The 144,179-nt window shown below is 46.3% G+C and overlaps 3 protein-coding genes across 3 annotated transcripts; 1 reads left to right on the top strand and 2 right to left on the bottom strand.

Annotated features, from left to right (window-relative positions):
- Positions 1-7,057: 7,057 nt before the first annotated feature.
- LOC133352323 (cytochrome b5 reductase 4) lies at positions 7,058-54,762 on the bottom strand. The gene is given in 19 exon segments (XM_061567917.1): positions 7,058-8,181; positions 8,332-8,427; positions 10,698-10,874; positions 12,104-12,190; positions 17,736-17,883; positions 20,560-20,709; positions 27,362-27,502; positions 28,564-28,689; positions 35,788-35,820; positions 37,742-37,835; positions 39,571-39,628; positions 42,110-42,185; positions 43,259-43,306; positions 45,322-45,403; positions 46,857-46,957; positions 51,105-51,126; positions 51,128-51,259; positions 52,958-53,167; positions 54,685-54,762. Coding segments are annotated over 17 exon segments (1,698 nt in total). The 5' UTR covers positions 53,126-53,167; positions 54,685-54,762; the 3' UTR covers positions 7,058-8,181; positions 8,332-8,372.
- A 7,593-nt stretch (positions 54,763-62,355) lies between these two features.
- On the bottom strand, positions 62,356-125,803 carry LOC133352274 (protein eva-1 homolog C-like). The gene is made up of 8 exons (XM_061567855.1): positions 125,101-125,803; positions 79,043-79,260; positions 75,270-75,414; positions 74,353-74,505; positions 74,040-74,183; positions 70,406-70,597; positions 68,444-68,596; positions 62,356-67,529 (listed from the first exon to the last, which is right to left on the bottom strand). The coding sequence occupies exons 1-8, from the start codon at positions 125,171-125,173 to the stop codon at positions 67,120-67,122; spliced, it is 1,488 nt and encodes a 495-aa protein (XP_061423839.1). The 5' UTR covers positions 125,174-125,803; the 3' UTR covers positions 62,356-67,119.
- Positions 94,578-105,066, top strand: LOC133353078 (small ribosomal subunit protein uS14-like). Its single transcript, XM_061569193.1, has 2 exons — positions 94,578-94,703; positions 104,780-105,066. Exons 1-2 carry the CDS (start codon positions 94,578-94,580, stop codon positions 104,972-104,974), a joined length of 321 nt encoding a protein of 106 aa, XP_061425177.1. The 3' UTR covers positions 104,975-105,066.
- Positions 125,804-144,179: the final 18,376 nt, after the last annotated feature.

The raw sequence follows: 144,179 nt of genomic DNA, 5'->3' as shown, positions 1-144,179 counted from the left end.
GGGGGTGGGTGGCCAGCACCACGCCCGACCGCCTTTGTCTCCCTAGTGGTGATGTTTACACACCGCACCAGGTACTCATTTGAGGCTGAGTCGACCTAGGGGAGGCCAGGAACCGGTTCAGATAATCGTCACTGGTGTTGGCCGTGAACGGGAATCGAACTCGGGTGGCCGGGTTCATAGCGCAGCGCGCTAACCGCTACATTACCGCTCCCCACAATACAACACACACACACAGAGTTTAATCTCAACTTGGCTGTTAACATTCGTTTTTTTCTCTCGCGATATTCAAAAGCCCAGGGATGTTTCGGCAGAACGATGGATGCAGTTTATGACCAGCGTCTGTGTACAAAATGTGCCTCCGGCTACATTTGCACTGCTGCCAGATTTTACTTAAAATATTCATATTTGTGTTCTGACCATGCAGCTCTCGTCCACGATATGCTATTGTCATGGTTTTCATAACAGGCATACTGGCTTCACCGAAAAAAGGTGCATCACGTCCGATAGGATTAGCGAGCTACAGATAAAGACTTCACAGATATGCTGCAGGACTGCTAAAGCCACATTACACAGGGAAATTGGAAACGAAATGAGATATTCTACAAAGGGTAATGCCCTCCTACTTTTCTCAATAACTTTGCTTGCTTATAAATTGGTCCCCACATTTGAGATGCTGAATGATGTACGTATGTATGTTGAACTTCTTTCGCACCGTACGTAGCCAACCATGCTAATCGGAGATGCGGGATTTTAATTGTTGAAAGTTTGTATTTGACGAATGGGTTCAAATGTTTCGAAGGTCGGCCTTCCAACACAATACCAGACTCGCACACGCTCACGGGCCTGACCATCAGAGGCCATACCACAATTTGGGTGGATTATGCCTACCCCATCCATCGTACAGCCGAGATCGAGTACCCTCACATGTTCATCTGTTCACCCTTTAAATGTGATGACCTACATTGACAACATAAAAACTGCTCACAAATGGTCACGTGAGGCCAATGAGAATTGTGTTTTATATATTCCAAATGTTCGCCCTGGATCCATGCTGGTTTAAGTACGTAAATAAGGATGGAGAATGTAAAAAATGCATGGAAAGAGATGGCAAATTTCCTTTCGGTCATCCAACAAAAACATACATCGGTAATGCGCCCATAACGTGACACGTCTCAAAGCGCAGATACAGTACAGCTCGCGAGTGGGAGCAGAAGTCAGTGAAATCTCGGCATCTAGGCCTTACCACCGACATAGACATTGTAAACGTCAACCGTTACACTACACATATAGGTTATTGTTAACTCGACACATTCAACAACAACACTGCCTTATAAGGACATTGGACAGAGGCCATTTTCTTGTGAGGCAGCGTTATTGGCGAATCTGAGTTATATTGTGTGCTTTTGCACCACTGCCATATCCCCAAATAGTTTGATATAGCTTCATATTCCAGAGCATTCACATTTTATTTACATAGACGTAAAATAAAACTTCTACCCTGTTAAAACTCCACATTAAGCCGGCGTGGAAAAGTTCTACGGAAAGGTTGATTTGGAGACAAAGAGAAGATGAAACGGCAAGTGACTGTTAATCAAGGATCGCGTAATTAAACTCACTGAAATTCGTTATGTTAAACGTTTATCCGATCAAAACAACTCGCTGCTAGTGTCTCTTCTGTGGACTGTTCAGCTCACAGAACTAAACTATTACAGTAGACTCGATTATATCCGCGTGCAGTTTATCCGATTTGCGTATTAACCACACACCTGAGATTTTGACATACATTAATAACTCGTGGATTTTCCCTGAACCCCAAATGAATTCTGAATTTTCCCTGAAGCCCAAATGAAGTCTCTAAAAACATATATACATTGTTATTACATTGTTATTCTTGGAAATGTTTACTGCAAGTCAGAGGCGTAGCTAGGATATTTTGCGCCCGGGGACAAACTATAAAATTGGCGCCCCCCCCCCCCCCCCCCCCGTTTAATCACATTTTCCTATTACATCGAATAAGGAATAACAATTTAAATTTTTATGAAACATTGTATTTAAAGAAGCAAATTTATAGAAATTATATTACATGGCTCACACAGTCACTGTCGTAGACTGGGTTGACATAGTCTACAAAAGATACATTTTTCTTGATTTCACTGTCGCAAACTGGTCAATCACGTAATCAAAATCTGTTTTTTCCATGTTTCTCTTTCAACGCTAAGAAGAGCAAGATCGCTGAGACGATCTTGTCCCATTGAAGTTTTAGGTTGAGGTGTAGATTTGTGCAGTAGTTTCAGGCTGCCGCGCCCGCCACAATAAGTTATAATGTCACGTTGTAAGCCTCATTTTGGCGCCCCTTTTCCTTGGCGCCCGGGGACATATGTACCCCCCTGCCCCCCCCCCCCCCCTAGCTACGCCTCTGTTGCAAGTCACGTGCTTAAACCGAAAAATGTGCTCCGGCTAATCCCAAATACACGTGATTGCCTCTACAGTACAGTAGTTGCATATCCTTACAACAGTGGGCGGAGTTTGATTGGTTTTGATTGGCGTGGCTCTATCCAGTTCGTAGCGAAGTCTTCTGCATGGGAGCAGGAAAGTGTTATCACTGAGCACGCGCATCGATGGGTCAATCGTTAGTATTTGTTCTAAATAGAAAGTGTTAATTTACCAAAATGCGACTTAAACAATTTATACCTATATTAGTGTTTTTTTTAGCAGAGAGATCTGCGGAAATTATCCGCGGCCGTCCTCCTCGTCATTCGCGTGGATAATTGAGAGTCTACTGTATTTATTTTTTATTTTTACCAGGTAAGGCCTACTGGGCTATATAGCGTTTTTGAAGCGACCTGGCCACAAATGATCGCTCAACGAAGTGGCTTTTCACGTGGAACGTTATAGCAGCCAAATACTCTAAACGCATATTTCTAAATGTGGAGGGGAAAACCGGAGGACCCAGAGAAAAATCCACATGACCACGGGGAGAGAGACACGCAAACTCCAAATATACAGCAGGCGTCAGGGTGGGAATCCGACCCACGACCTCCTTCATACCAGGCGAGGGAGTTAACATCTCGCCACCGCGGCAACCCAGAGTTAACATCTCGCCAAAGGGGACAAGGGGACATAAAAAAAACCCCACCAACACACCACCTCCATGGAAACACTGCGCTCTAATGACGATCTCTCGCGGCCACAACTGGGCCATTGTAAAGTGTCCGGGTGAAGCTTCACACAATCAGCTAATTTAGACGTGACTGTCCAATGCGAGGAAACTACCCACGACCACGGCGCAGAAAGAAATGTTACGCGTGTCCTCGCGCACGACAAAACAATTACCGTGAGTGTGAAAGCGTGCCCCAGATGGCGGTCTCGGGAACATGTTCTCAGCAGATAACAACGAAGAGTCAAAGGATAAATGGCACCATATACCCACGCAGAAACTCGTATGCCCAGCCATGCACACTGGTGCTGCCGAGATGATATTTATCAAAACTGATACAATCTTTGTGTCTGTGTCTGGACAAATGTCCTTGCACGTTTCCTGCCAACCACTTCAACCTGTAAAAAGTAATTCTAGATTGGAAGCTTTCGTGACTGCAATGATTCAAACTGTTAGTTTTTTCGGTAAAGTCAAGTAGGTAAAAAATGAAATGAAAATCAATAAAAGTAATAATAGAAATGAAATAATAAAAATCACGACGTTTCGGAGGCAACACAAGTCTCCGTCATCAGACGGTCCCACCTGATGACGGAGACTTGTGTTGCCTCCAAAACGTCGTGATTTTTATTATTTTCTTTCTATTATTACTTTTATACATTTTTATTTCATTTTTTACCTACGTGACTTTACTGTAAAAAGTAACCAGCGTCACATTTTATTGATCTGAACAGAATCAGAATCTTTATTTAGCCTGGAGGAATCCGATGAGATAGGAAGCTCTTATTTTACAGGTGTCCAGTAGGGACGGGTCAGCGTTGGCGTTACGGCCATTGCAATTGTGAAAATACAATAAGACCGTTTTTGGCAATGATTTGAAATCTATATCAGAATAGCGGTCGCTTTAATAGGGCGTCTTGGAAAAGAATGCAGATCGTTAGGGTGCCACAAATTTAGCAATTCTTGCAAAAAAATCCCACCCCCCACAGAACTTCCCTTAACAGGCTGTTTGTATTATTTCGCTTAGGGATGACTGAAAAGGCTTCGGCAAATGAAAGTGGTCGCGCATTTCCAGTTTCATTTCTTGCAGAACCATTTAGATAATTATTAGAAGGATGAAAGAGACTGGATTTAACATTTGAAGGCTATACGGTGCTACCCTCTGGCCGCTTTGGGTGGGTTGTTCTTCCTGTAACAGTGGCAGGCTATACACACAGCAGTTTCACGGTGTGCGGCTCTGTATCCTCCATCTTCCTGCCGATATTAGGAAGTCACTGCAGCAATGCACTTTTAAATCTCGACTGAAAGCTCATTTCTTGAGAACTGCTTTTTTGTGTTTAGTTTGTCCTTCCTCCACACCTCCGATGAGCACGGTTGGCTACGTACGGTGCAAAAGAACTGGCTCGGTAGTTCAGTGGGCTTATAACAGCTTAAATATACGCTCCAAGCTTGGTGGCGTTTCATTCTTCACCTGAGGACGGCTGCTTGCGTTGTGGCCGAAACGTCGTTAGAATTATTTTATTATGTTTTTTTTATTATTTCACTTCTACATGACTTTACCGAAAGAACCAAGAAGATGAATCGCTGCAATCACGAAAACTTTAAATCGAAATTTAACTTCAACATACGTTACAACACTACTGCATACGTTTTCACGGTTGTGCTGTGTGGCCCTTGCGTGTGTTCTCAGGTTCAACGGCTTGCTGCTCGCCACAATGTCCGACGTTTTAGCTTCGGTTCCTAAAGATCTCAGCACATGGAGTGAAATGTCAGACATCGTGCCTGACACAAACGCTGTACTGTACAATCCCAAAAACACATCCGACAGCGATGTTCGCTGTAATCCCAATTGGCTCTCATTTCGATCAAGCACGTGATCCCAGTCGATCAAAGCCAATCAATCAACAGCTAAATGCTCGAGTTAATGGAATGAGGTTCTCTCCACTATTGCCCAAAAGCAGTTATTTTGTTGATTGTGTTTGCGCAGTGAACTTTCCTTCCTAATTAATGGGCTTTCCACTGCTATGCACCTTTACATCTAGATTGAAAACTCATTTATTTAGAACTGCTTTTTGTGTTTAGTTTGTGGTCCTTCGTCCGCACCTCCAATTAGCACGGTTGACTACGTACGTTCAACATACACCACACACACAATGGATGCCAGCAAAGGGAGGGAACATGCCCATGAAGATGTCCACTGTGGAGACGGAGCAATGAAATCAGTTCGCAAGAAATGGAAACGGCTCGGGATGTCCTTCATACAGCCATGAATAAATCAGGACTGAGGATAATGATGATGGATTTTGGCACTACAGACCCTTGCTATTTGTTCAGGCTCAAGACCTTCTGCTCTATCTACGATTTGTTAAATTTTAAAAATTACATGTATTTGGCTTGACATGTCATACATTCATCTGCCGTCTTTCAGCCCCTCTCTACCACTTGAGAATATTTTACAAAAAAAAAGAGACATTCTGGGCTCCCTTGATGTGCACATCTATGCTACGCACGTGGCATCTTGAGAAAGTTGCATTCAAATGCCGAGTACATACCAATTACACCACGTCGTTACATCAAATCAATGATAATAGGAGTATCGCGACCTCACGAGCTAAATTGGCCATGTCACGAGGCTGTTTTATGGTCGTATTGACCGTACGCAAACATTTACAGCACAAGACGCTCAAACTCCACTGAGGAATCTCTCAGGACGCTCTACACAACACGTTGGACGAGCATGGTCCTGTTGTAGTGAGATTTACAGTTTCCTAGCAGTGGCTCGGTAGTTCAGTGGGCTTATAATGGCGACGCCACAGACCCCGGTCGATTTGCATCAGGATGCAATCCCAACTGCGATGAAAGCAGGTTATTCTCAAGTGTAACAAGTCCGATTATTTTAGGCCATTCGTCAATACATTAAGAACCTAATTGTGACACCGAGTTAATCAGCTTAATTGGAAAACTCTGCTTCAACAACTTAAATGTACAAAGTAGAACAAAATAGGTATGTTGGGTGTTGTTGGCATATTGGAATTACACAAATAAAATAACTCATTATGTTATCATAGACTAAACACTCGGGGTGATACATTTAGACACACAAAATATTTCGAATGACCCCTTTACTCAAAAAGTGATTTAACAATTGTGAAAACCATGGCTGCATATGTTACCAAGGAGGCTGTTAATTTTTTTAAAAAGTGCTTTGGAATTGGTGGGTGACAATGCAGAGCTTTTGAAGTAAAATGTTGTTTTGTCTAGAATTTCTACCAACTAATTTAGTGCGGTAACTATACACGAATGGCCCGAAATAGTCGTCTGTTTCCAAGTGTTCCTATTCCAGTCACTGCAAGAAAAAAACACCCAAAATGTTGAACTTCTGTACATTTTTACTCCTGCAAGGTAGTGTTCATGTTTGCACGTGGCAATTTTCTGTCATGTTTTTTTTGATACCACTGCAATTTACGTTCCATGATTGCTTCAATCACCCAAGTAATTCTGTGGTCTTATCTTTGAGGGTTGTTCCCTCATCTGATGTTGTTTTATGCTCTGCCATACAGCTCAACAAAGGTAAAAAAAACATTGTGATCTACCCCTCTCGCCTAGCTATTGGGGTTACTTTAGATGTGCTACCATGCCCTGGTTTGCTGCAACTGCGGCTACGAATACCAAACCATGGACCACGTAACTTCACACTGCCCCATATGGTGCGTGGGTGAGTAGGTGATGAAGTGGGTGGCTGAGTGGGTGGGTGGTTGTATCTGCATTTCATCAACTGAAGGACAAAGCAATTGAATGGCTAAATTCTTTAAAACTGAATCTACAGTTTATTTTCATTGGCCACACGAAATCATGATTTTGCCGTTTCCTCACAAAAAAATAGGTCAGCCGTTGCTAAGAAGAAATCGTTCAACGTTTTTATTTTCGCACTCACATTTTTTCAAAACTACTCTCAAGGAAAACAATAATTTAGGGCCGCGCGGAACAACATTTTCAAGCAAGATAAGGCACTCGTTTTAGCAGCGATGTTAGCAAACACTGTCGTGATGCGGGGGTGGGCACGCAGGCATTGATTACGACGCCGAGCGCGCGGTGGATTTTGGACGTCGCCGATGGCCACGCGCGACGTTGCTGTGGGTTCGAGATAGACGTGTCCATCAAGTCGTCAAAACTAAATCTCACGCTCACGATACGTGCATCGAATTGCGTGTCTAGGAAAATGGCTCTTTCACGGAAAATGCAAATTGTATGAAATTCATATGGTAATGTATTCGAGGCTAGCAGAACGAAGATTGCAGAGCAAACACAACGCTCTGCTGCCTGAAGGTGTTGCTGGAATTACATTACTGTTCTTTGAGCCGTGACTCCTTCAACAGGAAGAATAAATAAAAGGTATAGGTGTGGATCTGACCATGCTTGCACACTTGCAGGTAGAAGGGCCTCTACTAGACGCTATTTTGTCCTAATCGAGTCTTTCTAGACATCTAGGAAGAGGTGGGAACACCCCACACATTACACCACACAAATAATCATACAATACAAATGAGACGGTAAAAGTGACATACATTTCTTCTTGAGTTCAACTGTTACCCCCCAAATCAAGACAATTTATCAAATCACTGGTAGGGAGAGAGGGGGGTGGCACGGCTGAAAGGTTACATGCCATATTTGCCAAGACTTAAATAGTGAGAAAGGCTCGGTGCACGAACCCATCGAGAATAATGTCCAATGTTTTCAAATGTCTCCTGTGGAGAAGACTTATTTGGTGTAAACGCAGGGAGCGCAGAACGATGGACAGCAAAAAAAAGCTTCGGGAAAGGCTGAGCTGGATACAGCTGTGTTTTAAAATCCCGGGAGTCGAGATATGGAAGGCAGTAGATATGAAAGATTTCAGTCGTTTGTGCTGTTATGGCTCAGAGCTAAAGGGCACGGGTAGAACGATTGGTCCATCATGCTGCTGTGATGCCACGATAGTTGCACTGATGTCCCGAGGTGGGCAAGGACACGTTCACCGTCACGCACCAGACCTGCTCGCCTCGAAAAATTATTCCAAGTGAGACACGAGTTGTGAAATAGCACAATAGAGGAACATGTTCAATTAAAGACTTATACATTATAATAATATTAATATTAATGAAGGTAGAAGTAAAGGTTTAAGTAGGGATTTATTGTAATACCTGAATGAATGTCTGCGGGAATTCCAGACCAGATGCATCTCTCATTCTGTAAATGTGTGAATTTCCTGATCCTCAAATCCAAGCTCATCGAGAATGCTGCGGAAGAAACACATACAAGCATACACACGCAAACACACAGACCTCACATTAAACTCAGGATTGACAGTAAAATACAGACATCCAGAATACAAAGTTAAAGGTGCTATCTGAAATCACTTAGCTATGCCACGCCTTGCAGGAGGACATCCTCTTGAGGGTATTTTGGTCTACTCTTCCACACTGGTCAGATGTCCTGAAAGAGGTGGGAATACCCACACTCTACCCCACCACATGTAACCTGTTGATCCAACTGGTGAACTCACGACGTTTCGGGCGCAACACAAGCGTCCGATATCAGGTGGGAAAGCAAGGCCTGCTACTGAGGCAGACTGTTTTACAAGGTTTGAAATGGGTGTAGCCCAAGGGTCATAAAGAAGTGGCCGGGGCTAGTGATGTTAACGTGAGAAATTAGCATGTAACTGTAAGATAGGAAAGCGGCCTCCTCGACCATTTCAAACCTTTTAAAACAGTCTGCCTCAGCAGCAGACCATGCTTTCACACCTGATGACGGACGCTTGTGTTGTGATTTATTTTCTTTATTTCTACCTACGTGACTTTACCGAAAGAACCAAAGAGTATGGATTCCTGCAGTCACGAAAGCTTCAAATCAAGATTGGTGCACTCATTTATACCGCTTTATACGTATAATACATAATTAAGCATTGCATTAAAGCTGAAAGTGTAGACCGAATTTAGATTTCTACAAAACTTTTTTTTATTCACTCCTCTTTGATTTCAGTACTGTCACAAGCAATGAAAACAATAAAATCGACATCTCCTTTGAAGCCGACTTTCAATTCCCTTTCATGACAGAACAAAAGTGTTCCTGAAAGTGTGAAGCTGTTATCCCTTCAAGGGATTCTCACTGTCACAATGCGGCCACAGTGAGAGATGCCTGTGTGAGTGGGTAGGCAGCAGAGGAAATTGCAACTCTCCACAGTGCAGGCTCAGCACCGCAAGCCAGCAGCCCACTCCCTGAGCCGCTCACTTCTGGCTGTGTGAAGATGAGGTGTGAGTGCACTTGATATACACGGACACATTATTAAAAGAGACGTGTCGATGTTGCTTCTGGAGATAGGTCAGCTCACGTCCGCATTATATTATTCAACTCATTAAAATAGTTTGGTTCGTGAATGAAAGCCGTGTGACAAGATGACACAGCGCGTTAAGCGACACATCAAACCATTCCGTAAAAGCGCCCATTTAACGAGCAATAATAGAAAGAAATATACACACACAAAACAAATAATAATGATTCAGCGGCTCATTCTAAGCAAATTCTCTTGCTCCAGCCGTGGCTGTCAATATCGCCGGAAGACCCAGCGCCAATCCTGACTGCGGAAAGTAAAGATTCCCTGTATAGCCTTAAACAGACTGTGGACAAGTGCTGTTAGCCAGCACCTACGAAAGCCGGCAGGGCACACGAGGGGGTGGATGGCCAAAACCACGCTTGGCGACCTTTGCCTCCCCAGTAATGATGTTACACACCGCGCCAGATATTAATTTATGGCTGCATCGACCTAGGGGAGGCTCAGGACCAGTTAAAGTATTCGCTACTAAGTAGGAATCGAACTTGGGTCATCGGGTTCATAGCGCAGTATGGTAATGACTACTCCATCGCAGGCACAAAGACCCCCCTGTATAGCCTTAGCAGACTGTTGGGGCAAGTGCTATTTGCGAACACGTATAAAGGCCGGAACGGTAAACAACAGGGTGGATGGCCAGCACCACGCCTGGCCGCCTTTATCTCCCTAGTGCTACACATGGGACCAGGTACTCATTTGAGGCTGAGTCTACCTACGGGAGACCTAGGACCGATTCAGAATATTGTCACTGGTGTTGGCCGTGAGTGGGAATTGAACTCGGGTCACCGGGTTCGTAGTACAATGCGTTAACCTTCTTGGTTCTTTCGGTAAAGTCACGTAGAAGGGAAGTAATAAAAGAATAAAAATAAAACATAATAAAATAATTCTCACGACGTTTCGGCCACAAAGCAAGCAGCCGTCCTCAGGTGAAGAACAGGTCTGTCGGGGAGACAGCCTGAGGACAGCTGCTTGCGTTGTGGCCGAAACGTCGTGAGAATTATTTAATTATTTATTATTTTTATTATTTTATTACTTCCCTTCTACGTGACTTTACCGAAAGAACCAAGAAGATGAATCCCTGCAGTCACGAAAGCTTTAAATCGAAATTTAATGCGTTAACCGTTGCACTACCGCCGCCCACGCACACACACACAATCTGTGCGACGCCGCCTGCTCAGTCACCTGACGGCCAGCTCGGTGAAGGGGGCCGGCCCGCACACGCACGCTAGCCGCCTCTTCCGCTCGCCAACGCCACTCGCCACCGGTGAGAGCAGCTCTGACAGCAGCGTTCTGCTGATCCTGCCAATGCGGCCGTGCCATCCGTCGCTCGCCTCCGAGAGCACGTAGTGCACTTCGAACCTGGGAGGGGAGGCAGTGCAAGGGATTAGTTGGTGGTGGCTGGAAATCAAAAATGGTGGCTGTGGCTGGGTGGATGCTGCTGCAGCGGGCTCAGCCGTAAATCAGTAGCCCCGATATTAAAAAGAAATACAATGTAAATAAATGAACAGCTATTTGGTTAATTGGCGCATCATTCAATTGTCTTACAGGTCAGACAAATGTCAAGGTATTTTGTTGTTTCTAATTGAGCTTAAGTGGTTTATATGTTCATTTAACCATGACCTTAATTAAATTACAATTGCGGTCCGCTCTCTGGCTCTGAGTGGCAAAACAAGCCAAGACGTGAATTGTAAATTCGTCAAAGTAAAGTACCATGAAACCATCAAGGCAGTGAACCTGTTTTAAGTGGAATGTATCATCCGTGACTGCACAAAACACTACTAAATATAAATGTTCATCTGTCGAATCACCTGGCCTCGCCTAGGTCTGACTGAACCCCTTTGCAACATGCTAAACATGTGTAACGACTCCAGGAGACACTGCTCTTTTGACGATTCTTTTATTGAAGACACGTTCACTTAACAGGTGAAGACCCTGACTTACACAGCAGCCCCGAGCCTCTCCTCTCGACCCCTTTAATCTCCAGCGTGGCCATGCCCCATACTCTCAAACCCTCTCGATGGCTCCTTGATCTGCATCTGTCCCCTTCCATCACTTGGCAACAGCCCCCATTCTCGATACTTCTCGTAGACCCCCAGATCATTACCCTGTCTGTCCCTTAACCTGTCATTACCCCCTATGGCCCCCACAGTCTCTTCCCATGCTAATTCCCCTGTCATTACCCCCTGTGGACTGCCAGTCCCCTGTACTGTCTTTACACACGTAAATCACACGAGAGGCAAGCGGCAATCCCCAAAGTTGCAGAAATCTAGCATCGCTCAGTTGTTCACTTCACGCATTGAATCACCGCATTTGCACCCTCGAAAACATTATCGTCACACGCAGCAAGCATACTGTCAGAACAACAGCACGGCTTGTTAAATCGTCAGCGTTACGGGCGGTTGCCGTCACGCGAGGTGCAAGACAAGCATCCGCTCGTTGCACGGGGAGGGGAGGAGGGCGAATGAGGACTACCAACCCCTCTCCATCCATCACCTGGTCAAGAACAGCAGGTGTTCGTTATTCAATCAAGGGGACGACGGAGATAGGAGGCGGGTTGCTTAAGCGGGCAGGGGGGGCGGGGGCAGCACCTGGAGTCTCGGTGGCACAGCTCATCAATCTGCTGCTTCCACAGGATGTCCTCCGGTGACTTGTTAAAAAACACCAGCTCGATTTTCCTGCAATGAAGTGAATTCATCAAGCAAACAAATAGATGTATATATGCATACAACACAATACGCAGATGCACGCGAAAAAATCCCTCGCAAAATTGCAGCCATGGACATTGACGCAATCAGCTTCCTGTAAGTCGAGAAATGCAAAACCCAAATGTCAGCACAGTGAGCGTGACATGTCGTGCTATACACGGGTTGAATCCGTTTGAACCAACGCCACATAATAAGTGAACTTTATTCTCTTTTAATTAAAAAATATGCAGGTTTTTTTCAACTTTCGCCAATACTCTATGGGCACCGACTGAATACTGATTCGCCCTTCCTTCATCAAGCTGCATCATGTTTGTCTGCCTGCCTTCACCGACCGGTGCAACACAAGTGGAATTGTTTACTCGGTCCCCAGACAGGGGTCGCTGTCAATTGAGTCACAGCCCAGAGATTGCGGCCAAATATATCAGAAAGAATGCATCGGTACCGTTAGCCCAGTGCATTTGCTCCAAAGCCATCTGGCCCAGGCACATTACCTATCATATTGAGACAATGCCTCTTGTTGTATTATCCACTTCATTCCCACATAAGTGACGTGGCTCTAGTCCCTCACCTTTTACAGACAATGCTTCTGCACAATTTACCCTTTGCATTGGTACCTAAGATACCCATGTAAGAGGACCCGATACCCAGGAAAACAATGTCTCCGGTAATATCATCACGCATTAGCGTATTAACCCTTGAACTGCTATGAAAGCTCTCGGAGGCAATGCCCCAAGACTGTGTTTCGGTGCATTAAGCCTCAGGCCACCTGTGGACAGGCAGAGTCAATATATCCAATAGCTCTTGGTTGGCTTGATGCACTCTGTTCCCAAATTCGCATCTCTGTAATGACCCATTTAAAGAGAGAAGAAAACTCCAAGCGAGAAAAGACTATATCGAGCAAAATAATACTTTGCAATTTACTTCCCCTCTTTGCTATAAGTGCGCCCAACAATTTTCTGAAGTAGAACCATTTATATGGAGCATACAATTGAATAAAGGAGTGCTCTCTGTACAAAACAGTACTGATATACATGAATGTGCGGTGATGCAAAGGGTAAAATCTAGGTCGATGATTATCGCCCCTCCAGCAGCAGGATGGACAGGACATTCTTTTTTTTTTTAAACTGCACAGCTGCGTTTAATAACGGCCTCTAATGCATCCCTTTGGCGGCGTTGAACAAGCAGATGCAGTGGTAGCTTGGCGTTGAAGCTGAGTGGTAATTGAGAGCCTGTGACGCCCGATTAAGTGTTCATTTTTCTTGTCGCTGATGTGATTTTTAGTGCTAATTTTCCACTGTGTAGCAGCAACAGTCACTTCCTGTTAGGGATATAGAATAAAATAAATACATTCACAGCCCTTCGACAATGAAGGCCTCGCCACACCATGTCGGTCGTGGGTGTTGTTTGACCATACTTCACCATGCTGGTCAGTTGGTGAAGCAGGGAGCCAGGACTGTGGCATGGAATTAAACTCGGGATGCCCGGGTCCATCATACATTGCAATGACCAATGCCATATGTCCCGTCAACACACATCCTGACTCATGAAGTCAGGAAACCCCCTACAAGCCACACTCGGTTGATGATGCTGATTACATTACCAAGTCCCATTCATCACCTCCTGTCCATTGGCACACGTGTGGGAACAGAGGTTAGACATTTTCCCCCCCAACTTCATGAATCTAAATTTTAATTGGGAGAGTAATCAATGAGTTGGATAGTTTCCCAGTTCCAGACTTAATATTTATGCATTCCCAGCACACAAACAAGATAAGGGACCTTACTCTGAGGCTTAGATAACATCACAATGTAAATATTACCAGAACATGTATTACCACTGAGGCTTTTTTGTGCCATGGGCACTCACCCGGGCACTTGTACGTACATGGTAATCATCTACCTTGTACATATAGCATGTGGTGGAAGGAGTTGTGTTCATTTAAGCAATAGTCCACATTTCGGATAACTCAATAAAACAATCGAAGGTGGTGAGATATTTAAACATCTCTCAGCTCGAAGCAGCCGGATAACTCGGTGGTCAGAGCGCGTGGCAGGCACCACTAAGATTCTGGGTTCGTATCAAGGCAGTCACCTACGATTAAACTGGGTTCTCAGGTGCAGTACATTGATAGTCCCAGCTCAATAATTGTCAGTGATTGCACACAAAAAATACAACAATATTTAATTTATTTTGGCACTTAATTTCTCCAAAGTTTAGTCCGTGAATGAAACATATCGATTTGACTGTCATACAACGTACATTTCTTTGTCGCAGTGTGCATAGGAAAATTGTGCTTAGGAAAGTGTATTGGAGGTCATCTATGAACATATATCATCAGTAATTCTGCGATATCTGCTTCCACGGACCATTTTACCACGTGGAATATTGCACACCCTTGCGAAAGTTCCAAATGGATTCTTCGTGTGAGCCCATTCGGGAACATTTCTGATAAAAGTGTTAGGGGAAAAAAGCTATTTTTTAAAAAAACTTCACTTTTTGCCATTCGTGCTTTGAATCACAAGATGCTCACAAGGGCACCATTGCCAAAACTTGCAATGGACATGTCAGTGGGCCCCAGGCAGTCAATTTTGAATGTGGTCAAATGCTTCAATTTGATAACAAATAGGCAATCCTTTAAGTCCCTGGAAAGCACCCGACTCACAATAAAGCCGGCCAAGATTGATTTCCAAATGGAAATGCTGAAGAGGGTTATTTAAACACGATGAGGCACAGCAGGGCTTGCCCTTGACCACTGTGCCGGCCATGCTAAGCATCCCAGATTTTAAATAAAATTTGCATAATTGTAAGATTCTAAGGCACCAAAACGCTCGTGAACGAATCTTGTGTCACGTTGCATTTTTAGGCAGCTTGCCAAAATTACACCTCTTTATAACGTGCACATATATATGTTTTATATATAATGTTCACAAATGTGATTCATTGTCAGCTTACATGTCAGTCCTAAAATATTTCCAAAAGCATCATCAGTTGTCCGGCTACTCCACGCTTAAAATAACCTTTCCAATTTGTAGATACCACGTTTACATTTAGTTTTTACTCTTAACGATGTGTGGCTGATTTGGCAATAGCCAAAAACGAACACTCATTTCCCCCACAATACAGAACACAATTGCATAACCAAAAATAAAATACAATTGTATTTGCGGCCGATAACAATCCACTTACTACATTTTCAGAGCTGGCTCTTTAGTAATTCCTGATTTCAATACTGATTTTCTTGGGCATAAAGCGATGTGGTCGAGAAGGCTTCACACTGACTCCTCATACATGCGAATACGGCAAATCCGTGGCTCACACCATGAAAGCTCAGGAATAAACCTGCAGATTAAGGGTATCATTCCCATCTTGACGGTTGCTCGGTTTTATTGGAATCTTCGTAAAAATGAGGCGGTAGCTCCCTTGGTGGCAGTGGGGACACTGTCGCATGTTTACGAAAAAAATCTGATGGGAATGATCATTCGTCAGCATGGAAATGATACCTTAGCCTGGCAGTGCCGAATAAATCCAGTTTGCAGGCACGGATGTGCTTCCTGCTTATTGACCAAACTATAATTTCCATCCGTCTTGAGTGTTAAAACCTCAAGTATATCGGTGCTTTACACCAATACTGGATTTACGGTTGTATTATGCTCTCTGGAGGTTTTGGTCACCAATGCCTACAAACAAATGTAGCTTTTCTTTTCCTGCCAGAAACTAAATTTAGTCTGGAACAGCTCAGAGGGCTGTAAAGAAATCAAACAGGTGACATATATGCAGGCATAGCATGGCATAGTGGTGTCCAGTTTTGTGTGAAAGACCTTACCGAAGTGACCGCGAATACACCTGTCGTATATTATCTGTAAGGGCCCGCGCTTCTTAAAATAACACGAGGGCTGCTCATCATGTCACACTGCTCCTAAGAGCCATTTGACTGCGACAACATAAATTATTTTTTATTTAAAGCTTTCGTGACTGCAGGGATGCATATTCTTGGTTCTTTCGGTAAAGTCACGTAGAAGGGAAATAATAAAATAACAAAAATAAAAAATTCTCACGTTTCGACTGCAATACAAGCAATCATCATTTGGTGTGAAATCCACAGCAAGAAAATTTGAAAAAAGTGACTTTCCGACCGCATTCCATTCTTTTCTTCTCCCCCCTCCTCTTTTCCGAACATAGATGGACTCGTCCATCTGACCAACTGCCAAATCGCTGTCCGTGGTGCTGACGTTAAGAAAAAAACGCCACTTTTTTCAAAATTTCTTGCTGTGGATTTCACACCTGATGACGATTGCTTGTGTTGCAGTCGAAATATTTTTATGTCTGTCTTATCGTCTGTCTTATCGACAGACCTGTTCTTCACCTGAGGACGGCTGCCTGCGTTGTGGCCGAAACGTCGTGAGAATAATTTTATTATGTTTTATTTTTATTATTTTATTATTCCATTCTACGTGACTTTACCGAAAGAACCAAGAAAATGCTTTAGATGTAAAATAGTGACATCTCTGACACTCTAAGACACTAATAAGACACTTTAGAGTATTTCTTTTTATCCTGATAAAACTACAGACTTGTGTTTGTATTGCATGTCAATAATGATATCACCATTCTTGCCCATGATTCAGCATGGGGCAGCTCAAAAGAGCTGAGATTGAGGATTGTTTTTAAAGGCAGATAGCAGAAGGACAACAATGATGTTGTACACCGGACTCGTCGTTGTTTGAACTCATCAGTACAGTGTAGCCGTTATTGTCCACCATATGTGCTTGAAATTGTAACACGTCAGTAAAATTACATGCAATATGCTTTCCAACTTGAGTTGGTTCTTAGATGTAATTAGCAGTTATGGAGCCGATAGGTAGCTGTGAGGGCAACACAGGTTTGTACATTTGCAAGTACAGTACTCCTTTCTTGCTCCGATTTGTTTCCAAGGTTTACAAAGTTCATTGATCAAAGTGACCGGTTTTCAATAGGGCAAGTCCCCAACAGTAACACAACTCTACACTAAAGTTTGGTTCATATTGGATTATAATTTCCAGAGTTATCGTCGCCACCCCCCCCCCCCCCCACCCAATTTCTCAAGGGAAAATGGACAGAACTGATGTACAAACGCTTTCAACATTAGTCTCAACTCTCGATTTAAAGCTTTCGTGACTGCAGGGATTCATCTTCTTGGTTCTTTCGGTAAAGTCACGTAGAATGGAAATAATAAAATAATAAAATTTTATTTCGGTAAAGTCATGTAGAATGGAAATAATAAAATAACAAAAAGTTACATTTTTGTTATTTTATTACTTCCATTCTACGTGACTTTACGAAAGAACGGTAAAGTCACGTAGAATGGAAATAATAAAAGAAAAAAAGATTTTTTTATTTTATTTTATTATTTCCATTCTACGTGACTTTACCGAAAGAACCAAGAAGATAGTCTCAACTCATTAAATATATTTACATAAATGACAATATCCACATCATTAATTAAGCGAGCGAGTGAAGGGGGGGGGGGGAGTCCCACCGGATGTGGTCGCTGACGATGGCGTAAGCGAGAAGTCGCACCATGGGTGTCAGCCCCGTGCCGGCCGCGACGAGGCTGAGCTGCGACACGCCAGCCACTTGCTCTCGCCGGAAGGTGCCAGCACCGTCGCACACCAGCACCGCGTCCCCTGTGTGCCGTGACACCACGCGCCACCCAGAGCACCGACAGCGCCAAGTTTTACCGGAGACTCCTCCATGGTCTTGGGTGTTCGGGAATGAATACTTCCCATGGTATTCGTTTGAACGCTAAACTTACTGTAAGAGGTAGAAAAAGTTAAATTTCGATGTAAAGCTTTCGTGACTGCAGGGATTCATCTTCTTGGTTCTTTCGGTAAAGTCACGTAGGAGGGAAATAATAAAAGAAAAATATTATATTAGTGTATTATTATGGTTAATCTTATTATTTTATTATTTCCCTTCTACGTGACTTTACCGAAAGAACCAAGAAGAGGTAGAAAAAGGTTAAGGTGCAGCCCCGCAATTACTTGCACACACCACTGCTGCCAGGAGGGCCCTTCACTGAAGAAAGCTCTAGAGAACTCGTCTACGGGGTATTTTGGCCTACGCTTGGAAGGTGGGCGTACCCACACTTTACCCCGCCACACGCGATCTTCCGGTCAACTAATTGTGGTGTACCCAATTTCAAGAAGCTTGCACCATTGTTTCAACTGGCACGATCGGGAGAAAGAACCGATACGTTGAACTCTGGATTGAACTTATTGTTTCCAGGGATAAATCCAGCCAACGTGCACTGTGGGTAAGAACTCTTGACAAACAATTGGAAAGTTAAAATTTCAGATCCAGGGCACAGATTTGACACCACTCATGATTTGTTTTCGGTCTGTAAAATTAGTAGTATTTTGTGGTCAGTTCACCGCGGTTACTCTACGGAGATATTGGCACGTGCTATGGGAATGTGTAATTTGACCACTGGCTTGGGGTTATCAATAGGGTGCTCATTTTATCAGGAGTGCACTTTGACTACAGCCTATTCAAGCACAGCCGTTGTTATTCCTAAAAAGGTCCGAGCCACTTTTTATCCCATCCTGGCCCTGTCTACTTTAGGCTTAGGTTTAAACGACTGAAATGGAATAGATTTAAAAAAATGAAAATTCGTTTAAATCATTGTGGGTTCATAATATGTTCTTGTGAAATAAGTTTAAAATTGATTTTACTTGACACAACATTTTTAAGTGGCTTATATACATATATATTTAAATGTGATAAATGTGTTGATTTGGTGAACTTATTCCATGAATAACAGTTGATTTGAAATCAAATAAGACCTAGGGAGCGAAAGATATTGTTGGTTTTGTTGACTGGGCTTTGTCAATAAATGTATTTTCTGTAAAACACTGAGTCTCAGCAAATCGATTGCTGAACAAAGCCGGTTGGCCAAAATGTCGAGACGTTTCTTTACTCTCAGTACTGGTGAGAAAAACATTACCCAGGTGTAAGTATTTTAGTTGACCTGTTACACACGTATACACACACAGGTTACATGATATATGAGCCTTCTACTGGAAAACCAGACTGTTAAGTGAGCCTCAATTTTGTTAGAGAATTCGACGAGGTAAAGAAATGCGCACAGCTAAACAAAAGCACATGCAAGCGGATGCTCTAACACCCCCCTTGTTCGTGTACTAATGCTCATGCAACAATCCTGCTGCTATGCAAAATAACGTAGATTTTTCAGAAAAAAAATAATATATGTTTAAGAATAAATATTTTATTGTCAATCATATTTGAAAAAAAGAGACTCGTATGGGTTATACGGATGGTTCTATTCAGCCAGTTGCCCGGCTATTTTATAAGGGAGATCCGTGGTAGATAAGCACAAGGCATTGCAATAATTATCTCATTATCCATGTGACTAAAAAATACTTTCTTTAAAAGTCTAGTCGCCAATTGAATAATACGTTTCCATAAGCTTATTCCGGTAGATTTAGAACATCAGTTAATTTGTTTTAGCTGACCAACCAGATTGTGCTAAGACAGGTAATCAGGAACTTTTTTTCTACATAAAGGATAAAAATTAATTCCAAACAGTGGGCCACGCATCGACACACACCTATGGCATTATCGATGTAATTACGCGAAACAAAAACTTGCCCATCGAATGCATATAAATGAGCCCTTGCAGTGACAGCAGTAACTGTGCACACTACAAATAATAAAACAGAGTTGCTCCGAGGTCGAAAATATATTTCCCTCTAAAATAGCGTGAAACTGGCTAAACGGGATCATCTGTGTAACAAATCAAGTAAACTCAAAGATACTCGTAGTGATTAATAAACATCCATAATACAGGTTTTTTTTTTTGGTTAGATCGAGTAAGGATATAAATGTGTCGCTAAACCCGCCACGGCCAATTAGTAAGGTTTGTCACGTAAACAGAACATGCCAATTCGTTACGAGTACAGCACCCCGGTGTGTTGGAGAGCAAAGCCACAACATTCACAATCTGAGTAAGACATTTCGCCAGTAATTACAAATAGCTTCATCAGGCGACAGCCAGATTTGTGGAGAAATCCTCCTGTTACGTTCCTTATAATTTACACGATCTAACCCAAAAAAAACCTGAATTATGGACGACATTGGTCGCGAAAGCCTACGTGTTAAATTGATAAACATCGTTTGCGGATCGTTTCCAAGCAGATCGGATCAGATTAAGTCGTGGGTCATAGCTTCCCCATCCTTGCCATAAGCTCCTTCCCAAGGCCACGGCCACCTGCCACCCCCAGGCCCTATCGGCCGTTGCTTCTTGGGGTCAAATGTGAGAGGTTGGGGGTGGGGGGGGTTACCTGGGCCAAGGCAGCCGAGCACTGGCGTCAGGGTGCCGTTGGGGTAAACCTTGATCATGAAGTGCAAGACAGCGGAGAGACGCGGCACCACCTCCCAGGGCGCTGTCAGCGAGGGCAGCACGGGAGTGTAAGCACGCGTTATATCGACTCCTGTGAACACGCACACATGCAGGAAACGGACACATTTTCACCAATAAGCCTCAAAGCCTGTTGGTGCAAGTGCTGTTAGCAAGCATCTGCGAAGTTCAGAATGGTACGTGAGAGGATGGTGTAGCTGGCACCATGCCTGGCTACTTCTGTCTCTCCCCAGTACTGAATATATTTACATACTTCAGTAAGTACTTTTTTTAAGCCCAAGGAGACCCCAAGAGAGGTCCAGTAACCACTTGCTACTAGTGTTATCCACGCTTGCGCAATGAACCCGCGTTGCATCAGTTGCTCCACAGGCACACATGCACAACACTAGCTCGTAAATCTCAGAACATCAGGGTGTCAGCTGTTCAGAATTGTGGCTTGCAGAAAGTTTTCTATGCTGCATGCATGGTATCAAGTTCGAGTTTATTTTGTTTAACCAGGTGAGAATTTTGGAGACCTGCATCTCTTCATTTACAAGCGTGATTTGAGGCATTAGCCTTCCCGGAGAGAACGATAATTTCATTGTATAATCCCAATTGAGTAATTTGCCGTGTAATTTTGAATTTGTCAAATTTGGACCACAATGCCGGCACACAATGGCCTACTCGTGACATCAGGGGATGTTTGTTAAAGACCCAACGCAGAAAACCTCTGGGTTTGATCTTCCGCAAAGCTCACGGTCCACCCTAATCCGCATCCACCGCACAAACCATGGCAGATGCGCAATGGAAAAAAAAAAACTCTCTATTGTGCGACTGTGGTCATGCAGAACAGACCGTACAACTTATAATGACGCAATGCCCCGATCCACAAATACGAAGGAGACATCACAGTGATTACACTCCGCTGCTCCTGATGTGGTTATCTGGCTTGACCACTGAATGTTAAAATTGTAGTTGTTGGTTTGCATCAACATCAGCCATACGACAAGAAGGGGATCATTAACGTCCACTGTGAAGTACACGGCGTGCAATATCATTTCGTTTTTTTTAAACAAGCAGTAATAATGAATTGCGGTCGCAATGGATGTAGCAAACAACAGGTTTACAATGCAAACTACACTGTGGAACACATGCCAAAGTGTTTTTTTTGCAATAAAATATAACACAAAATACTGCTGCATTTTCATTCACTATTGCATACTTTACATTGTTTATATTTCAAAACATGAATATATAAATGTTTAAAGGATCTCCGTGATTCTTTGCGTGTCATGAATCTTACATCGAAAAACTTTTCAATCGAAATAATTTGCATTGTTTGCACAGATTTTCTTTGGCCCAAATGTATTCCCTGTCCTGTTGTGCCTGCGCTTTCCCGCATATTTGTTCTGCAACTGCTCAATGTTACAACTGCATAAGTTTTCACGGTTGTGCTGTGTGGCTCTCCCGTGTGTTCTCAGGTCGAACGGCGTGCTGGTCGCCACAATGTCCGACGTTTTGCTTCAGTTCCTGAAGCTCTCGGCATATGGAGCGAAATGTCAGAAATCGTGCCTGACAAAAATGCCGTACTGTACAATCTCAAAACACAGCAATGCTCGATGTCAGCCCAAATGGCTCTCACTTTGATCAAACACCGTGATCCCAGTCAATCAACGCCAATCAATCAACAGCTAAATGCTTGAGTTACCGTGATGAGATTATCTCCACTATTGACCAAACCCAGTTATATTTCGATTTAAAGCTTTCGTGACTGCAGGGATTTATCTTATTGGTTCTTTCGGTAAAGAAAGACCTGTTCTTCACCTGAGGACGGCTGCTTGCGTTGTGGCCGAAACGTCGTGAGAATTATTTAATGTTTTATTTTTATTATTTTATTATTTCCCTTCTACGTGACTTTACCGAAAGAACCAAGAAGATGAAACCCAGTTATGTTGATGATTGTGTTTGCGCAGCGAACTTTCCCTGTTAATTAACAAGCTTTCCCCTGCTTTGCTGACAGCCCACTGCTTGAGTCTGTATGTGCCACACACCACAGGTCTTTCTTTGTTCCTCATCATGACATTTGCAAGTCTGGCCCTGAGCCCACAGGCTCATAGTCAGTGTCTCTATAACCCTGATTGCAGCGGCACATCTAAGCAACAGCAGTGCAGGGCCCTAACGATACGGGTGTTTTTTTTCCCCACTAGATATTTCCTGAGTCGAGCCAGAACGAAATCATGAAACCCTGGCCTCACGAGACATTTTAACCTATTCAGATCCATCCCGAGCGAGTCGACTCATTTTCTGCATGCGATGTGCACAGCATGGCTCGAATTCCTCAGTGGGGGAAAAAAAGCCCAACAACATTGCCGCTGCCTGACCTGTGTCCGGGTGACTCGGTGTGGCTCGGTTGTGCAGTCGAAAAGAGGCGTATGAGGCCCTAAAAAGGCTGGGAGGCCCAGCAACAACAGTCGAAGGCCCCTGAATGCCCCCCGTGGGTTGAGCAGGTCATGCCAGGACACGGCAGGCACTGTCAATGGTGCACGGGTAAGGGGGCCAGTGATTGATTAACTGCTTGCAGATGTCGTTAATGGAAAGGCGGTCCATGTATGAGTGGTGTTCCATGGAACAAGGCGTCCACTGTTTCCAGTGAAAATAGGAGCCCATTAAAAATAAAGTGACGTAATTATGACCCTCAATGGAGCTGGAGACTTGTAAAAATAGTTTTTTTTACTTATGTTTTTCTGCTATCAAATCAAGTCAGAAATATTGCACTGAGATGGTCCTAGAAGACGCTGTTATAGAAATATTTCTCAAGCTGCATCTATAACAAACCTCACAGCACATTTTTATAGGCCCTGAAAATAACGTTTGTCATATGGCAGTAAAACTGCCATGTCCTCAGAGCCTGAATATATTGCACTGCGAAAATAAAAACATGCATCATGACCATCATCAGCCAAAATCAATCCACTGCTGGATGGAGATCCTTCCAAAAGCCCAAACCATCTCTGTATGTGCGTACGTTGAACCTCTTTTGCACCGTACGTAGCCAAACGTGCTCATCAGCGCCGCTAACCCGGAGACGATTACACTGGTCAACAAAAAAAAAAAAAATTTCTGGCCTGGACTTTTGCAGCTGTTTTAGACTAATTTCAGGGTGCCGATTCCAAATCTGATCTCAGATATGCTCTATCACATCTCATTTTATGCTATCGGCATACCCCATTTTCATTGATTTTACCCGAAATTAACTCTGTCACTTATGATTGCAAGTTGTTGCGAGTCAGTGACTGCTTTAGTGTTAACATATGGCGCTGTATATTTAGGATAGTGTGTTTATAATATCATTTTATGTAGATATCCACATGTATTTAATATCTTTCTTCTGCAGTTTTTATTGAAAATGCAATATTTGATATCTCAAAAACCTGATGTGATAGACAAAAACTGATGCCAGATTTGGAATCCGCACCCCAAAATTACCTTAGAAACCGTTGGAATACCTTATGCCAGAAAAAGTGTGTTGACCTAGTGTAAGACGTTGCTGCCTGCTTAGACTCCATTTGGAGGCAAGGACAATTGCACGCCGCTTTGTTTGAATTAACGTGTTGCGGGAACAGCCCTTACGATTTCGATTTCAAGCTTTCGTGACTGCAGGGATTCATATTATTGGTTCTTTCGGTAAAGTCACGTAGAAGGGAAATAATACACTTTTTATTGTTTTATATATTTTTTATTTTATTATTTCCCTTCTACGTGACTTTACCAAAAGAACCAAGAATACGAAGCCCTTACGATGTACCGCACCGTGAACAAACTACGGGAGAGGAATGTCATCCTTAAAAAAAAAAATGTCCCCCTTCGTGTTAGAGCATGGCTCACAGAAGTGAATATCGGAGGTGTTGCTGCGATTAAACAATCCATCTATAGCACTTGCACACGAGCTGATTTCATTGCTCCACCCCTGCCGTGGGCGTTCTCTCGGGTGCGTTACCACCTTTGGCTGCCACTCCATCATTAGTCTCAGCCACTGGCCATCATCCCGTCCAACAACGAGTCCTGCTTAAGTCGCTTACTTGTTTTTGCAGCCCAACGTGATTTCTCTTAACCGAGTGTGTTAGGAGGCTTTATTTTTTTTCTTGGCAAACGGTGACAAGACTGAGACCATCAACTTACTTAAGACTCGGGAATCCAGTTAAATCACCGAGGCTTACGTGGAGTGAAACCCAGGATATCACAGTGGAAGTGATTTGGTGCTTGGGCAGTTTTGGTCCACTCAGCCGCACGGCCACGTCCAATATCCAGATAATAATAATAATTTCTGCGCGATAAAAGATTCATTCGGTGCAAAATTGTGTTTCACACAGAATGTTAAAATACAATCCACAAAAACGCAATCGCTCACGTGAACGTAGGACGGCTGTCAAAGCTGACATGTTGAGAGTGGTAGAAAAAAAAATGTGGAAATTTCCACACGGCATCGCAGCTTAAAGAATAAAACTGTCAGTACCATACACGCCGCTCAATAAAACGCAGCCGAACAACGTGCAGCACCGCATCCTGCTTGGGAGATAAACGTGTCAGTCACGTACGTTTGAGACATGCTAATCAGCGTGCAAGACGATGTGCTTCTCTCACGCAATCGCTCCTACGCGGCGAAACCGTTCAAGAAATATTTCACTGACACTTAAGGTGGGAGAGAGGAGGTGGTCCCTCGGGTCTCAACCAAACACAAGTAATTTGAAATATATTACCACCGAGGAGGCAAACTGAAGCTCAACAAAACAGTCGAAGCAAACCTTCATAAGGAGTAACAGCATCAAGCTGACAAAATATAACAACTCACATGTATTTTTCGATTTAAAGCTTTCGTGACTGCAGGGATTCATCTTCTTGGTTCTTTCGGTAAAGTCACGTAAAAGGGAAGTAATAAAATAATAAAAATAAAACATAATAAAATAAAATAATTTATTATGTAAAGTCACGTAGAAGGGAAGTAATAAAATAATAAAAATAAAACATAATAAAATAAAATAATTTATTATGTTTTATTTTTATTATTTTATTACTTCCCTTCTACGTGACTTTACCGAAAGAACCAAGAAGATAAACTCACATGTAATATAATACAAATAATATTTTTTTTAGCCTATTATCAATTGACTGCTAGATGAAGGCTTTCCCCCAGGGACGTATTGGTCCTTGAGGTTGTTTGACCATACTTCACCACGCTGGTCAGTGGGGAACTAGTGAATGCAGGGCCCAGGATTGGTTTAGACATCACTTGCCATTGATGTTAGCGATGGCTGGCAATCAAACCCAGGTCACTGGGTTCATAGTGCCGCTCACTAACCATTGCTCCAACTCATTAACTTATAACTATGGTGATGACAGCAATTGCCAATCCAGGAAAGCCTCACTGAGTGCCATCTTATAAGCACCTCACAGCCCCGCAGGTTTAATTAATGAGATCACACGGAAATCTCCATGTGGTCCACCAACCCTGGTTCCACAGTGCCGAATCATAGCTACTGTGTCCTGCAATCCCCTTTGTTCAGAGCAGGAAAATAGGGCCCTGTAAGCTTTTAAACAGTGGTTTACTTAAAACAATGACATTTAACAAACATGCAACAGTTGGTTCAACACAGTCTGAGAATAAATTGCACAACAAGTCATCATCATACGAACAGCAAAAGATTTAACACGCAAATTAATTACAAAAAACCTGCAAGTGTTCCAAATGACTGCCCAAACTGTCTGAAGATAACACAAATACACGAAGACCTTTAAATGTCTTTGCGAATTAACGTGAGCTCAAGCGCGGCCGCACCTTGACACCAAGACACGACCGTTATACACCGTACACGCACGGGGGGCTTAATCCCAGCCGATGTGCCAGTCCACATCAGTGACCAGGAAAGCCTCTCGCCAGTTGACCTTTCCGCACCGTGTCTACCATCCATTCCAACCCACCAGCAACACATTCGGTGAGCAATTGAGTCCCGTGCAATGGCAGCGGGTGCAGCAAATATATATTGGTGGGGCACAAAAGCACAGGAGAGGGGGGATGAGGAGGGGAGGGGGGAGGTGTATGCAGTGCTTTATAATACTGAGCAGGTCATTTTCACTGCTCTATCCGAGCTATGAGTGCTTTGATATTTTGCATTGTCTTTGCGCTCGATGCTTTTTGGCGTTCTTTGGTCTCACACTGGTGAGCCAAGTCCATAAATTAAGCTTTGTCTCTGGTGTAGGCCAATCAGTTTCATGGACAATGAATGCATTATCAAAGCTTCTATGTGTGGATGTTTTACCGCAATCGTGTGTGGTCAATGCAGGCTTGATGCCTTGCGATAGATGTCTATTTGGTGTTTGAACATCTTTACACCTCCTGAATCATTTCGATTTAACGCTTTCGTGACTGCCGGGATTCATCTTCTTGGTTCTTTCGGTAAAGTCGGCTGCTTGCGTTGTGGCCGAAACGTCGTGATAATTATTTTACAATGTTTTATTTTTATTATTTTATTATTTCCCTTCTACGTGACTTTACCGAAAGAACCAAGAAGACCTCCTGAATCATTTCCTGAAAAGGGGTAAAGCCCATTTATTTTTCTATCGAGCAGGCAATTATTAAGCATTTCTCCCCCCCCCCCCACCCTTTTTAATTTTTTCCAAAGCGGGACGCCCGGCCCCACCGGGCCTTGAACGATGAGGGTAGAAATGTAGGCGAGTGGCGGTGGACACACCTTGCACGGGTGCTTGCAGGTACACGTGATGGCCGAGCGCGAGGCCCATGTGCGTCCCGGGCGGTAGGCGCACGCACAGCAGGACCGTGTCGTGGGTGACCGGCGAGCGGGCGGTCACAATGCCGCGCCGGAAGAGCAGCTCTGCAGACATCCCCCGTCGCAAAGGGAATGGTAGAAAATATCACGCGTACGTCGCAGATTGCTTTGTTCCGTCATCTTCTTGGTTCTTTCGGTAAAGTCACGTAGAATGGAAATAATAAAAATAAAACATAATAAAATAATTCTCACGACGTTTCGGCGACAACGCAAACAGCCGTCCTCAGGTGAAGACCAGGTCTGTCGGGGAGACAAGCATGGTGCTGTTTCATTCAGATGCTGTCTCCCCGACAGACCTGTTCTTCACCTGAGGACGGCTGCTTGCGTTGTGGCCGAAACGTCGTGAGAATTATTTTATTATGTTTTATTTTAATTATTTTATTATTTCCATTCTACGTGACTTTACCAAAAGAACCAAGAAGATGAATCCCTGCAGTCACGAAAGCTTTAAATCGAAATTGTTCCGTCACGTTCGCATTGGTATTCTCGTTCTGTTCTGTGCAATCTCGTTTTGCTCCGTGAGCCTAAACAGTAACATTTGCATACTCAAAATGTCACTTATTGTAAGGGTGAATGAATAACTAATTCGAAACATTTCATGAGTAACTTAATAGACGTTGCCGTCACTTGTCGATCCAGGTTACACTTGCAAAAGAGGCTTGTTGGCCCAATGAGTTTTCATAATTAGTAAATAGGCTAACAGCGAATCACCCGGAATGTGCCCAATCGCTTCAGTTGAGTCTGGATACTGCTCGATGGGTGACCACCATGCACAAAACAGGTGTTATAGGCTTGCTGCGGGGCTACTTTGTCAGCTGGTGGCAGGGCAGCAAATATCCATACTCCACTGTCGATGCTTCCCGCCTTCGCCGACCTGCAATGGACAGCGTGGAAAATCATGGGCAAATACCTCCCAGATCGCACACGGCATGGGGAGCGGATTCATCCAGCGGTGGATTAACAAAACGGGCGGCACACGTTCAAATCGTACGTCGTAATTTCTTACAATTTTCCGCACTCAACTGCACGCACAGCGATCACGTGCGATGATCGCGGAGTCGTCGCTGCGCCTACTCTTGACCGTCGCTGGTGGGGTGCCGACTCACCACGCGAGCTCGTCTTGTCGAGCAGCCCGGATCCCCCAAGGTGTTGGCCAAGACTCTTCCACGGCATTCTGGGCTGCGCCTTCTTCAGGCAGACCTCTACCTTGCCCGGAGGGGACGTCACCTGCACTACAAATGCACAACCGCACAACCCATAGAGTGGCGCGATCCACGATCGCGCACAGCCCACAAAGACGCACAACCCACGGACAGCCACAACCTACTGATGTGCACAGCCCATGAACATGCACAACCCACGAACAGGCACAACCACACACAGGCATAACCTACGAATGGGCACAAGCCACAAACACGCACAACCCATAAACAAGCACAACCTGTCAATGCCCACAACCCACTAACACACACAACCAATCCAAAGCAACACAACCCACAAACATGGACAAGTGCAAACAGGCATAACCTACAAACGGGTACAACCCACGAACAATAAACTACAGTGATGTCATATAATTACCGTTATGCCAATTACTCCGGGATACATTTGACAAAACATCAATTCACTCGATAACAGCTTTTCATTTAGAACTGTAATATTACCGAGTCTGATGGTTCATAAACATTTTGTCAGGAAGTAAATATGTCCAAAAAGTTAAATGAGCAACGATAATCAAATCGTCTTGGGTCTTTCGGTAAAGTTACGTAGATAGGTTCAAAGAAAATAATCAAAAAAATCACATCATGACGATATTTAGCAAAATGGACGATACGATTATCCTATATCGTACCATACGTTGGTATATCACAACGAGCATAGGACCCGCATCGCAACACGGACACACACAACTCGCATAACCAAGACACAGACCGAAGCCATCACACACAGCCAATACATTAGCACGCCGGTCCGGCAAACAACCCCACGCCATCACATGACAAAGAAGTAATAGCATTCAAGTGCTGTTCCAGGTATTCCCATTGCTCCCTTCTTAAGTAGTCTTGCTGCCACAGCTCCTGCTGCGTATATGCAACGGCACCGCAGGAGCGTGCGCTCGTCGTGTGCTGCACATGCGCGTGCTCATTACGATTCGCCTCATACAAGACACGAACAGTGATTGATACAATCAAACGTCTGAACGACCCATCGTAAATGGGAAATAGTGCGAGCTGCGAAAACCATACGTTTCAAACAAGACCCACAAAGATGTGTCAAAAGCACACAGCATCTTGTGCGTATGCAAAAAAAAAAACATGAGCATTTCCTGAAGTGTATCTGTGGTCTTCTTGTCTTAGCTCATCATTAAAAGAAATGCGAGTCAAAAATGTGTCCAACTGACAGCAGCAAAGATGTAGCACTAGTGGGCAACAATGCACTCTTCAGGCAATGCTGATTATGTTTATCTTTGCATGCGCACAATGGCCGTGTTATTTTTACGCATTATTGTGTATTGCTTGAAACGTGTGATTTTCCAGCCTGCACCGACTTTTCTGTTATGGAGGAATTTTCTCGCCAATTACAGATCCAACAGTACGAATGAGTCACTGTTAATGGTTTGCAATTTCTAACTCCGGCCAAATGCCTTAAAGACAGTGTGTGATTTTTACATCGTTATCATCATTATTATTTATGCTATACTGTCTCATTAAAGCAGAGTTCGGCTAGTCACCATAGCTACAGGTTGGAGGAGGCCACTCTGCTGTGGGCGAGAGTAGCTTCAAATTCACTTACACTGTTATTCCCCTCCTGAATCTAAATATATCGGAACTCACCTCTCCATTAACCAAACAACGGAACTATGAAACCTGGTTTTAACCTTCACGTTTCTGTGTCTTAATGATGACTATAATGATGCACATTCTTTGTCATCTACATTTGTATTAAGCTGGAAGAACCCAATTAACCTACAAGGTTCTTTACACGCGGGTGTCCATTCCAAGCTGGTCGGTAATGGTGAACAATAATATCAAGAGGAAGTTACTGTCTTCTTGGTTCTTTCGGCAAAGTCACGTAGAAGGGAAATAATAAAATAATAAAAATAAACATAATAAAATAATTCTCACGACGTTTCGGCCACAACGCAAGCAGCCGTCCTCAGGTGAAGAACAGGTCTGTCGGAAAGACGGCGTCTGAATGAACACCACCAAGCTTGGCAGCGTATATTTAAGCTGGGTTGGAGGGGGAAGGGCGCCTTGACAAAGCAATTTGCATATCAAGAGGAATTTTGCATATTTATGAAAAATGCAGATATGGGATTAGTCACTACTTGTGGAATGCGTAGGAGGTGGGCGGGGGGTTTGAAAGTCATATTATGCCCGTGCATTATGCAGGATTAGCAGCATCAAAGGGAGGGAGTAGGGTCAGCATTAATAAAGGGAAGGAATTTTAATAGTATGGAGCTGCGGCAACTAAACCACCACGTAAATAAACTAAAATATAAACTACATCAGGAATTCATCTTCTTGGTTCTTTCGGTAAAGTCACGTAGAAGGGAAGAAATAAAATAATAAAAATAAAACATAATAAAATAATTCTCACGTTTCGGCCACAACGCAAGCAGCCGTCCTCAGGTGAAAACCAGGTCTGTCGGGGAGACAGCGTCTGAATGAAACAGCACACGAGCTTGGAGCATATATATAAGCTGGGTTGGAAGGGGGGGAAAGGGCGCTTCGACAAAATAATTTGCATATCAAGAGGAATTTAGCATATTTATGGGAAATGCAGGAATGTGATTAGTACTACATATGCCCGTGCATTACGCATCAGGAAGTTACTGGTTTATCAACCCACTGGAAGATACGAGGCTTCACACCATGCCGTGTCAGTCACGGGGCTTGCTTCATCTGACTGTCACCACACTGGTAAGTGTAGGCTGGCGAGGGGAGAGGAGGGTTCCGGATAAGTTGAGATATCGTTCGCCACTGACGTTAGAGCCACGGCCTGGAATCGAACTCGGGGTCACTGCATTGAAAAATTATAATACTCTGATTGATGCTCCTGCTGTTGTGGAGTGACTCATGCAGCCAGCTATGGCTGCAGGGATTTTGTAGTACATGTTGTTTATGCCATTTATTGTGAAAATTCCGTCAGTTCCTATGATAACTGTTTCATTGCTTTCATGGCTTTATTTTGGTGATTTCGAAAAGTGTATTGGTTTAGCCATGTTTGTTTGTTGTAGTACAGAGTTAGACTGATGGCCTTAATATAAGTTGTCTTGTGGTTGTTGTTGGTTGTTTGACTTGCATCCCACTGGGATTTTTGCACACAGCGTTGGTGTATGGTGATTTTTTTCTGCAATATTTTGCTGTCTTTCCTTGGATTTTCTGTTTGCACTTAGTCACATATTCACTTTAAGATGTTTTTTGTTCATGTTTTTGTTTTTTGTTTGTTGCGGTTGCACCCGATTCAAGAGCCGAATGGCTCACAGGGCTATAGCAAATAAATGAACTTGAATCGCTTCACGCCACAAGGCAGGGAAGCACGAATCGGAAAACTTCCAACAGCCTGCGATGCAAAGGGTGGCACTACTTCATGCTCTAAAATGAACGCTCATCTCAAGTTAAAGTCACGTAGAAGGGAAATAATACAATAATACAAATAAAACATAATAAAATAAAATTATCACGACGTTTCGGCCACAACGCAAGGACGGCTGCTTGCGTTGTGGCCGAAACGTCAGTGAGAATTTTATTTTATTATGTTTTATTGTTTTATTTTATTATTTCCCTTCTACGTGACTTTACCGAAAGAACCAAGAAGATGAATCCCTGCAGTCACGAAAGCTTTAAATCGAAATGTCATCTCAAGTTGATAATTAAATAGCTTCGAGAATTTGTTTGCCAGAGCAGTATTACTGTATACAGAATTAGGTGAGAACTCTAACTCAAAATAACGGCTTGTTTTTTTTCTAAGTGCCTTCATTGGTAACTTGGCTGAGATTGTCAATGCCCAGATTAAAACTCAGGAGCTCAAAAGTGCCAGCCTAAGTGCCCAAACGTGGACTTCTGGTCACCTCTTTTTCCACCGACAAACTCGAGCCACAACAGCGCGGGTTTCTCATGGCACCGGTGGATTTCCACTGGCTCTTTGCCAAGCTGAGCCAGCACCAAACTGTGAAACTCTGGCCTCGCCAAGAATCCCAAGAGTGCACGTGCCATCGCTGGACGCAAGACGCATACCCGTGATGTAGCAGATGCAATTTTGCTATCCTGTAATGTCGCGACATTTCAGCAGTGATCATCAGGTAGGATGCGGCAAATGTTCTTTTATGGCCAGGTGCACGAGCCTTTATTGCAGAACACTTCATTCGTCATTTGATTTGCTTCTCTAAAAGGCAGGAAACATGCTGCAACAATCAGTTTGAAATCACACAAAGGAGCTCTTTAAATCTCACTGGCTCCAATTTCGTGCAAAAAACAGATTATATATTGCATGGAAATGAATGTTAAGGCCACCACTAGGTTGCATTAGTTTGCAATTGACTGTTGATTGGACAGGGACGATAGAGCACAGACAGCCGCTGGAGTGGAAATGTGCTGTGTGGGGTTACAAACAGTTCTGAGGATGACATGAAAGTGTTTTGTTGTTAAGGGAAACCATAATGGGGCAAATAAACAGCGGTATGTTGGTGCTGTTTTAAATTCTAGCTGTCCAACTTTGTTTTTCGCGACGCAGTCCTGGCATTAGCGAGAATGTGTACTTGGATCATACACGTCCTAAGAAATGTGCACGTGTGGGAAAAAAATGCATGGTTGTGTGAACAGGACTCAATTGTAACAAAGTCTGATTATATTTTTACAGATTAATTAAAGATGACAACTTTTTTTTTAATCACGTGATTTCATATTTTGTGAAAACGATCGTAACAGATAATAAACCAAGTACATTTTACATGTACCCGATAGCTCTCCCTAAAGGCTGCAGATTACAGAAAGGACAATGTATCCACAACAAACCTTGGGTTATTAGTAATAAATCGAGTATGGAAACGTTGGGTAACTCATTACCAACAGTGATGGGAGCCAGAATTTTCAGGTAGGGGGGGGGGGCAACCCCTCCAGCAATGAAAAATGATAGGAGTTGTTAGTAAGGAAGGACTTGTCCCTTGCTTTTTATTCGACGCGTGTGCGGCGATGGCGCAGCCATCGATCGAGGGTCGAATTCGAACAGCGTTGTGTGATCGGCATCGCGCTCGCTGAAGGTGTTGATGCCTTCAGGGAAGTCGTGTCCTGTATACGCAACTGCGCACAGTTCTGTGAGTCACTTATAACTGCTCAGACTATTGTCCTATCATCTCATAACATGCTACATAGTGGCAGTGGGGGTCGCAAAATGCCGATTTATTACTAATAAACCCCAATGATCCGATCGAAATTCGGGATTTCGATCGGATCATTGGGGGAGGCACGTGCCACCCCCCCCCCCCCACTGGCTCCGCCAGTGATTACCAACAAAAGATTGAACATTCATGCCTCTATAAAAAGTCGTGCGTGCAACTGGAACATATTTTTAATAAATAAAATAGTAATGTAAACAAGTCCTCGTAGCTGCAGGTGCACGTGGTGGTTTGCATAATTCACAAAAACCATATCGTTTACACCTCCCTACTCCAGCCCCCCCTCCTCGCCACACAAAATCATTGCGCACAACAGGGAAGACTGCACCTTTGACAGGCAAGTTCACCGACACAGATCCGCAGGAGCGCTCGCGTGCGTGCGTGGGGCATCACTCAGCCTGCCGCGCGCAATTACGTTCCAAAAGCCATCCGACGGGGAGAAACAGCTGGATTTATGGCAAGCTTCCTCGGCAAAAATCCTGCGTGAATCGTATTCAAATTCTCACGCTGATTTTTTCCACTGTACGTACGAGCTGCGTCGGGGCTATGCCGAGCTAGCCTGGCGCGCCTCGTGAAGTGTGCGGTTGCTTTTCCATCACCGTAGAACGCCAGCCAAGTTGCTGACGTCACACGCAACGTCATTCGTGCAGGTGTACCCTTTCACTTGCTTTGCCCTGAGCCACATTCATATGTTTTGTGAGGCCAGAGCTTTCTCAGCTTGGTTCTGGCTACCACGATTCCAGGCGAGTCGCCCCGGCTTGCTTAAAATGACACCCTCTTCGTGTTTTCTAAATTATACGATTTCCAAATTTCTTTGAATTCACATCTATCCTTTTGTCTATTTGGATGCAGCAACCGCGTTTCTGACCTCCCACTGCAAGACAGATGGGAAACACTGAAACAAGCAGACTATGCAGACTCTCCACTCGTGCACCACAATGAATTTTTCGCAAAATGAAGGTAGGCTCGCTAAAAAAATATGTAGAAAATGTTAAACATAAAAACCACACAGCAACCATGCAGTACGCTTGATGTGCTACCATTTTTTTTGGTAGCAGCACTGACAACCGGGGAATGAGGTGTGAAAGGATAGCGACTGATGGAGAGAACATCCACATTAAGTGTGGACCCTTAACCCTCTCCCGTTCCGAAATATCTGCAAGTTGCAGGCTGAGTCACCATTCACGTCTGAACCTCGGAATGCACAAGTGGCTCAGTGAACCGGTAATTGTATTTAGAGAGGCATATCAGCCATTGTACTCACCGCAGAGAACTGTAGTGACACAACCGCACTCTATGATAGCTGGCGTCAAAACAGTGGCCTTGTGGGAGCCTCGTTACCGATAGAGTTATTCTAGTTTTTCTTCCAGTTTCGTTTTAATTACGTACACATACACGTACGTCATCAGAACGGCATCATGCTGCTTTTTCCGTACGTCGTCAGAACGGAATCGTAAGAAAAACTTATGACGCACACGTACGTACACGTACTTCATCGGAACGGGAACCGGTTAACACCAACGCAGCTCCGCTCATCAACGGAAATGACGGCAACTCGGCGGCCACACTGTACAGCCTCCCACCGCCAAAGCGTTAATTTCACTTGCATAACGTTTTGTCGTGAAGCCCTGTCTGAAATATATTCTTCGAAATGATCGTCGCGAATCCACGATGCATGCAAGTGCCTTCAGGGGCGTTTAACGCCCATCTATTGCTGCAAATGTGTTTTGCCACACCGGGTGGGTGGGGTGATTGGTTCCACCAAATGTCGCGAGAACTGGGAATCAAGAGAGCTTCCAGTGCCCCCAATGGCTCTGAAAGACCTCTGCCAGGATAATTTGTGATAATCGTATTTTATCATTCTAGTCCTTGACCCCATCCGACAGACATGACTAAACTGCAGCGCGCACTTTACATCGGGCCACTTCCTTACCTGTGTATTCTTCCAGAACCTTGTCTTCCAGCTCTGCGTAAAGAAAACAAAAATATCACCGACTTGCAATTAGTACGAGTGACTGCAATTTCTCGCAACCACTCGGCACGAACCAAGCACAATAAATTCTGCAGCGAGTCAGCGGTAATCAACAATGTTATAAACATGTATGAATATGAAATGCTCTCTAACATTCAACAGAATACCACAATTTCTTGAGGGGAAATGACAGGGTCGGGTACACATCAACCGTTAGCATTTGCACAGGGCAGAAAGCACGTCAGAAATTCAGAGCCAAATTTGGAACACCGTCTTGCAGACACGCAAAATAAAATTTTCCAAGACCATCTACACTGACCTAGACTTCTCCCCCGCCTACATCATTACAGAAACAATTTGCCATCATTAAATTAGTGGTGAGCGCACACTTCCTCGCAATTACATTCAGCTTAACCAGCAAAAATTTATATGCAGAGCTCTTCTGCAATACGGAGAGCCGGTTCAGACGCAAACATCTGTGGCGAATTTTGCACTTATCCTTGAGCGGGGCCTGTCGAAAATAAAAATTACAAATGAAGAGAAATTGTAAATGCAGTTGGATTGCTCTGGCAATGCGTAATTCGTGTGAATAAGCTTAAGAAACGTTCTGAGCAGCCAGCCTTATAAGTAGAAGGCGTTAGAGTGGAGGCAGAGCAGACAGAGTGATTCACACCATTAAACGATGGCAGGATTTATCACTTGTTCGGAAGTGTGGATGAAAGAGCTGATGCAGGCAGAAAGATTAATTGGGTGTCCAAAGAATATGCACTTATGTCTAGAAAGGGCTTACATGAGCCAGGAAGGGTTGTGCAGAATTGTAGGGCTCATAAAGTAATGTATGCAGCAAGATGATCTGCTTCTGTTTTAGTTACATTTATGCAATCGATAGTTTATGAAGTAAAATAAATGTGATTGGAATATAGAGTAATTTTATACGCACACTTCATCACCCTTATTATCATTCCAATTAGTTTATTTTGGGTTAGCTCATATAGATTTAACACATATTTGTAAGTATAACCCCACGATGAGGCATTTGTGGTAGATCGTGTTAATACTCATAATACTAATTAGCTAATCCTATTTATACGCACACTTCATCACCCTTATTATCATTCCAATTAGTTTATTTTGGGTTAGCTCATATAGATTTAACACATATTTGTAAGTATAACCCCACGATGAGGCATTTGTGGTAGATCGTGTTAATACTCATAATACTAATTAGCTAATCCTATTAACCATTTAACACTTATCGAGAATCACAATTCCATTAACAGGCAGCTTCAATAGAATGCATTACACCTTAATATGATGGAGGATAACCTATTTTTACCAACGCTAAATAGATTCACCTTATTACACTAATCTGGCTTGCCAATCACCACCAATCATTGGCCAATAAACGTAATGATTAAACTGGATCACATGCATGACTGTGCTGATAATATGGCGTTTATTTAAAGACTCAGATCAGGAAGGTTTTCCAAGCAGAGCTGAGCTTTTGTTAACACGCGATGATGCTGGATGTATCATCACAAATTCTGATTCCTTTAAAAAATTCCGGTTATGTTGATAAACTAAATGTATGTATGGTGAACTTATTGTGCACCGTACGTAGCCAACCGTGCTTTTTGGAGGTGCGGGGGAAGGAATAACAAACTATACACAAAAATCACTTCTAAAGAAATTCGTTTTCAATCTTAGATTAAAAAGTGCACAGCTCGGAAAGCCGTATCTATTGGAGGACCACATCTCTCAGCGAGCCACTTAAAGAGCCATTGCATTCGACTCCATTTGAAAAGCCCTGCCATGTAAGAATCGTTTACCCGACCAACCACCTCGCATAATTTACACTGAGCCAACTACGCAGACGTGGGGGCGAGGCAGATTTATCTCACGAAGCAACTCTCACCAAGGTGAAGTAAGTAGGACTGCTCCCCCAGTGCCACAGACACCCTCAGCTCACGGTCGCTAACGTCCACAACCACGCACTCAGGTTCCAGGTCCTGCAGACAATGAATGTTTGACATCATCATCATACTGGAATGAACCTCCTGGTTACACCAGCCCACAGGGGATTATTGTGTCCGTCCGTCGTGCAGGGAGGGGCTGGGTGGGGAGGGGAGGGTGGGGAGGGGCTGGGTGGGGAGGGTGGGGAGGGGCTGGGTGGGGAGGGGCTGGGTGGTGAGGGGCTGGGTGGGGAGGGTGGGAAGGGGCTGGGTGGGGGGTGGGAAGGGTGGGGCTGGGTGGGGAGTGGCTGGTCACCCCGTGGTGCCCTTATAAAACTCAACGTTTAACCTACTCACGCCGGCTTGTGCCCGCCCTCACAGTCGGGCATATTTGCGGAATACACCACGCCGCCGTTGACCCTGACCATTGACCGAGCAACCCAACGTTCCTACCAGCTCCCTCCGCAGGATGAACGTGTTTATTACTAAGTCACTGACCACGATCAAGCTAATGCTGGATGAAGCCCTCCCCAAGTGACCACTCTCCCTCACGGTCGTGGGATGCAACGATCAACACGAGCACGTGCGCACAAACATATTTCATTACTCCACGTCTACGGTTAAATATATTCAAATAACTCGCGTAACCAACACGGAATGGAAAGGCCCTCGCCCTGTTAAGGGCTGTATGCTTGAGTCTGTTTTAAACCTATCAGGCACAAAGAAATGCATTTATTAAAAGTCTCTAATGGTTATGACATCTGAACCATATCATGCGTGTTACAATTGCTTATTTATGATGCCAGCAAATTGTATGCGAACCACAGGCAAATGTTACATGTCGATTAATGGAATAAGTACATAAATAATTAACTAGTCACGTCGTGGGAGACAAAACAGGACAAACAAGACCAAAAATAACCAGTTGTTTTTAATTAAATGGTGACTGATTTGTAGCTCTCATCCTGTGGTGTCAAGGGCCCAGTATATGCCTTGAGAAGCAACTGTTGCTGCATATTCTTTGGCTCTTTCGGTAAAGTCACGTAGATAGGTTCAAAGAAAATAACAAAAAACTAAGACATTTCGATCGCAACACGAGCGATCGTCATCATCCTCTTCCTGATGACGATCGTTTGTGTTGCGATCGAAACGTCGTAGTTTTTTGTTATTTTTCTTTGAACCGATCTACGTGACTTTACCGAAAGACCCAAAGAATATGAATTACTGCAGTCACGAAAGCCTTAAGTGAAGATTTAACTGTTGCTGCCTTTCCAGAGTGGTGCTTAGAGTGGTTACGAATGACCAAGTTTAACAAATCTCTCAATCCACTGCTGGATGAAGGCCTCCCTATGCTGTGTTATAGTAGTCATTTGGCCATACTTCACTACTGTGGTCGGTGCGGGTTGGTAAAAGGGAGTGTGCCCAGGACCGGTACGGATACCACTCGCCAATGATCTTAGCCGTGGCTGACAATCATTCTGACGTCATCGGGTTCATACCGCAGTGCGATACCCACTGGTGCCAATGCTCCACCGAAATGAAAATATACGGTGGAAAATGGACAGCAGACCAGGATATGAATTTCATGCAATTGTGAGTTTGAGTGTTCTTTGCCAAAGAATAACTTGGTCGGACAAAAACAGAACGTATAACGGGAAAGAGAGAAAAATTGGAGAAAAAACAGGAAACACTGAAGACTTCACGTAACAAATCAGCGCAGGGCGATGTGGAAGCACGTAGAGCGGGGGGCGGCAAGCGCCCCCCCCCCACCCCCTGCTGTGGGACGTGATACCTTGTGTTTGGAGTAGACAACCAGGGAGACGCTGCACTCAGTCTGGAACCAATCGAACCTGAAGACAGGCAGAGCATCGGGCAGAGTTAAGCACCGTTCCGCCAGAGGTCGCAAACGGGTTTTGATTTCTTACCCGTACCCGGCCTCACCAGGGTCGCAAACGGGTACCCGTACCCCTACCCGGCTGTACCCGTACCCTACCCGTACCCGGCTGGGTACGGGTAGGGTACGGGTATCGGGTACCTGATTGCGACCTCTGGGATGAAGCCATGTTGCAGGCGCGGGTGGGTTGATTCTAGGAACTTGAATTGTGAGAAGAGAGACCCGTACCCGGCCGCACCAGGGTCGCAAACGGGTACCCGTACCCGGCCGGGTACGGGCCGGGTACGGGTAGCCGAGTACGGGTAGCCGGGTATCGGGTAGGGTACGGGTATCGGGTACCCGGTTGCGACCTCTGCGTTCCGCTACCCACGATTCCGCCGCACTGGTTCACGCAAACGCGAGGGGTGGGCTCACGCTGAGCGCACGAGCCAGAGTGACACGGGCAGGTCGCTACCCCCCGCGTCCGTCTCGAAAAACACCAGCCTCAACTCTCCGATGCGTTTTTGGGTTGAACGACGTCCGATGTTTCACTTCCAAGTGCCGGGTTTTTAGATTTTACAAACTGAATATTTCGGAGTAAACGAAGACGAAGAAGCTCCCAGGACGTGGGGGCGTGACGTCGGATGTCTTGCCAAACAACACGCGGCACAGCCCACAAAACACATCGGAGAACCGCACAGCGCAACCACGAATATATTTTCAGGAGTAACGCTGGGCATTATTTTAATATAAACATGAGAAAATTAAGTGTTCAAAGTTCACGCTTTTTAAAGTGTTAAGCTGCTGAATCAAAGACACGTGTCGGCTGCGGGAGATGTGAAAACTTGCCGACAGCTCCCGTCGAAGGAATGAAAGCGGTTATGTGTATGAAAGAGCTCGTTAAGAAAATATACATTTTGAGGTCAATTGCAGGAGGTAAATCACAAGATGCATTTTACTCGAGGCTATGGAAAGGACATTTTGAATTACCACAAGCTGCAATTTAATTTGTTCAAATTATTTTTTTAACTTTTGTATAAAGACGAAGCAATTAAAATGTGCCTGTGCACAGATGACCAATGACTCCACACCTCAGCGGAGTTGTGTGGAGTCCTTGTAATAACTGCAAGCAAAATGTAACATTTTAAATCCAGATTCAAAACTCATTTATTCAGAACAGTTGTTTGTTTTTAGTAAATTGTCCTTTCTCCGCACCTCCGATTAGCACGGTTGGCTACGTGCGGCACGTGAGAAGTTCAACACACATACATACTGTCATTACCGCTGTGTTGAAAGATCACTGCCAACACAGTCTCTTAAGCGTCAGTTACATTATTCTGTGTTGCACTGATGGTACGTCCTCACTTGTACAGAGATACAAACAAACATTGCTCATGGCTGACTGAGCACACGGAGGCTGTGGGGGCACTTGCCTTGTGTGAATGTTGAAGAGTGACACGAAGGCCACTAGGCCTGTAACAATTCACCAATTATAAAATACGTGTAAATGCACATGGCGCATGCATACATTCAGGCACGAGATAAAAGCCTATTGAAAATTGTCGTGTGAAAAGTTAAGATTCATGCTCATTAATCCTAAAGTATACAAAAGAGACAGTAAAAATAAGACGAACATTTTTTTTCAAGTTTTTCTCGAATTTTATGCTGATTGTATTATTGGCATCATGTACTAAGGTGAAGTATCAATTTGGATCTCTTGTACAGCAGTGCAACCCTTCATGTTTGAGAACAGCCCATGGAAGTGGAAATCACAGAGCTACGTCTAAGATACTGTCAAGTGACCCCTGTTCTACAGTTGTGTGCAGCAAAACATTAGCATGAAGCACTCTGTCACTACTCTCTGGTTCTTTCGTAGATAGAAAAAATGATAAAATAAAATACGACGTTTTCAGTCGCAACACAAGCGTCCGTCTTCAGAAAAACTTCTCTCACCTGAAAACGGACGCTTGTGTTGCGACCAAAAACGTCGTGTTTTCTTTTCTCTTATTATTTTTTCTAACTACGTGACTTTACCGAAAGAACCAGACAGTATGGATTCCTGCAGTCACGAAAGCTTCAAATCAACACTCTGTCACTGCTCATCGCATGACGTTCAAATCCATATTTTAAATCTGATATTTAGCCAAATGAAGTCCAGAAGCAAATTTAATGTAATTTGGTTTTTTTTTGTGCATTCAATGGTGAGCAAATGGAGTACCATCAACTTACTGCACTTGATGACCAAGTTTCATTACACGAGCTTTCTGGATTCCAATACGGAATCTCAGACGTGGCCAGGACAGCTCTCTGACCTCGAAGCCACTTGGCCACGGCAAGAATCGATTGCTAAATCAAACTGCAACCCCGGATCATGTCAATTCGTCACAGGCGGCCAAGTGTAAAATCATGACATGTCCCGTAGGTCGTCCCGAAAATATGGTGAGTGTTGAACACTCACCTCGGTGTGGGTGTCTGTGGGACCGCAAGGATGAGCGGGGTTAAGGCGTCACTCCCCAGTGCCTCCACGTTGTTGTCTGTGCACAAAGCAAATGGGTGGTAAACCAGAAACCGCGGCGTTTAAACCGCCGCCACCGTGACTCCTACATCACCAATTCTCGTCGTATTAACTTGTGGGTGAATGTGACGGAAGCTTGTGTTGCCTCCGAAACGTCGTGATTTTTATTTTATTTTACTTTTATTAATTTAATTTTTTACCTACGTGACTTTACCGAAAAAACCTAAGAATAAGGTGAATGTGACCTCAGTTGATTGCGTGCTTTTATTGCAATAAGTTATTACAGTTATTACATTGCCCGATTGGCAAAAGCAAAACAAATCAAATAGGTTTGGAAGTGTCACAATCACTTGCATTTGTTGGTGCATCAGTTAGTCGGGTAACTAAGGGATTTACTCAATTAGTGGATATTGTCTGCGATAATTTCATTACCATTTTAATAACATGTATACTCACAGGACCGAATGTCATAAATTGATCCACAGTTCAGGACATTGGCTTGGACCTTGATGCAATCTGCTAGTCCTTCGAGACGCGTTTTAACATTTGTGAAGCATGCTGCAATATGAGCAATAAATCGTCATGATGATAACGATGCATTGTCATTTTCCAAGTAGTTTTTTTTAACTTAATTTCTTTTTTAGATATGGAAATGATCGCAAAAGATCCTGCCCCAAAGGTTGTCTTGCGCAAATGTAATTTTCTGTCACCGCCAGACAAAGGCATATTTCTGCGTGCACCCTTAGAGGAGTGATTGATTTAACCCCGTGTTCCACGGAATGTGCGGGTAAGGAATGTAAATAACTACTCAAAATCAAACAATAACTGCAGGTTAAGTATATAAAAATTGAGCGATGATACCGCTATAAGGTAGCGCATTTGGCTCGCGCAAGCCACGCAAACGTTTCGTAAACGGAATTATAACTCAACCACCGCTGGGTTGCCATCGTTAAATATTCACGATGTCTCTTGGAGCAAGAGATATTGGCGAAGTGTTTAATTCGGTACGTCACATAAATGTCCACACTCACGATTAAAGAGACGTTTCATGTGCAGTACATTTTAATTATAGTGGAAACATAATTGGCTTACCTCCTTTCACAATGTCGCACACAATGTGATCTTTTTGCTTCTTGACATCTACGTAACGACACATAAGGCAACTTAAAATATTTTGTATCAAAATGTCCATCAGTCAGTAGAGTCGTTCATGAATGTCAAAATGTATTTTCGTACACAATGCCCTTCCCATGCACACATAAAATGACATCTATAGGACAATTTCTGCATTGCTTTCTTTACTGGTCAGAATGTCTTCTTGGTTCTTTCGGTAAAGTCACGTAGAAGGGAAATAATAAAATAATAAAAATAAAACAATAAAATATAAAACATAATAAAATACAATAAAATTTGTATTATGTTTTATTTTTATTATTTTATTATTTCCCTTCTACGTGACTTTACCGAAAGATCCAAGAAGATGAATGCCTGCAGTCACGAAAGCTTTAAATCGAAATGTAATGGTCAGAATGTATTTTCTGTTTTCCTATAATTATTGATATCCAGGTCACCCTTAAAATATGAACTAAACTGTCAAATACCTCTCAATAATGAAGATCTTATACATCACACTCTCAATCCACTGCCTCCTCAATGTTTCAGTCATGCGGATTGTTTGATTACTTCACCATCCCAGTCAGTGCAGGTTGGTGAAGCCCAGAATCAGTTCAGATCTCATTAACCGCTGATATTATCCATGATCTGGAATCAAACGAAGGCTGCCGAGTTTATAGCGCAGTTTGCTTACCACTGCGCCAACTATTCCCACAATACATTCTCATTTGATCATGAAGGTTATCATTTATATTGTGTACAACATTTCCTGTACATTATATAAAATTAACATGATAAACTGCGGTTCATTCAAAGTGCATTTAGACTGTATAAAAAAAATCTCAAGTATTTTATTTAACAAGACGATTCAGGTACACACAGAGAGTATGAAAGGACGTTGACACCGGCACAAACACATTACGGATTAAAGTGCCTGTCTAAACCGCATGTCAACCCTGGTGTTTTCCTCGACTACATTAACATTCAATTTCAGTAAGAATTAAATTAAAAGTGTTTTAAATTGGACACTTGTACATTTTCTGATGAACCAAAAACTGTGCTTGGCTCTAGCCCCCGCCACAGTGGTACCGGCACGATGTTAAGCTTGACCTTTTTTATATTCTTAGGTTTTTTCGGTAAAGTCACGTAGGTAAAAATTAAAATTAATAAAAGTAAAATAAAAATAAAATAAAAATCACGACGTTTCGGAGGCAACACAAGCCTCCGTCTTCAGGTGGAACCGTCACAGCACGATAGCTGTATCAAGCTATCAAGCTATCGTGTCGTCTTCAGGTGGAACCGTCACAGCATGACTGCTGTATCAAGCTATTGTGTTGCCTCCGAAACGTCGTGATTTTTATTTTATTTTTATTTTACGTTTATTAATTTTAATTTTAATTTTTTACCTACGTGACTTTACCGAAAAAACCTAAGAATATGAATGCTTGCAGTCACGAAAGCTTCAAATCTAGAACTTGACCTTTTTGTTCGCATATGACAAAATCACCCAGAATGCACCTGGTCTCATCAGATCTCCGAAGTCAAGCAGGTACGAATGGAGCCTGCATAGAGCTCGGATGGCTGATTACCATGCACCATGCATAACGGGTTGCTATAGAGCAATGTCATCTATGCTCCACACGTTCAGCAGCCCACACTGACTAGCACGGTGAAGTATCATCAATGGTCTCCCACGATCTGCACAGCATTGGGAGACGTCTCCTCCAGCAGTAGATTGTCAAAAGGGCTGCACATGTAAAAGTTACGTTTGGGTCACACGTGCATTGAGTATTAACATAGGTGTGCATGTGTTTGGTGAAACTGTATTGCAGAGAACAGCAAGAGAAGGCAGGCCATGAAAACCGAGAACACAATCGGAACCTTAACTAAGGAGAGCAAAAGCAAAAAACTAAACATTTCAGTGTCTCGAGTTACCCTGGGCTTTGTCTTTTGCCTAAAACCAAAGCGGCCAGTGTCGTGCGTTTGCAAACTCGTGGCTTTGTGGCGGAGCAGCGCTGCGTGTGGCCCATGTGTCGCATTACCCTTTGGGATTGGCACGGAGACAGCCATTCGCCCGACGAGACACTCCTTGAGCATTGACTCAAAATTCACCCAGCGATGAACCTAAGAGAGCCAAGTCGCGTGAAGACAAAAACAAGAAGGCCCCACCATGCAGCAACACAACAAAGACCCACCCGCCAAACCCCCTCCACCCCCCCGAGTAGCCTTTAACAGACTTGTTGGGGCAAGTGCGGTGAGTGAGCACAGAATAAGACTGACACGGTACACAAGGGGGTGGGTGGCCAGCACCATGCCCGGCTGACGTTTACATATCGCACAATGTATTCATTTCAGGCTGAGTTGACCAAGGGAAGGCTCAGAACCAGTTCAGATATTCGTTACAGATGTTCGACGTGAGTGTGAATTGAACTGGGGTCTCCGGATTTGCAGCGTACTGCACTAAACACTATACTATCACACATCACGTACACCTACACTCACACATGAACATGCCACGATCAATTATAATCCCGCGACCACTGCTGCCACAAATTACTGCTCACAGAATCATTAACTGCAAACTTCAATATTGCTTAAAATACCAGAGTTATTAAATAGCACTTTACTATCAATTGCAGTCTCAGGAATTATTAATAAGACGTCAGAGTCACTTACTGTCTTTAGAATTATTACGTGAAATGCCACAACTTTAATAGATAACATCACCAACTATTATAAAACCAAATCGCTTACAATTATGTTGTTGGGTGTTACTGGACACTGCTTTTACCATTGATAATATTTCGCATTGAAATGTCAACGTAAAATTTGACAAGAATAGATCTTACAAAAAAAACCGGGTAAAACTTACAAACTGTGAACATTGGATTGTTGGCGTGTGCCGTACACAACAGTCCAGCCTGAAATGCACGCTGAAATGTTCCGTTTCGCAAAATAAAAAACAAGAACGTCTCTCTTCACAGCTTTAAAAGGCACAGGATGTCCATGATATTCATAGATTTTTATGAACTCCATTATGCTGCCCACCACTTAGTCGCACAGCAGCATGTAACAACATGCCTTGCGTGGCAATCGCCCATCCACGCACTCTCTAGGCTCAGCTCTTCTTAGCTTCCAACATCTAATGAGATCGCACCACAATTGCATGTGATTTGGGTCATTGCAGTGTATCGGTAAGTATATGAAGTGCCATTGTGTCGCCCATAGCAATGGGCACGTGTGTACAGTCTTCCCTTGTTAGTCGCGTGGGATACATTCCATAGATGCCCGTGAATATCAAATCTTTAGAATGAATTACCTAAAATAAATACACAAGCCATTAAATACATGAAAATTATGATATTTCTCATCACTTTATGTCATCACTTTCTCGCATCACATTCTCTCTCATCACTTTATCTCTCGTCACTTTATTTCATCACTTTCGCTCTCTCTCTCTCTCTCGATGCAGTCATCTAGAGTCCCAGATGCGATTCGCGCATAGCCAAAATCGCGGACAGCAAGTTCGTGAATAACGAGGGAAAAGTGTAAATGAAGATTGTGGAGCAAGCGGCACCTGTTCAAAAAGTTCCGTGCCATCCACGCCGGCCGCCTTCATGAGCTCTTCCTCCCCTCCGGGGTGGTACTCCATGTATGCCGTCACATTGTACACCAGCCCTACAAGCAGCAGCAACAGCAGGAACGGCACGTGCTCTTTGTTATTATTATATTCATCAGCCACCATCAATGCCCTCCTGGGGCATGGCCGAGCAGTCATGTGTTTGCCGCTTGTTGCAGAGGATCCCGGTTCAAGGCTGGCGGCCGCCCTGGTTAATGCTGCAGGTGTATTCACCAAAACTACACATCGTCTGCCTCAGATTGATCAATAAAAAATAATGTCACGTGATAAAAAAAATAGTTGGCCACGTGTGCTGCCATCACGGTCTAGATTTTGCCAAATTTCAAGGTTGCTCGCAAATTACCTAATTTGGTAAAACTACGTGGCAACATCGTGGCCTACTGTGAAACCACTGAAGAATGTTTTCGTCTGCAAAACATACTGTCTTCTTGATAGTATTGCGTGATAAGAATAGCACAATTGCAATGGTACTTATGATTTGATTTCATGATACAGAAGGCCTTCCAAACCATCACCATCCATCAAACCCCTGCGGTGCAACAGTCCAATTAAAACCTGCGCACCACCATCTGATTTCATCGCACAATCTCTGCAATAGACATCTTTGACACGTTACTTCTGTTGTTATCTTCATTCCACATAGCAACGTGTCCTGCCCAAGCCCACGTACCTTTCCCAACAATCAATATGACGTCTCTAGCCTGCATACATTCTCCAATCCTGCCAAAACTCTTCAATTTAAACAGAGGTATGTGGAATAATTTTAATGCCTTTAAAATGACAAGTTACACGGAGCAGTCCCGTCACTGGCCATGAAGAAATCTCAGGCCTGGAGCACTAAAGTTCACCTGCCCGATTTCATTAGCACACTATGCTGGTGATGTGATATGATTTTGTCAGCAACACGGATGTCAAGCACGACAGTACGGGGCTTGAAGACACTGAAGCGTGGCTCAGACATCGACGGCTCACACTCGCCGGGCATGTCGTACAGCAGCGACAAATCCATCCCCTTCCCGTGAATCCCTAAAGCTTGCCATTGACACCGTGGGCAACGTCGGATTAGGCAGGAGGCCCTTCAGCAATCCGGTGAAGACCTCGCGGTCAACTTCACCTATGCCATGAGACCTCCTTTACCAGTTGCTAAATATAGTAATAGGTTTTTACCCTTTCAACTGGTACAAAAACTGACACCTTTATACAAGGCATCATGTTTGCAATAACCACAACACAAGCAGTCAAAATGCAAACAAAAAGAAACAACTCTGATGATGATAATAATATGCACTGTCCTTGAAGATTATTGGTCCACACCCGAGACAGCTTTTCTTAGAGCCTAGTCTCCATTGGTGTTGGACCAGATGACGCCAAAAGGCGTGTGGACCAATCAACTTCAAGGACAGTGCATATCATTATCATCATCAGAGTTGTTTCTTTTTGTTTGCATTTTGACTGCTTGTGTTGTGGTTATTGCAAACATGATGCCTTGTATAAAGGTGTCAGTTTTTGTCCCAGTAGAAAGGGTAAAAACCTATTACTATATTTCACCTATGCCGTCCGCAGTCTGCTGCCGTCACCGAGACTCCAGATGAGGCTATACGCAGAGGTCATCGCGGAAGAACGCAACACACCCCAGGCTGCTCCAAGAGAACGGTCTGGTAGAGGGCATAACGGGTCCATGGGACGAACATTGGTACGCACTCCTTAATGCACACTTGCAGCCACGGACTCATGTGCTCCTCTTGCTTGACACACATTTAGCAAATATTAGCCAAGGCTATGTATAAATGAGCTGTATAACACTTTCCTAATTACAATTAGGATGCCCGCGTTACAATGCAAAGTGCAGTAGCGGCACACATCTTTTATCGACTGTTTTGGAAACCAAGGTTTGGTGGACCACACAGATGTTTTTACACACCCAACCTGCTCGACTGCGAAGTGGCCAGGAGATGGCAGTACGTGAAGTGGATTCGTGAACCTGTCCATGCGGACACATGCACTTTATGCACACACAAAACACATATGTCAAATAAGGACTTGACCAAACATCTCAGTGCATGAAGGACCCTCCTGAAAACGAGTTACCGTGATGTCCCTTGGATGTCAAACAGATGCGGGCAAATACATGAAATTACATAATTCATTCATACAAATTACCATACATACACTCTAGGTGCAAAACAACCCAAACAAAAATTACACTCAATGTAAACATGCATCAATGCTTGGTGATTTGGACCATGGATGGGAGGTACAATGGCAAGGGGGCAGGTGAGGCGAATGCATGGGCATGGTTGTGGGAATGGGTTTCAGGAGCATTAGGCACCATCGTCACGGCTCAGCCTAATCCGCATGATGCGGACAAGAGATCATGCAGTCCAGATTTCCCATAGCGTCCTCATCAGGCGTGACCAATACGAGTAATCCGCATAACGTGGAACACCATGAATCGCAGATGTGGACATTGCCAGAGAGAAGCAGAAAGCCTGTACGAACAAAGGTGAATCACGTATTACCATTTCATAGTCCATGGACACTGCCGATCAGGTAGATAAAGGTGAAATCCTGAAATTGTTTGGCTCATGCAACTTCTGGCAGAAGGGCCTCCACAGAAAGAGTTCTAGAAAAACCCTATAGAGGGTGCTTTGGCCTCCTTCTGCACGATGGTCAGACATCTTTGACGAGGTGAGAGAACCCACACTCTTCTCCACCGCACGTGACCTGACGATGGGACTGTGGTCCCCTCGTTTACACTGCTGGGTGAGCAGAGGAAGAGGGATTTAACATTTTCCTCTTGTTTCAACTGCGTGGCAGAATGTCAAACCGGTGGCCTCTGGGCCATATAGTCTGGTGTGCTAACCATTCCACCATGGCAGCATAACAATATAAACATATATAAACATATTATCTTTGAGTAAACTAACAACAAGCCAGAGTCATCCACTTGCATTGCTAATTATTGCAGAAAATCAACAAACTAGGATTATGCTAATACGGTTTTCCACTTTATGGCAATAAAACAGGTGTTACAATGTTAAAACACCAAACTGAAACCTTTGCAAGGAATCATGTCTGCATTAACCACGTATATTTGTGGTGAACATGCAAACAAAAAGACATGCTCTGACAGTATGTGCATTGTCTTTGAAACTGATTGGTCCACACCAGAGACATCTTTCTTTAGAGCCTCGTCTCAAACGGCGTTAGACCAGAGTACGCCAAAAGGCAAACAGCACAAAGACAATGCCACTCTCCAGACATTGAGAGCTCGGGGTGAGCAGTTACATCATGAGACCTCCATTGCCTGGGTCTTGCAAAAGAGTGAATATTTCTGAATGTGCTGAATGTGCTGTCACCTTTACTTTAATAAAACACCACATTTACTCGATCTGATCGATGATGCTTTGACAGGCTCTTTAACTACATAGCAGGGACATTTCCACACAACACTGCTTGTTAAATGCAATTCGTGACATGATCTGAGCCTCTCTTGCAAATGAGACAGTGAAGCTCGTTCAGCCGTCACCTTTTTAAATAAAACGCTCATGGTGATCGTGACACCGGTAAAAAAAAAACTATTTTATTCAAATGTATGGGAATGACAATGAAATGATGTTCTCATGACGTCTATAGGGTGCCTATAACAATGCTCGTGACCTTACCTATGAAGTCTTTGCTTCGCACTTACCAAGCTTTAACCTTGGGCTTTAAACTTTAAACAGCTCAGAACACACAAAGCTAACAAACAACCAAGGTTTAAAGAGTGAATGATTTTGCGCCATCCATCCGTAACAGTGGGGGCATTATAACGCTCTTAAAGATGACCCAATATGAACATGGCTGTCATATAAAATCCGTGTTCGCTATTGGGAACGGGGCGTCTTGAAAAATCGGCAAAAGTGATCAAAGCGTTGCCCGAAACATGCAGACAAATCACCGCAAAAAGGACAAACTCCAAATATCCAAAAGCCTTTTACCCTCGTGGTCATCAATCGGCTCCCGTACTAATCAACACTTCAAAAGACAAAATACTTATTGGAAAGTGTTACACGATCCATGCACGGCGCATTATAGTTTTTAAACCCGTTTGGTTTGCTACTTCCTTTCGACCGAGTCCCAAAGACGCGCACGCTCGGGTAACAAACGGAGCAAAGCGGCGCGGTACGGCGCCACGAGACGCACCCCTGATGCATGTCCAGCAGTCAGTCACGGAGGTTGTGGCGTGCAAGCTCCGCCTCGGTGACGTGCAGCAGGCGGCCGCGCAGTCCCGTCATGTCGCGCCCGCTTTTGGCGAGGCGCACCCAGTCCATGAGCGAGCGGCCTGGCTTCAGCGACACCTGCGCACAAAAGCCAATGGCGACAGCACCACCGCACGTTAGGGTACCCCGCTTGAGGGACGTTGCGTCCGGGGATTGATAGCCTCTCGTGAAGGCCGTGGTCTCATTGGAGTCATTGTTGTATAACAGTGGCGAGCAGTGGCGCACAAGTTAACGCACTGCGCTGTGAACCTGTAGAGTACGCTTAGCAGCCATGGATAACACCAGCAGCGAGTCATGTCTATTCCAGTCTTGCCCTCCTCCTTCACCAACTCACATTTACCAATGTGGTGAAGTACGCTCAACAATCATGGGCGGCTGCCCAGATTCAAACGCAGGATTTCAGCGGTACCAGGTCAACACTGACCTCAGAGCCACCCAGCCACCTTTTATTGTATTACATAACGACATCACTCTAAAACATTTTAACCCATTTAAAATGTCAATATATGAATATCCTTAGAGCACTATGGCATTACCTGGCTTTGGTTGAAAATAAATTCTTATAATTCATGAGGCATCAAACTCATGCATTTTTTTCTGCAATGCATAATCTGAGATTTAAAATATGTACAATTTCCAAAAATATTTAATTTCATCCCAATTTTAGTATAAAGTCAAGATGTCTCCATCCTTAAGAGTATTGGGAGCTTTTCATACCCATCGGTAGTCTTATGCCTGGGGTTACTTCTAATTTGGACTTCCGAGTTTAGACTTTGATTACCGGTGTTTAGAGTGAAGAGGATCTCCGGATTAAGTCTGGGGTCCACGCGAAGTTCAGCGCAGGGTTAAGACTGTAGGCTAATGCTGGGTTGTGTTGGGCTGGCCTCTGGAGGGCGTCCCAGTGCTGTTATAAGGGTAGTGGGGGTTATTTTTTTTTGTACCATAGTTTACCCAGCCGGTCAGTGTGGGTGGGCTTTTGTGGTACTCTCCAAACAGTGCTATGGCATCTTAACACCTGTATTATTGCCGGAAAGCGTAAAGCCTATTATTGTTCCATCGCTATGCTAATATGTTTGTGCCTGATGGTCACACGTCCAAACACAATCCAGGCTCAACCTCAGCTTAGCTTCCGATATCTGAAGAGATTCGGCACATTACGGATGATCGCGTCATAGGCACCCGTTTTACATGACACACTGATTTAGCGCAGCTATTTAAACAATTTAATAAATAAAACATATCTCAAGATTTCTGGTGGTTTAAATCTAAGCTCCATGCGATTGACTTAAATAGGTTAATTACAATAGGGTGTACAGTATTCGTTTTCAGACAATTTAGGCAGATTTTTCTCTCCCCAATTGTCTTAATTTTAACTCAAAAGTGGCCCTGACTCTTTACCGTCTCTTGCATCAACACGTCATGGAGGGAGTGAGTTCAGAACTAGAATATTGTATTTATACTGGCGGAATCCCATGAGCTACTTTTGTTTCACAGATGTCCAGCTGGGTCTTGGGGGGGGGGGGTTCTCGGGGGGTCTGTGGGGGGGGGTTCTCGTGGGGGGTCTCAGGGGGGGTTTCTTGGGGGGGTCGAGGGGGGGGGGTCTCGAAGGGAGTCTCAGGGAGGTTCTTGGGAGGGGTTCTTGTGGGGGGTCTCGAGGGGGTCTGGGGGGGGTTTCGTGGGAGGGTCTTGGGGGGGGTTTCGTGGGGGGGTCTCTGGGGGGGAGTTCTCGGGGGGGGGTCTCGGTGGGGGGGTCTCGGTGGGGGGGGGGGGTCTCACCTTGTTCCTGGGGGTGCCCGCTAAGCCCGATCCCGACACGCGCTGCTGGGACGCGGGGGCTGGGAACACGCCCAGAAGGGGGGCGCTGCCCCCCACGGATGGAGGCAGCGGAGTCCCGGCGAGAGCAGCGGGGCTCTTGAACACGGGGAGCGACTTCTCGGCTGACATCGTGGGGCGGAGGCAGGTGGGCTGGGCGGACTTTTTCAGCGACTGTTGAGAATCAGCGGATGAGAGCAAATACCGCAACAACAACAAAAAAACCCCGATTACTGACTCAGAACGGATTCCTTACTCTTAATGCTTTTTTTTGCCACCATGATCCTGCGTTTTCGTATGTTTGGTCAATTACCTCGAAAGTAAAACTTCTTCTGTGGGAGGTATAAACATCCGTAGGTATACAGGTGGAGACAACTCAAGTCTCCCCCTACCACTACAGACGAGTTCTTGAACCCACTTGCTGTACTGCCACCTACCTGGTCACCTCGCAGCCCAGCGGATGCGGCAGCCTCACAGAATCTCTGCGTTTCAGTTTCCTTTATTAGGTATAGCCCTGTGAACCATTCCGCTCTTGAATCGGGTGCAACCGCAACAAACAAAAACATGAACAAGAAACATCCTAAAGTGACAAAAACATTCTAGATATGAAGCTTTCGTGACTGCAAGGATTCATACTCGATGGTTTTATCGGTAAAGTCACGTAGGTAAAAAATCTAATCAAATATATGAAAAATTTAGTTGTCTTCATTTTTTTAATGAAAAATTCAGTTGTTTTCATTTATTTTATTTTTTACCTACGTGACTTTTCCAGAAAAAAACAAAGAGTATGACAAAAAAATCTTCAAGTGACTACGCGCAAACATAAAAATCCAGGAAAAAAACAGCAAAGTTTTCCAGAATAAGCACCGTGCATCAACGCTGCGTGCAAAAATCCCAGTGGGATGCAAGTCAAACAATAACAGACATAAGACAATTTAGATTAAAGTTATCAGCCTAACTCTGTACTACAACAAACAAATATGACTAAACCAATACGCACGCCTCCGAAGCGATGGATAAGGCGCACAGAGCCACCCCGGATAAATTAAATACACAGAATATAAAAATGTAAAAAAAATATTAAACACTAGCAGCGTTGCTTCTATTTCGTAGGCAACAATCTCCCAGGATTCATATTCTTGGTTCTTTCGGTAAAGTCACGTAGAAGGGAAATAATAAAATAATAAAAATACAACAATTTTACTATTTCCCTTCTACGTGACTTTACCGAAAGAACCAAAAATATGAATCCCTGCAGTCACGAAAGCTTTAAATCGAAAAAGCTCCCGAGAGGGGGCGAGCGAGCCACCCCGGTGCGGCCGGGGGCGAGGCCGTCCGAGCCGGCGAACAAATCTAGCCGAGGGTGGGTAAGACCGAGAGGCCTAGGCGCGTCTATCAACGGGGTTCTCTCTTCGTGGCTCCACGTTTGTCCTCTCCCTCCTCTCTCTCCTCCTTCGCTCCGCGGGAGTCTGTCCCCATGGGCTTGACGGTCTCGTGGAACGGAGGGGGAGAGAGGGAGAGTTGTCAAACAGCGGTGAATGTGTGTGGGGTGTCGCGCAATCGTTCCTAACCAGAGGACGTAGCCGAGATATCCTTGAAACGTCTTCCAACAAGTTGATTTTCCGTCCCTCATGCGCCCATTCATCAGACAAACGTGAACGGTGGTGGTGTTGTGTTGTGTTCAACCTCACCGGAATGTTGAAATCGTGCAATAAATATATTCCAGCAGAGACGGAAGAGAGTTTCCCGTCAATGTGTAACCCTTTCGTAATGCGACGTTCAGAAACATTTTTTTCCGTCACCGCCAGAGGGCCTCCGTTCAAGTCAATGTCCATAACTTCGAGATTTGAAAATTCGTGACGACAAGGATTCATACTCTTCGGTTTTTTCGGTAAAGTCACGCAGGTAAAAATAAATAATAAAATTAATAGAAATAATAGAAATAAAATATTATTATTTCTATTATTATTAATATAAATAAAACAAAACAGTATTATTTTATTATTTTATTTCTATTATTATTTTTAATATAAATATAATAATAGAAATAAAATAATATTATTTTATTTCTATTATTATTTCTATTATTTTTATTATTAATTTTTATCTAAGTGACTTTACCGAAAAAACCTAAGAGTATAATGTCAATAACGTTGGCATCTGGCGGATGGTGGCACTCTGAGCTCATTCATTCATAGATTTTCATTCATTCATTCATATCCATGCATCCAGACGCTTCTGCGCAGCGTTAATATATCAAGCGTTTGTTTACTCTGTTTCGTCTCGTCGACGCTACCCTGTGGAATTATCGTTAAGCTCTTAGTCTGTGGATTTCATGCAGCTATTGCTGACTAAATTACTACAGGGCACAGTGTTCATTTGGTATTGGGCCGCCAGTGTCCTTGCAATGAAGAACGCGAAAGTAAAACAACCGCTATAATTTTACCTTTAGGTGGTTGAGCCACAAGATACCCGTCCTGTAATTGCGTCAGAAGCAGCGGAGTGTATCGCAGTGATGATGCCTCCATGGTCTGTTCCATGGTCTGCTCTGAGTGACCACAGACTAAAAATAATAAAATTCTTGCGAAATTAGCACTTGGTCTACATGAAGCTATACGTACTATCCAAGTGCCTATATCTATGGGGCCATTTTGGCAATATTAAAATGATGAAAATTTTAAGAATAGGTTTAACTTTTTCTGGTAATAAAACAGGTATTAAGATGGTCAAACACCAAATCGATATTTTTTGAAAGACATCTGCATTAACCACACGTACTTGTGGCAAAACATGCAAACAAACATACATGATTAATATATACATTGTCTTTGCAATGCTCATCGCATTGCATAATCGCAACGGTAAAAAAATACTCAAGAGGATGATTTAGCCAAATATTACAAGCAGACCCCATCTAAAAAATATTCATTTGTATCGGGGAGGTTTTCATACTTAAAAAACTATTATATGAGGGCCAGTCCAACCTTTTCAGGGTGTTTTAATTGCATCCATAACAACTCAACTCTGATTCCCTGATGTGTCTCTAAGCAGTCTGGCTTTCATGCCAATACTGTACATTATCAGTGTTGCCAGCGATCACTTGGCTTCAAGAAGCCATCCTGGAAGTCTTCAGCAGTCCTCTCCCAGCGCCTGCCTTGTTATTTTTTTATTAAAAATATAATACCGATATAATAAATAAGTTTACATAGCATCTTTCACATCAAGATGTTTCAAGGGTCCTTCTCAAGCTGAGAAAAGGGCATAGCAAAACCATTAGACTACAATTGTTAATACATACAATAATTATTCAGATTAAAAATTGTTTATAAAGGACTAATACTGCAATACGTGTTTAAGACTACACATTGTATTTTTAATGAGCATAACAATTCGTAAATAAATTGTTTTAAACAAATTACAGAAAAATGTTGACGGACTCTGGGACCCAACTTGGCCTGGCGATTATTTTCATGGTTTTGGGCCACAAAACACATATACCCATTTGTTCCAGAGAGTGTATTTAAACGTGAGCAACCAGCAGTCTTTTTACATATGATACAACCTGTCCGTACAATTGGCTGTCATGTTTTCCTTGACGAGTCACATCACAGCTGTTCTGTGATCCACCCACCAGATGGTAAGACAGCCACTTTCTCCATACACAAACACAAACCACACGGCACACATGGCAACCCAAAACCAGAATTCCATACTTTATTGAAACGAACAGTTTTCTACACTAATTGGTGCCGACTGTGTAGCACTGCCCTCCGTATCGAAAGCGTTTCAAGCCAATTGTCGCATACGAACACGAAATATACTCATAAATTTATGAAATGCTCCACTAATTCTTTCAACCGTTACTAAACTGCAAATTATTTAAGCACACCGTGTGATGCAATTATGGTGAAATAAAATGAACCATGTTATCTTCTCAACAGCAGATAAGAGACTATTGAGTTAAAATAAAAATTTCTGCATTATGCCCTCATCATCATCTCACCATAATGCTATATTGGAGCAAGTGTGGATTTGTTACTGTATTCTATCAGTATTTTTAAGCCCATTTGTTTCTAGCACATATTTCTGAAACATTAATATTCAATAGAATATAGCCCAAATAATTATTTATGTATTTTTAAATGTCAGTAAAAATTTGGGATTTAAAGTTTGGGAAACATTACGTCCAGTTTACGACTCTCACATTTGCGCCACACATTTCAGACGTCGTTTAAGACCCATCTTCCAACACGACTGAACACATTTGAACAGCAATGGTTCCACTGTGAAACGTAGAAGAAAGTTAGTGAGTTCATTTCTTTCAAAAGGTCAACTCACTTAAGCAGAGGAAGGAAGAAGACACGGTAATAAAAAAATAATTTTAAACATTTAGAAGCAATGCTTTGGGCCAATTTCTGTGAAAATGTCATGTTCAGTCCTGTTATAACATTTACAATGGCGAATACGTTGTTTTTAAAATGTTTCAAACATTCCTTGATGTAATTGTCTATTCCTTTCTTACTTAGAGTAGTTTAAATTGTACTAATTTTAACCGATATAGGTTCGAATGGAAGCACGAAGGCTCCCCAAGTCCTCCGCAGGACCGAGGAAGTGAAGGACCGTCCAGTTGATATAATGAAGACAGGAGTCTAGATACGACTACTAAGTGTGCTTTTCAAGTATTTGGCTGCTATAAATTTCCCACATGATAAGCCACTTCATGCTTAGAATTGCGCGGAGAAGGAGCAACGCATGGATTAGAAGGCATACGCAAGTTTATGACAATTTAAATTATTCCGAAAAGTGGCCTTGGGCAAGACAGAATAAATGATTGCAGGTCATCAATAATTATGGTGAAGTGGCAGCCAATGAATGAAACATATCCGAAAGGACATGGACTGACTGACGAGAGGGAGTAGTGAATCCATTTTGAGTGCAGGCACGAGGTACATCGTGACAGATGGCGGCGGATTGGGGAAGCCTTCATCCAGCAGTAGATCGACCATGGCTGATGATGACGACGATGAATGGGCAAGAGCCAAGACTTGAATGATCGGTTGTACCTTGATGGGGCAGTGAAAATAACTCAACGACGGAAAAACCGAAGGAATCATGCAATTTAACAGTGGAAGCTTCAGAGTTCAATGCTATAACGCCACCTGCTGAATGAGTTGTCTGTGCAGGACATTTCCCACTGAATAATCTTCTCTCGCAGAGTCCATGGAGCTCTGAAAGGTGTTGGATTCATGTGCATGGAAACCATGGTGATGACAAGAGTGAAGTGAACGTTACTGGTAGGAACCTCCTGGTTACACCAGCCCACAGGGGATTATTGTGTCCGTCCGTCGTGCATCCAAAAATGGGAGGGGTTGGGCTGGGTGGAGAGGGGAGGGTGAGGAGGGGCTGGGTGGGGAGGGTGGGGAGGGGCTGGGTGGGGAGGGGAGGGTGGGGAGGGGCTGGGTGGGGAGGGGAGGGTGGGGAGGGGCTGGGTGGGGAGGGTAGGGGCTGGGTGGGGGGTGGGACGGGTGGGGCTGGGTGGGGAGGTGCTGGTCACCCCGTGGTGCCGGCTTGTGCCCGCCCTCACAGTCGGTCATATTTGCGGAATACACCACGCCGCCGTTGACCCTGGCCATTGACCGAGCAACCCAACGTTCCTACCAGCTCCCTTCCGCAGGAATGTTAAAGGCTACCGGTGATGTAATACTGTCGAACCAATGACGCCGCGTGCAAGGACATTAGGTTCGCAAAAAATTATAGACATCCATGGACATTGTGTTAAAGTTTTTTTTTAATACGTGGGGATTGTGCCCTCTGCATAATAGTATTGCTGAGTTGATGTTTTTGCTGTGTTTTAATGAGCACAGGGTGAATAAGGCAACACAAGCCAAGATAAATGTGAGTGAGGGCTTTGAAAATCGTGGTAATTTAATTACTTTTTTTTAAACAGACATCTTTAATAGGTTTGTTTTGGTTGGCTTCATTTGAAAAAGAAAAGGAGTGATTTAAGCATACGTAAAAAAAACATTTGGCTTGCAAAACTATTTCAAAGGCATATTAGTAATATGACCAACGTTAATTCCTGTAAATGTTCACGATTTTAAGCCAGTATCCTTGTAAAATAAATAAATCTACAGTACTATTACATTTGATGTGAAATACCAGAGTTATAAGCCATCAAAGGTTAAGTCATTTGGCCATGATCCACTCTCCGTCTGATTACCACCATACATAACATTGTTATGACTGAATAGTAATTTGTATCCACTTATTAATTCCATGATGTATAAAGACCTCCCCAAGTCATGTATACATGAGGTTGTGAGTTCCTTCCCGACGCTGACGCCTGTATATTTGGAGTTTCCGTGGTCGCGTGGATTTTTCTCCGGGTCCTCCGGTTTTTCCCTCCACATTTAGAAGCATGCGTTTAGAGTTTTTGGCTGCTATACATTTCCACATGATAAGCCACATCATTAGGCTATCATTTGTGGCCATTTCGCTTCTGAAAAAGAGCTATATAGCTCAGTGGGCCTTACCTGGTCACATACAAATTGTTTTTCATAGTTTCATGTTGGACATAAGGATTGTTTGACTATACTTCACCATCTTCTTGGTTCTTTCGGCAAAGTCACGTAGAAGGGAAATAATGAAATAATTAAAATAAAACATAATAAAATACAATTCTCACGACGTTTCGGCCACAACGCAAGCAGCCGTCCTCAGGTGAAGAACAGGTCTGTCGGAAAGACTATTTTGGTCAAATGTGGATTGGTGAAGGGGATGGTCCAGGAACGGTTTCAGATATCACGAGCCACTGATGTTTGCTGTCACCGGGAATCAAACTCAGGTTGCCGGATTCATCGTACACTGTGCAAACCACTGCAGCACGACTCCATCCAAACGACTGATATATCTTGGTGAAGAAAAACAAAACTGCCTACCTGGACCCAGCCGTTGCTACCGCACAACCAGTCTACAATGTAGTTACATCAGTTGTGAGAGTGAGATTATCTGGGAGGTTGCTTCCAATACGATGGGGGGTGGAGGTGAAAATTTGTCTCGAAAATTTAAATGAGAAATGTTCACACTTCGATTACTAATGGACATAGACGTATAACACAGGTCTTCAGCTGTCTGCAAAGTGCGATGAATGCCCTCTAGATCAACACCAAAGCTGCCTTTCTCTGTGAAATTGACTGCTAAATCAATCGCCTAGATATGTCATCTGAAACTACAAATGGCAAAGTGGACTTAATTGCCTTCTCAAATGTCAGCTTCGAGCCATCACTTCGTGTCACTAAGTTTGGTGGGAGAAGAAAAAAAAATCTACTTACGTAGGTTAGGCCCAGTTTATTTATCACACCATTATTAATCTACGCTGCACTGAAGCGATAATTTAAATGAATGTTTTTTTGTGTATGGCCACCGTAATAAATGATAGCTTGTGACAATGCGAAGTTTAAACAACAAAAAATCGCGACACATTTCAGCCGTTTGTCAATTCGTTGCTGAACGAAGGCCTCCCCATGTTTGTGTTGGTCAGGGATGCTGCTGGGCCATACTTCACTCTGCTGGTCAATGCAGGTTGCTCAAGGGGGGAAAAGCTCGGAACTCGTTCAGATATCAATCGCCACTGTTGGTTGACCGCACCCGGGATTTGAATTCAGGCCACCGTGTTCACAGCGCAGTGAGCTAATCACTGCGCTAGGACCCCGTCCTATTTGTTCGTTTTAAAAGCAGCATTTGTCTGCGACGACGGTGGTAATACATTTCACATGTTGTGCCACTTGTACAACAACAAGTTGTATCGCGGCCCCCGTCATCACGTAGCGAGTTCGGCACGCCATGATTCAGCCTCCCCACCCCCCCAGCCCCTTCGGCAGAAATTTGATGAAGTCACTATTTGGCATCACGATTCGGTGTGTCACCGTTGAAGCATCCAGTCTTTTTCGTCTCTTTTATTCATAATCTCGTTTATTGTCCCTCTCAACCCTCGTTTGTCCAGTTCTTGTTTTTAGAGGCTAAATGTAATCAATCTTAAATAACCGATTCTCACGCGCACGAAACCGATACACGTATCGCGAGCACAGGAATAGATTTTAATCGATAGATCCAAGTGTCGTTGATACCCACGTGGAAAGTGAAGAAGTGGCGATTGTGAAATTGTTCAAGGCAGGGACGGTGTTAGAAGAACAGACAATGATCGATGAAAGGGATTTCGTCGCCAGCTAAACTCTCTGAGTGATTGATACCGGTGCTTTCTGCCCCCAGCCACCTCACCCACCCACCCACCCCGAGCCCTTAACCCCTGACCTCTCAGCCCAAGTCAACACCAGGCCATGACAACCCCATCTACCACGGCCACACCGAGGAATCCTGGACCTCTCTGCCAAAGTTTCATTTGTCATTTCGCATGAACACTTTTGCATGCCCTCTTGAGGCAAATACTGCCGCTGTAAAAGCAACTCCACGTCAGTGCACGCAGGGGATCCATTGCTGAGGAAATGCATGAACATGATCGACAAAAAAACCATACCACGTCATAAATGTGCTGTATTTATAAACATTAAACAACGTTTTGAAATGTTTAGGTCATAAAAAAGGATACGATTACAACTCTTGCTTTGCACACAATTGCAATACAGTACAATACACAGGCACTTCTGATCTAATCATAACTTAGCCGATGACATATTGTTTTAAGCGACCAATAGCGACTCATTGTCTAAGACCAAATCACCCACAATGTGCCTGATCTCATCAGATCTCCGAAGCTAAGCAGGTTTGAGCCTGGCCAGTGCATGGATGGATTACCACCATGCACAGCAGCTTGTTATAGGCTTCTGCAGGGCAAGTTTGTGGGCAGTGTAGAAAAACAAATCAATGTTGTACCGTACTTCTATGCTCCCTGCCTTCACCAACCTACACTGACAAGCTTGGTCAAGTTTGGTCGAAATACTTGCATGGCATGGGGAAGCCCTCGTCCCACAGTGGATTGACAGAGGGCTGCACATGTACAATGGCTCACTGTGTGGATGCTACGAGTGAGAACATGTTTCTGGGCAGAGTGAACAGCGCAGCCTTGAGGTGCAATAGCAATAGGGTTCCAGAATCATCAAACCCAGGCCGTGGAGTGAGAAGACCATTCACCCTCTTGTGTAATCAACACACACAAACAGATACAGCCCCCATGTCATTATGTAAATAATGAATTCCATATTTTTTGGGTCTTTCGGTAAAGTCACGTAGATAGGTTCAAAGAAAATAACAAAATACTCCGACGTTTCGATCGCAACACAAGCGGTCGTCATCAGGAAAAATAAATGATGACGAACGCCTGTGTTGCGATCGAAACGTCGTCGTTTTTTGTTATTTTCTTTGAACCTATCTACGTGACTTTACCGAAAGACCCAAAGAATATGAATTCATGCAGTCAAGAAAGCTTTAAGTGAAGATTTAATGAATTCCAATTTAGTTAACAGCTAGTCCAATTTACTTTCACAAATTTCAGCTCTCCATGCTATCCTGCTGCTAAGTACCCTTTCCGTAACAGATCTATTTTCAGGCGGAATTGGCAAATTGGCTGTTCGCAATTAAGTCTCTGATTATGGCTAGGCGATGCCAGTGCACGGTATGGAAATGCAACGAAACTTTGATCATGTCCGGAATTCAATGCACCGATGCTTACAAAGAAGTAGGGGAAACGGTAAACTCAAATTAATGTGTACCATGCCAAACAATGTTGATGCACTCTCAAGCGTTGATTCAATGCACAATCACACCCGGGCAAGACAACAGCAACATAATAGCGTCCCCCTCTTGATAAAAATATAACTTTGTCGTTTGTCATCACTTGCCGTAAAATGAAACATAAATGCAACAACAACGGCAGTGAGTCAGCAACCCAGGGAGAAAGGCCGGTCAACATTCAGCCAACACACTTTGGGCCAAGGAAATCTTTACCGACTGATGAAGTGCCGCCGATGGTTCATTAGCCGGAGGTTATTACGATCATCATTTCATTTAACAACCTGAACGGGCGTCGTGATATTACAGTGTATATTTTCCAATAATTATTTTGTGACATTGATGCGGCGAGGGGAAATACTTTAGTGAGCTTTGTCGGCCCAGGCAATCTGCCCACGCGGCGAGTAGAAATTGGAGTTTGCCGCGGGCTCGCTCGCATGCACTAAGTGCCCTCTCTGTGCACGGAATGCTTGGCAGTGATGAGACGTAATTGCCAGTACCGCATTGTGGAATTGCAGGCATCACTGCATGAGCTCAAGAAATTAAAGCCTAGGTCACTACACGATGATATTCTTGCAGCCAATGTTCCAAGCCATTCATGCTGCCTGTTATTTTTTTAACAAAAAATGTAATGTCTGTACATTGGAGAACTCTTAACGTTTGCACCACCATGCCGTACATGACGGGTGCACTGAGGTGGAGGTGTTTCATGCAGATGTTGAGTTCAGCGGGTCCGTTGTACACACTATCTTAAGTGACGTTAATATCTTAAGTGACAGCAGTGTGAACCTAGGGGGAATATCCTTAAAGGAATATAATGCAACTGGTTACAAAACCCTAATCTAGCTGGGGATCAGATTTAGGGGCAAGTGCTGGGGAACTCCTTCGGACAGGGCAGACAGAGACACATGTAGGGTCAAGCATGTTCTGGTACCAATGACCATTCATGTGCCTCTGCGAAATTTTGAACGAATGTATGGTAATCAAAGTCGTGTAACAATTTGTACCCTCTATCACCTCGCGATTTGATGATTTGTCACGATTCGGTGGTCGCAATTCGATAAAATTCTATAGATTTTTTACAATTGTCATGGATTTAGAGCCTCTCATGACCACAGAGTTGATTACATTAACCAATTACATACAACGTTTACGAATCGAAAATAAACGATTCTTCCACACAGAGTTCGATGTTATCCTGAGCATAAGAATCGATGTGACGCGATGAATAGATGCATCATCACATGTCTACTATTCTTGGGTTTTTTAACAACTCTGGCACCCCCCCCCCCCCTCAGCCAGTCTACATAACAAAGGCTCAGTCCTTTGTTATGTAGACTAGCCGTAGTTTCAGCCGCACTAACCTTGCCATAATAATATAAAGGGGGCCTGTCCTGGCTCCTCCCCCCTCAACCATTATATATACGGGGTCGAATCTCTTGGAATTTATCATTTACTTGATACAGCAAGCGTGCTGTAACGGTTCCACCTGAAGACGGAAGCTTGTGTTGCCTCCGAAACGTCGTGATTTTTATTTTATTTTTATTTTTATTTAACTTTTATAAATTTAAATTTTTTACCTACGTGACTTTACCGAAAAAACCCAAGAATATGAATCCTTGCAGTCACGAAAGCTTCAAATCTAGAATTCAAGTCTAGAACATGTCTACTAATCACGAGTGCATATTATTTTGACGCGACATGGGCAGTTTAATGCATGAGTTGTTGAGCCGCCTTTAGGAATACCTGCAAAAACGAAAATGTAATTACACTGCGGTTTTTTTTTCTATTCAATTTTCAGAAACACTCCCTGAGCAGCCAGGCATAAAATGTACGATATAAAACATCTATGACCTTTTCCTTTTGCATCACGTTCTAAGAGCAATATGAAGTTCGATTTGCGATGCACTTGCGGACAATGCTGCAGAATTTTGTCAAGCGAGTACTCTATAAAATAAATATATATACACGATGGAACAAAATATATAACATTTCAACGTCAAAGAGGGCTGCTTTTTGTCCCTGAATATATATATATAAATGTATTATTTCCCTCACACTGGATTTTGGCAAAAAAAATAAGAATCGAGACATTTCGGTTGTAAGTTCTCATCGGCATGTGAAAACCATTAGGCAAGTTGTTCAAATGATTTAGGGGAACAGTTGTGAGCCCTTGCCAAAAGACTCACAGGGCAAAGGTCATGGGGATTCTTAGGTGCCCTAAGTCCCAAGGCATTTTCAAGAACACCTCCTTTTTTTGTATTTTTAAAGGTGCCCAAATTAGCTGCCAAATGGCCGTGCGCACATGTAATGGTGATGCATGTTCTACATTTCTGTACGTACACCAACAATCGTGTTTATTGTTTTCTAAGGAACATTTTCAGGTCATTCTTCCCACGTCGCTGAGGCACGGGCTACCTCACCTAGCCGTGGGAAATGCTGGCCGGTATTTGCGTCGTAAATCAAGAACTGCCAACGGGATTCAGTAAGAGAATCCAAGCACGAAACCGTTTTACTTACGATGATGGGCGGCATGCGTTCACATCGCCACATTGCGTCATTGCCACCAATATAAAAATAAATCTGCAGATGGCATCAACATCGCACCAATTCCATCACTTTCTGTAAATGATGATAAACTCATCAGACAGGAAAATTTTGTGCAGGCAGGAAACAAGTAAGAGTTATAATAATGCACGCAAAAAGATAATTCCTAGAAGGCAAGATGCACGATTGTGACATCATTCCGCCCATCATGCCTTGCACGTCACGTGACTTAGCCATACCTCGCTGATAATGCACAGGAGCCGTGTATTAGACCACCAAGGGTCAAAAACAGGGCCGGTGCCGGTGTGCGGCGTTTGTGACACTTTGTGCAGTGCTAGTGGACCAACAATGATAAAACAAATTGACACACATGGCAGAGGTCGCAACCGGGTACCTGATACCTGTACCCTACCCGATACCCGGCTACCCGTACCCGGCCGGGTATGCGTACGGGTACCCGTTTGCGACCCTGGTGCGGCCGGGTACGGGTACGGGTAGACCGTGAGTCACTTGTGAGTAACTGTTTGTCACTCATTTCCCAACGTCTTGTCTCTTCTCACAATTCAAGTTCCTAGAATCAACCCACCCGCGCCTGCAACATGGCTTCATCCCAGAGGTCGCAATCGGGTACGGGTACGGCCGGGTACGGGTACGGGTACCCGTTTAGGACCCTGGTGCGGCCGGGTACGGGTAAGGAATCAAAACCCGTTTGCGACCTCTGATACATGGGGCCCACAGCAATTGTTTCTCCCGGCAAACCGCTGTACAGCCGCGCAAAGCCACTTGGCTCAAGCGATAAAACTCAATTACACGTAATCAAGCAACGGCGCGCTCGAATCGCGCAGTTGCCCTTTGGCCCCTCTAACCCGAGGTCAGGCCTAGCCGGAGTGCTAAGCCGCGTTTCCACAGCTGCGGTTTGCCCTGGGTGATTGTTTATTATTTATTTCCTTTCCGGGGTCACTTTTGTTTTCTTTGCCCCCCTTTCTTCCCATCAGTAGTAAAAATATAGGGTAATTAGAGTTGAAGCAAAAACCGTCAAGAATGAACAAACAACGGTCGTGAGTGAGCAACGAGGTCAAATGTCTGGCAAGTCCCTGGGGCATGCAGCAGTGGATTGTAAGAGAAGTACGCTAGGACGAGGATGGTCTTTCTGTGTCGAGCGCTGCTCTGATCCTGCGACGGCAGGCAGGGTGAGATGCCCAGAACCACGTGCCTTGGTTGCAAGTGTTTATTTTGCTTAATTCGTCGTTCAAGATGAATTTCTGCATTTAAAGTCAGGCGCACACGATTAACATAGAACAGCATTCGAAACCCAGCACTTTGGCTGATAACATTAATAATAAAACAGAAATATAAACTCTTTTAGTTTTTTTTTTTACAAAACCACTAAGTGTGCAAATAACGTTTCATTTACAGCACCAGGTCACACAGCGTTCGCGACAAAAGTAAAACGTGTACAATACAAAATATAAAAATAAAACTTCTTGTTTTCCACGATGATTTTATAAGTCGGGAATCTTACGATCCATGACAATGTATGAGTCGGGAATCTCAAAGACAATGCGAATTCAAGGTCGTCTTCATCGCTTCACTCGCTGCTCTGCAAGACACACAGCTGCAGATGCATCACGGTGCTGTGCGTCCATACAGCCAACCGCAAGGGCAGTCACGCAATGGCCATCCCGGACTCTCCGAAGACGCAAAAATCGCGGGACACGGCCCATCGCTCGGCACACTCGGAACACCGGCCTTCCGCCGCCGGCGCCGTTGTGTTTGCAAAGCTACGCTTCACCGCTGTTTGCCTTCGCCCGGCGAAGAAAAGGTCAAGGGGTCGGTCAATAGTAGCGGTTGAGGCTGGTGGTGGCGATGGGATTGGTCCTCCCGTTGCGCCAGATCTCGTTAAGGATGCGCTCGCGCTCCTCGATGCGGTGCGCCATCTCGATCTCCTCGGCCGACGTGAACACGTTGTGCGTGACGTCGAAGCGCCGCGCAAAGCGGTTCGACCCCGACGTCGAGCCGCCGATCCCGCCGCCGCCGCCGTCCGAATCCGAGTCGGACTCCGAGTCCGAGTCCGTGTCGCTGTCGTCGGAGGCCCCATCCGAGCGGGAGGCGCGGGCGCGCGCGCCGCCCTTAAGAGAGCGCACGTCGTGGCGGCAGTGCACGCGCACCACCAGTGCCGCCAGCGTGAGCACAAGCCCCAGGCACAGGCAGGAGACGAACACCAGCGCCGCTCGCTCCACGTGCTCTGCGGGACACGGGGAGCGAAGGGGTCAGTCGTAGATACTGCGGCTCGCTCGCGTAACAACATTGAGAGAGATATATATCAGAATAGAATTCATTAATTACACTGGTCAACACACTTTTTCTGGCACAAGGTATTTCAACGCTTTTAAGGGTGCTGATTCCAAATCTGGCATCAGTTTTTGTCTATCACAGGTTGTTGAGATATAAAATATTGCATTTTCAATAAAAACTGCAGAAGAAAAATATTAAATAAATGTGGATATCTACATAAAATGATATTATAAACACACAATCCTAAAAATACAGCACCATATTTGAACACTAAAGCAGTCACTGACTCGCGACAACTTGCAATTATAAGTGACAGAGTTAATTTCGGTTAAAATCAATGAAAATGGGGTATGCCGATAGCATAAAAATGAGATGTGATAGAGCAAATCTGAGATCAGATTTGGAATCAGCACCCTGAAATTAGTCTAAAACAGCTGCAAAAGTCCAGGCCAGAAAAAAATGTTTTTTTTTTGCTGACCAGTGTTAGCAGCACTTCGTAAATTCACTGTCGTGGGGAGTTGTTTGAACCGCTACACTGGACAGTGTAACCGTTAGCGCGCTGTGCTACGAAGCTGTCGACCCAAGTTCGATTCCTGCTCACGGCTAACACCAGTGACGATTATCTGAACCGGTTCCTGGGCCTCCCCTAGGTCGACTCGGCCTCAAGTGACTACCTGGTGCGGAGTGTAAACATTGCCAAAAGGGAGACAAAGGCGGCCGGGCATGGTCTTGGCCACCCACCCTCTCGTATGCCCTGCCGGCCTTCATAGGTGCTCGCTAACAGCACTTGCCCCAACAGTCTGTTAAGGCTATACGGGGGAGGGGGGATCTTTGTCATTTTGTCTTTGGCGAGGGGAGTCTCACTGGACAGGTAGCTGTACGTCGCAAGCGTGTTGAGGATGATGGCCGCGCCCGGGGAGATGTCGGTGGCGTTGAGACGGGTGGGCACATCCGCATCGTCGCCCTCCGAGTACTTCGGTCCGTCTGCAGGCTCCTTCTGCAGCTCCATGAGGCCAGCTGCACCCACGTGGTGAGAAAAACATTCTCTGGATTAAGTCTGGGGGGTGCAGCAGTGATCTGCGCTTGATTCCATGTCAGTCGTGAATGATCACGGGGGCGAGATGTTAACTACCTTGCCTAGTATACATGATTCATCTTCTTGGTTCTTTCGGTAAAGTCACGTAGAAGGGACAGACCTAGTCTTCACCTGAGGACGGCTGCTTGCGTCGTGGCCGAAACGTCGTGAAAATGATTTTATTATGTTTTATTTTTATTATTTTATTACTTCCCTTCTACGTGACTTTACCCTGCAATCACGAAAGCTTTAAATCGAAATTTAGTATACAGGAGGTCGTGGGTTCGATCCTGAACCCGATATCTGTATATTTGGAGTTTGGATGTTTTCCCCGTGGTCGCGTAGATATTTATCCGGGGCTTCCGGTTTTCCCCTCCACATTTGGAGACATGAGTTTAGAGTATTTGGCTGCTAAACATTTCCACGTGATAAGACACTTCCTTGAGCTATCATTTGTGGCCTGGTTGCTTCTGAAAAAGAGAAATATAGCTCTATGGGCCTTACCTGCTAAAATAAAACATAGTTGAGCTTTAAATAGTTTCGTTTATATCTGGAAACCAACCGGTTCTGGGTTTCAAACCCATACTAGGTCCTGAGTCCAGCTCACTCTTGCAAGCCTTCAGTTCTCAACTGAAGGATTTCATTGAGTACCTGGTAAAGGATCGCCACCCCTGAGGTACAAAGAACCGGGACATATCACAAGAAGAAGAATATCTCACAAGACCAGAAAAGGGGAACTACACCCGTAAACGCATTGTCTTGAGCACACGTGGCAAAAAATAATAATCTGAGAATGGTTTATATTTTTTGTCTTGGTTCTTTCGGTAAAGTCACGTAGAATGGAAATGATAAAATAATAAAAATAAAACATAAAAAAATAATTCTCACTTTCACGAAACTTTGTATAGCGTGAAAGTGAGAATTTTATTTTATTATGTTTTATTTTTATTATTTTATTATTTCCATTCTATGTGACTTTACCGAAAGAACCAAGAAGATGAATCCCTGCAGTCACGAAAGCTTTAAATCGAGGTTTATATTTTGTAAAGAGTTACAAATTTCCCAGGACAGTTACCTCAAAAAGAGGACAATCCTAGGAAAACCAGGACAGGTGGCAACCCTAACCCAGTTCAGTGTATAAACATCAGCTCTTAGCAGACAAAGAAGGCTGGCCATGATTCCGGCCACAACACCAGCCCCTCATGTGCTGTGCTGGCCTTTATAGATGCCCGCTAACAGCACTTGCCCCAACAGCCTATGCAGGCTAACCCTGGCGTCTTTGTCTTTGCCTGTGGAGTTCGTGTGGCACAGCAGGAGACACAAAGTGGTGCATCTGCCAGTCATCACAGTCAGTCAACCCACGGCACCTGTGCCTGTCCCGTGACCTCTGGTCAGCGAGCCTTCGACAACTCCACGTGGCCCTCGGAGTGCACCTGGCCTGGCACAAGCGCCGCGGTGAACGTCACTGCCGCTTAGTGACGAGTGGCGGCGGCTGTCAGTGTTGTTGTTGTAATCTTAATTTGGAGCTTTCGTGACTGCAGGGATTATTCTTTGGTTCTTTCGGTAAAGTCACGTATAAAGATAAAATAATAAATTAAATAATAGTATACTACGACGTTTCGATTGCAACACAAGCAATCATCATCAGGTATAAAAAAAATAGCAACAAAAATCTAACCAGGAAACTATAAACAGACATATAAGCAGACAGATATCACAAAGATACACAGAGAGAGAACACGTAAACCAACCGGGAGGCGAGTAGTGCGTCGCCGCGTCGCGCACTGCGTATCCGTGCGGATGCCCGCGGCCGGCGTGCCCCGGCGGTGCTGCCTGTGCCTCCCGGCTCAGGGAGGGGGCGGCTCGGGGCTCGGGCAGTGAGCGCGAGTGGCTGGAGAGGCGCACTCCGCGGGGCATGCGGTCGTCCAACACCCTGCGCGGGACTGTGGGGCACACGTTCGCGACGGTTTGCTTTGTGCGATTTCACGCCGCGCAAAGTTTCATCACCACGTGAGAACTGAAGGGACCAGGATGAGTTCCATTTTTAAAAGTGATGAGTCATACTAATAGGGGTTTCCCCCTTTTTTCTGGCAACAAAACTGACACCTTTTGCAAGGAATCATGTTTACATTAACCACAATACTTGTAGTCAAAAGCAAAAAAAAACAATACTCTGATAATTGTTTGCATTTGACTGCAAGTATTGTGGTTAATGTAAACATGATTCCTTGCAAAAGGTGTCAGTTTTGTTGCCAGAAAAAAAGGAGAAAAACCCTATTAGTATATTTTGGTACTGGCAAATGATTTCCCATGAGGATGAGTCATATTTGACATGGGTCACCAAAAAGGATGGAAACAAATTAAATCAAATAAATTACACTAAAGAAGGAAATAGAAATCAGCACAAAAACAACTGTGGCACGTGAGAAATGTAAAATATATCTTTTTTTAAACTCAACCCGAACGGTGTAGCAGTGGACTGACCAAGACTGACAAAATGTTATTTATTTATAGTTTAGTCGTGTCATTATTATCACGATAACAAATATCCCATGATGTGAATAAATATTATTTTGTTAGAAATATATGCATGTGTACATTCAGTCTGCAAGTTCAGTGCTGACGGTTGCTCTCCGAGAAGATGTCTATCATATAAGCTACTTAGAAGAGTGGTAAGCAGTGAGTCATTTGCCTTTAATATTTGAATGCAAATCTATTTATTCTCTCGATTCTATTTGCTGGTACTGAACGCAGGCATCACTCAGTGACATGTTAAGGCAAATCATTTTCACACATGCCAATTTTACTCAAGCTCAAACGCTTATTGTGGAATTGGCCAAACGTCCCAAAGAAGAATCCCTCTGCAAATAAAAACCATACCACGCGGTTATTTTACCAGGATAAATGAGCACTGTTAAACAACCAGCAGTTTACATGTTCCCCCTGTGGTCGCGTTGATTTTTTTCTGGGTGCTCCAGTTTTTCCCTCCACATTTAGAATCCACTTGCGTATCGAGTAGTTGGCTGCTATAGATTTCCATATGATGATAAGCCACTTCGTTGCGCTATTATCTGTGGCCAGGTTGCTTCCGAAAAAAAACGCAGTGGGCCTTCATTGGTAAATAAAAAGTTTTAAAATTTTTTTTTGAAACTCCCAAACCCACAAGGTTGTGAGAGAGCCAGGAGATAGACAGGCAACAAATGGATTTTTAAAAATGTATCTGTGTAAAGCCTTGAATTATCTCCTCGTATGCGTGGGTATTCTCTAAGTACTCTGGTTTCCTTCCATATGCCAAACACTCACTCAACAAAATTGGTCAAACGTCCCATTGCAGGTTCCTCCTAAAATAGTTTTGACCCTGTTTGGCTTTTCTGAATAAAAACCCATAGCTTAAGCAAATTTACCAACTGGACTCATTTTACATTTGTTATTTTTGTACAGCGTCTTGAGATTTCAAATCTAAAGAAATCTGCTGTAGCACATTACTTTATGCAAAAAAAAAATGCAAGTCAAATTTCAAATTACATGGCGGCATTAAGTACGACTACACATTCAAGGCGTTTGGAGCTGAACCAGCAGTTAAATGCTCTAAAATGCACCCTGTCAATCAATTCTAACGGGAACGCTAAATCGTGTTAGAATACATACATACATAAAAACGCTGTAAGCCTTCAAACCGAGGCATGGGCGGTCCCTGCCCCACGCCCCGCATGCGTAAATTAATCGAGTTACTTGTCCAAACCTGTGAGCACTCTGCTAATGGGCAGCTAATTACATAACCGCAAGTCCATTTACTCCGTTAGCTTTATTTCCCCCTCGCGAGAAGAGAGCCAGGGGTGGGGTGGGGGGTAGAACAGACATGGACCGCTACTGCACGGGCTAACCCCCGCGCCCCCCGCAGTGCCCGGTGGGATTGTCCAGAGCCCCGTGCAGTCCCCGATGCCACGTGTGCGGCAGAGTCGTCAGCAAACAGGGCACTTGTAAAAAAAAAGTGGCGCTGTGAACACAGAGTCCTGGCAACAACGGCGAACGGCGCTCATCAAAGGCTCGCGAGAGGGCCCTAATGGTATTACCACCTCCCCCCCCACTCCCCGAGTGCTGGTAAGCTTTATTTATTTATTTAGGGCAAAGTGCCGTTAAAAAGTCATTCCCAGCCTTGGTGGCATATGTGGATGCCTTGCTGAATTGTGTCGCAATGTATGGATGTGTGTCGAACGTCTTTCGCACCGTACATAGCCAACCGTGCTTATCGGGGGTGTGGGGGAAGGACAACAACCTAAACGTAAAAAGCAGTTCTTAAGAAATTAGTTTTCCAATCGAGTTTTTAAATGGCTTCTGGGTTGGTGTTATTTTTGTAAGCACCTCAACTCTTTTATTTCTACGGGACTTCAAAATGTTTATTGTCGGGACACACAGAACTCCGTATAAACTGAGCCTTTCTCTTTAAATACGTTACATTTCTGAAACATATCCCTCTATAAAGGAATGACCCGCTGATGAAATGACCTTCATGTCACACTGAGCTGCTGTGTAAGCATATTTAGAAACCATAAAAGTGCAAATTGCATTATTGTTACAGATATTTTGGATTACATAGTTCTGTGTCATCTGCTGCAACTCTGATATGGTGGAACAGAACTGTATGGCAATGAATAATGTGATACAATAATTCGTGATAAATCTTGGTTTTCTAATTGACGATCTGATTGATTGTCCTGTCCCACAAGTAACTCAGGGCTTCCAATATCCCAGCCGTCATGCCCCATCGTTTCCAGGTTCCTCATCTCCAATGTGGATTAAGTCATTCGGCATTATTAGTAAAACAATCTGGGATGAAAGTGGAATTTGTTTGCTGTTTTATTGTAATTTTTTTACACACCCAGGTATCCCTTGGTAAAATGACTTCCAAGGCACAATTCACGTTGCTATTTTGGCCACAATTCTGGCATATTTTGGTGGAACGATGGCTGCTTTTGCGTAACATCAATCAGCATTATTCCACCATTATCAATTCAGCATGCTTTTAACAGCTAATTCCACCACCTTCTATTTGACAATTGTTAAAGGCCCAAAGTGGACAGGGTTAGAGCAGGGTCAGGGCAGAGCTTGATTTAGCAAAGTTTCCGACAAAGATGCAAAGTTTGCATCTATCTATACACCCTTTTAATAAATGTCTCGACCAATATCTCTATTGATCCATATACATCTGTCCTCCAGTTCATGTATGCGGCTAACCAATCATGCATTCTATTCCTCTATCTAACATCCGTTTATCAATCGATCTATCAAGCCGGTCTATTCCATCTATCTAGCAACTTCTCTCCCTACCTCTCTATAGGTGAGACCGTGGTGGTGGTGGTAGGAAAGTGGAGGGGCCTTGCTCACCGCAGGTGTAGAGCACAGCCAGGTATTTGCGCACGCCGGGTGGACAGGGGTTGCCCAGGGCCCCCGATCGCGTCTCCACGCTGCAGCTCGTCAGACCCTGGCACCTCCGCACCAACACAGCCAGCGCCTCCGGAGACTGGCACTCTGCAAAGACAAAGATCCCCCCCCATATAGCCTGACACGACTGTTGGGGCAAGTGCTGTTAGCGAGCATCTATGAAGGCCGGCATTGGTACACGAAGGGGTGGGTAGCTAACATCACGCCCGGCCGCCTTTGTCTCCCCAGCAGGGTCGGGCACGCTCGCCAAACTCACGGCTGTCGGAGGCGCGCGCCTGCGGCGACGGACACTCGAGGCCGCCGTCCTTGGATCGCCCGAACGTGGCGGCTTGCACCGCCACCACCCGCGAATTCTTGCAGCGCAGCTGCAGCCAGTCCTCCTCGCAGGCGACCTTGCGCTGGTACTCGTCTGTGGGCAGAAGGGGTCCACGAGAGACTGAGACGCCCCGGCGTGAAGGCACGCTGCCACGGACACGCGCACCCTGCTTGACGTGCGGGGTGATGGGAGGGGAAGGGTACGTCCACGGCTACAGCGTGGCATGACGAAGGTCAACACTGCCATCGATGTCAGGGTGAGGGCGGGGAAAAAGTGAAGGTAGAAGGTGTAGCCCTTGGAATTGCTTACTGGACATCTATGACAAAGAGCTTTATAGCTCATCGGATTCCTCCAGTGTAAATAAATTCTGATTCTGAACTGCTTGCTCAGACCACTCCTGGCAAAGAGCCTCCACTAATAGGCCTTCACTCCAGAGGGAGCTTCCTCTGGAGGGTACTTTGGCCTACTCTTCCACGTTGATGAGATGTGTTGAAATAAGTGGAAGTACCCCACACTCTACCCCACCACGTGCCGTACCCGTTCGTACTGACGCTAGGTGGACAGAGGCGGGCGAATTTAAGAAAATGGCACCATTGTTTCAATTGCCATGCCGGGAGATCGAATCGACCTGGTGACCTCCGAATTGGAAGTCCGGCGTGCGAATCCATCACATCGTGACGCCATCCCAGAGTAAGTTTTATAATAGTTATATATTAGTTTAAAAACCTTAAATTTTCGACCCGGGTGCAGGGTTAGCATCCGTGTTAGGGTTGCTGTAAAGGTAGCAGAGGGTTTCAGTCGTGGATCTGCGTCTGTGCGAATGCTCTCTGCGCTCGGCCTGGGGGTGAGGGACTCACTCGGCCGGCAGCGGTAGGACACGGAGTGCCGCGCCACCGACGACGGGCAGCCATGGGGCCCAGAGGGGCGGCCGTGGGGGCCGAGGGGGCGGCCAGGGAGGTGAAGTTCACAGCGCCGCTTGTCCTGGCACTGCTGCAGAGCGCGCTGCGATGTGACGGCACGTCACGGCACAGCACATAACGGTACATCAGAATACATAACGCACGAGGGGACGGCGTGTGATACGTAACGCAGTGATGCCACGTGTTACAATGTGCAAGATAAGGTCAGTACATCGTGTAGCAATGATTCACGTAGTCAAATGTTTTGCAATGACGCGTCGCATACCGCACATCGTGCACGGATGTTTAATAAATATGTGCAATGTTTCTGTACAGCGGCATAAGATTGAATTTAGGTGCTATGTAAATACCAATTTTTTTGTGTCTTCGAGCACATGGCGGTGCATCGTGTAACGCCAGAGCTCCACCATTGATTTTATAGGTCGTTTTAATCATAATAATAATTTCAACTTGTAACGTGCCGCAAAAGTATTCGCTCACGATGACACGATATTATTTTTGTTTTCAGTTGGGACCTGCATCGGAATATTTGAGCAATTAACCTTCAATGAGTGTGTTTGCTTCATACGGACAGACACTTGGAGTGCCCATGATTACAATTGCGGGCTCAGACAGAGGCTGGGAAGGGGGCGATTAACGGAACTTGCACCATCGTCTCAACTGCTGCGCTGAGAGAGAGTGACAATCAAACCAGTCACCTCTCGATTGCAAGCCCAGCACGCTGACCATTACACCGCGGCAGTATTCTAAGTTAAAAACTTTCGTGCCTGCAGGAATTCATATTCTTTGGTTCTTTGGGTAAAGTCATATAAATAGAAAATTAAAGAAAAATAATATGAATCAAATAAAAATATAAATAAATACATTTAATCACCACGTTTCGATCGCAACACAAGCGGTCGTCATCCCACCTGATGACGGGCGCTTGTGTTGCGCGCGAAACGTCGTGATTTTTTTTTTATTTTTACTTTTTTTACCTATGTGACTTTACCGAAAGAACCAAAGAGTATCCACCGGATTACTTATTTATTTACTATTATTTTATTTATTTTATTTTCTATCTACGTGACTTCACAGAAAGAACCAGAGAATAAGTATTCTAAGTTACACACAGACACCACCCCCCCCATAACATTCATGATTACTGTTCAAATACGGTCGGAACTGCACGCTCAAGGTCTGGCCCTCGTCGTGAGGGATTAGAGCCAAACTCCTGTACATGCTGAGCCACGGTTCTTTCACGTTTTTGCCGGCCTCGTTTAATTCCACTTTATTAAAGCCTCGCTTGTTCTAATGAAACAACTCTTCACCAGATTCCGCCTCAAGTCCTGGCAACTGTCAATTTGCCAGACATATTTCCAAAACAAATACCCTGTACCACACGGAGAGAGATTCATTTTTAATTATTTTACCAATATTTTTTCCTCCACCCTCCGCCACAACAACCTCCTCTTTCCATTTCTCCGTGGTTTACGTTTTTTTCCCCGGTTGACTCAAACGTCTGAAAGCCAAACAAAGAGACTCTCTGAGGTTCCCTGCGCTAACGCAATGGACCTGTCTGCTCGGATGGGTCTTTAGCGGTCCCCCTCCTCCCTCCCCGCTCGCTCGCTCGCTCACTCAACCCTCACCCCCCCCTCTCTCCTAGCGTTTGGGTGGGGAGGAGCTGGGTGGGGAGGGTGGGGCTGGGTGGGGGGTGGGAGGGGTGGGGCTGGGTGGGGAGGGGCTGGTCACCCCGTGGTGCCCTTATAAAACTCAACGTTTAACCTACTCACGCCGGCTTGTGCCCGCCCTCACAGTCTGGCATATTTGCGGAATACACCACGCCGCCGTTGACCCTGGCCATTGACCGAGCAACCCAACGTTCCTACCAGCTCCCTCCGCAGGAATGTGTTACGGTCGCGCTCATTGCACACACAGTGCTCGCCACCAATAATCCGCAATACCTTGTTCATCTCGTCAAGGAGCATCAACCATCACGCGAAATCCGGTCATCCTCGTAGCAGCGGCTTTTGGCTAGCCATCGAACAAAGACAGTCACTGCATCGCGCTTCTGCGGAAGTCTGGAACGGTCTTCCTTCCGATATTAGGAAGCCACTGAAGCATTGCACTTCTACATCGAGTTTGAAAACTAATTTATTTTTAACTGCTTTTTGCGTTTAGTTTGTTGTCCTTCCCCCGCACATCCAATTAGCATGGTTGGCTCCGTATGGTGTGAAAGAAGTTCAACATACACACAGTACATACGGCACGACCGGTAAGAGCCTCTCTCGGTTGAATTCGGCACATTTTATGCTTTTGGCCAGCATTCTAAAGCGGTGCTCGACTTCAATCGCTCGTAACCAATCGGAATGTATTTATTTATTTCCTTTGTTTGATGGTCTTGGAGAACCTTTACAGGAAGCCCGCGGAGATCAGTGAAAGACATTCCCGCTGTCCTGCCCCTTGCATCTCTCTCTCTCTCTCTCACCGACTCTCTACGCAAACCCCCCTCGGTGACCGGTCGGCAAAGGCGTGCATCGCCCACGGCAGGGTCAAATGAAATCCTTACTGCACTGAGCTCTGGCTTGAAGCCCAGGTGCCTGGGGAAGGGGTTGTGGGGGGTAGGGAGGGGTCGGTGTGCGACGAGGATGATATAAACATCGCGAGGAAGCGAGCGGCAAGTGGAAAGGACGTGGTCGGCAGTGACACCGTAGGGATCCTGAGACACAGGAAGTAACATTTCACGAGTCGAAAGAAGTTACAACGGCAGAACGTGGAGGTGTGGTGTTAACTGCGCCGACAGCTGTGGTATCTGGCAGAAGGAAGGTAGCGACGGCGTGGTGTAGCGTTATTAATGGCAGTGGTCACGATGAGTTATTTTCATAGGTGGAGTTTGACTTCCATATTTGGGGTGGGGGGGGGGGTTGCATTTATTTATTAGCTTAATTGTAAACTACTGGAAATAAACGAATAAATGCGCCCAGTTTAGGGGGGGGGGGGTATTGCTCCCCCTCCGTGTCCCGTCCCCCCCGCAAACTCCGCCCACGGCTCTTTCACTTGTACTTAAGTTCCTCGCCAGCAACCTCAAGAGCTGCCTCTGAATGGGGGGCCAGCCTAGGGGGCACACAGGGGGGCACTGCTGCTCATTATGAGAGGACGCGAGTCCCCAGGCCCCCCACCCCCCTTAGTGATATTACACTTCAGTAGAGCGAAGTAAATTTAGCTGATGGAAAGCACAAGCCAACCCTTACCCCGAACCAAAACAACGTGGCCCACCGGCTCGCAGCATTAATCGAACTTGACCCCACCCCAAAGCTTCCGAACGTCCTTTTTGGCTGGAACGAGTGCTCGTCTCACAAGAGCCTGTCCAGGTGCTCCGAAGCATTTGCAAATTTGCGTATTTTTGTCCCGGTTAAAAATATTCAGGTCTAATGCGCGACTCGCGATACGGGCAACTTCCGAAAGAGCGAGGAAGCCACTCGCCACGTGGGCAGGGATAGTGGTTGAGTGGGCGTGGCTATGCAAAAGTAGGTGGGGCTAATTAGAGGGGGGGGGGGCTTGACAGCCCCTCACCACGTGTCCCGGTTGAGACTGCAAGAAAGCCGGTGGCTTCGTTGTAAATCCCACCTCTCACGCACAAGCCCACCCGGGGCTCTCGTCACCTTTCTCTCTTTTTGTTAATCGGTTTTTAACTTTTTCATGTTCACGTTGCGACGGTGCTGGGCAAGCACCTGAAGCAGGGCAGAGTCCGTGCAGTTGTGGGCACGGCCGGCGTCGCCGTGGGCAGCGGCGTGGGCAGCGGACGGCGGAGAAGGGCAGGGGGCGTGTGCCCTCGCGGCGCGCGTGGCGCCCTGCACTCGCAGCGCTGTGTGGCGTGGGCAGCTCAGCGACACCGTCTCCCCGCCACACGCAGACACCGCGAACTCTCGCAGGAGTGGCCACACGTGGTCTGCAGGTGAGGGTAATAAGCAGGGTAAGAGATACAAAAATGATCAAATATGAAACTAACCACCACGAACACGCATGATGGTTTTAATTATAAACTGCCGAGTGTCCTGGTTTGGCTGGGCTAGTCACTTGATGCAGCAAATCTGGCTGTGACGGTCCCACCTGATGACGGAGACTTGTGTTGCCTCCGAAACGTCGTGATTTTATTGTTTTATTTTTATTAATTGTTATTTCATTTTTTTACCTACGTGATTTCACCGAAAGAACTAAGAGTATGGGCTAGTCCCAGTTTTCAAAAAGCTGTGCCGTTGCCCAGAAGCATTTTCAATGTCGGGGTTCAACCCTGCTTAACTTCGAAAACTGATCGGTGCACTCTGGGTGATTTGGTGACACGGTTCTGTATTCTCAGATGATTAATATCATTATTATTTTCTGTTAGATCTTGATAGCTACTTCTAATGCGCCTAGAGGCAGGGAAACAATGACTTGCACTGCTCAAAGAAGAAAAGGCAGTGCAGCTGAAATATAAAAGCTTCGGCTCATGACTGGAAACAATGCTTTGCAGCCGAGACACTGTACAGAGTTCGGACGGAATTGAATGGAGAGGGATGATGTTGTCACGTGATTTATAAAGTAGTGAGCGGTGTTCATCTCTGCTTGCAGTCCTGAGCCAGTTGAGGAAATTCCACGTTGCCATGTATTCCTTAATAACATAAACAGTCAGATTTTTTTTTATGGTTCCGAATATATTTTGTGTGGTCTATTTTAACATAGGTCTTCCAAGAATAAGATATTTTAGTTCTTGGTGGGCTCACATCTGCTGAAGACATACAGCTTACTCATATTACTATTCAGCCTGTGCAGGCCAAATTGACCCTGACCAAGGGTAGAACTCACCGAGTGAGCCATCAAGTCAAATTCAGAATCAAGTTTGATAGCAATAATAATAGTAATAATGTCCTTCATCCAAGAAAGCTTCACTGTGTCTGAACTATTTTCCCGGAGGGTCCTACATCGGAATGTTTGACCCATTACCATGAATTTCATCTGGTCCAACACCAATGGAGACTAGGCTCTAAGGAAAGCTGTCTCGGGTGTGGACCAATCAACTTCAAGGACAGTGCATATCATTATCATCATCAGAGTTGTTTCTTTTTGTTTGCATTTTGACTGCTTGTGTTGCGGTTATTGCAAACATGATGCCTTGTATAAAGGTGTCAGTTTTGTACCAGTTTAAAGGGTAAAAACCTACTACTATGAATTTCAGTGTTTGGCATGCAGGAAGAAAGTGGAGTACCAAGAGAAAATCCAAGCGAACAAGGGGATACCGTCCAAAAGTTTTGCATGGATAGATTCAAGAACCCATTTTCTACGCTGCCATCACCTTGCCACCTCAGAGCCCAGAGGGGTTTGGGAGTTTCACAACTCTGCGAGACGGACCAACCCTTAACCCCCCCCGGTTCGCTGGATTATAAGGTGTGTGCCACCACGAGACCTGGGGAAGTATACGGTGCCATCAACTTGGTCCTCATTTGCCCACGGGATGTGCCACTGGTGAGTGTGGAGAGACTGAAGGACTGACATCAAAACGACGTCCTCTCGCGCGAAAGCTTTCACGAACGCACGACGCCGCGCATTCCACCGTCAACGTGCTGCGACCGCTGTTTCGTTCGTTTAACACGAAGGCTTTCGCGACCAGTTTCATCCATAATGCAGTTTTTTTTTTACTCAGATTATACTCAGTTTGTAAATGTTGTGGATTTACTCTCCAACACACCGGGTGTGCTGTACTAGTTACGAATTGGCACGTGCTGTTCATGTGACGAACCTTACTAATTGGCTGTGTCGGGTGGTGGCGGGTTTAACGACACGTTTATACATATGCGATCTAACCCAAAAAAGACCTGCATTACGGACATTTTGTTCGTGTTTTGTTTTTGGTGACGGCGAGAAAATATCGGGAGTTGTTATTGATCGTCGGCTGAGCGCCGTCCGCGTGCACGCGCGGAGGGGGGCGCATCGAGGCTACATTATTTTCCAATTTGCCACTTATAAACATTAAGCGCCCTCAAGAGAAGGCTGTAAATAAAGCTGCAGCAAGGCAGCAGATTGAAGAGCGTAATTATAGGCTCTTAGTCGACAGCGTGCCAACATATCCACCATCCGTCTGCTGTTGGAGCAACGATCGATGCGTGTTTTATAACGCACCCTCTGGGACGCTCTCCATCACGGCCGTCCCGTGCCAGGGCAGGGGCACTCATATCGTGACCCCCGTGACCCCATTATCCAAAAGCCATCCATTTAAATAAAGCCCCGGCGAAGTCAATTTACGGCAAACAACATTTGCGTGAAATTGGGTGCGCTTATGGCTTTTCTTTTTCTATCTCCGTGCAGAGAACGTCTTTGGCGCCGTGGGGTATATTGGGCGTGTGGAGTGGTTGGATGGGCTCACTGGGTGCCCGAAGCAGAAATTATTTTGCCCCCCCCTGCCCCACCTCACCACCATTCAATTTCTAAACTCCTGGGACAACAGAAGAGACATTAGACAAGAGATTGAGATGTAACGAGATGAGAGAAATGTGGACAAATGCAAAGAGCTCAAGAGATGTACGGATGACAGAGATGTAGAGAGATGACAGAAATGTAGAGAGATATGATGGCAGTTAGATGAGAGAGACAAGCAGACTGACAAACGAAACCAACATTATGGATGAAGAGAGAATTATGAATTATTCAATATTTTTTATAGGAATCAAATTCGAGCTGATAGATGATTTCAGGGGGGCCCCTTCGGTCGACTTGGGGCGCTGAAGCGTTTTGCTCTGTTCACTTGTGTCCAGAGTTCGCAAACTGGTTTTGATTCCTTACCCGTACCCGGCCGCACCAGGGTCGCAAATGGGTACCCGTACCCGTTCCCTACCCGTACCCTACCCGAAATGAGTGACAAACGGTTACTCACCGGTGACTCATGGCCTACCCGTACCCGGCCGCACCAGGTTCGCAAACGGGTACCCGTACCCGGCTGGGTACGGGTAGCCGGGTATCGGGTACCCGGTTGCGACCTCTGCTTGTGTCCGAGCGCCACCACCACCACGAGCGTTCGCTTGCGCCAGGGGGGGTGGGGGGGGTGCACGGCGTGTCGGAGGGGAGCAGAGATACCGGGAATGAGAAGGTGGGTAATGATGGAGAGCTCAGGAATGTCCCTTCCTGCTGAGAGGCGCTAGCCTGCCTCACTCAACATGCGTGCAGAGAGAGGAGGAGAGGGGGGGCAGGAGGCTCATGGACGCGCAAACACGGACCACACACATGCTGGCGGGTTCACACACACACATCCTAGTGGGTTCACACACACACACGCAGGTGGGTTCACACACACACGCTGGTGGGTTCACACACACACACGCTGGTGGGTACACACACACACACACACGCTGGTGGGTACACACACACACACACACGCTGGTGGGTACACACACACACACGCTGGTGGGTACACACACACACGCTGGTGGGTACACACACACACACACACGCTGGTGGGTACACACACACACGCTGGTGGGTACACACACACACACATCCTAGTGGGTTCACACACACACACACGTTGGTGGGTTCACACACACACACATCTTGGTGGGTTCACACGCGCTGGTGTGTACACACACACGCTGGCAGGTACACACACACACTGGTGGGTTCACACACACGCTGGTTGGTACACACACACACACAGGTGGGTACACACACACACACGCTGGCGGGTTCACACACACACACACTGGTGGGTACACACACACACGCTGGCAGGGTCACACACACACACACGCGCTCGTGGTTCTCACACACACACACAGGTGGGTCCACACACACACACGTTGGCGGGGTCACACACACACTGGTGGGATCACACACACGCAGGCGGGTTGTCACACACACACACGCTCGTGGCTCACACACACACGCGCGCACATCAACCAAACGACTATGAAGTGACAGCGCTGCGTATGTTTTGCGCGGCTGTGCTATGCAGCGGCTCCGATGTGTTTTTGGGTTGTGGCGCGATCTTGTTCGGCATGTCCGGTGTGAATTTTTTTTGCTCTGCGGAATCAGAATATTTGTTTGTACTGCTGGAGGAATCCGATGAGCTACAAAGCTTTTTTTTCTTTCACAGGGGCGGGTAAGAACGTTAACAACAACAAACAGTACAACAACACGAGAAGAGTGAAAAGTACAAGAAAGGTAAAATCACCCAAATATTCTAGATTTGAAGTTTTCGTGACTGTAAGGATCCATACGCTTTGGTTCTTTCGGTAAAGTCACGTAGGTGGAAAAAAATAAAAATAAATAAATAACTAAATTCAATCACGACGTTTCGGAAGCAACACAAGCTTCCGTCATCAGGTGGGACAACCACAGCAAGTAACAAGATTACAACTCAAAGACAGTGCACTATCAGAGTATTCTCTGATGGTGCGCTGTCTTTGAGTTATACGCCTTTTGGCGTCATCTGGTCCAACACAAATGGAGACTAGGCTCTAAGAAAAGCTGTCTCGGGTGTGGACCAATCAACTTCAAGGACAGTGCATATCATTATCATCATCAGAGTTGTTTCTTTTTGTTTGCATTTTGACTGCTTGTGTTGTGGTTATTGCAAACATGATGCCTTGTATAAAGGTGTCAGTTTTTGTACCAGTTGAAAGGGTAAACACCTATTACTATATTTTGCCACTGGTAAAGGAGATGTCTCATAGTGTAAACATCTCCATCCTACCAGGCAAATCCCACAAATGATAGCTCAACAAAGTGGCCCATCGTTTGGGAGGTCGCCGTTTCTGTTCGATCTCCCACGTGGCAGTCGAAGCGACGGCGCTTGCCTCTTCAAACCCCGCTCCCTAGGGCTCACCACAGCCGATCGGCAGTCACCAACGCGTGGTAGGAGGGACACTCCCAGGTTTATTACAAGACGTCTGGCCAGCGTGGAAGAGTAGGCCAAAAACACTCTCGGACTTATTTTTTGTTCAAGCGCCGACAGTGGCGCTTGTGAGCAAAGGGGCCGTCCATAATTGACGTCACGCGATTTTGGACGATTTTTGGCACCCCCACCCCCCTCGTCACACGGCGTCACAAAAAGTCAGACCCCCCCTCAAATATGACGTCACAAAGCTTTGCCTCCCCCCCCCAAACATAAAACATCATGCTTCAAATCGCTTTAAACTATTGTCATTGTAGTGCGTATTTAATGTGGCGCTGCACTCTGATGTTGTAGGAGAAAACATTTATTAAAAAGTCTATTTAATTAAGCAGAACGTGTTGTCTATATTTATTTAAAATTGCGCATTTTGATGTGACGTCAAATTTCTCAACCCCCCCCCCATCGTTACAAATATCTGACCCCCCCCCCTAAGTACGTGACGTCATTTATGCACGGCCCCAAATTCCAGGGCTGCGTCTTCACCTGCATTCCGAGCGGGACCCATCGACAGCCTCGGGTCGGTCAATTCCTCCGTGCGGCACTCGACCGCGAGGAGCCAGAGGGTTGTTTACTGTGAACTCCCTGAGCCTTGCAAGTCCTCGCCGGCTGCGAGGCAGCATTCTTAATTGTCACGGCGGTGTTGTTATTTTTTTTTGGGGGGGGGGGGCTGGGGGTAGTAGTCGTGGTGGTGGTGTCTATGTAGGCCGGCAGGGCACACGTGTCTCACCCAGGGGGAAGTCTCGCAGAGTCCCTAAGCTAGGGGGCCGTCCATAAATGACGTCACGCGATTTTGGAGGATTTTTTAACCCCCCCTCCCTCTCGTCACATGGCGTCACAAAAAGTTAGACCCCCCCCCTCAAATATGACGTCACAAAGCTCTGCCCCCCCCCACCCCAAAAAAAATATTTCCATTTTGAAAAAACAACATGCTTCAAATCGCTTTAAACGGTTGTCATTGTAGTGCGTATTTAATGTGGCGCTGCACTCTGATGTTGTAGGAGTGTTGTTATAACAATTAGTGTTGTTACAACAATTCTATATTTATTTAAAGTTGCGCATTTTTATGTGACGTCACATTTCTAAAACTCCCCCCCCCCCTCGTCACACATCGTCACAAATGTCTGACCCCCCCCTCCCCTAGGTGCGTGACGTCATTTATGGACGGTGACATTGTCTCCCCAGTGACGATGTTCACACACCGCACCAGGTACTTATTTGAGGCTGAGTCGACCTAGGGCAGGCCCAAGACGTGTTCAGATAATCGTCACCGGTGTGGGCAGTGAGAGCGGGAATCGAACTCGGATCACCGGGTTCGTTTCCGCAGCGCGCTCACCGCAGCACCACCGCTCCCACGCCTCCACACGCACGCACACGCGCACACTTGTGAGTGAGCGGAGCTTTCACACCAGCACATCAAACGACTCTCACCAAACCCTACACTTTAAAATCGACTGGCGGTAGAGGTAGGGGCGGACACATGCCGCACGGCGTTATTATTACATAAATCGACAAGCGGAGCACAACGCACCCGCCCTCCGCCTTACTCCCCAGCCACGGCAGCCGTGTCATTACCACCGAGAATCATAGCGGCGCCCCACTCGATCCTTTTGAGCCTTGCATAATTAACCCACCACCCGCCATCAACGCCATCATCGTTATTATGTTGCCAGATCTCTGGCTCGACGGGGTCAGGGAGGCAGACGGACAAGGGGGGGGCAGAGGTGGCAGCGCTCCAACATCGACCAGACGGAAGAGGTCGCAACTGGGTACCCGATACCCGTACCCTACCCGATACTCGGCTACCCGTACCTGGCCGGGTACGGGTACGGATATCCGTTTGCGACCCTGGTGCGGCCGGGTACGGGTAGGCCGTGAGTCACTGGTGAGTAACCGTTTGTCACTCATTTCCTAACGTCTCGTCTCTTCTCACAATTCAAGTTCCTAGAATCAACCCACCCGCGCCTGCACCATGGCTTCATCCCAGAGGTCGCAATCAGGTACCCGTACAAGGGCCGTACTCTACCCGTACCCGTTTGCGACCCTGGTGCGGCCGGGTACGGGTAAGGAATCAAAACCCGTTTGCGACCTCTGCCAGAAGGTGGTTGTGACAAGTCCTCGAGAGGAGGTGTAGGGCCCCTGTCCAGGTAGACAGCCCGTCCACGCGATATTTTAGACTTCTCACGCGACGTAGTTGTTGTTTGCTCCGATAAAGAACTGCTCCATTGCCGTACAGCCTGTTCTCATAGAACGCACTAGTAGTTGCGTTCCCGAAGAACACTGCGTTATCATAAACCATACGGGGTAAAGCAACACGTGAGATGCGTAACGCAGGCTGAACAAAGATCGAGGCATCTGGAAGCATCCAGCAGCATCCCGATGCCTCGCGTGATGCTCCGCCGAGGCAGCCGCTAACACCGACTATTCCTACTCGCGCGACTTAGTCCCTTTCAGGGGCCGTCCATAAATGACGTCACGCACCGAGGGGGGGGGGGCGTCAGACATTTGTGACGATGTGTGACGAGGGGAGGGGGGGGGTGTGAGAAATGTGATGTCACGTGAAAATGCGCAACTTTAAATAAATATAGACAAACACGTTCTACTTAATTAAATAGACGTTTTAATAAATGTTTCTCCTACAGCATCAGAGTGCAGCAGCACATTAAATACGCACTACAATGACAACAGTTTAAAGCGATTTGAAGCAAGTTTTATTTGGGGGGGGGGCAGAGCTTTGTGACGTCATATATGAGGGGGGGTCTGACTTTTTGTGACGCCGTATAACGAGGGGGGGGGGGGGTCAAAAATCGTCCAAAATCGCGTGACGTCATTTATGGACGGCCCCTCACTCGATCGCGTTATATCCAATTCGCGTCCGCGTTTAAAAAAAAAAGTGTTCTCTAATCCCGTACATCCATCGCGTTGCATCCAATTCGCGTCATGAAAACACGCGTTATAGCAGAACAGACTGGACTTTATTTGTTCTGCGTTTGTGAGTGTGCCGAGACCCAAGGTTACTCTTGCAGAGGAGACCATCCTGGTCCCTTGAGCTCTCACCGGTTAAATCAACTTGAACTTGAAACTAGTGGCGGTCTCGCTGCTTCTAACCCTAAAGCAGCGAACAGACCAATCACCATGACTTAAATCTAGCGCTAACCATAATCGATGAGTCATTAACCACGAGCATTATCCCTTTAATTGACCATAAACTGACCCCGGATTTCATGATATATTTTTGTTTAAAGGGGGAAAGAGTCGGTGGATTACAAAGTCATTTAGACGCTGTCTCCCCGACAGACCTGGTCTTCACCTGAGGACGGCTGCTTGCGTTGTGGCCGAAACGTCGTGAGAATTATTTTATGTTTTATTTTATTATTTTATTATTTCCATTCTACGTGACTTTACCGAAAGAACCAAGAAGATGAATCCCTGCAGTCACGAAAGCTTTAAATCGAAATTTAAAGTCTGTGATGTCCAAGCAGGCTATCTTGGCTGTGAGAGGCCACAAGAGTCACGTGTGTGCCACCGTTAAAAAAAGTAAAATATTTTTAAAAGACCGAGTAGATGGATAATGATCGCCCGCATAGTTAAAAAGGGTTTTAACTTTGCGATTGTATTTCTGATCAAGCAGCGCGTGGGCGTTTCGTCGAGCCGCGGTGTTCACCTTCAGTTCCACCTCACGCTGGAAATTACGTTTTGGCGAAGAGGTTTGTTTACAACAAAAAAATTTGAAAAGCACCGGTTACACGCAAGAGAAACACAACTCACGACGACTAAATATTTTAGAATCTCGCGTGGGTCACTCGTCAGTAAAAGGTGATTTTTTTGTGGGGGGAGGGAAATAAACAAACGAACCAGATTGCTAAAATGTACATGCGGGAATGCAAATATGACTTCTGAAAGTGTGTGATGTGTGGCCGCCAAATCTGAGGGTGTGTGCGTGTGAGTGCAGCTGGTGCATCTAGCGGTCATCTCAGTCAGTCAACCCATGCCACCTGGGTCTGTCCCGAGACCTCCTGAGGTCAGCGAGCCTTCGACACTTCACGTGGCCTCAAAGTGCACCTTGCCTGGCACAGGCGCCGTGGTGATGACACCGTCACTTAGTGGCGAATGGCGGGTGTTGGTATTGGTGTGTGCGTGTGTCAGCCAGTAGTGGAGGCTGCTAGGCAGTAAGCCCAAGGGGGTGGGGAGCGGTAGTGTAGCGGTTAGCGCTACGCTGCACTACGAACCTGGCGGCCCGAGTTCGATTCCCGCTCGCGGCCAACACCAGTGACGATTATTTGAACCGGTCCTGGACCTCCCCTAGTTCGACTGAGCCTCAACTGAGTACTTGGTACGATGCGTAAACATTGCCAAAGGGGAGACAAAGGCGGTCGGGCATTGTGATGGCCACTCATCCCCTCTTGTGCCGTGCTGGCCTTCATAGGTGCTCGTGAAAAGCACTTGCCCCAATAGTATTACAGGTTATAGGAGAATATGTGTCTGTAGTGGAGGCTGCTAGGCAATGAGTAGCCCAAGCAAAAGCGTAAGAGCCAAAAAGGTAGCTCAAGGGGGTCCCGGATCATGAAAAATACGAGCAGGCCATATGTCAGCTTCAGATTAGTATTGTATCAAAACAAAATACATAAAGTTATTTTTTTAATAACACTACGAAAATGTAATTGTCGCTTGTCCATCGTAAAATATGTGTGTAGTCACGTGATGCCCCCCCCTTTGCCCCCCAGAAATAATAACAGACCACACGGCAAAAATAAACACCAGTTAAGTCTCAAGAAAGAGCCTGGGAAATATGCCTTGAAATGAAACATAGCATTAACAAAGCATGATATTAACCTAGCTATAAACATTATCCTACCTACATGCAACACCCTACCTATTTTCCTACCTACATTGACTTACCTATCTACCCAGATAAACACATTTACCAACCTACTTGAACGTACACATCGAACTACATTGACTTACCTATCTACCTAGATTAACCTACCTACCTACATAAACATAATTACCAACATACATTGCTTTAGCTATCTACCTAGATTAACCTACCTACATAAACATAATTACCAACATACATTGCTTTAGCTATCTACCTAGATTAACCTACCTACCTACATAAACATAATTACCAACATACATTGCTTTAGCTATCTACCTAGATTAACCTACCTACCTACATAAACATAATTACCAACATACATTGCTTTAGCTATCTACCTAGATTAACCTACCTACCTACATAAACATAATTACCAACATACATTGCTTTAGCTATCTACCTCGATTAACCTACCTACCTACATAAACATAATTACCAACATACATTGCTTTAGCTATCTACCTCGATTAAGCGAGCTTGGGCCAACGTTGATGTTTAACTGGGAGTCCTGAATCAAGACCAGGACTGGCTAATGGAGTTTGGGTACAACAGACGTCTGCGTATGTACGTATGTTGACATTCTTTCGCACCGTACGTAGCCACCCGTGCTAATCAGAGGTGTGCAGGTGAAGGCCAACAAACTAAACGCCAAGAGCAGTTCTAAAGAAACGAGTTTACAACTTAGTATAGTGGTGTAGTGTATAGTAGTGGTGTGTAGTAGTGTATAGTGTAGCGTGTATTGTAGTGTATAGTGTGGTGTATATATATGGAACTTCTTTCGCACAGCGTGTAGCTAATTGGAGGTATACTCTTAGGTTTGTTCGGTAAAGTCACGTAGGTAAAAAAAAATAATAATAAAAAGAATAGAAATAATAATAGAAATAAAATAATAAATAAATAACGACGTTTCGGAGGCAGCACAAGTCTCCGTCATCAAGTGGGACCGTCACTGATACAGTAAATTTAGCTGTATGAATCCTTGCAGTCACGAAAGCTTCAAATCTACAACTAATCGGAGGTGTGTGGGGTGGGGGGGAAGGACACCAAACTGAGAACTCAAAAACAAATGCAGAAAGCTCCACCAGCCCGACCCTGGCAGTCCACCAGACCTGCTGAGGATTTCTTGTTGCCATAGAGGGGAGGAGGAGGAGGATCGCGATGTCGGAAGAAGTTGGTTCGTGCACTCGGCCGTTCAAGTGAGCCCCCCCCCCCGACTCGCTCGCTCTCCCACCGCCGTCTCATCACAGCGTTGTCCCTCGGTCCGCCGCGGCATCTCGGACGGGGCAACGGTGCGGTGGGGCGGCAGGAGAAGGGCCATGGGTGTACGTTGAACTTCTTTCGCACCGTACGTAACCAATCGTGCAACCGCCCCCTAACCACCGTTCCCCTATTGTCACCGTCTCGGCATTCGAGTGTTCGTCGAGATTTCGGCGATACGGTTTCGCGCGCGAGGATTATTTCAGTATCTTTACCCACGAGAGAGAGAGGGCGAGCCGTGGACCGAGCCGCTAAAGATCTTTTTTGTTTTCCCTTGAAGGCTCCAGTTTGAATGCCAGAGCGTCTTTTTTTCGCACGCTAGAGAGAGGAAACAGGAGTGGCCTGGAGAAAACACACACACACGGCATGTGAAGATAACAGCTCACAGTTTGCATAGGTATGTCAAGAGCCACACTTGCTGTACTGCCTCCGGTGGGAATCTCGTTGACTTTCGTAGTATGTGATTAGCACGTGCTATCTGCACCTCCGATTATCACGGTTGGCGATGTACGGTGCGATAGAAGTTCCACGTACATACGCGTGGTCACGTTCACACGGGCTCTTAAGAAAGTGATCCACCCAGGCACGGCAAGGAATGCGTGAAAGAGTGGACGTTCACCCAGTGTCGGATTATCCAAATAGCAAAAGTAGCTACATATGTAGTAGCTACACAAGTAGCTACATATGTAGTAGCTACACAAGTAGCTACATATGTAGTAGCTACATAAGTAGCTACATATGTAGCTACGGGCCCCGCACTTTCAAGGGCCCCGCGCTAAATGCTTTCAAGCTATCAATTCCGGTTCAGTGATTCTGCACTTGCTCTATTACCATAGTACTATACCGCCTTCAACTTTTACGAACGACTGGGTGTTTAAGGTGAGCGATTTGTCGTGTTATCTGGCTGTATAGCAAATTAAAAAATACAATTGCATTACTATGCAAGTAAATAATGTGTGTTTATTTATTATTATTTAGGGCCCTTTATAACATATGCTACAGGCCCCGCACTAGCTTAATCCGGCAGTCCGTCCACCGCGGGAGATGGAGTAACGAAATCAGCGCGTGAGCCGGTGCTCAAGCTTTCTTGTTACATCGCAAGGACCGTGAGAGATGGCAACGGCTTGGGGAGGCTTTCAACCAACAGAATAATTTTAATGGCTGATGATGAGGATGATGATGAAACAGCCAACGCGTTGTTCGCATCACTATTAATTGCTGCTGTCCGGGAGGGCGACCCATGCTGCACGCGCGGAGACTCCGTTAATCACCGCTCGCTACGCGAGAACGGAGAATCCAGGGTCCCACAGCTCATTGTGTCACCCAGACGTGGCACAATGTAGGCGCAGGGGTAGGGCACACTAATAAACCCACGCGTAGAAAAAGACAAAGGTCCCCCATATAGCCTATAACAGACAGTTGGGGCAAGTGCTGTTAGTGAGCACCTATTAACGTGGGCACACCACACCCGACCGACTTTGCCTCCCCCACCACACCAGGTACTCATTCAGGGTTGAGTCGACCTAGGAGAGGCCCAGGATCAGTTTAGATAATCGTCACTGGTGTTGGCCGTGAGCGGGAACTCGGTTCGCCGGGTTTTGTAGCAGCAGCGCGCTACCGCTCCCCGCACGCACACACACACACAGACTCGCACAAAGACACACACACGCAGACTCGCACAAACGCCACACACAACGTCGTATTTGTTAGACCGCTGCCACAACGGGCGTCCCAATTAAGGGGGCGGGTGCCCTCCTGCATAACGACGCCGTGCTCGGTGGGAGCGTCTCTCGCGACTCGAGAATAACCGGCTGTGTTGGGAGGCGGCGGTGGGGTCACTCTGTCTGGTTCCCGCTAACCAGGGCGAGGCGGATATATCCAGAAACCTCCCAAGGGGGGCCCGGTGGGGTGGTCCCAGCGCTTCAATCTTTTTTAAAAATAGGTGCCCTACATTGGTGTAAAAAAAACATGTCTGATAAATAGAGCATCGATAAAAACGGATATTTCCAGAGTCACAAGGTTGGGACCGCCCGTTGCCACCAGGGCTCAATTGAGCTGGAGCTGACCAGGCCTGAGCTTTGGAAAATGTTCCCTGAGAATGAAGCCTTGGCAGCTGCGGTGGCGCACGCCTGTAATCCAGTGCTGCGTAGGTAGAGCGAGGATTGGTGGATCACACAAATTAACCTTAGTACCCCGGCTCTCGCACAATGTCCGTGATGCAGTCATTTTTCATCTTTTGATGGACGGCGATGCGGCAATCGACTCATCTCGATGAGCTGTACACGATGCACCGCTACGGTGCGTACGAGCACTCAGGGTCTCAGCGCAATCGTCCTCGCTGCGTTTCAACATCGCGGAGTAGCGCTGATCTCGGATTGATTGGTACCCCAGTTGCGGAGTTAGGTACACACCTGGAAAAAATAGTGTCCCAGAAATATAATATTTAATTGCCTCGGCCATTTTGTATAATTCTGGTACCCCCCGGGGTACCGCCATAAGGATCAAATGTGAGAAAATGTGGAACTCCATAATGGTATTGCCACCCTACACACGTGGATTTTCTCCGTGTGCTTCGGCTTCCTCCCACATGTATGTGACTATGAATCATAACACCTTGATATAAAGAGGATTGCAGATCTTGAGGAATTGCTGGCGCTGACTCACTAGCGTGGCTGCTGCCTTCCCGATTGTCCTGGGTTCCTCATCTCGCCTCTGAGTCGTCGTCCCTCTCTCTTCGAAAGCGAGCTGCGAATACTGCGCGGCAAAAACTACAATATAATCTACAGTGTAAGGTCCGCAATAATTGTACGGTCCGTTTTCAAAAGTTCAATCGCTGCACGACTAATGGCGGTGGTTGTTCAGTGTCATTACCCAGCATTCCCAGCATTTATGCCTGGGCCGCCGCCATTGTCTGTTGTTAGTGTTGTCGCTGTGTGGTTCACTACGATATTCTCCGTGCTTTTCATGAACATGATCAACCCCATCGTGACACGGAAGTGTGGCATCTACATCTGCAGAATATGAAGAACCAGTGGCATCTACATGGACAGGAGATTATACAACTTTTAAATCCATTACCCGTGTTTAGTCTACATGCCGTGCAACATGTTTAGACTCTACAGGAGTAAAGATGTAATTACGAACAAATCGACGTATGAACAGACCTCTGGAACTGAACTTGTTCGTAAGTAGAAGAGTCCTTGTATTTGCAGTGCGCATGACATGGGCATACCTGGTGTGGAAACAGAGGCCTCAAAGAAGTAGCGTCTGTCAAAAATAATTTTGCGGGACTTTTTTTTTCTTTGACACAAGGTGGTGCACTGCTAGCTGTGCCAGCTCCAAATGGCAATTCGTACACCGCTCTCGGCGCGATGCCAACGGCACGGTTGTCATTCGGCATCATAACGTTTGTAAGGAAATAAAATAAATAAGACGAGGGAAAATGTACCATATCAAGGGTTGACATCTTCAAACGGGCACCGTTTATCTATACACCCACCTCCCCCACCACCCCCGCAAGTTTAGACGTGCACCTCCTCTGCACTTAACAATAATGTCTGGTTATTGAATGGAGGAAAAAGAAATGTGTCTGAGAACATTATTTCTTTTTTTTTTGTCTAACGCATATTTACGCAGTACGGTATGCGGTACCTCTTAGTTCAGCACAGTACTTGCTTCAGGGGAATGGCACATGTCACGCGTATTAAAACAAGGGGGTGTAATTCAGAGAAGGGGTATAATTTAAAGATTGGAGCCCAGCGAACAGACGAGCATTTAGCCAAGCATTCACATTTGGAGGGGCTCCATTGCAGGGCATGGAGTCCAGAGCATGTAACAATGCAACGAGTCACAGATGTTATTCTATTCTTTACACTCGCGATACGTGCGTTAAATTGTGACCGTGAGAAGTAATTATTCATTTTGTAGGAAAACTATGCGCAACATGAGAACGTTTTCAAATGGGAATATTAACTGCTTGGACATACGTATGTGTGATTGTATGTCGAACTTATTTCGCAACGTGCATAGCATGAATTAACTCTGGCAACGAAAACTGAATTAAACCTGAAAAGTGCATTGAAAAACGTGAAAAGAAGGAGAGCATCCTTGGAATTACACCGGATGACCGAACAAACACAAATTAGACGCACGATATTTAACGCTGAGAAAAATTAAGTGGGGCTGGTGCAGAACACATCGCTCGGAGGAGATGATAGCCGGTCGTCGAGACTGGCAAGAGAATGTCAGCCAAAGGAAGGACTATGCCCGTGAAGAGATCACCATGGAGATGGAGCGATATCAGCTGATTGTGCCGAGCGGCATGGATTTTGGAATCGTGACACCATGAAGAATCAAGACGAATTGGGGAGTTCTTTCCATAGCAGTGAACGGAGAAAACACAACTGTACTGTGAACGTGGAATAGACGTTACAAACAATGCCAAATGAGACCTCTTCTTGGTTCTTTCGGTAAAGTCACGTAGAAGGGAAATAATAAAATAATAAAGATAAAACAGCTGTCTCCCCGACAGACCTGGTCTTGGTCTTCACCTGAGGACGGCTGCTTGCGTTGTGGCCGAAACGTCGTGAAAATTATTCTATCATGTTTTATTTCTATTATTTTATTATTTCCCTTCTACATGACTTTACCGAAAGAACCAAGAAGATGAATCCCTGCAGTCACGAAAGCTTTAAATCGAAATTCAAATGAGACCGTAACATTTTGACCAAAATTATGCGTCGAGTGAATCACAACAATGCTAGGCTCCCAGAGCACTTAGCTCATGGAGGCTTCAATGTCAAGCCGTGGCATAGGTTCCGTGCCAACTCAAAACCGCCCTGTCATGTACCGAGCACTGAGGGTTTAATGATTTCCACAAATGGGCATTTGCCCCAAAGGACTTCAACCTGTTGACTGTTTAACTAAACAACATGGGACAGTGCAACGGAATCTCATAGGGCAGCATCCATGTTTTGAGGTTAGGCGTGCCCTGCTGGTCCCCGATGGTAATTGGTTGGACTACAGATAGGCTACAGATCGAAGTTATCCTGTAACTATAATGATAATAAATCTACACGGCTACTGAATAATGATTCGGTACTGGGCCTGCTTGCTCGTGCGCTCCTGTGAGTTTAAGGGTTCGTTTATATCCGCGTAATTGGGTATTTTTCGTAGCCTTGTTTCAGGGAGAAAAATGCAGCCCCCCCTCCCAAAAAAAATGCAGCCCCCCCTCCCAAAAAAAAAATGCAGCCCCCTCTCCCAAAAAAAAAATGCAGCCCCCTCTCCCAGAAAAAAAACCAACGCTTTTTTTTGTTGTGTCCAAAATGTTGTGGGTGGTGGCTCTTAGCCGTATTAAAACATTTTGTTGGCGGGCGGGGGGGGGAGAGTGGGGGGGTGGTGTCCGAACAACCATGACACCCCACAGCGGTAGCGGCCGCTGCTCCGCATGAACATTGTCCTGCCGTAGAAATACGCCCAGAGTGCGTCCCACAATGTAGCACGGGGCAATTCGTGAAGGCCCTCACTTGCGCTCGTGAAACAGGCAGGGCACGGTAGGGCAAGACTTTTTTTTTTGCGCTACGAGAGGCAACGCTTCATTGCGATGCAAGTGGCGGGAGCTGGGCTTCGCGATGTCCCGCGTGTAAACTCGGCCGTGTGTTCGCGGTTTTAAGGGGGGCGGGAGGAGGGGGGCGGTTCCGCGAGGTTAAGGCTGCGGTGAGCGAGCGCACGTAAAGAAAGAGCACAACGGATTTTTTGTTGCGCTAACCTCTGCTGCCTTATCGCGTGTAGCCCGCACCTAACCGCACGGACGAACGCACGTATCCGTGCACACGCCGGGATGGTCATCGTGGGCCGCCGCGGGAGATCGTGGCGGTAACAAATTATTGGACAGAAAGAAAGAAAAAATTCACGACGGAATTTGTGGGCAGGCAGAGTTTTTTCTTCTTCTATTTATTGTGGACCATCCGCCCTTGGTCCAGAAGATCACCTTCAAAAATATTTTCTATTTTACGTGCTAATCTCTGATTAGTATGGTTGGCTACGTATGGTGCGAAAGAAGTCCAACACACATACAATACAACGTAACTTTTGTCTCTTCTATATGCTGATTATTTATTTTACACACAACAGCGTATACATATCCCTGTGTGTTGGATTTGCATTCGTATGTACGTTTGGCTATTTTTCTATAAAGACAAAGATCCCCTGTATAGCTTTTCACAGACTCTTTGAGAAAGTCCTTCTAGAAAGCACCTCTGAAGGCCAACACGGAATATGAGTGGGTGGCCAGCACCACACCCGGCCACCCTTGTATCCTAATTGGCGATGTTTACATATCACACCAAGTTTAGTTGACCTGAGGCCTAGTTGATCCCAGGGGAGGCCCAAAAACTGGTTCAGATAATCAGCACCGATATTGGCCACGAGCGAGAATCGAACTCTGGTCGCTGGCTTTGTGGCGCAGCATGCTTAACCACTGCGCCACCGTTCTCCATATATATGGACAACAGATGACAGATCTGTCTGGTTGGTGATCCACAAATACATTATATTAATTTCTGCACCCTGCACACCACATCCGGGATACCTCTTGCTATGGCTGTGACTATGAATCATATGTTTACTCCAGTCTACCAGCTACCCAGAATACATTTAGTGAAACATTAAGCCCTTTCTATATGAATATTTAATGGAAAGCTTAAACCTGTTTCAGCATATATCAAGTTACTGGCGACGTTCTTAATATTTGATTAATAAATAAAAAATATTCTGCCTATAATTACATTTTGCGGCAGTTCGTGTCTGCAAGTGCGATATTTTCTGGTGAAAGGTCACACATCAAAACCTTGTGCCTGTTCCCTGCAAACTCGGACAGCATGTCCACTCCCATCTCTGAGCCTTCCACCAAGCCCCCACGATCAGCCAGGAGGGTACGTTTGCCTAATGAAAAAGTTAGTCTTTCGGATTGAATATTTTTTGGCAAACACTGCCGAGTGGCAGCAAGCTTGTTTGCTTTTTTTTGTGTGTGTTCAACCTGCAGGCATCTGACAGCTGTAATTACACACGCCGAGCCACTGAAGCCCGACTGACAGCAGTGCGGTTGGGCCGGAATAAATAGGCGGTTGACATAACAAAACACACGCGTACATACACACACACGAGCAGCACAAAGATAAAGCTGCCCAGTATAGCGAGTAGCACCTATGAAGGCCGGCACGGCACACGAGGGGGTGGGTGGCCGGCACTGCGCCTGGCCTCCTTTGTCTCCCCCAGTGGCGATGTTTACAAAACCGCTACCAGGTACTCATTTGAGGCTGAGTTGACCTCGGGGAGGCCCAGGACCGGTTTAGATGATCGTTATTGGTGTTGGCCGTGAGCGGGAATCGAACTCGGGTCGTCGGATTCGTATCGTAGTGCACTAACCGCTGCACAACTGTTCCCCCCAACAGCACATACACCAACAGCACACGGACACACACCAACACCACACACACACCAACAAACGCACACACCAACACACGCACACACCCCAGCACCACAAACACACGCACACACCCCAGCACCACACACACACCAACACCACACACACACCAATACACACACACACCAACAGCACACACCAACACACGCACACACACCAGCACCACACACACACCAACACCACATACACACAAGCATACGCACACACACCAGCACCACACACACACACCGACACCACACACACACCAACACACGCACACACACCAACACACGCACACACCCAACACCACACACACACGAACACACGCACACACACGAACACCACACACACACCACACACACACGAACACCACACACACACCGACACCACACACACACCAACACACGCACACAAACCAACACACGCACACACCCCAGCACCACACACACACAAACACACGCACACACCCCAGAACCACACCAACACCACACACACACCAACACACACACACACCAACAGCACACACACACCAACACACGCACACACACCAGCACCACACACACACCAACACCACACACACACCAACACCACATACACACACGCACACACACCAACCCCACACACACACACACACGAACACCACACACACACCAACACCGCACACACACCAACACACACAAACACACACCACAAACGTAAGCAAAACACTTAGAGCAGTCTGGCTGATCCACATTAAATGTGACTGGATGTTTTTTTATGTTTTATTCCTGACGAGGAGTTACTGGTTTGTATGATACAAAAGAGAAGAGAGAGGAAAATAATTGTCTCAGTGAAAAACTCAGATAAATGAACCGTGATTTTATTTTGCAGGCGATGAGTGGAGTGAGCATGTTGAATCAAATTCCAACAGGTAATTTGGCACAAACAAATGCTCGTATTCTCCTCGAAAACGCATAAATTATTCACTTTTCAAAATGAACAATAAACACTAATTAAAGTAATGTTTTGTTTTATGTGTGATGACATCAGCTTGTGTGCACACCACACACACCACACACACAAACCCACGCCCAGTGCGCGCCCACATTCACAACTCACACACTCACACAAAACAATCAAGCGCTGACATGCACACGCACGACAGATACGCACCCTTTTCACATAATGGGTCCCATTTAAATGCAGTCATCAAATCGCATAAAACTAGAAAAAGACTACCTTCAACTGGAGCTAGTTTATCTTGTTTCACATTTCCTTAAGTGGGTTCACTCAGGGCTTTATTTCAGCCGGGACTGTCCAAGTCATCGACTCTGAAATGCTCTTCTACACCCGGCACACCACATCCTATCATGCCACTCGCTCCAGCTGTGGCTAACACTCACGCACCTACTCCAGTCCACCCGCGAACATATTCAGTGAGACATTAAGCCCTGGTTGCGATCAGCCAAGTGTCACGTCCGTCATGTGACAAAAGACGGCTCCTATCCCACGTGCTCCACCCCCTCCCCACGCTTAATCACTCCCTGCTGAAACGGGCAGCGCCTGAGTGTTTACCCACAGCTCCGTGGCCAAGTGCTCTGCTCCCTGCGATATACGACACTTCAGTGTGGGTCACCAAAAGCCACAAAAGGGCCCCCCCCCGGGAGTGAGTTCCACGCCCGCGTGTCCCCACACTGTCAGCGAGCCAGTGGTGCAGCCACACTTTGCATGTCCGGGATATCCAACTAGCGAACGGGTTCCTGGTGTTTTAATAGATGCACGGCGAGCCGGTTATTTGATAACGCTACCATTCACTACTCTCGTTACACCATAATTGCTTCTGTCCAGATAAAACTCGATTTAGCGTACATTTAACTTTGACCAGGGGCGCGAAAAGTTGTAGGTGTCTTCTAGCCGTGGCATCGATCAGTTTTGGTGGGTGTCCGGACACCCAGGGTGGCGGCGCGTGCGTTCCCTCCCCTCCGCACACTCCAGCTTCCTCTCGAATGCAAAACGCTCCTTCAGATCGGGAAATGGCCAAACGTTTCGACGCAGTACCATCCCGAAAAAAGAGCCTCCAGGACAGAGCGAGTGTCTCGCTGGCGATGCGGGCGAACTTGAACAAACACGGGCATGTGTGCTTGCACACAGCGACACAGAGGGGGCTTCGCACACGCCTGAGCCTCCTGGTCCCCTGCGGTGGCTCTAAGTGGAGAGGAGATGGAACGGAGATCACGGTCAACTTCCCCACGCAGCCCCTGACTGAGAGACAGCGCTTCAAAGCCCACTCACTGAGCCAACGCAGAGTGGCACGATGTAGAGGCAAGCGGGCGATAGGAGAAACTCTTCGGAGTGCAAGGGCTTTTAAAAATACGGTCAGAGCTTAATTGTAACAGGGTCCATCCGGGTCGGTGACCCGACATTTTTTTGTCCACCAGCACACCACATCCAGTATCCCTCTCGCTGTGGCTGTGGTTACTAGTCACGTGCCAACTGCTCCATATTACGAGCAGCCTGTAAGTTGTTCAGCTGGAAATTAAGGCCTGGCGATGGTGCGGGAGAGTACGATTGCATATCCCATGGACAGCGAGAAGAATTGGCGCATAGAGATGGAAAACAGAGTAGTTTGCACACGTGGCTATATGCGTGCTGGGGACAAAAACTGAAACTGTTGACGTTTGGTAAAGTGGGATGAAAAATGTATAGAGGTTGAGAGAGACTAATCCGGACAGATACGGTAGTATTATACATATTATATTGAACTTCTTTCGCATCGTACGAAGCCAACCGTGCTAATTAGAGGTACAGGCGAAGGACAGCAAACTAAATACAAAAAGCAGTTTTAAAGAAATTAGTTAACACAAATAAATGTAGCTGGGAGAATGGTGTATGGTGCCTTCTTCTTTCGCATGACAAATTTTTGATGCAGAGCAGCAACTACAATTTCACAATTCTAGATTTGAAATTTTCGTGACTGCAAGGATTCATATTCTTAGGTTTTTTCGGTAAAGTCACGTAGGTAAAAAATTTAAATGAATAAAAGTAAAATAAAAACGTCGTGATTTTTATTTTATTTTTATTTTATTAATATTAAATTTATTTTTTTACCTACGTGACTTTTCCGAAAAAACCTAAGAATACAATTTCACATTCAGCCAGATAACTGCATCAGGAGCAGTGGAGTGTAATCACTGCCTCCTTCATCTTTGTGGATCGGGTCATTGCGTCGTTATAGGTTGTACGGTCTGTTCTGGATGACCACAGTCGCACACTACTGGAGAACATTTAATTTTCCCATTTGCGCATCAGGTATCCGCATCTGCCATGGTTTGTGCAGTGGACGCGATTTAGGGTGGACCACGAGCTTTGCACAAGATCAAACGCAGGAATCTTCTGCGTTGGGTCTTTCACAACAGTACCCATGTCTCGATTTAAAGCTTTCGTGACTGCAGGGATTCATCTTCTTGGTTCTTTCGGTAAAGTCACGTAGAAGGGAAGTAATAAAATAATAAAAATACAACATATTAAAATAATTCAATTTCGATTTCAAGCTTTCGTGACTGCAGGGATTCATCTTCTTGGTTCTTTCGGTAAAGTCAAGTAGAAGGGAAATAATAAAATAATAAAAATAAACATAATAAAATAATTCTCCCGACGTTTCGGCCACAACATAATAATTCTCACGACGTTTCGGCCACAACATAATAAAATAATTCTCACGACGTTTCGGCTGCTTGCGTTGTGGCCGAAACGTTGTGAGAATTATTTAATGATGTTTTATTTTTATTATTTTATTATTTCCCTTCTACGTGACTTTACCGAAAGAACCAACAAGATGTACCCTTGTCGTAGCAAAAGGGCAACACCGCGAAGGGTGGAGTAGTTTCATCATGGACGTGACAAATGAACAGCAGCAGTGAGTGTAAGGAAGAAGAGAGCGTGGCCTGTGCTGCATCATCGCGGTTGCCCACAGCACCCAGGTCGCTGCCACAGGACACAAGGCTCCCATCGTGTGCTCTCTCCACTGCTTCTGAAGTGAATATTTCGGTATTTAAGGAACTGGGCATTCCTTACGCCTCGAAGCCATAACCACTCGGAATGTTCAGACCATGGACACTGGCGTTAACTTACATTCGTGCTTGGACACATAGAATCATTCTTGAGTGTAAGCGCTTTTGAAACATGCCATGAATGGCAGTATTACTGCGCTCAATGTGCCTGCGTACATGTTTTTTTCACAAATTATTTTTATTTAGTTTAGTTCGTATTTCACGTTTACTTTCTTTTTTTAACCCGGGTCTCCCTTGAAAAGGATAAATTTTAGTCAGAATGGGCTTTCACCCACTCGCGAATTAAAGCTCACGGCTGTGCGTGCATGTTCAATCTGATGGGCACATGGCGTTTAGTTTTTATGGACCCAGTTTATGGAAATCACTCCCCGAGTTCATCTGGGACGCTATGTCCTTAGCTGTATTGAAACCACAGCTAAAACATAAACATATAAAAATAATTACAATAACAACAATGTCACGTGTTTATCCATCATAGCCTCAAGGAGTATCTTCGCTGTCAGGAGGCTGCTGCATTGGAATGAATGCCTGGCCAATTGCAACTACGAATGTTTGGCTTCGTGTGGGAGGAAACACAGATGGAATTAATAACCCAACACCGCCACAACTCTAGCCACCTCCCATCCGGGTGAGTTTGGATTTTCACAAATCCCACATGATCCATCTCCGCGCGTTTACAAGCCACCCCGCGTCAAGCTCTACGTTACGAGAGCGTGCAACCGTATTTCATAATTTTAGAGTTACGTAGTTTTCCTTACGGTCGGGACGGGTGAAGGACTTTGTGAACGTGTGTCACGAAAGGAATCACACACTCTATAAATCAAGTGTTGTTGCTGTTATTATTATTATTCCGAAGCCATTCATTCGCCAGTAGAACTGCTCGCGAATGAATGGTGGCTGGGTCGTCAGCTGTCAAGACGGGGTCTAAGAAGCCCTTCGGTGCCAATTCCACTGTGCACAGCGCCTCTGTGTCTTCATTGCTACAGCTGTGGGCACTTTCAAAACACAGGCTAATGCTCATTATGATTAATCCGAGTGGGGCTTTTCCATCGTCGGCTGCTTTCCGGTGGTAAAACCACTGCATTTCCAGTTCCTGCCGTCCAGTGTGTAGATATTGAGTATTAACCACCCCCCACCCCACCACACCCACTACCCCTCCACCACCCGCCTCTAATTTCGTGTGGAAGAAGAACCAGCCATCAGTCATAAGAACAGCCCATTGAGTCGTCTCATTGTATTATTCAGCTTTCACGAGGAGGGGTTTGTCCGATGCCGGTTAAGTGAAGCGTCGATACTTTTGTGTTTGGCTCGAGCCGAGCTGGATCATGCTGATGGATCAAACAAAGACAAAGATCCCCCGTATAGCCTTTAACAGACTGTTGGGGCAAGTGCTGTTAGTGAACGCCTATGGAGGCAGGGAACGGCACACGAGAGGGTGGGTGGCCAGCACCACGCCCGACCGCTTTTGTCTCCCCAGTGGTGATGTTTACACGCAGCACCAGGTACTCATTTGAGGCTGAGTCGACTCAGCCTCAAATGAGTACCTCGTGCGATGTGTAAACATCGCCACCAGGGAGACAAAGGCGGCCGGGCGTGGTTCTGGCCACCCACCCCCTCGTGTGCCGTGCCGGCCTTCATAGATGCTCGCTAACAGCACTTGTCCCAACAGTCTGTTGAGGCTATACGAGGAGGGGGGGGGGGTCTTTGTCTTTGTCTCGTCCTTGTTGGCTGCCCCTGTGCGTTTCCTCGCGAAGCTTTAACGCACACTCGGCCGTCAGGCGGCTTGAGCAGATGTCCCGTTTCACACGAACTCCCTACCCCCCCCCCCCCAGCCACGGCCCTCCCAATCTGTCACTCTCACTGGTGAGCTCCCTGCTCCTCGCGTTTACAAACATCCCACTCGAGCCTTCACACAAACACCACAAAGACAAAAATGCCCCGTATAGCCTGTAACAGACCGCTGGGGCAAGCGCTATTAGCGAGCACCTACGAAGGCCGGCACGGCACACGAGGGGGCGGGTGGCCAGCATCCACGCCCGGGCCGCCTTTGTCTCCCCAGTGATGGTGTTTGCACACCGCACCAGGTTTACTCATTTAAGGCCGAGCCGACCTAGGGGGGGGGGCCTAGGTCCGATTCATATAACAACGGCACAGTGATGTTTAGTTAAGCAGTGACCGGTACACACAAAACTCGGGTCACCGGTTTCACTGCGCGGTGTGCTAACCGCTGCACCACCACCGCAGCTCAGCGCGCGTGTGTGTACATCATCATTATTACACGCCTCGTGCACAATGCAGCACAGCACGATGCCCGTGCTTACTTAAACGTGTTTATTTATTCACGAGCGATTGCGGAAACGTCCGATAGCGGGGAGGAGGTAGGGGGCCCCAGGCGGCAATCGGTGACATAAGGCAGTGGGCGCAGGAGGATGTGCCTCCTTTGTTGGGACAATGCGTCAAGAGGGCATTTATTCGAGGCCGGGCAAGGGGAAGCCCCTAGGCTGATGCAATACAGCCGAGGGCAGACTTCATTCAATTAGCAGCGATGTACCCAGAGCCTGCCTCCTGCACACAATTCGCTCGCAATGCATCCGCTGGCGTGTCTCCCTCTCGCTCTCTCTCTCTCCCTCGAGTCCTGGGGCAAATCCAAAGATCCGGGGGACTTCTAGATTTGAAGCTTTCGTGACTGCAAGGATTCATATTCTTAGGTTTTTCGGTGAAGTCACGTAGGTAAAAAATTAAAATTAATAAAAGTAAAATAAAAAAAATAAAAAATAAAACTCATTGAGTTGTGGGGGAGCCGACGCTGCCAAACGTGCGGCTGATGGAGCGAGGGGACCGGATGTGGGACCCGGAGGATCGCAAGGAAATTATTTGAAGAGCGGGAGGGTAACTTGAGAGTTCCTTGTCTGCTCGCGCTGCCACCGCCGCCACCAGCAGATCGACTTCTCTCACCCGAAGAAGTTTGGCCAGGGCTCGCGCTCCTGCCGCGTGTGCTCCAACCGCCACGGCCTCATCCGCAAGTGCGGCCTCAACATGTGCCGCCAGTGCTTCCGTCAGTACGCCAAGGACATTGGCTTCCAGAAGCTCGATTAAAGCCGGCGGCGGATGAGAGGGGGGATGGAAGGCGTCGTTGCCTCCACTCCGAGCTCGCGTCGCCACCGCTGTTATTTTGGGATTTAAATAAACGATGTGAGATGATGGAAAAAAAAGAGAGCTCTCGTGTCGCTGGCGCACGTGGCCACCGCTTGGTGAAGAGGGCTCTTCGCAGGACGCGAAACCCGGAACGTCGAATGGACATCGTGCCGGACGACGAACGGGGGGACAACACAACACCACAATCGGAGAGCTGCCCCGCCGATCGGATTGAAATTCTGGGACAGGACACACGACTGCTGCTGCTGCTGCTGAGTTTTTTTGCTGGGCACCCAGAAGTTCGTCGGTTCTTTCGACAGCCACTCACCACCGCACGGGATGGCGGCGTTTAACCAAAACACGCCTCAAGATGCGTTTACTTGCTCTCTGTTCTCTAAATTAGCTCCTATACATACTCTTTGGTTCTTTCGGTACAGTCACGTAGGTAGGAAAAATAATAGATCACGACGTTTCGATCGCCACACAAGCATCTCTATCTCACCTGATGACGATTGCTTGTGTGGCGATCGAAGCGTCGTGATTTTTATTTTTTCAACCTACGTGACTTTACCGAAAGAACCAAAGAGTATGGATTCCTGCAGTCACAAAAGCTTCAAATAAAGATAGCTCCAAAACCTCTTCGTTTATTCCTCTCCCCTCGGGATGACGATTTGTTTTTATGTGATGTACAGCGCTTTTGAGTTCCTTGCCGAAATGAGCTTCATAAATGCGGTCGAAATTAATTCTTCTTTTTGTTTGATCCTCCGTTTATTTTAAATGTTTTGATCGGGATCTTTTTGTCCGTGAGCTATGGGTGGCTGAAGCCTGGTTGCCAAATTTATCCACAACTTTGAATGCACGACTGCTCCCACTCCACTGACATTTCACCTCAGCTGGCACGCATCACTGGAGGAGGGCACAACCCTTGCAGGAAGTCTGCCACAGCAGATGGCCTCGCACCGCATGTGTGTGTGCGCGAGTACCCGGTGCGGTGTGTAAATATTGCCACGAGGGAGACAAAGACGGTCCGGGCGTGGTGGTGGCCACCCACCCCCTCGTGTGCCGTGCCGACCTTCATAGGTGCTCGCTAACAGCACTTGCCCCAAAAGTCTGTTTTTCGGGCTATACGGGGGATCTTTGTCTTTGTAGTGGGGAGCGGTAGTGCAGCGGTTAGCGCCACGCTGCGCTACGAACCCGGTGACCCGAGTTCAATTCCTGCTCATGGCCAACAACGGTGACGATTATCTTAATCGGTTCTGGGCCTCCCCTAGGTCGACTCAGCCTCAAATGAGTACCTGGTGCGGTGTGTAAAAAATAACATCGCCACTCGGGAGACAAAGGCGGTCGGGCGCGGTGCTGGCCACCCACCCCCTCGTGTGCCGTGCCGGCCTTCATAGGTGCTCGCTAACAGCACTTGCCCCAACAGTCTGTTCAGGCTATAACGGGGGGGAGGGGGGGGAGGATCTTTGGTCTTTTGTGCGAGGCTCAGCAGGAGACGTGTGCCGTGGATAAAAAACAAGAACGGCAAAACAAGTGGCAAGGCGGTTGCTGCGTCTCTGAGCGAGTCTGTCCCGAGAGAGACACCGGCGACAATGCAAAACGCCAAACTCACTTGTCACTCAGTCTGCCTTTAAAATTCCACCGCGGCTACAGAAAGGAAACGATGCTCCACGGCTGCTGTGATTCTGCAAGGCGGGTGGGGGGGGAGGAGGTGGAGGTGGCGCAACATCTGCTCGACGCTTCTCCATTGTGATCGGGGATGCGAGTCAAGGATTGATTTGTCGATAGCCGCCCCCCTGTTCATGGATTGGATTGCCGCGCGGTGTCCCCGGCACCTCCTCGTGCCCGCCGTGAAGCGTCTCTTGCCTCACTTCCTGAAGAAGCTCCCCAGGGTGTCGAGTTAACGGGTCGGAAACACCGTGCCGAACAACGAGTGGCAAAGAACAAAAAAAAACACAAATAAAAACGCGTATTGGATAACTGTGTGGTAACACCCCTCAAAACCCAACAGTTTATTCACACACGCACACACGGAGATGTGCTCATGAAGCGAACTTACGCTGCCGCGGTGTTAGAACGGTGAGCACACTGGGTGTGCAAATCCCAGATGTCCCCGATTCGATTCAATCTCCCGTGGGTGGCAGTCGAAACAACGGAGCACCTTGAAGTCCACACAGAGTGTAGATTTGTGTTCACCAGTTCGTGAGTCTATCACGAGGTCACATGCGGGCTACATTCTGGATACTCCCACCTCTTTCGTCTTCCACCACGACGTTTTTGTGCCAGCGTGGAAGAGTAGGCCAAATACCCTCGACTCTCAAGCGGCTGTCTAAGAGCTCACTTCCTCCAGCAGTGGCGTGAGCAAGCAGTCTCAAGGATGCACCTTCATAAATATATAAAATTTGAAATATTTACACAAACATTTTACCTTCAAAGAAACACACCAGCGTCCAGCTCAGTGAGGCATCTTCACCGGCTGTCTGGGCGGCTACGGACGCCAGAGGCAACATTTTTGTCTGGTGCGCTTGGCCATAGTTCATGGAACGCGCACACACAACAATGGCAGTACTGTGTTACTGTGTTACTGTTTGTGCGGATAGTCAGCGCCGGCCGCCTCTCTGCGTCCGTCCACGACGACGCAAACAGGACGACAAGCCTCAACCTCCCTTGTTGTGCCGGACGATGGCGGGGGTGGCATGGTGCCTGAGGGAGTGGCGGTGGTGGTGGTGGTTGTTGTTGCGTGGGGGGTGAGGGTGCAGGGAGGTCAGGGTCAGGAGTTGTGGTGGTGGGGGGGGGTTGTAGGGCCCATGGGAGGTCACTTCCCTGCTTCATCATTGCTGGATGTGCATTTCAGGAATCGGGTGACGTCGCCTCTGGTCTCAGGCCAGGACATTTGGGGGGGGGGGCCGGGGGGGGGGCGTTATGCACAATGCCTGGAGTTGCCACCTCTGCGGTACAAACAGCCGGGATGTATCGTGGGGAAGAGGAGATTTTCGCAATGCTTACAGAGGGGAGAACTCCATGTAAATGCATGAATTTTGTCATTATAAGTCAGATGCAGCCACATTAATATTATTAAACAATTGACAAAAAATGGGGCTGTTAAGAGATTTACTGGGACAGCATTTACCGCAACTCAAGAAAGATCCTTGGGGAAATCAAGACAGGTGGCAACCCCAAGTGGTGCCTGAGACCGGGACTGGTGTGAAATGTGGGGGAGGGGAAGGCGGAACGGTACAACTATACCAGGTCCATCTTCTTGGTTCTTTCGTTAAAGTCACGTAGAAGGGAAATAATAAAATAATAAAACATAATAAAATACAATTCTGACGACGTTTCGGCCACAACGCAAGCAGCCATCCTCAGGTGAAGAACAGGTCTGTCGGAAAGACAGCGTCTACGTGACTTTACCGAAAGAACCAAGAAGATGAATCCCTGCAGTCACGAAAACTTTAAATCGAAAACTATACCAGGTCCCCTGGCTCAAGGAGGGCAGCCCTAAAACATCACAATGCCCCCCCCCCCCCTAGCCAGCTAACATGTACCGGGGCCAAACATTGATCTCGACGGACTGGAGGAGGTCTCCCTGTGATCCATCTCCGCTGACGAACGAGGGTTGTTAAGTCACGTGCAGCCCAAGCGCGTGCGCGTGTTGTGGCAAACATTGTCATAGGGAAAAAAGCGGTCATTGTAAGCGGTGTCCAGTGCCGGATTATCTTAGTAGCAACAGTAGCAAATGCTACGGGCCCCGCACTTTCAAGGGCCCCACGCTAAATGCTTTCAAGCTATTAATTCCGGTTCAGTGATTCTGCACTTGCTCTATTACTATAGTACAAAAACTACCTTCAACTTTTATGAACGACTGGGTGTTTAAGGTTAGCGATTTGTCGTATTATCTGGCTGTATAGAAAATGAAAAAAAGCCCAATAAATTTACTATGCAAGTAAAAAAAGTGTGTTTTAATATTTGTGTTTTATTTTATTTAGGGCCCCTTTATAACATATGCTACAGGCCCCGCACTATCTTCATCCGGCACTAGCGGTGTCGAAGGAAGGTTGATGCCATAAAAAACAACTCAATAATAATCATGTGCGGTCAACATCCACGCAACCTTGGACGAGGAACAATAGACAAGAGAGAAGTAGAAATGAAGGAATGAAAAGCAGATAAACTCCACGACGGGACTTGCCACCGACAGCCAAGCACGTGACTGTACTTGGCAACCCTACCGGTTTAAGTGGAAGCCTGCCGATTGTTGAACCCTCTTACCGCAGACGGATTTTCAAAGCAAACATTTCATCATTTTTTTGAACGAACAAAAACGCCGATGATTTGCATTTGACAGTCGTCGGTATGCGGCGATGGGGTTTAAACAAAAAAAATCTCCGACATCGGTAGGGATGGCAAAGCATTCAAGCACACAGAGAATGGACGATAAAATAACTGAGAATGGGACATCGAGGGGACGAGAATTCGACAGACGCCAGCAGCAGCAACAACAACCGCCTTCGCCACTAAGTGACGGGGCCGTCGCCACGGCGCCTGTGCCAGGCTATGTGCACTTTTAAGGCCACGCGAAGTGTCGAACGCCCGCTGGCACAGGAGGTCACTGGACAGACCCAGCGGCGGTGCCATGGGTTGACCGACTGAGAGGCCAGCGCACCGCTCTTCACTGCCGCGAAAAGGTCCCGGGGGGCAGCAGGAATCCGCGTGAGTCTCACCGACGCTTCAGCGGTGTTCAACGACCAGAGAAGCCCATGTTTGGAGCCTAGAGACCACAGCCGTGCCTTAGTTGCACGATTCCACCACTGCCAGCGGCAGCCACGGGGCCGAGGAGGGTGGCCCTCAAAAGGCACAATGGGGCGCAATTGGCGTCTCGGCACGAACTGCTTAATGAAGTTCAGATTGCATGGCGTGGGAGCCAAGAGGGGGGGCTGAGGCCCGAGGGCATTGGGGCTCACACAAGGGCAGCGGGGCACAGAAGGGCAGCGGGGACACAGGACAGCGGGAGTTGATGTCAAGGGGAGGTTGGCCCAGGAACGGTTCAGATACCACTTGCCGCTGGTGTTAGCCATGGCCGAGAATCAAACTTAGGCCACGGGAGTCATAGTCGAGTGCGCTAAGCGCTGCGCCACCACTCCCCACCATGTGCTTTCAGCTTCACGTAAAATTTCACGGAACGAATTGGCAATGGTACAGCACAGTCCGAGATACTTTATCGCCATCATTATCAATCAATGCCATATGACTGAAGGAAACGTAATAAGCAGACTTCTTTGGCAGTGAGTGGCCCTTTCTGCAGAGAAAGCGTTTGATGTGTGTCCGTGGGTGATGTGTGCTGCTTTCTTTGGGTGCGTCCATGGCAAGTGAAAGTGCCTCAGCTCACAGGAGGAAGGGGGGGGGGGGGTCATGTCCATCTCATTTGGTAGCCCTGGCTCACTGGGGCAAATTCCACATTTCTATTGTAAGGGTCCGTATATTCAAAGGTAATGTCACAGTCTAATAATACAAATGACAATTTACAGCACGGAATCATTACACTGCGCGATGAAGGCCCATCTTGCCGTGTCGGTTTTGAGGGTTTGTTTGATCAATCTTAAGTAGCAGGCCATAATTATCGGTTGATGAAATGGGAGTGCGCTAACCACTGTGCCACCGTTCCCACATTCTACAGTGTCCTGTTCACTCTTCCCCTCTCTCTCTCTAATACCAATATCTCGAAATGAAACTTTTTTATTTTATTTATTTTACCAGGTAAGGTCCATTAGCTATATCTCTCTTTTTCAGAAGGGTCTTTGCCACAAATGATAGCCCATCGCAGTGTCTTATCATCACGTGGAAATTTTCTAGCTGCCAAATACTCGGAAAGCATGCTTCTAAACTTGGAGAGGAAAACCGGAGGACCCAGAGAAAAATCCACACCACCACGCGGAGAACGTGCAAACTCCAAATACACAGGCGTCACGGTCGGGATCGAACCCACAACCTCCTGCATACCAGGCGAGGGAGTTAACGTTTGGCCACCGTGGCGTCCTTGTACATGCGCATAGTACGTGCCAAAGACGAACTCCTAGAGAGTTCATCCAACTCATCACATATCAGAAGCCGGGCAGGGTTGCACCTGGATAGGGCCTAGATTGGTGAACACTGAGAAAACAGAGCTCATGATTTGCAGAGTTGTGCTGCTGTTGCCGCTCCATAGGGTTGTGCAGCGAAATCCATTGCGTGCCTGCTTTCCTCCCTCACTTTCTATGCAATGAACTTTATTTCCCGAAGTCATGTTCTTCCTCTGAAATATGAACGCTCTGACATTTTGAGCTGAGTGCGCCGCGCCCCTCCTGACCAGCGTGGTGAAGTATAGCACAATGGCCCCCTCGGCCCCGCACGGCCACGTGGGGGAAGCCTTCACCCAGCGGTGGATTGGAAAAAGAACTGCCACACATGTACACGCCAATATATTGTCGGTCACCGCATCGCGCGCCTACAGATACGCTCCTGTGGCCGTCTGGAATGCACTTTCAAATCTCGATTGACAACCAATGTTTTACTAAACGGATCTTTGCGTTTAGTTCGTTGTCCTTCCTCCGCACCTCCGATTACGCACGGTTGGCTACGTACGATGGAATAGAAGTTCAACATACGTACGTACATGCAATCCTATGGGTGAGTCTGAGTGCGTGCCTGTGCATGCATGAGAATGCACACGGGTGTAAAAATAAATGCCCGAATTACGACCGGATGCGTCGCTCCCGTGCTACGGCGGGTTTCAAAGTGCCGCCCGCGCCGTGTCGTGACCAAACAGAATCGCCGGCCGCGCGGCCAAGGGTTACGCGAACCCCCCCCCCCCACTCTCCTGCCACCCCCCCACTCTCCTGCCCCCCCACCGCGCAACTTGGGAACGGTCGAAACTGACGTCGAACCGAGAGCCGTGGAACCCTCGGTGCCGAGGAGCCATCCATCCGGCGGCCGCCGGCTTACAAACGGGGAGCCGTCTTTGTTTGCCTGCTCGGCGCTCGTGCAGACTTCAGACTCGGCTCGCCTGAGGAGCCAGGCGAGGTTTCACTCCGGCGCAGGGCGCGTGGACTTGCTCGTTCGTTGTAAGCGAAACCACGAGCAGGGGACCCTTTTTCCCTCGAACCGAGAGTCCAATTTTTAGTTTCGGGATGATAACTTCTGTGGGGAGCCACGCACGAACGACACGCAGTTCAGTCGTTTCTCAGTCGTTCCTGGCACTGTAGGATTTTTCTGTTGCGTGTAGTCACCTTAAGATGTTTCTTGTTCATGTTTTTGTTTTGTTGCGGTTGCAACCGAGTCAAGATCCACATGGCTCACAGGGTAATACCTAATAGATGAAACTGAAACTGAAGAGACCCTTGCAGTGACGAAACTGACTGAGCGAACTACAATTTAGAATCATCTTCTTGGTTCTTTCGGTAAAGTCACGTAGACAGACCTGGTCTTCACCTGAGGACGGCTGCTTGCGTTGTGGCCGAAACGTCGTGAGAATTATTTTATTATGTTTTATTTCTATTATTTTATTATTTCTCTTCTACGTGACTTTACCGAAAGAACCAAGAAGATGAATCCCTGCAGTCACGAAAGCTTTACATCGAACTACAATTTAGAAGCAGAGCTTTTTCCACGTCAAATGTATTTTCCGGTTAAAATGCTTGCAGTGGTCGAAAATATATATAATTTGTGGGCTATTGCGAATTGGTATGCCTCGGGTCAGCGTGAAATGAAGTCACGGGTGATATCTGCCCCTCGTGCTATAGATTCTCCATCCGTGGTGGAGCCGAAGGCATCCTAAGCGTGTTCACAGATCCGAGCTGGGACCAGCGGCTTGCTTATCTCAGCTCTGAGAATGAGCGTGGGAGTTGATGGGGTCAATGAGTCTCTGGGCAGTGCAAGCATTACCATTGGTGAGGTTCCATTCTCAAGGTTTCACGCCTCGGGCATCGTTCTAGTTGGCTTTGAGCAAAACGATCAGATACATAGGCCCTTTTGAATAAAACCCCTAGGTGGAAACAAAACACAAAGACACAAAGACACACGGACAGACGGCGCGTACGCACAGTCCCATGCACTGATGGGCAGATGAACAGAGAGGCGAACACACTGACAGACAGACATGGCAGGCAAGACAGATAAATAATACCCAGACAAAACACAACATCAGACAGACACACAGACAGCGGCACACGGCACAGCACCACAATATAACACCACCTAAACCCCTACGGCAGGGGTTCTTAACCTTGAGTGCACGCACCCCCACGGGGTGCGAGATGCCCTTTCAGGGGGTGTCAGACACGGCGAGATTTGTTTACAAGTTAAATCATCGAAACACAAATTATGAACGGGCACTGCAAGCACGTCTGCTTTGTTTCACCAAACCCTATGCGTTTAATTCTAGATTTGAAGCTTTCGTGACTGCAAGGATTCATACTCTTAGTTTTTCGGTAAAGTCACGTAGGTAAAAAATTGAAATTAAAATTAATAAAAAAATAATAATAAATCACGACGTTTCGGAGGCAACACAAGTCTCCGTCATCAGGTGGGACCGTCACAGCCAGATTTGCTGTATCACTTGATACAAAAAAACTAAAAGTATGAACCCTATTTGTTTATTAACATTATACATTTTTTTCAACGATTCAGAACCAATGGGGGTGCAAGGCTGGTGAGAACCACTGCCCTGCGGTGACACAGACTGGGGGCTGTTGCACCACGTTGAGCGAGAGAAGCTACAAACCACTCTGCTCCTGATGGGGGATGGGAGAGCACCGAATTGGAAAACCACTCCTGGCTGGAGCCCCCCCTGCGACCCTCCCCGCGCCCCACATTTCCCCACTCCCTTCGCCCTGCCGGCAGACCCCCGCAGCGGTATGCTGCCCCCAGCACGAGCGTCACTCCGCGGGGCCAGGTAACACAATACGGGGGACTTGGCGCGAGAAATATTGGGTTGCAGCTGCCGCCACATCCAGGCCGCCCCATCCAGGCGTCTCTTCCTGTAATTAAAATCGTTGTGGGGGCCTCCGCGCGTGTGGTGGTTTTCGGCCCGACGCGAACACGCGACCCTTAACAGGAACCGGCCCGCCGATACAAATTGGGCCAGGAGGCCGCTCACAATCGGCATTTTTATCGAGGACCGGAGGAATCCGAAGAGCGATGGAGACCTTTTCGCAAAGATGATCAGTAGGGGCATTGGGGGGTCAGGAAGTTACAACAACACAACAATACAATACACCACGCGTGCATTGAAACACTTTGTGCGTAATACATACGGGGGCTCGTACACAATTGCGCTTGGAGGCTAACGAGGCAACGTCAACGTTGGCAGCTAGGACTGAAACAAACAAACATAAAATGAACTCCATGAATATTTGACGTGACGGCAACAAGACGTTGCCACAACAGCAGCATGGCATCGCGAGCCTGCTCAGCTGTGACCCATCAGCCGAGTAAAGCCCAGACAATCTGCAGCGTCGCATTCGATCGCGATGTGTTCCCGGCGATCAATCAAAACGTGAATGTATTTTTTCACTTTTTTACTTGTATCGTTGCAAAACCCCCGAATACAACGGATTTAATCTTGATTTGAAGCTTTCGTGACTGCATGAATCCATACTCTTTGGTTCTTTCGGTAAAGTCACGTGGGTAGAAAATAAAATAAATCACGGCGGTTCGATCGCAACACAAGCGGTCGTCCTCAGGCAGAAAAAAATATAATCCAGCAGTGGAACTGCTGAACCAGCGGATTTACTCGAAGAACACTTGTCCCTTCGGCAGTAACACAAGTTGCCAATCTGACCAAGTGAGTTCAATTCCAGGCCACGGCTAACACCAGTGGTGAGCGACATCCCAACTGGTCCTGGGTCCCCCCCCCCCCCATTCACCGATCAGCATTGACCAGCATGGTGAAGTATAACCAAATGACCTCCACGTTCGGCACGGCCCTCAGATGTCCTTCATCCAGCGGTAGACTGTCAAAGGGACTGTCAACAGCGAATGCACGTCCAGGTATGTCAAACCAGCAAGGGAAAATAATAAGACGGGAACAACGCACACATGGCACTCAGACCACCAGCGAGCGTGCAGCGGGGCATGCAGGGTAGGTGCCGGAGCGGAACGCTGTGTGTGTTGTGCCTCCGATTGGTCCATTCTCTCGTCAAGGAGCATTAACCATCATCACGCAAACTCCAGTCATCCTCACAGCAGCGGCTTTCGGCTACCCATCGAACAAAGACGGTCGCCGCAACGCACACTTTCGGATGCACTTCTACGGCCGTCTGGAACGCTCTTCCTTCAGATATGAGGAAGACACTGGAGCTGTGCACAATCGTCGAAGTTGAAAACTCATTTCTTTAGAACTGCTCTTTTGTGTTTAGTTTGTTTTATCCTTCGCCCGCACTTCCGATTAGCACGGTTGGCTACGTACGGTGTGAAAGAAGTTCAACACACGTACAAACAGGGAAGATGCCCAAGTGGAACTTCCCAAAAGAGTGTCTCGAGCGGGCCACTATGTTCCATCATGTTGCTCACTAAGCATACGAATCCCCCCCCCCCACCAACTGAACAGAGGCAGCCTCGTGGCGCTGTGGTCTCGCACCAGGCCATGCGGCCGGTGTAATTAGTCACGTGTCCACTGCTGGGCAAGTGGGCATCGTTGTGCGTTCATTGTGGGCTGAGTGTGCCAACTGTTCACACGTGTTTGTCACTAGAGGTGTAATAATGCATCAATTTAATTATTGATATCGATTGTTTTTAATTTCGAGGTACACTTATGCCTCTTGCTATGCTTGTGGCTACTGGTCAAGCGGCTTACTCCCGGTTTTCCAGCGACCTGGAAGTGAGAAATTAATCCATGCATGCATCGAATCACGTTGACACATTTATAGTTACGCGATCTTACCCAACAAAAAACCTCTATCAATAGTTTGTTTTAATTTGTGCGCATTGTATTGTACTACGTTCACCTGACTCCTGCAGCCACTCGTGGCCACTAGATTCACAAAGTAAAAAGAAATGCATCAATCCTTGCACAGAAGCGTCGCCATGAGTCAAGCCAACTCTTTTCATCAATGATGAAGAGGTGAAACCCCGAGGCCGCTAGTCTGCTTCGTCATTTCTCTGCCGTCCTCTTTCCAGAGGGGCTGGCGGTGTGTGGAGAAACCTCCCTCTCTGTCCTGCCGCCAGTCTCTTCGCCGTCCTGTCCTTAAATCCGCATCCCCCTTTCCGCTCGCCGGCCCGCATCGCCTGTCCCCCCCCCACCACGCTGGTCGACCTCGGCACCTCTGACGGAGTCGCACGTCCTCGTGTGACGGCGTCGCCTGTCTAAACAGCATCATCCTCCGTGTTTGGCGGATTACACCTCCTCCGTTGGCCACGTACACCGTGACGGGCAACTGTCAATGCCGCCACTCAAAACAAATATGTGGCTCTAAGCCAGTAGTGCTAGGAGGTGGTCCAGGGAGCCCCCCCCCCACCAACTCTGCCCCCCCCCCCTTCCCACCAAATACACAAGGTTTGGCCTCCTGTGCCAAAAACTCTTAAGGTTGGATCGCGGTTGTAGTCACATTTCATTTCATTCCGGTTTCGTTTGCGCTTATGAACACCATCTGCGCGGCACTGCCGTGTCCCCTTCAGAAGCAGTCGCCGGCCGTGGTGCCACGTGCGGCTCTAGAGGTCCAAATTGTGACAACCGTGCGTGCGCCGAGAGCGTGAGCACGTGGCAAAGCTTCCCGTCACGCGTGGAGGCCGGCACATCGAGGGTCGTTGGCGAGTTGACGTCCAGAACAGGTCGCGGGCTCTTCCCGTTCACGAGCTTGCGCTGAGCGGCGTGGCGAAATGTGGTCGACAACACCCGTGGCCTATACAGTGTGGGGGAGCCCTTAACGCAGATTCACGGTGGGCTTTAGATTGACAGATGTCTACTGGACATCTGTGAAAACGAGCTTTCTAGCTCATCGGATTCCTCCAGTATGAAATAATATTCTGATGATTTGCGCAAAGGAGGTGCACATTACGTGAAAACAAGTTCTATGTTTAGAAACATATGCATGTGCACATTCAGTGCACACGTTCAGAAGCAAACAGCAGTAAGCTAAGGTGTGCGTCCGTTTTCACGTGACCACCACAGCCTTATCTAGACCACCAACTCCAAAGGGAGCTGAGTGTGGCCGTCTTTTTATAATTCAGAATCAACGTGCGTTCATAGTATTTGGCTGCTATAAATGTCCACATAATAAGCCACTTCGTTGAGCCATCATTTGTGGCCAGGTCGCTTCTGAAAAAGAGCTGTAGAGCTCAGTGGGCCTTACCTGGTCAAATAAAAATTGCAAAAAAAATTAGTTTAGTTTATGAACACACAGCCCAGCTGCAATATATACATATGTATGCACACAGACACATATGCAACGTATGTATCTAATATTGTGCACTCGTGTGATTTTATCATCATCAGCAGCGATCTATCCGCTGCTGGATGAAGGTCCCCCCCAAGCCGTCACCATCAGTCACGTTCACACACAACGCCACAATAATAATCCATCCAGTTTCTGGATTGCAGCATCCCTGCGTGAGACTTCCTCTCGGTCGCGTTCACTTCTTTGGCTGTCACTCCTTCATTGGTACCAACCACCGGCCGTCATTCAAAATCAATGTGAAAGTCATTTTATATCGAGCCTTACGATAATGACCATCTCTGAGCATCCGTTTTGGCCACGTGTCCTGTCCAAGTCCGCTTACTTCCCTTGACGGTCAATGCAGAGGTCTCTAACTTTGCATTTTCTCTTCGGTCAGCGGTGTTTCTCTTCCTGTCTCTCACCGCAATCCCATGCGTGCGTTTCTCCGTACCATCTCGGGGCGATTTTATAATATTTCGTTCGATGTTTTTTCTTCGCTGAGTACTGCCGCAAATAACGCACGCACACACACAGCTTCAGCCCGTGTCCTTTCTGCCCTGTACACCTTCGGATCATTGATCGTGCCGGCGAGCTGAATGGAATCGCGTGTTCTCCCTCCCACGGGGCCCCCTCTCAGGAATGCGAGTCACCGCCGCCCCCGCCAGCCTTGAGAATGCGTTGCTTTGCAAGCCGTGACAGGTGTACACACTCGCCAACACAGACACAGCACGGCTTCCAGGTGAGCAGTCGGCACCACTGGGCCCACACGCACACACGCAGGCAGAAACTGACTCCGTCCCACTCGCCCACACATGCACACCACGCACACCACGCAGAGACAAAGATTCCCCGCTCCTGTAGTAGCCTGCACAGGCTGATGGGGCAATTTGCTGTCAACGAGCGCTTAGGAAGCCGGCCGTCGTCTCTGGCTCGCCGGTGTTGATGTTTACACACCGCGCCAGGTACTCAGTTAAGGTTGGTCAAGATTTTTTGCCGAGATATTAAAAACCGCAGAGCCGGGCATTATCTACCTTGCAGTGTGTGGAAACACAAAGGTCCCCGTTTGTTGTTGTTATCAAGGACATTGTTAACGCAGGCGCTATTATCAATATACTGTAGGTAGACACGAACAAAAACAACTGCTGGCGATTCCACGCGTCATCAGCAGCTTGTGGTGGAGAGATGTTAACTCCCTCGCCTGGTATACAGGAGGTCGTGGGTTCGATCCTGACCCTGCCACCTGCATTTTTGGAGTTTTCAGCTTTCCCCTACGGTCACGTGGATTTTTCTCCGGGTCCTCCGGTTTTCGCTCGACATTTAAAAAAACATGCTTTTAGAGTATTTTGCTGCTATACATTTCCACGTGATAAGCCACTTCGTTGAGCTATCATTTGTGGCCAGGTCGCTTCTGAGAAAAAAGCTTCATAGCTTAGTGGGCCTTACCTCGTAAAATAAAAAATAGTTGAATATGTTTAGTTTAAGTGACAGTAATGCCCCCAAGGCCTATGTGCCAGGTTAGGAGAATCCTCATGTCCACAAAAAAAGATCTCCCCATGTCCACCAAAGCACACAAGGACAAAGATCCCCCGTATAGCCTTAACAGACCGTAGGGGCAAGTGCTGTTAGCGAGCACCTATGAAGGCCGGAACGGTACACGAGGGGGTGGGTGGGCCAGCACCACGCCCGACCGCCTTTGTCGCCCCAGTGGTGATGTTTACACACCGCACCAAGTAATAATTTGTGGGTGAGTCGACCCAGGGAAGGCCCAGTATCGGTTCAGATAATCGTCACTGGTGTTGGCTGTGAGCGGGAATCAAACCCAGGTCGCTGGGTTCATAGCGCAGCGCGCTAACCGCTACACAACCACTACACTACCGCTCCCCCCACACACACACGGAGACACGTACACGTACATACCCTAAGAGTCGTGCTCACACACCGACGCGCATTACCCCGAGGAAATCGCCCCACGGAAAGCGATACGATTGTGTCAATGCAAGCCTTTTGTTCAGCAATGTTCAGCATCGTTGATCAAAGGGACCTCGTGATTTTTGTTTTTTTTTAAAGAGAATCAGAAATATTTACAGGAAAACACGGTGTGTTATGAGCGGGGACACAGCCCCGGCTTACTTTAGCTCAACGCGGCGTGTGTGCGTGTAGTTCCCGAGGTCTTGCAGGTATTGTGATCTATTATTTTTCCTGAGACATGCCCTGGGTATTTTTGTATCACGGTGTGCGAAAGAAGTTCGACAGACGTACAACGATGGCTGCAGGTATGACGCATCGGGTAGTCACACTCACGTCAGGAATAGGATATTGGAGGAAATGAGAAGCAAATTTCAGCCATGTAAAAATATAACAATAAGTTTTACCCTTTCTGGCAATAAAACAGTTGTGTTAAGTTGTTAAAACACAAAACTGAAACCTTTTGCAAGGAATCACGTCTGCATTAACCACATATACTTGTGGTCAACATGAAAAAAAAATGCTCTGGTAGTATATGCATTGTCTTTCAAACTGATTGGTCCACACCAGAGACAGCTTTCTTTAGAGCCTAGTCTCCAACAGTGTTTGACCAGAGGATGCCAAAAGACGAACAGCAAAAGACAATGCACTATCAGGACATTGAGAGCTCGGGGTGAGCAGCTACATTAGCCCTGTGTTCGCCAGGAGCTGATGAAGATGCATGTCTTAGGGCTGTCATGTCCAGTGCGGCGAAGTTTCACTCCACGTTCTGGGAGCTGCTTTGCGAAGTCACATCCCCAAAAAACACGTTAAAGAGCTGAAACGAGTTGACGCTCCACATCACGTCAGGTGGATTTTTCACATCCATGCGGTTCCATCGTGTAATTTCAGGCTCTGATGAAGGTCAATTATTCCGTGGTGCCTACGTTAACCATACCCGAGGGCAATTCCCGGTCAGCTGCGGAACCGGTGCTGGTCCTTGCCACCAAAGCATGAACCTTCACCAAACCGCACCGACCCGCGTGGCAGAGTGTGATCACACATCACCGACGTGGTGTGGGGGCAGGCCTTCATCCGGCAGTGGGTCAACCACAGGGCTGTAAAGTGTTATATCACGATCTATACATTTTTTACAATTATTTTACTAGGTAGGGCCTACTAAGCTATATAGCTCTTTTTTTCCGAAACAACCTGACCACCAATGATAGCTCAACGAAGTGGCTTATCACGTGGAAATTTATGGCAGCCAAATAGTCTACTTTGGCATATCCTCTGAATATACTGACCCTTGGCATAAGAATGTGGAATTTCTATCACAGACTCAGGGCATGGGGAGCCTTCATCCAGCAGTAGATGGCCAAAGCATTGTCTCTCTCTTGGCCAAAGCATTGTACATCACATAACAAGGGCACTTCTAAACTTGTGTCACGGTTCGCTATTCCATATTTACCGATCGACAGATGTTGCGATGGAACATGCAATTGCTCTACATTAGCACTCTTTAGCACTAATGTTGAATGAAATAGATGCATGGACACCACTGAAGAGTCACAATACAGAATAGAGAATGGCAAATATGGCCTTAACCAAGTTGGCAGAAAACTCATTCGTCTACTCACTGAGCCACGAACACATAACTCAGTTGAAGAGCCTTGGTCTCATGCCTTCGGTGGCACAGTTCAAATCCCAGCCAATGTTGACTCAGTCATGAACCGTGATCAGAACATCACATGAATTCTGCAGATATCATACGCACAAATGCAGACTCAAAGAGGACACTCCACAGCAGCGTGGACATCATGAACTTGGAACGATGAAACATTTGGTGAACTTCTCTCTCCGCTGTTCCTCATTCCCCACGAACAGCTCTGAAAGTCACTCTGCATCTCCTGAAGCTCTTGACTGGATATCGAAACTCACAGCCATCGCTCGTACTGTAAACGTTTTGCTCTCTCTCCACTAGACATCAACACCGGCTCATTCTCCTGAAAGCAGCACCACGTGCTAAAGGCTGCCACACATTTTTGCCACACATACTCAGTGCCAAGTTAGCAGTGCTTGTTAAGACTCTACCCAGCCATAGGAATGTGGAATTTCGACTACCAGCCCTCGGCCACCGCGGGAGTTGAGCGTTTTGACTGCTGAGGAAACAGCACGAGGCAAACGTGAGCCTCACATTGCCCGACCAGCACCGTGGCCATGATAACACACGGACCGTTTATCTGGGGGTGCTGGTGGTGGCGGCAGTGGCGGTGGCGATGGCATGCAGTGTGGGTGGTGGGTCAGAGAGGACCTTTTGTGATAACGCATTGACTCTGAACAAAGACCGCTATCGCAATAGCTCAGGAATGCGAGAAATTAAAAACAACGAGGACTTCGTTGTTTTTTGTGTCCGCCCCCCTCCTCCTCTGTTCTCGGTGAGCCACCCATGCAGCAACGAGAAGATTTGAAACAACAGTGAAGTGCCGTCCAATTGAGCACAGAGTATCACCCAGTAGAAAAGGCACGTGATGCAATGTCAACGACAGCTGCATGTGACGGGACCGCTCTGTTTAAAATAGTTTTGTTTACAAGTACGAGTGTGCAACACGGAACAATAATAGATGCAGATCTTGGACAGCTGATAAAGATTAATACATTTTCCAAGAGAGGAGGTGTAATGCCCCAGAAGCCATTATAAATGGTGTCAATCAAATTCAAGTCACCTAATGTAATGTTGTTAAGACGTGCTATGGACATCGTGGGGTGGAGTGGTGGGTGCCTTTGTTAGCGCGCTGCCCTGGGAAACCAGGGACTCAAGTTAAATTCCCGGGCCATGGGTAACATCATTGGCCAGTGATATCATAACTGGCCCTGCCCTCCCTGGTCCTTCACCAATCTTCACGGACCACGATGGTCAAAACAAAATCCCTTGATGGCATTGGCGAGGCCTTCATCCACAGATGGACAAGAATGGGTGGAATTTGTTTTCTTTTATAGATACCGGTGTGTATTCACGATGTCCGGGTTACCAGTGTCAACAAATGTATACCTGTGGTATTTAAACAACGAGCAGTTCCTTTAAACATAACGCACACACACACAAACCTTTCATATATTTCTAGCTGTATTCATTACAACTCAGGACAGACTTTTATATTCCAAGTGTATCATTATAGGCATAGACTGTAATGTAAAGCATGTGCACTTAATACAGGGACGCAGAGAACACGTGTGTGTAGCTTATACGTTTCAGTGTATAGAATGGTGGCATGCCGCTTGTTGTTATTTGAATGATTTGTGCGAAATACACGAAAACCTAGGCACCAGAGTTCAATCCCCAGTAGTGGCTAACACCAGGGTGAGTGATATCTAAACTAGCACTGCATGCTCACCCTCCACACTTCTCCAAATCACATTGACCAACGTGGGGAAGTAAGGTCAAACAATCCCCACGTCCCAGACAGAGTGGGTGCCATGGCGGTGAGATATTAACTACGTTGCCTAGTACACAGGAGGTCGTGGGTTCGATACCGATCCAGACGCCGCTATATTTGGAGTTTGTATGTTCTCCCCGTGGCCATTTGGATTTTTCTTCGGTTCCTCCGGTTTTTCCCTCCACATTTAGAAACGACATGCGTTCAGAGTATTTGGCTGCTATACATTTACACGTGATAAGCCACTTAGTTGAGCTATCATTTGTGGCCAGGTCACTTCTGAAAAAGAGCTGGGCAGTGGGCCTTAGCTGGTAAAATATATATATTTTTATATCGTTTAGTTTAGAGTGGGGGGAATTTTTCATTCAGGAGTGGCTTGCCAAAGGGTCCTGCATTCACTTACACACACACGTCTCTATGAATGCATTATGTAGGAACTAGTATATGTCTTCTCATTCAATGGGTGTCTAATTGAAAAGCCACACACACATGCCTTTACACATCTCTAACGCACGCGTATAGTTGTGTTACGGTGCATGGGGACTAATATAGCATTTTATAAAGAGAGACAGTGGAAACACAGGGGGGAAAAACACACATTCAGCCATTCAGCCTGTCAGTCTCCCCACATTCCAGACCCTGCCTCCAACAGGTATTAGATTAAAAACACCCAAAAAACTCCAGGCGATTTTTGGGTTTAAGCATCAGCCTGGAAGTATAGTTTAGACACGTTACTCGACAGGGCCACGATCTCGAATTCACTTGAATACAAACACGCTTAGAACTGAGCGCACCCCTCCGAGTCCGTGGCATTTGCCCGGGTAACAACTCTTGTTTCCTCCCACACGAAGTACAAACACTCATACGTGGAACTGGCCAAACGTCTCGATTCACCGAGAACCCTGCCAAAAAAAGGAAATCGTGTCTTGAGGCTTAGCACCGTGTAGAGTGGTTCAAAGCATGGGAAAATAACCCTCCACGACCACCACGCGCACGGCTTGGGGAGGGCCTTCATCCAGCAGTGGATTGACGATGGACTGCACGTGCAAAGGATTTACCAATTATGTGAACACCCGTGCCAAAGCCACCAGAGTGCTGTTGGGGGTCCCATGCTGTCCAGATGATGCACAGTCCATGGACCCAGAGCAAGATATTTGATTTCTCGACACTCGCAGCAGCTCAACGTTAGCGGCACGAAATCCCTTTATATGGCCAATAAAGCAAATCTTGTGATAACCTTCTCAATCGTGTGGGTTATCACTCGCAATAATCCACGCTTTATTGGCCATACAAACACGTGGGAGGCTCTACAGCTTTGTCATGGAAAGTGGTACCAAGGACAGAGTCGCCAAAAGAATCGTACGTTGATAACAACAATAATGCACTTCATTTAGAGAGTAAAGCCTCGCTGACCCACACGACTTTCTCAAGAGGGTCCTGCATTGGCATGTTTGGCCAATATTATAATTTTTTATGAGAATATGAAGAATAATGCACTTCATTTAGAGAGTAAAGCCTCACTGACCCACACGACTTTCTCAGGAGGGTCCTGCATTGGGATGTTTGGCCAAAATTATAAAAAAAAATTTGGAGAATATCAACGAAAGTTTGGCTTCTTGTGTAGGAACGCATGTCTGTTGAACTTCTTTTGCACCGTGCGTGGCCAACCGTACTCATCGTGAGAGAAAACCGAAGTGCCCAGAGAGAAAAAAAAACACACACACGCACACACAAGAGGTGGATAAAGCGCTTTAAGCGCCGCACTGACATATTCAAGAATCCACCGCTATACCGCCCTCTCCTGGCCGCATCGTGTATTGCGAGATAGTTTCAGATTGGGACTCACCAAGACACTTTGCAAAGGGGGCCCATCACAATCCACGCGATCGGCCCTTGTCAATACACAGCTGTATGAGGGCCGCTCCGCACCACGTGGGTTCTGATGGGTGTTTGACCGTACTTCACCGCGCTGGTCAGTCTCGGCTTGATGAAGGCGGGTGACCATAGATGTTGTAGCAGAGTACCGTACAACACTGGACTCCGCTACAAAGTCCCTGCACTGCCCATCGCGTAACTCCGCAACCAACCTGAATGCATATGCACAATCCGACTCAAGTCCTGCTTAGTTTTAAGTTGAAAACAACATTTATTTAGAACCGCTGTGTGCGTTTAGTCGTGCTTAATATCCTCCCCCCACGCACCTCCGATCAGCACGGTGGCCTATTACGTACGGTGCGAAAGAGGTTCAACATCCGTCAAGTAACACAGACACACGCGAATCTCCACTTCGCTCACTCACCCGTGCGTGTGACGCTGATCAGCAACCCCAGCAGAAGAAGGGAGGCGATGGAATGACGGAGCAATCGCCCCATCACAGAGATGGATAATCCCCTTCCAAACTCCGCGTTATGTCCCCCCGGCGTATCTTGAACCACGAGCGGTGATGAATGCGCTCTTATCGCCGCCGCTGCCTCCTCCTCCCGAGCTCGTCGGAGGCTCTCCGTTTCCCCGGCCCTCTCTCCCCCTGCCCTCCTGCGTCTGTCTGCGATCGGCACGCAAATGTGGTGGAGTGGCGACTATTGCAGCGGTCGATCTTCGCACGCAAGAAGGGGCGTGGGAGGAGGAGGAGAGAGGGGGTGCTTTTTAAATCCGCGTCTCCCGGTTATCCGGCCACCACCGCCGCCGCTGCCGCCACGGACAGCCCCTCCAAGATCTTGCAGCACATTGAGAGAAAGTCACTCCTGCAAAAGTTTAAAAAAACAACAAACCCACATGCGCACCAACCACCACTCGAACTTTGTCATGCGGCGGTGACCCACAGAAGTTCGTCCTTTGGAAGCCAAATCCCTCTTCAACTCCTTCGGTGGACGTCTCTAGCTACACTCTGCGTCGTCACCCATCCGCTGCTTCGTCCGTTCCCTTCTCGTTTTTAAAAAAAAAAACCTTCGCTAGCCGAATGGCTCGCCACCACGCAGCGTTGCCCACACGCGCGCACACCGCACACCGCCACCACCACAGGACCCACCGCTCCACCCCCACCACCCCTACACCCCCACCACCCCTACACCCCCACCACCCCTACACCCCCACCACCCCTACACCCCACCACCCCTACGCCCCCCACCACCCCTACGCCCCCCACCACCCCTACACCCCCACCACCCCTACACCCCCCACCACCCCTAGATCCCACTACACCCCCACCACCCCTACACCCCCACCACCCCTACACCCCCCACCACCCCTAGATCCCACTACACCCCCACCACCCCTACACCCCCACCACCCCTACACCCCCCACCACCCCTAGATCCCACTACACCCCCACCACCCCTACACCCCCACCACCCCTACACCCCCCACCACCCCTAGATCCCACTACACCCCCACCACCCCTACACCCCGACCCCCACTACACCCCCACCACTGCAGTGGCTCATGCGGCGGGGGGGGGGGTGATAAACGCTGCAGGGAGTGGAGGTGGGGGGGGTAACGGGGGGGAGGGGGCGTGGTTTAAACTGAGGGGGCGTGGTTTAAACTGAGGGGGCGTGGTTTAAACTGAAGGGGCGTGGTTTAAACTGAAGGGGCGTGGTTGAAACTGAAGGGGCGTGGTTGAAACTGAAGGGGCGTGGTTTAAACTTGGGGGGGGGGGGGTTCTTGGGCGGAAGCTGTGACCATATATGGGGGAGATGTGCCGCGGGCTTCTCAGAGTATCGATTTATCTCGCGATGGGGTTGCTGCGCGCACGTTGGCTTGAGAAAGCGCTGCCCCCCAGGCCGCGGTGTTTGTTGTTCGATGCTTATCGAATGTTCTAACGGTGACGCGTTGCGTGGTTGCAGAGGGGAAGTGCAAACAACAACAACAAAAATCGATTGTTGTACTGCACTTCTATGCCTCCATCCCACGTTCAACCAGCGTAGACCAGCGTGGTCGAATAATTTCCCAGGACGGGGTGGGTTCTTCTCCTCCCCCCCCCCCCAACGCCGCATCGGTTTTGACCATACTTCACCACTATGGTCGGTATCGGTTGGTAAAGGGGGAGAAGTGCAGTGCCGGTGGCTCGTGCAAGTGCGCTAACCACTGCACCACCGCTCCACCACATGAACCAATAAACGGTGCCAATGCTATGGACTTGAAGTTGTAATTTAATGGAGTCGAAATATTCATTGTTTTCACCACCAACAACAACAACAACTGTACACAAGTTACCTGCATAAATATTGTATGGACCCATGCGAGAGCCCCGTATGAATTGCAGGTATCAATGTTGGACCCTGCCATGTGAATGTGGAATTGCCACCGCTGGTTCAATGGGGATGAGCAAAGCCCCCCCCCTCCCACCCCATTGGGCCTTTGAGCACTAGTGTGACACTGCCGGTCATGTTTGTACCGTACATATAAAACAAAACCAATCGTACGGGCAACACGCATATGACAATGAAATTCATCAACAGTATATACAGCGGCGAATGATGCACGGTGTTTGGTGATGCATGTTTCAAAGACAATGCACGTAATTATCAGATCATGTTTTGTTTGCATGTTCACCACAAGTACGTGTGGTTAATTCAGACTCGATTGCTTGCAGAAGGTTTCTATTTCAAACTCTTAGTTCTGTCGGTAAAGTCACGTAGGTAAAACAAAATTAAATTAAAATTAATAAAAATAAAATAATGAAATCACGACGTTTCGGAGGCAACACAAGTCTCCGTCATCAGGTGGGACCGTCACAGCCAGATTTGCTACATCACTTGATTTGCTACATCACTTGATGCAGCAAATCTGGCTGTGACGGTCCCACCTGATGACGGAGACTTGTGTTGCCTCCGAAACGTCGTGATTTTATTTTATTATTTTATTTTTATTAATTTTCATTTCATTTTTTTTACCTACGTGACTTTACCGAAATAACTAAGAGTATGAATCCTTGCAGTCACGAAAGCTTCAAATCTAGAATTTCTATTTCAACTTTATGGCGGGACCCCGGGGATCCATAAGGCCCCGGCTCTCGCAAAAACTGCGTTGTGACGTCGTTTTATGTCTGTTGAAGGCGAACGACGCGGCAATCTATTCATCTCGACGCACTCTACACGTTGCGCTGATCAAGGATTACAATTTTTGTTTCTTCTGCGCATTCGTCCTCGCTGCTGCTGCGCTTGGACGACACGGCAACAGAATGATCCGCGCCACGTGGGTCGCGGTGTTCATGTGCGCGGTGGGACAGAATCGCCAAAAACAAATAAATTTCGATTTTGACTTCCGTTGATTCGGGATCCTGGGGTCACCGCCATCATGTTCATTTGGTGTTTGAACATCTAAACACCTCCTGTGTTATTGCCAGAAAGGGCAAAACCCTATTCTTGTTTTTCATACTTTGGTGATGTAAGCCAACATGTTTGCATAAGCGGATTACTTTAGGAAAATAAGAGAATGCGTTTGACTCAAAATGTTCATATTTTATTCATATCAAAGTAGAGTAGTTCCAAAAATAATTGCTGTCGTAAAGCCTGCTAATGTACGTTCATTTATAAATTATTTCATGCTGCTGCTGTATTAGCAGTGGTGCAAACGCACAATTAACAACAACAACAACAACAACTCAACACATACGTCAATAACAACACCTGTGGCCTTTAAATAATTAAAATATAATAGGCGACCTTTCGGACAATGTGCCTTCTTATCGCGTACATAACATGCTATTGACGAAACGTGTTCAGTTTCTCCTGTAATTCTCCGTATTGTTATCATGGTGCCCGTTGATGTCCGCTGTCTGGATGGAATTTACCACGCGTAGCTCCTATTCAACCCCAATTGCATGTATTTGACAACATGTCACCTACGTCTTGTTTAAGATGGGTTTTGTGGAAGGACGGTGAACATTATCCTTCACATAAAAAAAATGTCATTGAATATACACTGTCATTGAACAAAGCAGTGAATTGGAAAAAATATATAGTTTCTAAGGACAGGCCCAAAAAAACCTCAAGCGACCAGCAACAAACAGCACCGATTAAGGTGTGAATAGAGAGAGTGTAGTTGTGGTTAAGTGTGTTCCTCTTGTTCCCATCACATCCAGGCCTTCCAAGCAGTGGCAGAGTTCTACGCGATCAGTTCACAGGCGTGAAACCTTCAAAAACAAGAACGTTCGTGACATCTAATCATCACCAATATCGTCATCGTGAGCTGTCATTCTCTCTCCTCTGTTTAGTGAAGACGGTGCCATGCTTTACACCACTGGCAACCGGTCCATGGCAGCTGCAATTAATCAAATTCCTACGTGTACTTTGATTTCACAATGCCATGCCCGATTTAACATTACCTTTGTAATCAATAGCGCGGTTATTATTGCTATTGAGACACTTTGTCTGCAGTGCAAAAACATGTTACAGCACCCCAATAAACACAACACACAGAAGCGCAAGATGACATCCCCTTAAGGGGACCCCCCCCCCTCCCCAAAAACTAAAGCGATGCACTCTGCCAACCTCGGTTCAACTTCAAATCATTCAGAAGTGTTTCTTTTTTAAATCCTTTATATTAAGTTAACTTGCTTGCTTGCGCGCTTACGACTGTGCAAATCTTTCGGTCGTTTTTTAACCCACTTCCCGTGATCCAATCGAGCTGACATTTTGCACACAGACTCGTTGTGCGTGACAATTTATTTTCGTGAAAAATTTTTCTCCAAAATTTTACAATTTTTAGGAAAAAATAAATTATATTTAATTACCAATTGCTTAATGGTGGCAGGCAATCATCTGACCCATAGGTGGCAACCATCTCAAGCCAGAGGACGAGAGGACTCTAGCCGCCACGCATATAAAGGATTTATAGTGAAAAACTTTGTTTTTACGGGTACATTTTTTTCTTTTCATGGAGCCGAACTGTGTTAGAAAGACTGGCCTGTAAACTAGCAGCAAAAACTCAATCGGCCACAGACGAGTCTTATACCAATAAACCATCGAGATATGCAAGCATGGTACAGATGCAGCACGGACTCCAAAAATAATTACTTGTGGTATGTACAGTATATATGTCGAACTTTTGTCGCACAGTACATAGCCACCCGTGCTAATCGGAGGTGATACAACAAACACAATAGACTAGAAAAGTGCACAAATGAACAATGGAATTTTATATGGAGGCTTTACGACCCAAAAATATGATTCGTTATTAGTTAATCGTGGGTTGAATCGTGTAAGTATTATGTCAAAATTGAACCATAATCCTCCAGCACGTAACAGAGCCAATGAAATCAATTTCTCAAATGGGCAAATATGTCGATTGATTTGGTTTGCTCTGCTCTCCACACGAGAGCAGAGCTTTTGTTAATACATGATTATGCTTGTTGTAAGCGCCAGTGAAACATACACCATTGTCATTCTGGATTTGCTGAAAATCTATTGGCATATTTATAGTAAAAAAAAAATTATACCTACACAATGATATAACTCAAAACAAACTAATTATGAACCAATAAATAGTGTTCTGCAGGGGATCAACACCTCCGATTAGCCCAGTTGGCTTTGTATGGTGCGAAAGAAGTTCTACATTCATACAGACACGGGATTATATGGAAGGCTAGAGAAATGAAACGCATCAGTCAGCTGGACAGCGTGAGACAGCTGGACCGGACTCTCCGTGAGTCGGCGACAGATGGAAAGCCTCTGTGATGGCCATCGATTGTGAGCGATGAGGATGACACCAGGTCGTGGGAATTGTTTGGACCATACTTCAACACACGCTGGCCCGTGCAGGTTGGTTATGATATCACACCTCGTTCGTGTTAGCCATGGCTGGAAATTGAACTCCAATTGGCGCGTTCATAGTGCACTGTTCTTATGTAAGTTCAGTAGTAGCATTCATAATACCGGTTTTTTGTGGGTTAGATCGCGTAAATATAAATGTGTCGTTAAACCCGCCACCACCCGACACAGCCGATTAGTAAGGTTTGTCACGTCAACAGAACGTGGCCAATTCGTTGCTAGTACAGCACACCGGTGTGTTGGAGAGCAAATCCACAACATTTACCATCTGAGTACGACGTTTCGCCAGTAATTACAACGAGTATTCATCATGCGGACAGCCAGATTTGTGGAGAAATCCTCCTGTTTCGTTCTTTAAATTGAGGGATAGATGTGATGACGTCACTTGTGAACCCTCCACGTGGCATTAATGAACGCATATAAATCACAATGGGTATCCATTGCCGGTTGGGTTATTCATACGGTAATACACGCACGGTGTGCTGTACTAGTAACGAATTGGCCATGTTCTGTTCACGTGACAAAACTTACTAGTTGGCTGTGTCGAGTGGTGGCGGGTTTAACGACACATTTATATCTATCTACGCGATCTAACCCCAAAAAAAACTCTATTATGAATGATATTGGTCGCGACAGCGTACGACGTGTTAAACAGGAACATCATTGTTTACCAAAGCGGAATTATTTTTCTCCCCAAAAAAACATTTTTTTTTCCGCTGAATGTCAGCGTCCTGTGATGTATCCATTGTTTTCACAGCAAGCTTCCTGATTCGAGCTGAGTGTGCATGGATGTCGCCACATGAAGACAATATATCCTTCTTGCTCTGTACTGCATCTTAAATTAATGTATTTCAATTTCGATTTAAAGCTTTCGTGACTGCAGGGATTCATATTCTTGGTTCTTTCGGTAAAGTTACGTAGAAGGGAAAAAAATTGCCGTGGTTTTCACACCTGATGATGATTGCTTGTGTTGCAATCGAAACGTCGTGAGAATTTTATTGTTTTGTTTTTATTATTTTATCATTTTCCTTCTACGTGACTTTACCGATAGAACCAAGAATATGAATGTATTTAGTTTAAAATTACACGTTTTTTCATGGTCCTCAATAAGTTGCTTATTTTTTTTATGAACATAGACATTTCTATCTATCATATCCATTTTATATCTGCCTAATCCAGAGGTCGTCTCCGCAACCACATGGACTGCTCCGTGATGCCATTTATATTCACGTATTCACTGCATGCATTGCAGCTCTTGAAATCGTAAATTTCGTTGATTTACTCTCCAACACACCGGTGTGCTGTACTAGTAACGAATTGGAATGTTTTGTTTACGTGGCAAACCTTACTAATTGGCCGTGTCGGGTGGTGGTGGGTTTAACGACACATTTGTGCTATGCGATCTAACACAAAACCCTCTATTATCGAGAGCTCTTGAAATATTTTTGTTTACCGAATTCGAAAAAACAAAAAATGTCTCTTGTTATTTTGGTTATCGACCCCTGAACATGGGAGTCCAGTTCACCATGGGAGTCCAATTTACCATGGGAGTCCAGTTTACTATGGGAGTCCAATTTACCATGGGAGTCCAGTTTACTATGGGAGTCCAGTTTACCACGGGCAGGCACCAGCAATCTGCAGCTCAGGAGCCGCACGCGGCTCTTGAAGAACTGCTTCGTGACGTTATTTATGAAGGACCACCGTCTCGTTTTCACATTGAGGCTCTTAAAACATTGACCCCTTTACCATATTCGAAAAAATAGCACAAATAAAAAAGCATCACTGAATTGGAATTTCTGATCCATCTGCCACATTGACATAACCAAGGTGGCGGCATCCAAGCCTCCACTTTGGCACTGTAGCGCCCCACAAATGTCTAATTTCCACAACCAGTGGGAACCAGTGGCATAGCGTGACTGCTATGGACCCGGGTACATCTGATGAAATGGTTGCCCTGCTCACTTTCTCCCCCCTTTGTGGCCCAGCACCTGGGCACCTGTGGCCTGTAGTCACTGGTGCAGTGGTACTACCCTCACCTCGATAGCTACACCACTATACGTATGCATGTACGTTGAACTTATTTCACACCGTACCAAGTCAACCGTGCTAATCGGAGGTGCAGGGAAGGACCAAAAAAAAGACAAAAATCAGTTCTAAAGAAATTAGTTTTCAATCTAGATGATTTAAAACGTGCAAACCTCCAGTGGCTTGCTAATATCGGAAGGGAGGGCGTTCCAGACGGCCGCAGAAAGCGCATCTCAAAGCCCGTGGTGCAGCGAGCCAAAAGCCGCTGCGAGGATGACGGGAGTTCGTGTAATGGTTTATGCTCCTTGACGAGATCGGCAAGGTATTGTGGTGGAAACCGTCTGGCACCGTGCTTGTTTTTTCCAATGACACAATCCTAACGGAACTGATCCTGGTTAATTCCCACACCGAGGGACCCCGAGCTCCCTTCTACGTCGTTTCCACTGTGCAACAGAGCCGTGCCTGGACCGTGCCAAGCCAGCCGAGTGCAGCTTACGAAACGACAAATTTTTCTTTTTTCTACTGCCGAACCAAAGCCGTGCCGCTGAAGTCACATCCAATGCCTTAAATGATTAACCCCACCCTTGGTCCTGGCCGCGAGCCAGATTCAGATTTCTTGTCAGCTTGGGAAAAAAAAACAATCGTAGAGCGAGGACCCCTCGCTAGCGCGGCTCGGGTGTGCCGGTATTTTACTTTTGTGACCAGAAGCACACGCTGTTCCCGGGTCATTCCAGTACCGGTCGGGCCAGGCTCCCAGTGGTCGTAGAAACAACGCAAGAGGCTGCAACATCAGGAGGGGGTCCCAATTTCAAGCGGCAGATGTAGGGGCAGGGCATTATCACTGTACAATGAACCCTTGTGACCAAGTGTGGATTAACATTGCTCACACTGGGATCCTTGCTCGTGCCCTCCACAATTACTTTTGTCATAGAACATTGTTACACATTGTTACATACTCAGTGGGCTTGATAATCTGGTGGGACCCTTCTGCCCTCAGAATTGTCTTCCGCCGCACAGCATGTTTGCTATCAGTGGCATAGTGTGGGTTGGCATAGCCTCCGGTGCAAGGAATGAAAAGAGGGCCCCCCTGTCCAATTTCACAAACCACATGGTAGCGTGTTGCATGGGCTTCTCCGGGGCCATTTGTGCAGTGGCACCGCCTGCACACCTAAAAGTTAACGCCACTGGTGACTGACTGTATGTTTTGCCAAAATCGTTTGTATTGCAATTTTAAGTGTGGATTACCCAACGTTAACGCAAGCCTCTGCCAAAGGAAATAAAAAGATGGTCATGTCTATGCGCCGCTTCTCGGTGGCAGCCCCAACAGTCTGGAACGATATCCCTCTGCACATTCGCAGCATCACCTCAATCGCCTCCTTCAAGAGAGACTTAAAAACTCACCTCTACAATCATGCTTTTGAGCGACTCTGAGCTTGGCTCCGCGCCTCTGAGTTGCGGCCACCACGTCTGCAAATTTGCGCGCGTTACAAATTGAACTATTATTATTATTTCTTATTTGCTTAAAAGCTTTGCATTGTTATACCCAAAGCGCTAAGATAATTACCACTGATATTTCACGCAACATTGTAATGTAATCGTTTTTTTTTTTCAAACAGTCGGATAGCACAGCGGCTCTGCCGTGTGACATTTATCCCACACGAGCACGCGCAAAGGCGCATTAAGAAAACAATTCCAGAAACCGCCTCGTTCTTAAAAAAAAAACACGCAACTTTTTGGCATGAAATGTTTTTCTGAACTTATCAAAGAGCTGCCCAGAAAAAAGCCCCATTGGTCGTCAGGCCCACAGGCCCCCAGGTGGAGAATGGACAATGTTTATGGGAAACAGACATTGCTTTGACGGGGCTCTCGGAGCGGAGCTGACCGAGGGACCAGAGGGCTTGATGCTTATCACGAAGAGAAATAAACACACAGATAAGAGTGGGGGCCCTTTTTCAAGAATCTCAGAGGCCAACAGCTGTTTCCCCACAAGGTCTACCTTGCGTTTGCATATGTGTACGATGTACGATGTGCCTATGTAATAATGTACATTCCAGGTTTTTTGGTCAAAAGCATGGATAAACAATAGAGTATTTACAGAGTTTTGATAATCCACTGCTGATTGAAGGTCTCCCCCACGCCACATCAGCCACCGAGGTTGTTTGGCCATACTTCGTCACACGGGTCAATGTGGGTTTTGAAAAAAAGGGCTTAGGACCGATTCAGATATCACTCACCACTGCTGTTAGCCACGGCTGTCAATAGACGCTCGTTCACTGGATTCAGAGTGCAGCTTGCAAACTGCTGAGCCACCACTCCCCGTGTTTACATGCATGTGCAGAGTGATATAAGCAAGCCAGTCAGTTTGTTGGTTCTTTTCTATTGTTCTAAACCAGCAATGATTTTCTTACACAATAACGCACTTTATTGTGAATTTCAATCATGGGTATATTGGAAATATATGTAACAGTGTGAATGGATAAATATCCATTCACAATGTTTCAATAATGTCCCTGTTTACCATACCACACTGTTTCGTAAGGCTGATGTTAATACATTGATGTGACTGAGCCAAATAACTGCGTCAGCAGTGGTGGAGTTTATCGCTGTGATGATGCCACCTTTGTATTTGTGAATCGGACTTTGGGCCGTCAGATCTTCCACGGTGTGTTCTGGGCATCCACAGTTGCACACCGCCGGAGATTTCACATTTTCTGTTTGTGCATTGAGTATCTGCGACTGCCATGCATTGTGGGTACGCGTTTCGGGTTGCCCATAAGCTTCATGGAAGATTGAAACCAGGGATTTCTTCTGTGTTGGGGTGTGTATAAGTATTGTCATACAACCCCATGACCAATAGAGCATGGGGAGACCTTCATCTAGCAGTGGATTGGCGAAGGACTGAACATTAGTATTACTACGAAGAGGCCATTGAGACCCAAAGTATATATTTTTTAAGAGAAACGTGGACTTAAACATGTACAACATGAAATCGAGTCAGAGCGTGTAACAATAACATGCATACCTATACAACAAAAGGCACGATAACACTATGTAACACAATTTTTGTTTCTGGGTAGTAAGTGTTATTTTGTAATTGCTTATGCCTAAAAAGTATAGAAAATGGCTATTATTCCCCACAAACTTTGCGTTTGTGACCAAGACAGTGATATTTTGAAATTTACCTATTTTCAATGAGAAAATGGGAAAATGTATGTCTTTTCGTTCACATAAAGTCAGAAAACAACAACATATGAATCAAAATTTACATGTATTTATACTAAAGTAATGCAACAATGACTACAACAGATTTAGAAGTGTGTAGTTTTTCGAGATTTACAATTATAGTGTCAATCACTTTCACGAATCAGCCCCCAATGTAGTCTCCCATCATGTTCTCGTTATACTGTCCTTGGTAGCGGCGTTCAAAGTCCAGTATATCCTGGTACAAGCGCTCGCCTTGCCCCTCCGAGTACGCTCCCATGTTCTCCTTGAATTTATCAAGATCGGCATCAAGGATATGGACTTTGAGGGACATCCTACAACCCATTGTGCCGTAGTTCTTCACCAGTATCAACCAGCTCCACATAGTTTGACCTTGTGATTGCCCAGGAAGCCACGAACCACTGCGACAAAGCTGTTCCAAGCTGCTTTCTCCTTACTAGTGAGCTTCTTGGGGAATTAATTGCACTCCAAGATCTTCTTTATCTGTGGTCCGACGAAGACACTAGCTTTGACCTTTGCCTCAGACAGCTTAGGGAAGAAGTCTGGAAGGTACTTGAAGGCTGCCAACTCCTTATCTACAGCTCACAAAGTATGTGGGGAATAATCGCCATTTCTGTACTTATGGGGCATAAGCAATTAGGAAATAACACTGCCCAGGAACAAAAAAATAATAATAAATAATTGTTACACAGTGTAATCTTTAGAAGCAACATTCAAAACGAATGAACATAAAGACTCGGCAATAGGTTAGGTAAAGTCCAAGCGTGCAGGCATTTAAACATGTTTCTTATTATATTACTTGTAATAGAGTCCAGCTGTGCCGCTGACAAGCAGAATACTTAAGGTGTCCACGGAGGTGCGATTAGACGCTTTGGGTGGCACCTTATTAAACATGACTGAAACCGGGCTAGACACTTCATACACGAGACATGGGAAATCAATGTGTCACGACTCATGCAAGAGCAGCCCCGGGATTATGTGCAGGTGTTGGTGCACACAGGTGCAACTCTGAATGTCTGCATGCGTGCAAAGCCGATGCTGCCTTCTTTTTGCAGAGCGTGAAAGTTGGCAACGCGTTGCCGGACGTCGTGAAGTTAAGGTGCAAAAGCCCACGTGGCAGCCGGATTTACAATTAAATACAATGTCTACGTGCCGTGTCTCCTATAGGGCACGAGCCCATCAAGTCAGATGCCATGGCTTTTTTGTAAGCGACATCACCAATTACTTCAAAAACCAAATCAAAAAGTGGTCAAAAGGGGTTTTTATACTCAATTGAGCATGCAGCCACGGTCATCTCCATGTCTGCAGCCATGTGCCAGTGGTGAAAATCCCAAATTATTTTGGCAGGGTTCAGGATATATATTGATGTTATGTCGCCCCCTTAAATTCAACCCCTGATCAGGATAATTGGGTATGTACCCTTTTATCTGGCAACAAAACTGACACCTTTTTTTACAAGGAGTCATGTTTGCATTAACCACAATACCTGCAGTCGGAATGCAAACAAAAAACACAACTCTGATAATGTATGCACTGTTCTTGAAATTGATTGGTCCACACCCGAGATAGCTTTCCTTAGAGCCTAGTCTCACATGGTGCTGGACCAGATGACGCCAAAAGGATTTGAACGTTAAACCCTCCGATTTCAAACCGTGTTAACCGCACCATGGCAATACGGTTATAAACTAAAGTATTGTTGTTTTTATGTTTTTTTAATGAGTTAATTATAAATCATTTGCGCACATGGGCATCAGAAAAGTATAAAGTTCGTATGTGACACATGTCAATACAGTTTTTCATTATGGGATGTATGGCAATTCTCAGTGCCCTTATATTTGGACTGCATGGGGTGGCTTTTGAGACGCATCATTCTCGACAGTCAGATTTGTGGACGCGTGGTGATGCCAGCCCCCTTTTGTACTGACCCAGGGGCCCTGCATTTCAAGTGAACGAGCCTGAGATATCCAAGCTCATGCCCCCTTCCTGACAGCCCCCCCCCCACCCCCAGCGTCCCTCACCTGTCATTGTTGTCCCAGAATCTGTCCTCTTTGCAAGGTCGCTGTCCTGTGGAAAAAAAACGCGGCCACAACTTCTGGCATTGTGAGATGTTCCCACTGCTAGGTTGTGTTTTGTACCTCAGATGTGGCATCCGTAACCCCCCACACATGACCCCACGGGACTGCACCAGGAGGGGCAGAGGCACCCCCTGTACCCTGCGTGTTCAACATCATCATTAGGCCATCCTTATCCTTCACTTTTCCATTGGAGTCATTCTGGACCAGCCCTCACCAAAGAGATTGGTTTGAAAAAGCAAGCAGGCCCACCGCCCACACACACACACACGATTTTTTTTGGTCCTTTAATTCTTTCTTGTTCTTTCTGCCTCCTTTTTTTTGGTTGTTAACCCCTCCTAAGCCTGATTGAAAAGGCCCCGACATTCCGTCGAGGTCCCGCGCCGCGTGCCTTTCTTACAGCCCAGGTTGCCACGGCGACAGAGGTTTTTTTTTCTCTTCCTTCCACTGGCCGAGTTGCTCGTCAACCCACGGCAGAGGTCGCAAACGGGTTTTGATTCCTTACCCGTACCCGTACCCGGCTGCACCAATGTCGCAAACGGGTACCCGTACCCTACCCTACCCGATACCTGGCTACCCGTTCCCGGCCGGGTATCGGGTAGGGTACGGGTACGGGTACCCGATTGCGACCTCTGGGATGAAGCCATGTTTCAGGCGGAGGTGGGTTGATTCTAGGAACTTGAATTGTGAGAAGAGACAAGACGTTGGGAAATGAGTGACAAACGGTTACTCTTTGGTTCTTTCGGTAAAGTCACGTATAAAGATAAAATAATAAATTAAATACTAGCATACGGTTACTCACCAGTGACTCACAGCCTACCCGTACCCGTACCCGGCCGCACCAGGGTCGCAAACGGCTACCCGTACCCGGCCAGGTACAGGTAGCCGGGTATCGGGTAGGGTACGGGTATCGGGTACCTGGTTGCGACCTCTGACCCACGGTGCCGGTGGCTGCCGGGCGCGAGCTTACAACGCCGCCGTGATGTAGCGATTCCCTCTCGGCAGTCACATCGCTACCTGGTCCCGCTGTGGTGGCCCTGGCCAAGTAGCCCGTGCCGTGCGTTCTGTGTTTAGTGGTGCGATCAATGACGGAGGCGTGATTTAGTAAATTTTTTTTAATTTTTTTATTTGGTTTCCAGGGCATTTGGGGCGGGCGGGGAGGGTAGGCGATGGATGTGTGTGTTTGGTTTGCATGGCTGTGTCCATTCCACGATCTGACACTACGCACGGGAAATTAACTTTATTTACGTGCTTATGAAGCTCCTTGTTCTGGATATATAAACGCACCTCCGATTAGCACGGTTGGCTACGTATGGTGCGAAAGAAGTTCAAGATACAAAAGTACTGTACGTATATACTGTCTCGGTTTGCACGGTGGTGCTGTATTACTCATTGATGTGTTTTCAGGTTGGACTACGTGTTTGCGCCGCATGATGTCTGACGTTTCGCTCCACTTGCTGGGAGCTTTTTTAGACCTGAATTGAGAATTGCATTGAGCTGAGGGCAGAATGTGATCTTCGTCCAATTATGTTCCTGAAGAAGCCCCCACCACGTAGAGCGAAACGTTGGACACCGTGCCGAACAACACGAGTACATCCCGAAAAAAACACACGTGACTGCTAGAGAAATCTAAACAGTAGTTAGCTAATGTGTGGGGCAATGTCTCTCCTTAAAGGCAAAAGGAGGAAAGTTATTTCAGCTTTCACTTTCATTTATTTGGTATAGCCCTGTGAGCCATTCGGCTCGGGTGCAACCCCAACAAACAAAAACATGAACAAGAAAACATCTTAAAGTGACTATGTGACTATGTGCAAACAGAAAATCCAAGAAAAGACGGCAAAATATTGCAGAAAAAGCACCGTACACCAACGCTGTGTGCAAAAATCCCAGTGGGATGCAAGTCAAACAACAACAACAACAACCACAAGACAACTTAGATTAGGGCCATCAGTCTAACTCCGTACTACAACAAACAAACATGGCCAAACCAAAAAACTTTTCGAAATCACCAAAATAAAGCCATAAAAGCAATGTAACAGTGATCATAGGAACTGTGACCGAATTTTCACAATAAACGACAAACAACATGTTCTAGATTTGAAGCTTTCGTGACTGCAATGATTCATATTCTTAGGTTTTTTCGGTAAAGTCACGTAGGTAAAACATTTAAATTACAATTAATAAAAGTAAAATAAAAAAAACGTGATTTTTTAACTTTATTAATTTTAATTTTTTACCTACGTAACTTTACCGAAAAAACCCAAGAATATAAACAACATGTACCACCAAACCCTGCAGCCATAGCTGGCTGCATGAGTCATGAGTGTGTGGTGTGTGTGTGCGCGCGTCTTCTAGATTGCATTGTCGCAATGCGGTGCCCCAGAAAGGTTCGGGAATTTTGGACAGCCGCTTGAAGGAAACTCGCGGTCAATTAGCGCTCGCCGCTGCCAAATATCAGCCCCGAAGCACGCGGTGTGTGGCGTCACGCCGGCCTCGGGGAGGAAGCCGCGGAGACACTTGGAGCCGAGAAGAAAGCCGGCACCCCCTTTCTCCCTCTTCCTCCCCGAAGGATTAATCCAGACGAGCCAGTGACGCCGTCTTCGCCGCTGCTGCACGGTAGCAGCAGTTGTGGGGGGACCGAGCCGAGGCGCGTTGGAGCCGTCAGTCAGCCTTAGCGAGAATCCACGTTGATAATTGTTTTTTTACCCTCCTATCATATTTTTTACTGGCAAATGAGGTTCCCATAGTGTAGATGCTTGCCCCGAGCTCTCATACTCTGATGGTGCATTGTCTTTGAGTTGTGCGCCTTTTGGCGTCATCTGGTCCAACCCATGTGGCCCATGTGAGACTAGACTCGAAGGAAAGCTGTCTCGGGTGTGGACCAATCAACTTCAAGGACAGTGCACATTATCAGAGTTATGTCTTTTGTTTGTATTATGACTGCAGGTATTGCGGTCTATGTAAACATGACTCCTTGTAAAAAGGTGTCAGTTTTGTTGCCAGATAGAAGGGTAAAAAAACAATTATCATATTTTTACTGGCAAATGAGGTTCCCATAGTGAGACTCCACGTTGTTGAAGGCTTTGAGCAGAAAGCCAAACAGTGTCTCACGCTCGCGTAGACACAAGGGCTGGGGTCGCAACGTGGACATCCCCCAACGCGTGCATGTGTTGTACAGAAAACAATATTGTCTTATACGATGGGTGATCGTGCAGCGACGAGTGTACAGACTTGCCTCCTTCCCAACTCACTCTGCTCCCCTCCATTCACTCCCCTGCCTCTCCCTGTCCAACTCACTCTACTACCCACCACGCACTCTGCTGCCTCTCCCCTCTCTCATCTCACTCCACTACCCTCCACGCACTCTCCTACATCTCCACTCTCATCTCACTCTACTCCCCTCCACCACTCCCCTACCCCTCCCTGCCCAACTCACTCTACTCCCCTCCACGCACTCTCCTGCCTCTCCCCTCTCATTTCACTCTACTCCCCTCCACGCACTCCCCTACCTCTCCCCTCTCATCTCACTCCACTACCCTCCACGCACTCTCCTACCTCTCCCATCTCATCTCACTCCACTACCCTCCACCCACTCCCCTACCTCTCTCATCTCATTCCACTACCCTCCACACACTCTCCTACCTCTCCCTGCTATCTCACTCTACTCCCCTCCACGCACTCTCCTGCCTCTCCCCTCTCATCTCACTCAACTCCCCTCCACCCACTCCCCTTCCTCTTCCTGCCCATCTCACTCTACTCCCCTCCACGCACTCTCTACTCTAGCCCTGTGTCGCTCATTCTCTCCTGCTGTCCCCAATCTGGAACGTTCTTTCACCAGCCATTCTGTGCTGTCGTCTCTTTCTTTGTTCCTGTTAAAATCAAAGCTCCAAACCTTACTTTGTTTTTCCTTTGCCATTGACTAACTGTCTCTTTCTATCTCTAAATATATACAATTATCCGTGTAAATATAAATGTGTCTTGAAACCCGCCACAGCCAATTAGTAAGGGTTTCCCACGTTAACAAAACACGCCAATTCGTTACTAGTTCAGCACACCGATGTGTTGGCGAGCAAACCCACAACATTTACAATTCAAGTCCGACGTCTCGCCAGTAATTACAACCAGCATCATCAGGCGACAGCAAGAGTTTAGCAGTGTCATTTATAATGATTCCCTCCTATAGCTAGGATGCCCACGTCCCAATGTCCTGTCCAGCTTCTTGAGATGGATATGCGACTAATCTATTTATACCCAACATTGGTTATAGGCAGTTTGACTTCACTCTACATGCGGCTACGCAGTCGGTAGGACAACGGACAACATTGTGTGTGTGTGCTGTGTGTGTGTACTGTTTGTGTATTGTGTGCTGTGTGTGTACTGTGTGTGTGTGCTGTGTGTGTGCTGTGTGTGTACTGTTTGTGTATTCTATGAGATCTCTTTTACCAGTGGCAAAATATAATAGTAGGTTTTTACCCTTTTAACTGGTACAAAACTGACACCTTTATTCAAGGCATCATGTTTGCAATGACCACAACACAAGTAGTCAAACAAGCAAACAAAAAGAAGCAACTCTGATAAGGATGATAATATGCACTGTCGTTGAAGTTGATTGGCCCACACCCGAGACGGCTTTCTTTAGAGCCTAGTCCCCATTGGTGTAGGGCCAGATGACACCAGAAGGCGTACAACTCAAACACAGTGCAATATCAGAGTATTGAGAGCTCGGGGTAAGCATTTACACTATGAGATCTCTTTTACCAGTGGCAAAATATAATAGTAGGTTTTTACCCTTTCAACTGGTACACTGGTAAAAGAGATCTCATAGTGTAAATGCTTACCCCGAGCTCTCAATACTCTGATATTGCACTGTGTTTGAGTTGTACGCCTTCTGGTGTCATCTGGCCCTACACCAATGGGGACTAGGCTCTAAAGAAAGCCGTCTCGGGTGTGGGCCAATCAACTTCAAGGACAGTGCATATTATCATCCTTATCAGAGTTGCTTCTTTTTGTTTGCTTGTTTGACTACTTGTGTTGTGGTCATTGCAAACATGACGCCTTGAATAAAGGTGTCAGTTTTGTACCAGTTAAAAGGGTAAAAACCTACTATTATATTTTGCCACTGGTAAAAGAGATCTCATAGTGTAAATGCTTACCCCGAGCTCTCAATACTCTGATATTGCACTGTGTTTGAGTTGTACGCCTTCTGGTGTCATCTGGCCCTACACCAATGGGGACTAGGCTCTAAAGAAAGCCGTCTCGGGTGTGGGCCAATCAACTTCAAGGACAGTGCATATTATCATCCTTTTCAGAGTTGCTTCTTTTTGTTTGCTTGTTTGACTACTTGTGTTGTGGTCATTGCAAACATGATGCCTTGAATAAAGGTGTCAGTTTTGTACCAGTTAAAAGGGTAAAAACCTACTATTATGTTTGTGTATTGTGTGCGCTGTGTGTGTACTGTGTGTGTGTACTATGTGTACTGTGTGTGTACTGTGTGTGTGTACTGTGTGCGCTGTGTGTGTGCACTGTGTGTACTGTGTGCGCTGTGTGTGTACTGTGTGTGTGCTGTGTGTGTGCTGTGTGTGTACTGTTTGTGTATTGTGTGCGCTGTGTGTGTACTGTGTGTGTGTACTATGTGTACTGTGTGTGTGTACTATGTGTACTGTGTGTGCTGTGTGTGTGTGTACTGTGTGTGTGCTGTGTGTGTACTGTGTGTGTAATGTGTGTGTACTGTGTGTGCTGTGTGTGTACTGTGTGTGTGCTGTGTGTGTGCTGTGTGTGTACTGTGTGTGCTGTGTGTGTGTGTACTGTGTGTGCACTGTGTGTGTGTGTGCTGTGTGTGTGTACTGTGTGTGCACTGTGTGTGTGTACTATGTGTGTGTGTACTGTGTGTGCACTGTGTGTGTACTGTGTGTGTGCACTGTGTGTGTACTGTGTGTGTGTGTAATGTGTGTACTATGTGTGTACTGTGTATGTACTGTGTGTGTGCACTGTGTGTGCACTATGTGTGTGTACTGTGTGTGTGTGTACTGTGTGTGTGTACTGTGTGTGTGTACTGTGTGTGTACTGTGTGTGTGTGCTGTGTGTGTGTACTGTGTGTACTGTGTGTGTGTGTACTGTGTGTGTACTGTGTGTGTGTACTGTGTGTGCACTATGTGTGTGTACTGTGTGTGTGTACTGTGTGTGCACTATGTGTGTGTACTGTGTGTGTGTGCTGTGTGTACTGTGTGTGTGTGCTGTGTGTACTGTGTGTGTGTACTGTGTGTGTACTGTGTGTGTGTACTGTGTGTGTACTG

Source organism: Lethenteron reissneri, chromosome 5 (genome assembly GCF_015708825.2).
Source record: "Lethenteron reissneri isolate LAM-NWPU_2019-01 chromosome 5, ASM1570882v1, whole genome shotgun sequence".
Classification (NCBI taxonomy): domain Eukaryota; kingdom Metazoa; phylum Chordata; class Hyperoartia; order Petromyzontiformes; family Petromyzontidae; genus Lethenteron; species Lethenteron reissneri.
This window is presented reverse-complemented; position numbering and strand designations above follow the sequence as displayed.

Bases quoted from the DNA above. Each gene is read 5' to 3' on its own strand.
- LOC133353078 (XM_061569193.1), top strand. From the start codon at position 94,578: ATGATAGCCGGTCGTCGAGACTGGCAAGAGAATGTCAGCCAAAGGAAG. The intron at 94,704-104,779 runs GTGACACCATGA...GTAACTTGAGAG, and splicing joins GCGGCATGGATTTTGGAATC to TTCCTTGTCTGCTCGCGCTG.
- LOC133352274 (XM_061567855.1), bottom strand. From the start codon at position 125,173: ATGGGGCGATTGCTCCGTCATTCCATCGCCTCCCTTCTTCTGCTGGGG. The intron at 75,415-79,042 runs GTGCTTGCCCAG...GTCACATCGCAG, and splicing joins CGGACTCTGCCCTGCTTCAG to CGCGCTCTGCAGCAGTGCCA. The intron at 70,598-74,039 runs GTGAGCAAGGCC...TGTGCCCCACAG, and splicing joins GGCTGTGCTCTACACCTGCG to TCCCGCGCAGGGTGTTGGAC.